This window comes from Triticum urartu, chromosome 2, assembly GCF_003073215.2.
Source record: "Triticum urartu cultivar G1812 chromosome 2, Tu2.1, whole genome shotgun sequence".
Lineage (NCBI taxonomy): Eukaryota > Viridiplantae > Streptophyta > Magnoliopsida > Poales > Poaceae > Triticum > Triticum urartu.
Genome location: NC_053023.1, coordinates 216102756 through 216246934, shown reverse-complemented (window position 1 = coordinate 216246934; position 144179 = coordinate 216102756). Strand labels below are relative to the sequence as shown.

The 144179-nt window shown below is 44.5% G+C and overlaps 1 long non-coding RNA gene across 1 annotated transcript; it reads right to left on the bottom strand.

The window, feature by feature from the left end:
- Window positions 1-70198: 70198 nt before the first annotated feature.
- LOC125541430 lies at window positions 70199-72820 on the bottom strand. The gene is made up of 5 exons (XR_007297526.1): window positions 72599-72820; window positions 72111-72475; window positions 71813-72022; window positions 71634-71724; window positions 70199-71545 (listed from the first exon to the last, which is right to left on the bottom strand). It is a non-coding gene; the product is annotated as an uncharacterized LOC125541430 (long non-coding RNA).
- Window positions 72821-144179: the final 71359 nt, after the last annotated feature.

Below are 144179 nucleotides of genomic sequence, written 5' to 3'. Positions count from 1 at the left end.
GTTGCATGGACCTTTTTAAAATCAGCTTCTTGATTTCAATAGGCAGGATGGTGCGGGAAAACTCTGGTTAAATAGCTCTTACCATCCCTGTACATGATAAAATAAAGTTTTTTCCCAGTGTAGAATTTGGTGTTTAGTGTAGTCCTTGTTGTCTCCGTACAGAACAGGACAGGTTGAGATTTATTTCTTAGTTTGGTTGCTGGTGTCATGTGTGATGAGGACATCAATACCATTGTTACACCCACAACCCCTGCTCCTATACATACTGGACCAATTACTAGAGCTCACGCACGCTAATTTGAATTATCAGGTACTTTCGTTTCTTGGTAATGATTCTAATGTTCATGAGAATATGATGCTGCCTAAATTGGATACATTTTTTTGCTTACAAATGAAGGGCCTAGCTTGGACAAGAAAGATGAACCTTAGAGCAAGTTCAAGCATGGAGATGATGGCATGCGCAAGGGGATCAAGAACGGAGTTACAAGTGATGATTTCAGGACTTTGAAGCCACCATAAGGAGTGCATGAAGTCTTGGACGAAATATACAAGATGCCACTTCATAAATTTCGTCCAGAGGCTATTTTAGGTGCTTCGTCACCTTATTATTGGGCCAGGCCCATGTATTTTCGAAATACTTAAGTATAGGCTGTTTATAGAGTCCGTATGTGTGGGGAAACAAGATTTAGGTTTGGTTTCGGACCCCTCCTCCAAGGGCCACGAAATCCCCCCCTCTTCCTCCATATATACATCCCTTAGGGCATCATTTAGACTTTGGGTTTTGTTTAGATTAAAAGTTCGCCATAGCTGCAATGTAGCGACCAGACCTTAAACAGTCTGATCTCTGTGCTCCGGTGTCATCCCTGGATAAGTAATGCTGACACCACACAGTACTCGGAGGATTTATAGCAGAGTAGCAATCACACACTTATTACATCGAGTGTCTCAAAAGAGAACTTATTACAATAAATATGGCTTAAGGCCATCTAATAACAATAACAGCGGAAGGCTTGGAAGATAAGTGAGTCCATCAACTCCAACGGCATCACTGAGTATAGAACCACGACCTAAAACTCCTTAATCATCGTCTGAAAAGTCTGCAACATTAACGTTGCAGCCCGAAACGGGTCATCACATGGAATATGCTGGCAATGTAACACATAGAGAGTAATGGAATGAAACAGCTATACTATATGCATATTTGGCTGGTGGAAAGCTCTATGGTTACAGTTTTGCGTAAAGCCAATTTTTCCCTACTTCAAAGGAATAAAATTTATTTAACTATCATGGTAGTTGTTAAACATTGAGAATGGTTGACAGCATTCTCAATCCCAATTAAGCATCATCTTTAAACATAACCCAACAAAATTAATTTAGAGTAACATGTTGAGATTCACATGATAATTCAGGTACTAGATACTCAAGATGTCCATAATCGGGGACACAGCTAACCATGATTAGTTTATTACACTCTGCAGAGGTTTGTGCACTTTTCCCCACAAGACTCGATCGCCTCCGTTGGGTTTCTCGCACTACAGGGTGTTTGAGAAGACGGATGACCGAGACATAGTCTTTCAGAAGTGCTAGCACCTTACGACCAGGTAGACCGTACCACCTACATCCCCTACATCTGCTAGTCTACCACTGTAAGAGTTCGCACGACTTAGTCAACTATGCTAGAGCCCATAATAGCTTGTGGCTGCACACAGAAGTTTCTAGTATGAATAGTCTCATGATCCCTTTGAGCCTGGGTGGCGGTCCAAAAGAAAACAGGCAAGTCCTGGAATACCCAGGTGCCTCAATCCACCCAGATGTGTGTTTAAGTTGCCACCTTAGATAACCATTAATTAACAAAACCCACATCTGTCATGGATATCACTCACCCAATCCACGTCTACTAGCATAGCATGGCATAATAAGCAAACGTAGAAGTAACTCCTAAAGGTTTGATAATAAACAGGTAATAGGTACTACCTCATCTACTTCCCATCCCACAATTTAATTAGATCCTAACCATGCAATGTGTGAGGGTTGATCTAATGCAATAAAACTGGGTAGTAGAAAAGGTATGATCAAAGTGTTACTTGCCTTGCTGATGATCCGGGAAACCCAGCGATTCGAAGTAACAAGCGGCGCACTCCGGGTATTCTATCGCAGAAAAACAAACAAGCATACAATAAGTACTCAACTAATGCACAGGTAAAACTCAAATAAGAGAACTAACCAGAAGGTTCAACTCAAGAACTCCGGTTGGCAAAAGAATCAAATCGAACGAAGCAACGAAAGTCAAACGGCGAAAGAAAACAACTTCGTTCTACTAATCTGGATCTAGGGCATATTTTACAGTAGCAAAATCCTGTTTAAGTTGGTTAAACGGATAGAGGGTTTCGAGACGAAACTCTAGGCGCTTGAATCACCTGATTCCGATAAACGAGCGAAAAGTTATACTAAAAAGAAAATCGGATCAGGAATCGCGATCAGAAAAATCGCGGATTTAATCCGAGAAAAGAAAAACGACGAACGCTCGCTAAATTAAATAAACAGGAAAAACCGATCTATTTTAAAAAAACGAATCTAAAAAAAACCGACGGAAAAACCGAACGGTTTTTTGAAAAAACCGGCGCGGATTTCGAGTTGGCGGCGGACCTCGGGCGGCGTGCGGCGGCGGCGGGAGCTGGGGCAGCTCGGGCTAGGGTTAGCTCTGGCTGGGCCTCCCCCCGGCTTAAATAGCCTAACGGGCCGGGAGTCCTAGTCGGACACAGCCCTAGGTCGGTTCGATTTTTTTTTAAAAATAATTACGCGCAGAAGAAAAATAAAAAGAAATACTAAACGGACTCCAAAAATTACAAAATAAATTTTCACGGGCTTCTAAAATCAAGCCGCACAAGGTGAACATTTAGTTGGGACCTAAATGCAATTTTGAAAAACACATATTTTTCCTAAATTTCAAATAAAACACCGAAAAACTCCGAAATAAAATCCTATTTGATTTTATTATTAAATCCTCAATATTTCTTTATTTTGGGAAAGTCATTTTATTCCCTCTCTCATATTTTTGTAATAAAAATAATTGATGATAAAATAAATAAAATCAAATGATCCTATTCTCAAAATTTGAGAAAACTCAAATATGAAAATAACGAAATCCCCAACTCTCTCCGTGGGTCATTGAGTTGCGTAGAATTTCTAGGATCAACCAAAATGCAAAATAAAATATGGTATGCAATGATGATCTAATGTATAACATTCCAAATTGAAAATTTGGGATGTTACATGCAACTTCACGTACTTCGTTTGTGTCCAGCGACCAGACCAAGACGTCACAGAACCCCACCTTTATTAATAAAGCTTTCCTCTTTTATTCGCAATATCCAGATTGCAATCTCAGTTTCTTGATTGTTCTTCGTTTGCTCGCAGGAAATAGACCCTCGTGTCAGGTTGATCGTGCTCCGGCGTGGTCAATAACCCTCGGAAGTTGGTTTAGCGATTGCTAAGGCGTGACGTCTCGCACGTTCGTAGTCGGATCGTCAAGGTCGACTCCCACAGAAACGATAGCCACCATCTCATCGAAACATCGGGACACCTTCGCCTCTATCAAGTGGTATCAGATTTCCAGGTTGCTCGATGAGATTTTACAGTTTTTCATAGTTTAGATCGAGTCTGTTCTTCATACCTACAGTCCACGAAAAAGCCAAGAAAAAAAATTAGGGTTAGGTCATCATATCCGAACCAATCTGAGCCTTTGCATAATCTTTTTAGGGTTTTGCATTGTTGAATTTGCGGTTGCATCATCGTGTCTAGTTGCTGGTCTTAGCGTCTAGTTTCCTTTAGAGTTTCGAGTTCTGTTCACAGGTTGTCACGCCGCCGCCGCACCATCGTCATCATCATTACCATATACCACAACCCCACCATATACATCGCCGCTGCCATATACAACCACCAATCCGAGTCCACATATACCATCGCCATATACCACCACCAATCCGAGTCCAGATATACCATCGCCATATACAACCACTAGTCCGAGTTCCACCAGATTCATCTCCGCCACCAGTCCTAGTCCGAGTCCAGTATTTGTTGCTTTGTTTTTGAGTTCCAGATCACGCGATACTTCGAGTCATGACCAAGTCGGACTCCCCAACTTCCGTGCTATCTGTAGTAGAAAAATAGTTCCAAACTCGAAAAAACTAAGTCTAGAAAATTCTGGCTACGCAGTTTTTAGACCATTTGTAGACTTTTTCGAAAAAAAATTGTTGCGGAGCAAAAAAAAGAGGGAAAAAAGTGCAAAAAAGAAGTGAAAAATGGAAAAAATTCAGAGAGTGCTCCTCCCTTGTTTACGTGCCGCGCCATGATTTTGTTCGTGTTCTAGGCTCGCGTCTCTAGTACGGTCTAGCCTAGGACCAGCACAGTACCGTCGTTGACCGTTTATTCAACTTTGCATCTCTGAATTGATTATTGCTCACATTTTTGCTACCATATCATAAGCCTTCCCAGCTCCACATACATCTACATCGTGCGTTTGACACCACCTGGCAATCGCTCTATCCAATCTTTGAGAGTTTTGACTACGACGGTTGTCGATCACCACCTGCTGCTGGGTAAGAATTGGTAAGAATTTGAGATTCGCTTGCCGAATTTGTGATACACCACCACCACCACCACTTCCTAGTAGTCTGTAGGATCATATTCTTGTGTGTTTCTATTGCTGCTAACCATGGCAGGATCACAAGCCGATGAGACAGATTGGGAGAACATGACGAACAAAGCGCTGCATGATAAATTTCAGCAAATGATGAGTGGATAGGTGCAAGATGTGCTAAACAGATTTGAAGAGGCCGTGGAGAAGATAGATGGCATGGAGAAGACGTTCGAAACAAAGCTCGATAACAAGTTTAATGAATTGCTCGCGCGTCTTCCACCACCACCACTGGCTGCACCTAACGCACCTCTACAACAACAACAACAACAACAACAACAACATCGCCTTCCAAATCAAGTGGGACAGGCACTACGCATTCCCCTTGAGCCTGGTCAAAATTCTGGTGCCGCTGTTGATGCTTTTGTAGCTCCTGCTGCTACTGCAGAGGTGGAGGACCATTACGAGGATGAGGTTGATCAAAATCAGAACTACGTGCAACCACTAGCACCACCGCCACCTGGTCGTCCTCAGGTACGTGATCATGACCATCTCCCTAAACTGAAATTGAACATTCCACCATTTGAGGGTAGATATGTTCCTGATATATATCTTACTTGGGAGTTAGAAACTGAACAACGATTTACATGTTTACAATATCCTGAGGAGAGACGTGTTCCTGCTGCTGTTTGTGCTTTCACTAGCTTTGCATTTGTTTGGTGGTCTGAACATTGTATATTATATCCTATTCCAGCTACTTGGGCTACTTTGAAAACTGCTATGCATACTCGTTGGGTTCCACCATATTATCAACATGAATTACTTCAAAAATTGCAGCGCTTAAGACAAGGAAAAAATTCTGTAGAAGAATATTATCAGGAATTACAAACTGGCATGATTAGATGTGGTATTGTTGAGGAGAATGAAGCTATGCTTGCATGTTTTATGGGTGGATTAAATAGAGAGATTCAGACCATTCTAGAGTATAAGGAGTATACTAATATCACTCGTTTATTCCATCTTGCTTGTAAAGCTGAACGTGAAGTGCATGATCGACATGCATTGGCGTGAACTAACTTTTTTGCAGGTCGACCTTCATCATGGACACCACGTGCATCCTCTATTTCCACTGCACCAGCACCTCCATCAGGTGCCACCTCCAGCCGTGATACAAGAAATCAAGCACAACCACCACTATCTGCCAAGAGCACACCTGCTGGGCCTACACAGAGTTCTTCTTCTTCCATGGCATCAACAGGGCACACAAGTGATATTATTTGTCATCGTTGTAAGGGAAGAGGACATTTTTCGAGAGAATGCAAATCTCAGCGTGTGATGATTGTTACTGAGGATGGTGGCTATGAGTCCGCTAGTGACTATGATGAGGAGACTTTGGCTCTTATTACACATGAAGAATACGGTGGAGAGGATTCCGATCATGAGACGCAATACATGGCCGCTGAAGATGCTGACAGGTATGAATGTTTAGTTGCTCAACGTGTTTTGAGTGTGCAGGTTACACAAGCTGAGCAAAATCAGAGGCATAATTTGTTCCATACAAAGGGATTTGTGAAGGAACGTTCTGTTCGCATCATCATAGATGGAGGGATCTGCAATAACTTGGCTAGCATGGAGATGGTGGAGAAGCTATCTCTCACCACAAGACCACATCCACATCCTTACTACATCCAATGGTTCAACAACAGCGGCAAGGTTAAGGTAACACGTACTGTTCGTGTGCATTTTAGTATCTCTACATATGTTAATTATGTTGATTGTGATGTGGTACCTATGCAAGCATGTTCCTTATTACTTGGTAGTCCATGGCAATTTGATAAAAATTCTATACACCATGGTAGAAACAATCAGTATACTCTTGTTCATAAGGATAAAAATATTACTTTGCTTCCTATGAGTCCTGATTCCATTTTGAAAGATGATATTAATAGAGCTAATAAAGCAAAACAGGAGAAAAATAAGAGTGAAAATCAGATTGTGGCAAAAGAATTTGAGCAACAAATGAAGCCTAATAATAAACCATCTAGTGTTGTTTTTGAAATTAAATTGAAAAGTGCATGCTTACTTGCCACCAAATTTGATATTGATGATCTAGATTTTAGCAAATCTGTTTGCTATGCTTTTGTGTGCAAAGAGGCATTATTTTCATTTGAGGACATGCCTTCCTCTTTGCCTCCTGCTGTCACTAACATTTTGCAGGAGTTCGCTGATGTCTTTCCACAAGACGTGCCACCGGGATTACCACCTATTAGAGGGATTGAGCATCAATTTGACTTAATTCCCAGTGCATCATTACCCATCCGTGCACCATACCGTACCAATCCAGAGGAGACGAAGGAGATTATGCGTCAAGTACAAGAACTTCTCGACAAAGGTTATGTACACGAATCCCTTAGTCCCTGTGCTGTTCCTATCATTTTAGTGCCGAAAAAGGATGGTACGTCGCGTATGTGCGTTGATTGTAGAGACATTAATAACATTACTATTCGTTATCGCCATCCTATTCCTAGTCTAGATGATATGCTTGATGAATTGAGTGGCTCTACAATATTCTCCAAAGTTTATTTGCGTAGTGGATACCATCAAATTCGTATGAAATTGGGAGATGAATGGAAAACAACATTTAAAACTAAGTTTGGATTATATGAGTGGTTAGTCATGCCTTTTGGGTTAACTAATGCACCTAGTACTTTCATGAGATTAATGAACGAAGTTTTACGTGCTTTCATTGGACGATTTGTGGTAGTTTACTTTGATGACATATTGATTTATAGCAAATCTTTGGAGAAACATTTGGAACATTTACGTGCTGTTTTTATTGCTCTACGTGATGCACGTTTGTTTGGTAACCTTGGAAAGTGCACCTTTTGCACCGACCGAGTATCTTTTCTTGGCTATGTTGTTACTCCACAGGGAATTGAAGTTGATAAAGCCAAGATTGAAGCTATTGAGAGTTGGCCGCAGCCCAAAACGGTCACACAAGTGAGGAGTTTCCTTGGCCTCGCTGGATTCTATAGGCGGTTTGTGAGAGATTTCAGCACCATTGCTGCACCTCTCAACGAGCTTACAAAGAAGGATGTGCCTTTTGTTTGGGGTATCGCACAGGAAGAAGCCTTCACAGTATTGAAAGATAAGTTGACACATGCTCCTTTACTCCAACTTCCTGATTTTCATAAGACTTTTGAGCTTGAATGTGATGCTAGTGAAATTGGATTAGGAGGTGTGTTATTACAAGATGGCCAACCTATTGCATAATTTTCTGAAAAATTGAGTGAGCCTAGTCTGAACTATTCTACTTATGATAAAGAATTATATGCTCTTGTTCGGACCTTAGAAACATGGCAACATTATTTATGGCCCAAGGAATTTGTTATACATTCTGATCATGAATCTTTGAAACACATTAAAAGTCAAGCAAAACTGAACCGTAGACATGCTAAATGGGTTGAATTCATTGAGACTTTCCCTTATGTCATTAAACACAAGAAGGGTAAAGAAAATGTTATTGTTGATGCATTGTCTCATCGTTATACTATGCTTTCACAACTTGACTTTAAAATATTTGGTTTGGAGACCATCAAAGATCAATATGTGCATGATGCTGAATTTAAAGATGCATTGCAGAATTGTAAGGAAGGGAGAACTTGGAACAAGTTCGTTCTTAACGATGGATTTGTGTTTCGTGCTAACAAGCTATGCATTCCAGCTAGCTCCGTTCGTCTTTTGTTGTTGCAGGAGGCGCATGGAGGAGGATTAATGGGACACTTTGGCGTCAAGAAGAGGGAGGATATACTTGCTACACATTTCTTTTGGCCAAAGATGAGACGGGATGTTGAGCGTTTTGTTGCTCGCTGCACTACATGTCAAAAAGCTAAGTCACGACTCAATCCTCATGGTTTATATATGCCTTTGCCAGTACCTAGTGTTCCTTGGGAGGATATATCTATGGACTTTGTTTTAGGTTTACCTCAAACAAAGAAGGGGAGGGATAGCATATTTGTTGTCGTGGATAGGTTCTCGAAAATGGCACACTTTATACCATGTCATAAAAGCGATGATGCTGTTAATGTTGCTGATTTGTTCTTTCATGAAATTATTCGCTTGCATGGTGTGCCAAATACTATTGTTTCAGATCGTGATACTAAATTTCTTAGCCACTTTTGGAGATGTTTATGGGCTAAGTTGGGGACTAAACTGGTTTTTAGTACTACTTGTCACCCCCAAACTGATGGACAAACTGAAGTAGTCAATAGAACATTGTCTACTATGCTTAGGGCTGTTTTGAAGAATAACAAGAAAATGTGGGAAGAATGCTTGCCTCATATTGAATTTGCTTATAATCATTCATTGCATTCTACTACTAAGATGTGCCCTTTTGAAATTGTGTATGGTTTCCTACCTCGTGCACCTATTGATTTGTTGCCTCTTCCATCTTCGGAGAAGGTTAATTTTGATGCTAAAGAACGTGCTGAATTGATTTTAAAAATGCATGAGTTAACTAAGGAAAACATTGAGCATATGAATGCTAAATATAAACTTGCTGGAGATAAGGGTAGAAAACATGTTGTGTTTGCACCTGGAGATCTTGTTTGGTTACATTTGCATAAGGATAGATTTCCTAATTTGCGCAAATCAAAGCTAATGCCACGTGCTGATGGTCCTTTTAAGGTGTTAGAGAAAATAAATGATAATGCATATGAACTTGAGCTGCCTGCAGATTTTGGGGTTAGTCCCACTTTTAACATTGCAGATTTGAAGCCTTATTTGGGTGAGGACAATGAACTTTCGTCGAGGACGACTTCATTTCAAGAAGGGCAGGATGATGAGGACATCAATACCATTGTTACACCCACATCCCCTGCTCCTATACATACTGGACCAATTACTAGAGCTCGCACACGCTAATTGAATTATTAGGTACTTTCGTTTCTTGGTGACAATTCTAATATTCATGAGAATATGATGCTGCCTAAATTGGATACATTTGTTTTGCTTACAAATGAAGGGCCTAGCTTGGACAAGAAAGATGAACCTTGGAGCAAGTTCAAGCATGGAGATGATGGCATGCGCAAGGGGATCAAGAACGGAGTTACAAGTGATGATTTCAGGACTTTGAAGCCACCATAAGGAGTGCATGAAGCCTTGGACGAAATATACAAGATGCCACTTCATAAATTTCGTCCAGAGGCTATTTTAGGTGCTGCGTCACCTTATTATTGGGCCAGGCCCATGTATTTAGGCTGTTTTTAGAGTCCGTATATGTGGGGAAACAAGAGTTAGGTTTGGTTTCGGACCCCTCCTCCAAGGGCCACAAATTACCCCCTCTTCCTCCATATATACAGCCCTTAGGGCGTCGTTTAGACTTTGAGTTTTGTTTAGATTAAAAGTTCACCATAGCTGCAACTTCGCGTACTTCGTTTGTGTCCAGCGACCAGACCAAGACGTCAGAGAACCCCACCTTCATTAATAAAGCTTTCCTCTTTTATTCGCAATATCCAGATTCCAATCTCAGTTTCTTGCTTGTTCTTTGTTTGCTCGCAGGAAATAGACCCTCGTGGTCAGGTTGATTGTGCTCCGGCGTGGTCGACAACCCTCAGAAGTTGGTTTAGCAATTGCTAAGGCGGCGTCGTCTTTGCACGTTCGTAGTCGGATCGTCAAAGTTAACTCCCAGAGAAAACGATATCTATCTCATCGAAACATCGGGACACCTTCGCCTCTATTAGTGTGCAAACTTGGGTATCCAATGTAGTCCTTGATATCCCATTTACGCACTGTGGTATATACTTGTTGACTCATGCAAAAGAATTAACTGAGTGTCATTGTATTCTGCAAGAAACATTAATTAGGTGAATGCACCGTCCACTATTTCAGTGCCGGTTAAATGTATACCACTAGATTTGATTGAGGGACTAATTAACAGGGTATAATCAAGGTTGGACAGATCTCTTCGAGGCACAATCTATATTTCACAGCATGTGTAACCTTACATGATATGTTCTTTTTATCTTTAGTACATCCAACCCTGCTTGCAATCAAATTCACTTTTGGTAGGACTAAACTTTATTGATGAAAAATATCAGAGCCGTCCGTCGTGTCTCCTTAAAAGAAGAATAAAATGTTAGAATCTTTCTTATGAGTGCACATCCTTTTGCTCGTGGTGCATGTGCTATAGGATTGTACCAAATTATTTGTTCGACATGAATCACTAAAAACATTGTAGCATAAAGATATTATTTCATGAATATAATACAATGACTGATGTAGATGCATTTATACATCTTCCGTTGGATTTAACTATCATCTTTGCCAAAGACATGGAAAGCCATCAATCAATTTTTGTACTTTGGTAGCTTTCACATGTCCATAGTACAATTTATGTGAGCCTTTTGCATTATTCTGATCATGTTGTCATGAGTTGAACCTATACTGGGGGAATAATTGACATTTTGCCTGAGATATCAATATACCAATTTTTGTGTGTGGGAATTTTGACAACATCATACTCATATCCTTATGTACTGCAAGATACCAATGGAGGAGCCAAACACTGTATGAGCTTTGACAAATGGAACCTGCCTACAATGCGGTCGCAAGGGGGTGGCGGGTCAATGGGCGGCCGTGTCGTGTGAGTTGGTCAAGTCTAAGGTCGCAAGCTGATAGATCCATGGCTGTCAAGTGCATCTTCAACCTCCACACAATTAGTGATATTTGATTGTGTTAAGAGGATTAGTGATAGAGAAAAATCATTAGGATAATAAAAAGTGTTAGGCTATTTTTCTTTGTATATGTGACTATAATTTTGAGGTATGAGGGTTCATAACTATCAGCTCTCACTCAATGCTAAAATAAGAAAAATAAGAGGACTATAACACTACATATTGTTTGGGGAAATTGCCGAATTTGTCAAAATTTTGAGGATGGAGTGGATGTCAAATGCATCTAAATTTGGGATGATAGGAATGCCTATGGCAATTTGGGGAACTTGGAGAAAAGATATGCAAATTTCGAGTTGCGTGGCAATGTAGATCTGAAGCCAAGTAGCTTGTGATATACTCCCTCCTTTTTCGATTTATAGGGCCCATCTTTTTTTCTAGTTTAAAGGGCCTATTTCTATCCTATGTTTAGATTCCGGAACATATTAAATTTTTTGCATGCAAGGATTAAAAATAACTCACCAATGCATGTAATGTTCCCACTCATTTAGTGGCCACAAATGCATATGTCATAGTTGATGCAAATTAATGCATCTATTCAATTGGGTTAGTGTTGCAAATTGCAAAATCATTCCACCATTCACCATTTTCCTTGTTTGAGGAGATTTTTTAGTTGGGCATTTTAAATCGAGATGGAGGGAGTATTCATTTCATAGTCCATGGATTAGAGATGATCGGACTGACCACACCAATTTGGTATATTAATAGAAAACACTAGACATATTTCAAGCTGGGTGACAACATAGCGAAGCAATAACACGATGACCAAAGTGTTGAAGTTGAAGGCGTCATGATAGATCCATGTGTTGGCGCGTGCCAATGTACATGAAATTTGTTTTTTATTTTATGCTCTGGTGGAACGGTAAAGAATTGGTTCGTCTGGTTTCCATGGAGAATATTCTCTGTTATACATTTTAAGACCATTGAAGTGAAGTATTTGTGCTAACTACATATATTGTTTGTGCGGGGTGGGTATGAGTTGAGGCAAAAAAATTATTATACTTACTCAAATATCGTGCGACGAAGCTAAAGACAACATTCCAGACATTATGCGGGAATTTCTTAAGTGCATCAAGTAGATCTTAATTTGTGATAGTCGCTCTATAAGTATACATCGTCAAATTGTCTTTTTTTATCGTTTTACATTACAAATTAAGTGAACTTCAGTTATTACTTGATTGTGCCAATGTTATCTATTCTCTACATGTGAAATTTAACATGCATTATGTTTATATAATTCCAAGAACATATTTGAAAAGCTCATGGCAACGCACGAGCATTCTACAAGTAAAACATTAAAGAGGAGTTGCAGAGATGTTTATATTGCAAAAATATTTGTATTTTAGTGAAATTTGGTTGTATGCAATAAGAATATTTGAATAATAACATGATAATTAAAATGAAAAGTACATATGATCTATTATCTGTATTTATACCTAGTAGTAAAAGAAATTGATATATTTTTGGTCGACTACGAACCAATATTTAGTTGGATGGTTTGGTGGATAGTGGTATCCCTAGCTCAACAGGGTTCAAGTCCTTGTGCTCGTATATATTTCTTGAATTATTTCAGGATTTCTAGCAATACACGTTTAGTGGGAGGAGATGTTCCCATCGACTATGAGGCGCCTTTGATGACTTTGTCAATCCCAGTCTCTCACAGGTGCTCCTTTCTACTATTAAAGTAGAATCAAATTTCATGATGGTTCGACCTCCCCAACCCCTCTCCTCTCGTGCTTCTTCCACACGCTAAAAAAATAAAATGATCGCGGCCATATCACCCACCCAGCTTCAAGGATTCTCTTTCCTGGCGCTCAGATAGGCCGAGGAACACAGGGCATCGAGATTGGCTCCTTCGACACCACGACTATGTGCACCCACTCGCACTCCTCCGACATCATGACGACGAACATCCACTCGCGCTCCTTCGATACCAGGAAGTGCACCCCATACTCATCTGCCTTCCGTGCGCCCTTGATCCACAAGTATAGGGGATCACAACAGTTTTTGAGGATAGAGTATTCAATCCAAATTTATTGATTCGACACAAGGGGAGCCAAAGAATGTTTCCAAGTATTAGCAGCTGAGTTGTCAATTCAACCACACCTGGAGATTAATTATCTGTAGCAAAGTAATATGATAGTTTTGATAGTAGTAGCAACAACAATAGTAAAGGTAACGGTGATAGCAATGATTTTGTAGCAAGTGTAACAGTAACAATAGCCGTAGTAACTTAGCAAGAACAATATAAGAGAAATTCGTAGGCATTGGATCGGTGGATTTGTTGGATGATATTCATCATATAATAGTCATAACCTAGGGCGATATAAAACTAGCTCCAGTTCATAAATATAATGTAGGCATGTATTCCATAAATAGTCATACATGCTTATGGAAAGAACTTGCATGGCATCTTTTGTCCTACCCTCCCATGGCAGCGGGGTCCATATGGAAACTAAGGGATATTAAGGCCTTCTTTTAATAGAGAACCAGAACAAAGCATTAACACATAGTGAATACATGAACTCCTAAAACTACGGTCATCACCGGAAAGTATCACAAATACTATCACTCCGGGGTTTACGAATCATAACACGTAATAGGTGAATATAACTTGCAAAATCGGATCTAGAACATAGATATAATTGTGATACATAAATGGTTCAGATATGAAATCATGGCACCTGGGCCTAAAGTGACAAGCATTAGGCATGACAAAGTCATATCAACATCAACCTCATAACATAGTGGATACCAGGGATCAAGCCCTAACAAAACTAACTTGATTACATGATGAATCTTGTCCAACTCCTCACCGACTAGCAAGCCTACAAAGGAATTACTCACTCCCGGTGGGGAGCATCATGGAATTGGCGATGAAGGAGGGTTGGTGATGATGAAGATCGAAGATCCCCCTCTCTAGAGCCCAAAATGAGTCCAGATCTGGCCTCCCGATGAAGAACAGGAGGTGGCAGTAGCTCCATATTGTAAAACGAGATAATTCTTCCTCCCTGATTTTTTCTTCTAAAAAATAGGTATTTATGGAGTTGGAATCAGGGTCTGCGGGGCCACCAGGTGGGCACAACCCACCTGGGAGCGCCTGAGAGGGGAGGGGGCACCCTGGTGGGCTGTGCTCACCCAGGGGCCCCCCTCCGGTGGTTTTTGGCTCCAATATTTTTCTTTTATTCTGAAATAATTTTCCAAAAAGTGTTGTTCCAATCGAAGAACTTTTATTTCTACACAAAACAACACCATGGTAGTGCTGCTGAAAACAGCATCAGTCCGGGTTAGTTTCATTCAAATCATGCAAATTAGAGTCCAAAACAAGAGGAAAAGCATTAGGAAAAGTACATACGATGGAGACGTATCAACCTCCCAAGCTTAAACCTTTGCTTTCCCTCAAATAATTTAGTTGATAAACATAAAATTGAAAAAGAAAGAGTTTTACGAACTCTTTTGCTCTTGTTTACACAAATAAGATTAAATAGCGCCCAGGGTTTTAGCAAAGATCATAACTAACCATGTCAACAATAACTCTTAAAAACTATATTAACTCATATCAATGACATAATCAACTAGTGAGCAATAATAAAATATCTCAAATGACAACACCTTGTAAAAACAATCATGATATAATATGAAAACAGTGGTATCTCACTAGCCCTTCATGAGACCGCAAAACATAAATACAGAGCACCTCCAAAGTTCAAGCAACGACTAAACATTGCAATTCATGGTAGAAAAGATCCAGTCATGATGCATCCAACATTAACTATACACAATGCATGAGGATGACAATATGATGTAGGGTGGAACCCTAATCGACCGATCTTTCACGAAAGGAGCGGATCCCGCGAAGAACACGAAGAACACAAGGAGGGAAATGAGGGAAAACACAAGAGGAACACTCAAACTAACAAGAACAAGTCACACATGTGCTAGATCCTCGAGTACATAAGAAAATATACACGATCCACGGATAACTAAGGACGATACAAGGGTAGCCGGTCTTCTCCGTGAGTAGGTCTTGAGTTCTTCCCTAAAAGGGGTCTTGAATCCGCTTGGAGGATCTTCTCCGGTGGAGGCTCGAATCTCCATGGAGAAGGTAACCAAGTGGATGAGCAAAGCTCTCACACAAACATGAGCTAAACCTTTGCTAACCCTAGAAAGTTGGACGAGGTGGAGTATATATAGTCTAGGGGGATAAGGGGTACACGGGCCTCGGCCCTTCACTGTGCGCAGACAGGGGAGGCCGGACGTCCGGGCGTCGGGCCGGATGTCCGGGCTTTCACGCGACGCCGGATGTCCGGGCTGGGGAGGCCGGATGTCCGGGCTGGAGCGGTGGGCTTTGTTGCTCTCGGGTTCGGAGGGGTCCAGATTTCTGGGCTGGTGGCCGGATATCCGGGGGCTCGGGAAAGGCCGGATGTCCGGGCTGGCGAGGCTGGATGTCCGGGGCCTGTAGCTTCTGGCGGCTGCGCGGCTGTGGTGGGAGGAGCTCCAGGGGCCGGTCGTCCGGGGTCACGGCTGGATGTCCCGGGCCTGGGAGGTGTACTTGACTCCTTCCGATGGTTCTCTTCATCCGTGAACTTGTGGACTTGTACATCTTCATGTTCATCCTCAGGAGGGTCCTCTTTGTACCTAATCATGCACAACAACTCGGACTTAGGTAGTAGCCATGTCTCATGCATATAAAGTGGAAGTTCGGAGAGGAGTGAGTTCACCTTATCTTCGATAGCCTTGGCTCGAGCTCTTGTCATTGGTCCAAGTGGTGTCATTGGAGGTGTAGGTGCGTCCATGGGGATGATCATGGGATGCTCTGCATCATTTCCCCTCCCTTGGGGAAGATCCGTCCTCGGATCGAAATCCTCATCACCATGGTAGGGCAAGAGATCTTTGATGTTGAAGATGTCGCTCACGGAGTACTTGTCACGTGGGATGTCGATCTTGTAAGCATTGTCGTTGTAGTGTGCAAGCACCTTGAATGGTCCATCCGCTCGTGGTCGAAGCTTGGACTTGCTTTCTTGTGGAAAGTGGTCCTTGCGAAGGTGTAGCCACACGAGATCACCAATGTTGAACATCATGGGGTGCTTGTTGATGTTGTGCTTGGTCGCAAGTCATTGTACTTGGCGCTCGATAGTATGTCTTGTATCTTCATGCACCTTATTGAAAAGAGTCACACGTGCAATTGCGTCCAAATTGATGCGCTCTTGGAGTGGTAAAGGGAGAATATCCAATGGCGACAAAGGGTTGAACCCGTAGACGACCTCGAAGGGGGACTTGTCGGTTGTTGAGTGTCTTGCTCGATTGTAGGCGAACTCGGCGATAGGTAGGCACTCCTCCCACTCCTTGATGTTCTTCTTGATTAGTACTCAAAGTAGAGCGGAGAGTGTGCGGTTGGTAACTTCCGTCTGGCCGTCGGTTTGTGGATGATATGCCGTAGAGAAGAGTACCTTGATTCCGAGCTTGGCGCATAGGGTCTTCCAAAAGTAGCTAAGGAACTTGACGTCGCGGTCCGAGATGATAGTCTTTGGCACTCCATGTAGGCGCAATATTTCCCTACAAAAGAGATTAGCAACATGTGAAGCATCGTCTATCTTGTTGCAAGGAATAAAATGTGCCATTTTTGAGAAACGGTCCACAACGAAAAATACAGAATCCTTCCCATTTCGAGTCCTTGGCAAACCAAGTACAAAGTCCATGCTAATGTCTTCCCATGGTTGATATGGAATTGGTAGGGGCATATAAAGGCCGTGGGATTGAGCTTTGGACTTAGCTTTGCGACATGTAGAGCATCGGTTGGTGAAGCGGTTGACGTCGCGAAACATCTTGGGCCAAAAGTAGTTCTTCGAGAGCGTGGCGAACATCTTGTCTCGTCCAAAATGTCCCATTAAGCCTCCTCCATGAGATTCCTGCAAAAGCAACAAACGAAGAGAAGACTCAGGGATGCAAAGTTTGTTAGCTCTCATAAGATACCCATCTTTGATGTAATAGCATTCCCAAAAGTTGTGCGACAAACACTTGGCATATGGAGTAGCAAAAGTAGGATCATGCTCCTACAGGTCTTTGATATGCTCAAAACCAATGATATCCAATTCAAGTTGAGTGACAAGCATGGATATGGGAGAAAGGGCATCCGCTCTAATGTTTTCCTTACCCTTAATGTACTTGATGACATAAGGAAAAGACTCAATAAATTCACTCCACTTAGCATGACGCTTGTTCAACTTGGTTTGGCCCTTAAGATACTTGAGAGTCTCATGATCGGTATGAATGATAAACTCATGGGGACGAAGGTAATGTTCCCATTCATGCAAGACGCTCACTAAAGCATAGAGCTCTTTGCCATAGATGGAGTAATTGAGTTCGCGCCGGAGAGTTTCTCACTAAAGTAAGCTATGGGGCGCTTCTCTTGCGTTAACACACCTCCTATGCCATTACCACTAGCATCGCAATGAATCTCAAAGGGTTTGTCAAAGTTGGGTAAAGCAAGCACGGGAGCATGAGTAAGCAAGTTCTTGAGCTCATTGAAAGCGGTATCTTGGGATGATCCCCAAACAAAAGGCGCATCTTCTTGCTCAAAGCATGTAAAGGCGAAGGAATGGTGCTAAAATCCTTCACGAAGCGATGATAGAAGCCCGCAAGGCCAAGAAAGCTACGCACTTGTTGCAAATTGGTTGGTTGTGGCCAAGTCTTAATAGCATTGATCTTGGACTCATCAACATGAACACACTTAGAGGAAACAACAAAACCTAAGAAAACGAGCTTGTCAACGCCAAAAAGGCATTTCTCCATATTAGCATAGAGATGCTCCTTTCGAAGAGTTTGCAAAATAGTTCTAACATGGGTGACATGCTCTTTGAGAGACTTGCTAAAAACAAGGATATCATCAAAGTAGACCACAACAAATATACCAATGTAAGGGCGAAAAACATGATTCATAAGACGCATAAAGGTACCCGGTGCTTCCGAGAGACCCATAGGCATGACTGACCATTCATACAAGCCAAACTTGGTTTTGAAAGAGGTTTTCCATTCATCACCCTCTTGTATGCGGATTTGATAGTAACCACTCTTAAGATCAATTTTTGAAAAGATAGTGGCACCACTAAGTTCATCGAGCATGTCATTAAGGCGTGGAATGGTATACCTATAGCGAACGGTGATAGCATTGATAGGTCTACAATCGGAGCACATGCGAAAGCTACCATCTCGTTTTGGCACAAGAATTACCAGGACGGCACAAGGGCTCAAACTTTCACGTACATGTCCATGATCTATAAGATGCTTTACTTGCCTTTGTATTTCTTTGGTCTCTTCGGGGTTGACGCGGTAGGGAGCTTTGTTCGGAAGCGGTGCTCCGGGGATGAGGTCGATGCGGTGCTCAATGCCTCGTAGTGGAGGTAGTCCCGGAGGTAGCTCGTCGGGGAAAACATCATGAAATTCCTGCAAAAGAGAAGACAACACTAGAGGAAGAGTGTGAGAAGTGTTAGTTTGCGGTGCATTGTCCTTGCACACGAGGACGTAGTGTAGGACACTAGATGGGTTCTCACACACTCCTCTTATCTCACTTTTGGTGGCAAATAGGACTAGGTTTTTCTTTGCGCTCATCGTGGAGGTGTTCGATTTGGGCTTGTGGCGCTCACTCTCTTTTTGGTGGCTCGCTCTCTCACTATTATCTCCACGATGGGTGGCTTGCTTATCGGCAACAACTTGGCTTGGAGACATGGGACGAAGTATATACTCCTTGCCCTTCATCTTGAAGATGTAGTGGTTCGTTCGGCCGTTGTGGATGACTCCTCTATCAAATTGCCGTGGGCGTCCAAGGAGAAGATGGCAAGCGGTCATTGGAACGATGTCGCACTCCAAGGTTTCTTCGTAGGCGCCAATTTTGAAGGAGATTTGTACTCGGTGCGCGACTTGGATGGTACCGGAGTCGCTAAGCCATTGAAATTTGTATGGATGTGGATGCTTCGTCTTGGGCAATTGGAGCTTGGATCAAAGTTCTTCACTTGCTAGATTATGACAACTTCCTCCATCGATGATGACCTTGACGGATCGTCCATTGATGCTGGCCTTGGTGTGGAATATGTGGCATCTTTGATCTTTTTCTTGGTGATGTTGGAGAGTCAGGACCTTGGAGACAACAAGGGCGGGACTTGAATCTTCATCGCAAAAGACTTTTTCCTCTTCATCGTTCACTTGTCGGTGCATGGCGACTTGCTCAAGAGCATCCATTTCTCCTTCACTCATGGAGTCATAGGTGCCGTCGTCGTTGAGGATCATGGTCCGCTTGTTGGTTCACTCGTAGGACTTGTGGCCTCGGCCTCCGCAAGTGAAACACTTGAAGGAACTCGTCTTGACGGTCTCATCGGTTGGGGTTGATGATGATGAAGCTCTCGGCTTGAAGTTGCTCGTAGTAGGATGACTTGGAGTTGACAAAGCTTTCTTGGAACTCGACTTGTCGATGTTGCTTGTAGAAGGCTTGGTAGACGTTGTTGGAGTCGTTGAAGCTTGGGTGTTGGAGAAGCCGAATGACTTGGATGAGAACTTGGCATACTTGAAATCATCTTGCACTTGGCATTCCGCTTTGGTAGCTTGATGCACTAGCTCGATGAGGTTCAAGTATGGTTGGAAGTCGGCGATCTTTTTGATGGGATGGTTGAGTCCATTCAAGAAACGTGCCATAGTTTGCTCATCATCTTCCGTGACATTGGCTCGTATCATTGCAATCTCCATCTCCTTGTAGTACTCTTCAACACTCTTGGTTCCTTGCTTGAGTAGTTGGAGCTTCTTGAAGAGGTCGCGGTTGTAGTAGGTAGGCACAAAGCGTGCTCTCATGACATCCTTCATTTGCGCCCAAGTAGTGATGGGTGGTTCACCTCTTGCCTCTCGGCGCTTGATAACTTGTTCCTACCAAATGAGGACATAGTCTTGGAACTCAAGGGATGCCATTGCGATCTTCTTCTCTTCTTCATAGTTGTGCAAATGGAAGATTTTGTTGACCTTCAATGCCCATGAAAGGCACTCTTTGGGATCGTTGCTTCCATTGAACTTAGGCATGGTGAACTTGAGCTTTTCGTAGCGTTGTTCTTCATTGTGTTGGGGTCGGGGATGATGACGCCCATGTTGTTGATGATTGTTCAACTTGTGGTGCTCTTTGGCGCGGAGGGTTGTCAACCTCATGTTGCTCTTGTCGTGGATGATCTCCATTATCTTCATGCTCTTGATGAACTTGTTGTTCTTGACGTGCTTGTAGAGGAGCTTGTCGAGCTCGAGGAGGAACTTGACGATGCACGCGAGCTTGATAAATCCTCTCGCAAACTTCTTCATGAAGTGCGTCTATGTGTTCATGAGCTTGTCGGCCTCTGTCGGCTACGGCTCGACTTGAATCATGTAGATCTTGTTGCGCCTCAAGTGCTTGAGCTTCACGGAGTTCTTCTTCTTGGCGTTGTGCCTAGGCATCTTGTGCAACTTGGTGTAGACACGCTCGCTCTTCCTCTTCATGTTGGCGTTGTCGTTGTCGTTCTCGTGCTAGCGCAAAGGCCTCTTGGTTTTGATGTCGTCGGTGCTCTTGAGAGTCAGTGTCGCGTAGAGGATTGAGGCTTGTTTGATGCTCGTTGCGCGCGGTGCGGCGGAGAGTGTTCGATGTCGGTGTACTTGAGCCGGAGAGGGTGAAGTCGGATTGGTGACTTGAATGGCTCCTTCTTGAAGTGGAAAAGAGCGGTTGAGCAACAAAGCATGAATCTCGTCCATTCTTGCGTCATTTTCTTGCTTGTGATCGTCGAGCTTGTGGTCGAAGTAGTCCCTTGTACGTTGCTCAGAGAGTCGCAAGTTGGTGGCGAGGTTGTCGATGCGTTCACTCATAGCTTGTTGCTCTTGATGCAAAGCATGTTGTGCACCAAAGAGGTGACTCTTGGTGACGAAGGAGTTCATGTCGTCGTCTTGCTCCATGAAGAGTGGGTTGGTAGAAGTACTTGGCCTATCCATCATTCCAAGACAAATGTGAGTGGTAGAAAGAGAAGAACGAATACCAAATGTACCTTGACCAAAGTTGAAAGTGGATCGATGATCACTCCATTGTAGGACAAGGAAATAGCACAATTGGTACTAGCTCTTGTCGGTTTCTCACACCTACACAAGTAAAAGCTTATGGTGGAGCTTGGTTAGGATGGTGGCACAAAATTTGATGCAATTATAAGTGAGCTTCAATAATATTGGAAAAGATTCGCAAGATGCAATGTAACAAGTAGACCAAGCATATAAGGTACACGGAAACACACACGCAAAAGATAAGTGGGGTTGGGCAACCAAGGATGAGCCAAAATGTGGAATCGACAAAAATGCTCTTGGTGCACAACACTAGAGAGATGCTAGCATGATTGCACAATAGGCGGATACAAAGAACTTGTGCACGACCTACTTAGCAAAAATGAAACGACTTCTATCCCAAGTATGCTCTATGCAAGGTGTTTCGATGATATGATCCAAGATGATCTAGTATGACAATCTTAATGTTGTATGATGCTATGGTTCTTGCTTAAAAGCTCTTTGCTTATCTTTCCTTTTGCTTAAAAGCTTGTTTGGCTCTTTGATGTTTGAGCTCTTTTCTCATGCAATGCTTGACGAACCAAGATAGAAATTCTGTATGCGGTGACAACTTTGTGACACAAGAGATGATACCAATATAGGCAACAATGATGTATGTATGCTATGGGAAGTATGATCACTAATGTGCACAAGTCTCGTTGCCGGCAATACTCAATGGCTAGTCTCTATGGGTAAGCAACACAAAGGAGTAAGTCTATGATGGCTATCAATGTAATGGCAAGAGTGATATGTCCAATACCAAGACGAGGTTACCTTTTCTTGCGGACGGTATGGTGTCAAAATGGTGGACCGAATACCAAAATGGAGTCGAGGTGGTCGTTGTTGATGACACATCCGTGGCGAAGAAGAGCGGCGATGGTGTTGATGTCAAACCGTACCTAATTAGCCGAAACACAAGTAGGACACGGTACAGCAACTCAAATTCTCAAAGCAAAATTGGACCAAAATTATCGGAGTTGGAGTTGGTAAGTGGTGGTTGTGTATGTGGTATATGGTGGGGCTATGCGGAAGTGGTGGAGGTATGCGGAAGTATTTGTGGGCACCGGAACAAAATTTGGGGGAAAATGGATGGAAAACGGGTGGTGGAGAGGAAGTTGTGCTGCCAGGGGCCGGACGTCCGGGGTCGTGGCCGGATGTCCGGGGAGTCGGATGTCCGGGCTATCTGGCCGGATGTCCGGGCTCCGGATCCGTGGATGGATTCAAAGATCGTCACGAGGAGAGGTCAAATCCGGGCAAAATTCGGAGAAATTTGTGATTGGAAATTGGGGAAAAGTGGATGGAAAGCTAGATCTACCTGCAACACACGAAATCCGCGGATCAAATCCAACAAAACTTCATCACACCAACAAATCACAAAAAAAATTGGGGCTATTTTTGGTGGGGATTTTCGAAATTGGGGAAGAACACAACAAAAATAGGCTAGAAAACAAAGAGGGGGGCTCCGAAATCGTGATCAACGTGGCTCTTGATACCAAGATGATGTAGGGTGGAACCCTAATCGGCCGACCTTTCACGAAAGGAGTGGATCCCGCGAAAAACACGAAGAACACCATGAGGGAAACGAGGTAAAACACAAGAGGAACACTCAAACTAACAAGAACAAGTCACATATGTGCTAGATCCTCGAGTACATAAGAAAAGATACACGATCCACGGACAACTAAGGATGATACAAGGGTAGCCGGTCTTCTCCATGAGGAGGTCTTGAGTTCTTCCCTAAAAGGGGTCTTGAAACCGCTTGGGGGATCTTCTCCGGTGGAGGCTCGAATCTCCGTGGAGAAGGTAGCCAAGTGGATGAGCAAAGCTCTCACACAAACATGAGCTAAACCTTTGCTAACCCTAGAAAGTTGGACGAGGTGGAGTATATATAGTCCAGGGGGGAGAAGGGGTACACGGGCCTCGGCCCTTCACTGTGCACAAACAAGGGAGGCCAGACGTCCGGGCGTCGGGCCGGATGTCCGGGCTTTCACGCGACGCCGGATGTCCGGGCTGGGGAGGCCGGATGTCTGGGCTGGATCGATGGGCTTTGTTGTTCTCGGGTTCGGAGGGGTCCGGATTTCCAGGTTGGTGGCCAGATATCCGGGGGCTTGGGAAAGGCGGATGTCCGGGCTGGCGAGGCCGGATGTCTGGGGCCTGTAGCTTCTGGAGGCCGCGCAGCTATGGTGGGAGGAGCTCCAGGGGCCGGTCGTCTGGGGTCGCGGCGGGATGTCCGGGGCCTGGGAGGTGTACTTGACTCCTTCCGATGGTTCTCTTCATCCGTGAACTTGGGGACTTGTACATCTTCATGTGCATCCTCGGGAGAGTCCTCTTTGTACCTAATCATGCACAACAACTCGGACTTAGGTAGTAGCCATGTCTCATGCATAGAAAGTGGAAGTTCGGAGAGGAGTGAGTTCACCTTATCTTTGATAGCCTTGGTTCGGGCTCTTGTCATTGGTCCAAGTGGTGTCTTTGGATGTGTAGGTGTGTCCATTCGGATGATCGTGGGATGCTCCGCATCCAAAAAAAACTGGGGGGCTATTTTTGGTGGGGATTTTCAAAATTGGGGAAGAACACAACAAAAATAGGCTAGAAAACAAAGAGGGGGGCTCCAAAATCGTGAGCAACGTGGCTCTTGATACCAAGATGATGTAGGGTGGAACCCTAATCGACCGATCATTCATGAAAGGAGCGGATCCCGCGAAGAACACGAAGAACACGAGGAGGGAAACAAGGGAAAACACAAGAGGAACACTCAAACTAACAAGAACAAGTCACACATGTGATATATCCTCGAGTACATAATAAAAGATACACGATCCACGGATAACTAAGGACGATACAAGGGTAGCCGGTCTTCTCCGTGAGGAGGTCTTGAGTTCTTACCTAAAAGGGGTCTTGAATCCGCTTGGGGGATCTTCTCCGGTGGAGGCTCGAATCTCGTGGAGAAGGTAACCAAGTGGATGAGCAAAGCTCTCACAGAACATGAGCTAAACCTTTGCTAACCCTAGAAAGTTGGATGAGGTGGAGTATATATAGTCTAGGGGGAGAAGGGGTACACGGGCCTCGGCCCTTCACTGTGCACAGACAAGGGAGGCCGGACGTCCGGGTGTCGGGCCGGATGTCAGGGCTTTCACACGACGCCGGATGTCCGGGATGGGGAGGCCAGATGTCCGGGCTGGAGCGGTGGGCTTTGTTGCTCTCGGGTTCAGAGGGGTGTGGATTTTCGGGCTGGTGGCCGGATATCCGGGGGCTCAGGAAAGGCCGGATGTCCGGGCTGGCGAGGCCGGATGTCCGGGGCCTGTAGCTTCTGGCGGCTGCGCGGCTGTGGTGGGAGGAGCTCCAGGGGCCGGTCGTCCGGGGTCGCGGCCGGATGTCCGGGTCCTGGGAGGTGTACTTGACTCCTTCCGATGGTTCTCTTCATCTGTGAACTTGGGGACTTGTACATCTTCATGTGCATCCTCGGGAGGGTCCTCTTTGTACCTAATCATGCACAACAACTCGGACTTAGGTAGTAGCCATGTCTCATGCATAGAAAGTGGATGTTCGGAGAGGAGTGAGTTCACCTTATCTTCGATAGCCTTGGCTCGGGCTCTTGTCATTGGTCCAAGTGGTGTCGTTGGAGGTGTAGGTGCGTCCATGGGGATGATCATGGGATTCTCCGCATCACAATAGTGCTCTCAGAATCTGGTGCTTATTTGAGAAGGTGATGACTCAACATAAAATTAAATAGATAGTCCCTTCACAGAGGGAAGCAGGGATTTGCAGCGGTGCGAGAGCTTAGTTTTTAAAATAGAGGTAAATGAAATTTTGAAAAATGCACCCTTCCTATTTACTTTGCAACCATTAGTTATCGATATCTTCCATGCTAGACACATTAGTGGCAGTTCCCAAGCGATAAAAGTAAATGTTTACTCCCCCTCCAATTACAATCACACTCTACGGCTAGCCGAATCCACGGGTACCGTCCATACCAACATCAATCCTGGGGAAGTTTTGTTTAATTATTTGCAATTTGATTTCGGGACTGGGAATCCCTATTACCACCCCTCTCATGCAAGGACGAGTGAATAAACACTCCTCATGAGAATAACCCGCTTAGCATGGAAGATACCGACCAGGCACACAAAAACAGACATTTCTGAAGTTTTCAGAGGTGGCACATGCAAATTTACTTAGATCGGCAGGGTAATACCGCTTATAGGTATATATGGTGGGCTCATCTGGAATAACTTGGCTTTTAGGATTTTGATGCACAAGCAGTATTTCTGCTTAGTATAGGTGAAGGCTAGCAAATAGGTTGGGAAGCGGCCAACTAGAGAGCGAAAACGGCATGAACATGCATTATGCATAATGAACATTGTATACTAGCATGAGTAGGGTACGAACACCATGAACATAAATATCATAGAGGCTATGTTGGTTTTGATTCAACTACATGTATGAACATGTGCCAAGTCAAGCCAGTCGAAACATTGCAGAGGAGGATACTATATGTAACGCCCAATATGCGACTACACTCCACACGTGTCAAGGCACGACTTGGGGCATAAGCGCATATTGGGCGCTACAAATTGGTAATTAGAGCCATCCCGACTTAGGAGCCCCTTCTTGATCGAACCACTGACGTTGTTGAGTCTAGAAGGGATAAGGAGTAGGAATTCTTTTTACTCCTTATCCCTTCGTCATAATAATATCAGAGAGTAGGAATTCTTTTTACTCCTTATCCCTTCGTCGCTCTGGTGAGGACTCCTGATGTACATGTTTTGACTTCACTCTCCTCTTTTTCACTCAAATTTTTATTAGGATCACGAGGGTATCTTGTGATCGTTCCGATGTTATTATGACGAGAACATTGTTCTTGGTGCTTCCTGACATTTATGGAATGTGGCAGTGTCCCGGGGAGTTGAGCTCCGAGGTGTTGTTGTCACAGTTGTATCATTGCATTTCCGGTATACCAGAGCTCGACGACATCGAAAACTCTTCTATGCATATTAGTGGTGAGATAACCTCGACGACACCTAGTACTGGGGAGGGAGTTCGTGAGTATTGCCACAGCTAGTATATCGAATGTTTTCAAAGGTCTGAGGTACACAATTTCCGAAGGTTTCTTGGTTATGTGTTGAAGGATGGATACAGTTGGAGCGTAGGGCTTGTTAGTTGTGTGATATATTGTGCCTCCATGTATCCCCAACACTGGATGCATAACCAAAAAGTTTCTGGAGTTAGTAGTGTTGGGTTTCGTATTAATTTCAAAAATTTCCTACGCTCACGCAAGATCATGGTGATGCATAGCAACGAGAGGGGGGAGTATGATCTACGTACCTTGTAGATCGACAACGGAAGCGTTTGGTTGATGTAGTCGTACGTCTCCACGGCCCGACCGATCAAGCACCGAAACTACGGCACCTCCGAGTTCTAGCACACGTTCAGCTCGATGACGATCCCCGGACTCCGATCCAGCAAAGTGTCGGGGAAGAGTTACGTCAGCACGACGGCGTGGTGATGATCTTGATGCACTACTGCAGCAGGGCTTCGCCTAAACTCCGCTACAATATTATCGAGGACTATGGTGGAAGGGGGCACCGCACACGGCTAAGAATATGATCACGTGGATCAACTTGTGTTGTTCTGGGGTGCCCCTGCCTCCGTATATAAAGGACCAAAGGGGGGAGGCCGGCCGGCAATCATAGGCGCGCTAGGAGAGTCCTACTCCCTCTGGGAGTAGGATTCCCCCACAATCCTAGTTGGAATAGGACTCGTGGAGGGGGGAAAAGAGAAAGGGGGGCTGGCCCCCTCTCCTTGTCCTATTCAGACCAAGGGAGGGGAGGGGCGCACGGCCCACTTTGGGCTGCCCCTTCTCTTTTCCACTAAGGCCCATTAAGGCCCATCTAGCTTCCGGGGGGTTCCGGTAACCTCCCGGTACTCCGGTAAAATCCCAATTTCACCCGGAACACTTCCGATATCCAAACATAGGCTTCCAATATATCAATCTTTATGTCTCGACCATTTCGAGACTCCTCGTCATGTCCGTGATCACATCCGGGACTCCGAACAACCTTCGGTACATCAAAACTCATAATAACTGTCATCGTAACCTTAAGCGTGCGGACCCTACGGGTTCGAGAACAATGTAGACATGACCGAGACACGTCTCCGGTCAATAACCAATAGCGGGACCTGGATGCCCATATTGGCTCCTACATATTCTATGAAGATCTTTATCGGTCAGACCGCATAACAACATACGTTGTTCCCTTTGTCATCGGTATGTTACTTGCCCGAGATTCGATCGTCGGTATCCCATACCTAGTTCAATCTCGTTACTGGCAAGTCTCTTTACTCGTTCTGTAATACATCATCCCTCAACTAACTCATTAGTTGCAATGCTTGCAAGACTTAAGTGATGTGCATTACCGAGAGGGCCCAGAGATACCTCTCCGACAATCGGAGTGACAAATCCTAATCTCGAAAGACGCCAACCCAACATGTACCTTTGGAGACACCTGTAGAGCACCTTTATAATCACCCAGTTACGTTGTGACGTTTGGTAGCACACAAAGTGTTCCTCCGGCAAACGGGAGTTGCGTAATCTCATAGCCATAGGAACATGTATAAGTCATGAAGAAAGCAATAGCAACATACTAAATGATCGGGTGCTAAGCTAATGGAATGGGTCATGTCAATCAGATCATTCAACTAATGATGTGATCCCGTTAATCAAATAACAACTCTTTGTCCATGGTTAGGAAACATAACCATCTTTGATTAACGAGCTAGTCAAGTAGAGGCATACTAGTGACACTCTGTTTGTCTATGTATTCACACATGTATTATGTTTCTGGTTAATACAATTCTAGCATGAATAATAAACATTTATCATGATATAAGGAAATAAATAATAACTTTATTATTGCCTCTAGGGCATATTTCCTTCAAGTAGGTGGGAATTCAGGTAGCTCCAGGCTATCTTTCCAACAGATATTTGGTATGAGATTGGCGTATCTTTACCATGTATTTGTTCCAATTGTTACCTTGTTGTTTTATTCATCAACCTCATTCCAAGTGGCCTCTCATTCAAAATGGTCGTATCATATTAACTTTGGAATGCATTCATTCAATCCCTATTCGGATGTTAATTGTGAAGACTGTATTGCAAATATCCAGCCTTTGATGCAGCTTATCTATCATTTCTATGGTGGTTCTAATGGATGTCATCTTCTTCAGGATGGCTCCCCCAACGCGTCTGAATCCGGACCGTAACGATGGAGAGCAGTTGAACCCTCCACCTCCGCCACTTCCTCTGCCTCCGGAGGCATGGCAAGCTATGATGGCGGCCACAAACGCCAATACCCAGATGCTTCTGCAGCTCTTACAAGAGCGCAACCAAGGAAATCAAGGTCAAGGGCAATTCAACTATCAACCTCAATTTGCTACACTCAATCAGTTCCTCGCAAATTAGCCAAAGTCGTTCAGTGCTTGTGTTGAGGCCATGGACGCTGATGATTGGCTCGTGGACATGAACACGCATTTTGAGTGCAGCAATGTCAGACCTAAGGACTACGTCAAGTTCGCTTCCTTCCAGCTCAAGGACCAAGCAGCAGATTGGTATCAGCAGTACAAAGATTCCAGAGGGGGTCGAGTGATTAGCTGGACTGAGTTCTGCCGGGATTTTCGAGCCCATCATATTCCAACAAGTGTTGTCGAGAGCATGCGTGAGCAATTCCACAATCTCAAACAAGGCAGCATGTCTGTGTATCAATATAACATCAAGTTTCAGAATCTTGCTCGCTACGCAAGGCAAGACGGTCCAGATGAAAAGAGCATGATCTACCACTTCAGGGGTGGCCTTAGAGAGGACCTTCAGTTAGCTCTTGTTCTTGTTGAGCCTACTTAGTTTGATCAATTCTATAACATGGCTCTAAAACAAGAAACAACTCAGCTCAAGTGCGAAGCTTCCAAAAAGAGACTCAGGGATGCAGTACAGTATTTGTCTTCCTCTCAAGTGGCAGCAAAGCAATAGAAGTTCTGGCTTCCTCCACCTCCTCCGTCCCGTCCGCCCTATCAGCAGAAGCACTAAGGTGGTCGTGGATCTTCCCACCCACCCAACCCAAGCTATCAGAACAAGTCTCAGCCTCAGGCTCCAAGTACAGACGGTCCTCCTCCTCCACCTCATCGCCCGCTCTCAGAGGTTACTTGCAACAAGTGTGGTCAGAAAGGTCACTATGCAAACAAGTTCTTCAACCAGAGGCGCCTTCCGCCTCCTCCTCCTGTCAGGTCAGCAAGCAATGCGGTTGTCAAGCACAATCCAAAGCACACAAAGGTGAACATGATGTATGCAGTTCAAGCAGAGGATTCTTCACAAGTGATCATGGGTACTCTTCCAGTTAACTCTTTCCCAACAAAAGTTTTATTCGATACTGGTGCATCGCATTGTTTCATGTCAAGACCGTTTTTTGCCAAGCATGAATTCACTTCTTCACATTTGGGTAAACCCATGGATATTGTTTCTCCGGGTAAACGGTTGAGCTCTAGTTTGGTGGTTCCGGATGCCACCATCAAGATGGGAAATTATGCATTTATGGCTTCCCTAATGGTTCTTGGTGATTCTGATATTGATCTCATCCTTGGTATGGATTGTCTTTCTAAGCACAAGGCTTTTCTTGATTGTGCTTAAAAGGAGATCAAATTGACTCATCCATCTGAAGATGTGATTATCTTTGCGGCTCGTGATGACACCATTCGGTTGTTCGCTCTCAAGGAGAAAGGCGAGATCAACGCTTTTTCTTAGATTCCAGTTGTCTATGAGTATGAAGACGTCTTTCTAGAAGAGCTCCCAGTATGCCTCCTCACCGACCAGTTGAGTTCGTTATTGAGATTGAGCCCGGTACAGAACCCATTTGCAAGCGCCCATACAAGCTTGGGCCAGCAGAGCTGAAAGAATTGAAGAAACAACTCCATGAATAAGAACGTCTGGGTCTGATCAAACCAAGTTCACCTCCTTGGGGATGTGGTGTTCTCTTTGTCCAGAAGAAGGAAGGCACGGAACGACTTTGCATCGATTACCGCCCATTGAACAAGAAGACAATCAAGAATAAGTATCCAATTACGAATATCAATGAGCTATTCGAGCAACTCAAAGGTGCAAAGGTGTTTTCCAAGCTTGACCTCCGTATGGGGTATCACCAGATTCGCATTCGTGAAGAGATATCCCAAAGACAACTTTCAGAATGAGCTTTGGTTCTTACAAATATAGTGTCATGTCTTTCGGGCTTGCCAATGCCCCTCCTACCTTCTCAAGGATGATGAAATTCATCTTCAACCCCTACACCAATGAATTTGTCCTGGTGTATCTCGATGATATCCTGGTGTTCTCCAAGAATAAAAAGGATCATGCCAAGCATTTGCGATTGGTGCTCGACAAGCTCAGAGAGTATCAATTATACACAAAGTTCTCTAAGTGTGAATTTTGGCTTGATGAAGTTCTTTATCTTGGTCACATCATCTCTGCCAAGGGCATCGCTGTCAATCCAGAAAAGGTTTATGCAATTGTAAAATGGGAGCCTCCTTAGAACGTCAATCAATTTCGCAGTTTCCTCGGGCTTGCAAGTTATTGTAGAGGAGTTGTTGAGAACTTCTCAAAAATCGCTAAACCTCTTTCCAACCTCCTCCAGAAGAATGTCAAGTACTCACGGACTCCTGAGTGTGACGTTGCCTTCAATACTCTCAAAGAGAAACTCGTCACAGCTCCAGTCCTAACTCCTCCCGACGAGTCCAAGCCCTACCAAGTATTGTGTGATGCTTTGTTGCAAGGTCTCGGTGTCGTTCTAATGCAAGAAATAAAAGTTGTGGCCTATACTTCTCGTCAGTTGAAGCAAAATGAAAGGAACTACCCCACTCACGATCTTGAGTTGGCGGTAGTTGTCTATGCATTAATGACATGGAGACATATTTTGTTGGGTAGGCAAGTGGACGTTTTCACCGATCACAAGAGCCTCAAATATATCTTCCCTCAGCCCAACCTCAACCTCCGGCAAATTCATTGGGTTGAAATGATTCAAGAGTACAATATGAGCATTGAATATACTCCAGGCAAGGCGAATGTGATTGCAGATGTGTTGAGCAGAAAGGCATATAGCAACAACTTAATTCTCAAGCCATTTCAGCCTGATCTTTGTGAAGCATTCCGCAAGCTCAACCTCCAATTTGTTCCTCAAGGTTTTCTTGCCAACCTTCAAGTCACTCCAACTTTGGAAGATCAAATTCGTGAGGCACACCTCCTTGATTCCATGGTGAAGAAGGTGAAACATGGTATTGCCAAGGGCTTACCCAAATACAAGTGCTATCACATTGATGTTAGAGACACTTTGTTCTTTGAGGACCGGATTGTGGTTCCAAAAGGTAATCTCAGGAAGGTCATAATGAATGAAGCTCATAATTCTCTTTTTTCCATCCATCCAGGAAGTTCGAAGATGTGCCATGACCTCAAGCAGTCGTATTGGTTGACTCACATGAAGCGAGAGATTACTCAATTCGTGAATGAATGTGATGTTTGTCGAAGGGTGAAAGCAGAACATCAACGACTAGCTAGTCTCCTCCAACCTCTTGCTATTCCAGAATGGAAGTTTGATCATATCGAGATGGACTTTGTCAGTGGCTTTCCCAAGTCCAAGCGAGGGAATGATGTTATCTTCGTTGCCATTGACAAGCTTACAAAAGTGGCTCATTTTCTTCCAGTCAAAAAATCTATCACGATAGCTCAGTTGGCAGAGCTATACACCTCCAGAATTGTCTCGTTGCACGAGATTCCTCAATTGATCTCCTCAGACCGCGGAAGCATTCTCACTTCCAAGTTCTGGGACTCCTTCCAGAAGGCCATGGGCACCAACATTCGTTTCAGCACGACATTTCATCCTCAAACAAGTGGCCAAGTTGAAAGGGTCAACCAAATCCTCGAAGACATGCTGAGAGCATGTGTCATCTCCTTCGGCATGAAGTGGGAAGTTTGCCTCCCGTTTGCCGAGTTCTCCTACAACAACAACTTCCAAGCAAGTTCAGGCAAGGCCCCTTTTGAAATTCTATATGGCAGAAAGTGTCGTACTCCTCTCAGCTGGTCCGAAACCGGCGAGCGCCAACTCCTTGGAAATGACTTGATCACAGAAGCTGAAGATACTAGATAGTACCCCACGCGTTGCTGCTGAACATGTAAAATCTATTCAAGGTCAAATGTAAGAGAAGAACGATATCAAATTTATTGTGTTTCATAGGAAAAAGGCTTTTCCAAGTATAGATTTATATTTAAAAAGGAAGTATCCTTGTCATCTTGCTAAAAACAGATTTTGATTCTATACAGCTAATCTCGTTGTCCCGTTTAGATGCATATATACCTGACTATTACTATTGAAGAGTGAAGACCTCATGCAGAAAGAGGGCATCAACATTGCCGTTATCACTTATCAATCCATTTTTCTTGAATCTTAAAACATGTAGAAAGAACATATTGCAGGACCATAGATGGAACAAAAATACTTAAAGCCCCGTATAGGATCTGCTTCCTCCATGTTGCCATAAATCTGCATGCACACAAAAACATATATCAAGTCTACATACAGCTAAATAGGGGCTGCCGGGTCAGGATATTTTTATAATCTGTCGGGTCAGGATCAAAGCTCTTGCAGGCCAAGACCTGCGTGTGGGCTTCGGTCGACGTAGCCCTTGTATGCGGGGTGGAAGCCGCCCTCGTCTTCATTATGGTGCACCGCTGCTGCGCCGTTCCCAACATCTGTAGCGCCTGCTGCTCCATCATGCCTCCTCGTCCCCGCCGCCTGGCCCGAAGCACGCGAGAATGATTCCTGTCCAGCGTCGCGTCCGATCCATGGCTAAGGTCGGTGTCGCTAAAAGAGCGTCCCCCCAGGACGAAAGAATGGTAGCTCGGGACCCTAGTGGCTGGTCTGATTCCGGTGAAATGACAGGAACCAACCTCCCAACAACACGCGCGAAGCTACCTTTGCTGGAACGAAGATTGAGAAGGGAAAGGAGGAGTAGGCACCGTAGATGCCGCCTCGACCATGCAGGCACCACACCAGCGATTGGAAATTCAGAACACCAAGCAGAAGGTGGGATTTTTACTGACCTTCCTTTGATGCGGTTGTGAATGAGGAAGAAGAAGACGTGTGGTGTGAGGCAACAAGCGTTGGGTCCAGTATGGAGATCCCACAAGGGGCGATTTGTAGTATGAAAAGTGTAGAAGACTCTCGGTTATCCCATCAGTTTCTTTCTCATAATCAAGTTCACATTTAAGTTTCTGCATCTGCTGCGGTTTGGTCTCTGGTGGAGGAGGCGAACTAAGGCGACAAGGCGGTAGTTCCTTTAACCGATGAAGATGAATAGGTACATGGGAAAATTGATTACCCAGGTCAGTTGCGGAGGCGTAAGAAGGTTATGAGATGGCACCTGCAAAAATGAACCAGGAGACGAAACAGAAAGTTGGAGACGTATAATATAATAGCATATTATATAAAAGAGCATATTAAAGCCCACTAAACACCCAAAACATATAATATAATAGCATGGAACAATCAAAAATTATAGATACGCTGGAGACGTATCACCATGCCCCGGTCGAGCTCGAGCTCAAGCTCGGGGTAGCCTCTTCGACCGTGTCCAATCTCGCATGCCACCGTGGGAGGATCCGCCAAGTCCCCCTACGCCTCCTTCCACGACGCACACGACGCCACGGCCTCGAGTTCGAGCTCCACGACGCTGTCTTCTTCCTCTTCTTCCCAGATAGAAACCCGCCAAGTTCAAAGCTGCCTCACGCCGTCTCCGTCGAGTCCCCGGCCTCATCTTCTTGTCCTAGGTATACTAGGTATACCCAGCTCCCTCTCTGCTCTTTCTTGGCATCGAACGATCCCTGTAGTAGTCACTAGGTTCGTGCGTTCTCCGAGCTCTCGGTGCTTTGGCAAGAAGTTTTGTTTTTGTTGTTGTTGACCGGCTCTGGATCCGCTTGCTGCACCTCTGCCTGTCCTTGTGTGGTTCCACGCGCGCCCATAGTGCATCACTGGTACTCGTGCACGCTCCAGAGCCTCCTGCGCCTCCACTTCAACTCGCATCCGCATGCATCGCCATGGCCCCGAGCCGAGCAACTGCCCAAGCTCGAGCGCCCCATGCATCCCCTTGTAGCTGCACAACATCACCTCCACATCCCGCATGCCCGCTGCTGCAATCCAGGCCGTGCTGTCACCGTTGCTGCCGCCGACATCGTCGTCGTTTTCTTCTTTATCTTGGAGAAGAAGAAGTCAGGGCCATGGGGCTTGTTCAAGTAGAGCCGCACCCCTTCCTAGCCACAACTGCAGCAACAACGCAGTGGCTGCACCCATGTTACCTTAGGGCTTGTTCGGTTAATCCCTCCCACAAGGGGATTGGAGAGGATTGGAGGGGATTGAGGTGGATTTTGACTTGTAGGGGATTTAATCCCTGTCAATCCCCTCCAAACCCTTCAAATGTAAAGCAACCGAACAAGGCCTTAACGAGGAGACCAGGGATCAAATCCCTGCGGGCGCATGCACAAGCCCCTGTGTATTTTTTGCATCTTCGTCTCAATGACATGAGGACTCCACCTTTCATCCCCCCAATAGCCCCTCTTTTTTTTCCTTTTATTTAGATCAGCGAATTTCCATTTTGTAAAGCTCCCGTTTTCCATTTCGGGCCATGTCCGAATCTGGACATTCCAATTCTGGAACATTTCCATTTTTGTCCATTTCCAATTTAGGCAGTATTTGACCTAATGCACTTGTGAGCATTTTTCTACAGAAACCCCTACATATTATATATGTTTTGGGGGTAGAAAAATCCAATGAATCCATTGGTGGCATCCATTTCTGCATTTGAGAAAGTTTGCACACATGCCATTTTACCTTACATTGCTATTTTGTCTTTTTTGTGCATTTAATGCCATGTATGCTATGCGGTAGTTTTGCACATGAACATGTTCTTCATCATGTCTACTTTCTGCTAATTTTATTCACATGCGATGATATGCTTTGTGTTGAATTAAACAAGCTTGCAAACATGCCTACTTGAATCTAGTTTTCCATGCTATAAATTCTACTAAGTCTGGAATCTGTTTATATCATTTGCTCATGTTTGCATGAAGCTAGCATCTTTTCCATGATGTTTTATACTAAGCTCAGTAAGGGAGTTTTATTAAGTGCATTTAGTACTAGCATGCCATTCTCAAGTTTGCCATGATAGGCTCCTGTGACATGTAGTTTACTAGCTCTAAACTTTGCAACCTGCTGGTGTTTCTGCCATGTCCAATATTTTCACCAAGTCTGTAAAACTGTGATCATTTGCAATTTTGCCATGCTGTTTTAGTCATGCTCTAGTGGTTTCTAGCAATAGCTCGGTAATCATGTTTTGTAGTGCTTGATATGTACGTCACTTCCATGCCTGTTGTTTTCATGTTTGGGTGTTGTAACATGTTTAAACTATGCATCTAAGTGGTCATGTTGCTGTTTTCAATAGATTGCATTGCATCTTGTTTGGCTTGTCATTTTCAAACCGTGCATCCGTTTCCGGTGATCTTTATATCAATTTCAACTGAAATCGATCAATCTATCTAGTGGCATGCTTGGGTTACCAAGATTGTGCCATGTTCATCGTTTCTCCTTCCGTCTCGTTTGCACCCCTTCCGAAGCACCTCATATGCATTGCACCTCATATCTTAGATTCCATGTCATGTCTTGCATCATGTTGCTTGCGCATTACAATGTGATTAATTGTTGTTCTGTTGTTGTGTTCTTCCTTTGGGTAGAGCCGGGAGATGAGTTCATGAACGAGGACCCTGTCGAGTATGTGCACGAGGAGCAAGGATTCGATACCACTGAAAACATTGCAAGCAAGATGATCATTATCCCCGATATCACTTCTATCTTTGCTTGCTAGTTGTTCGTTCTATCGCTATGTCGCGCTACCTACCACTTGTTCATATGTCCTCCCATGTTGCCATGAAAAGCCGCTAACCCCCCTCCTAGCAAACCGTTGTTTGGCTATGTTACCGCTTTTGCTCAACCCCTCTTATAGCGTTGCTAGTTGCAGGTGCGGTGCAGGTTGTTCCATGTTGGGACATGTATATCTTGGGATATCACAATATCTCTTATTAACGCAGGTTATTAATGCAGCAGAGTTGAGAGCGAGAGCGAGCCCCACCACCCCGCCGTGCGTCACTCCGACGCTGGCGTCCACCTCACCGCCGCCTGCCGCTCTGGCTCTGGCGGCCTCTCGCCCTGTTCTTCCCCACGTGGTGCGCTCCTCCTCTCCTTGCGTCCCCCTTCCCCCTTGTGCACCATGGGATCTAGTACTCGTTCCGTCACCTCGGCCTTCCAGGGTGAGCGGCCGGTCGTCTCTGGCCTTGGCCTCTCGCCAACGTCGGTGTCGGAGAGCTCGGCCCGGGGCAGGGCCCCCGTGGCTCGGCCGGAGGAGGGGCTCGCGGGCAGCCTATCACGGCGGATCTTGCCATGGCAGGAAGCGCGTGCCTCAAAGAGGACGCTTTGGAAGCGCCGCCTCGAGGAGCTGCCGTCGGTGGAGTTTTCCCGGCACCCATCACCCGGTCGGAAGGAGGTCTCGCCGGAGATGCGGGACAGATGCTTCAAGTGCTTGGAGAAGGGGGCACTTCCTCAAGGATTGCACGAACAAGGTGGTGTGCCTCCGCTGTGGATTGCCCGGTCATGTCGCCAGCCAGTGCAAGAGGCCGCGCAGCCCGTCGCTAGTGGAGGAGCTCAGGCGTGATGCCGCTGCTAAGGTGGCCAGAGGCGCCTCAGTCTCGCGTGTGGGGGTGCGCTTGGGTCCGTCCAGGCCAAGCCAGCCGGCGCTGCGTGCGCTGCCGCCTCCTTCGTCATCGCCTGTGGGAGTCGCGACGCCGGCAGACTGGCCCCGCCCGGCGGATCCTCGTCTGGTGGTCGCCCCTGATCTGGAGATGACGCCAGCCAAGCTTTGTGTTGTCAGACGGTCGAGGGATATGGTGGAGCTGGAGGGGCGTCTCCAGAACACCATGGTGGTGTACATCGGCGGAGACAGGTCGGAGCTCTCGCTGGAGCTGGTTCTGCAGGCGCTGTAAGAAAAGCGGGGAATCTCGCCGGACAGAGCGTCCGTTCACATGTACATGGCTGAGGACTTCTTGGTGGTGTTTGGGAGGCAGGAGGATCGGGTCAGTGTGGGTTTGCAGCCAGTGCTGGAGTTCAGAGGGCTCAGGCTTGCGTTCAGGAGGTGGATTCGGCAGAACCAGGCGGTGCTCGCGGCACTCCGGACGAGGGTCAGCTTGGAGTTGGAAGGCACCCCCCACACCTCTGAGCTCGAGGTGGTGGAATGCCTTCTGGGTGGTTCGTGCTTCATCGTGTCGATCGTGCCAGAGACATCGTCACGGTCTGACCTCGCCTCTTTCAAGCTGCTTGCTTGGACTGCGGATTCAGAGGCGATTCCTACTTGCAATTGGCTGGCAGTGCCGGAGCCGGAGGAACATCGGGAGGTTTTCCAGCCAAAGACACTGCAGTACAGGGTGCTGATCTATCTAGCCGTGGTCACCACCTTCCCCGACGGGGAGGAGCCTTGGTTCCTCACCGGCGCCTCCTCGGGTAGTGGGCAGAGCGGGCTTCCTGGTTCAGACCTGGACATGGGTGGAGGATCCACCACGCGCCGGTGCGACTGGCAGTTTGGGGTGAGAGACATCCGCAGGGATAACTCGCACGACCGTGTGGGAGCGGCGGTTGGCCGGACGTTCACCGCCATGGTGGCGGGTGGCCGGGAGCCAGCGACCTGGCAACTTCCTCCTTTGGATCCGGTGCAACACGTGGGTGCGTCAGGTGGGCCAGTGGCCTTGGTTTAGGATAGGTTGACAGCTCGACTGTCCGCTTTTGACCGTCCGGGCATGGCGACTGGCCAGGTCGTGGTGACCGCTCGTGATAGAGACAACATTCTGAATCGGGAGGGCGCCACCACCGCTGCCTCCCCACCGCGTGTCTCGGGCACCTCGCCGCGGGACCCGCCCCGGCAGGCTGCGGTGCTGTCGCCAGATCAGCATGCTAACGGTCAGTCTCATATTCCAAGGGCGTCAGAGGAGGGCCCGGTGCTTCAGGGGCCAGTCGCGTTTCTGGAATCGGCGCCCATTGGCTAGGCTACGTCAGTGGGGCCTAGGGTAGTGGATCCGTTGCAAGGTGGATTGGTGGATCAGTCTGGAAGGTTGGAGCGCGACCCTCCACGGACGCAACAAGCGGGCCCCGAGGTGGATCGGGATCAGTTGGACCCCACCCTGGCGTAGACTGAGAGGCGCACGGGGCCACCAGAGGTGCCCATCCCCTCTTGTTCGGTTTCCATGCCAGTCGTGGCCCTAAGCGAGATCATGGTGGACCCGCCTGCGGTAGCTGATTTGCCGCATGGCTCGCCAGTGGTTGCGGTGGGCTCTGGTGCAGAGGCTTTGGTGGTCGTGTCGTCGATCCCGTTGCTGGTTGGACCAGGCGTGGAGACAAATTCGGTGGTGATCCCGGAGCAGCAGGAGGTTTCGCCAATGATTGGTATGACATCTCCTACATGTGCGGACGTACGATTACAGGTGGCGCCCTCTCAGGACCGCGCGCTGGTACATGTGATTCCGAATGTGAATCAGGCCATGCAAAATCAGATTCTGGAGGGAGAGGGGGGTATGACACCCCAGGAGGTGACTACCTACGGGAAGCTTAGTGGTTTTGCAACGCTTTGGTTAGGAAGTTGGCCCCTCCGCTTCTTCTAGATGTGTAGTCATCTCTCAGGCCGGATGCTGAGCCTTTCACTCCCAGAAGAGCAAGACGCAACACAAGGAGGGCTCTGGCTAGAAAGTCCAAGGCCACGCAGGCGGGAGAGCGCTTGGGCTGGTCCTGGAGGATTTGGATGGCAACGACGACACAATTGCAGAGTTGGCCGAGCTCTTAGACTCTCCTTTGAGGGAACAACATGTGAGGGTGATTGCGGCACTGTTTGGTAAGAAGGTACCACCGGCACCCGAGATGAGCTCCGGCACCACGGTGTTGATGGGCACGGCTTGAGGTGGCTTGTCCTCATTGGTGTTAGTGTGCCCGTGTCTCTCATGGATTGGAATCCTCAAGTCCTTTGTTGGAATGTGAGAGGGCTCAACACCCCTGCCAAAAGAAACACAATTAGAGAGTTTGTGGTCGTGGCTAAGGTCAATATTTCATGTCTTCAAGAAACCAAGCTTGAAGTTGTTGATCCTTATGTGGTAATGCAATGCATCGGGCCATCGTTTGATGGTTTCGCCTACTTGCCTACATCGGAGACTAGGGGGGTATTCTCTTGGGATGGGTTAGCTCGTTCTTGGTGATCAACAACATCACTCGAGATACCAACTTCCTCTTGGGATTGGTGTGTAACAAAGACGGCTTCGAGTGGTGGTTGTCGGTAGTGTATGGACCCCAAGGGGATGAGCTAAAGACTCAGTTCCTCGTGGATCTCCAGCTTAGAAGGGACGTGTCTCCAGGCCCATGGATGGTGCTTGGTGACTTCAATATGATCATTAGAGCGGAGGAGAAGAGCAACTCGAACATCAATAGGGGCATGATGAGGAAGTTCAAGTCATCGTGGATAACAACGAGCTCAAAGATATATATATATATATATATATATGCACGGTAGGCGATTCACGTGGTCCAATGAAAGAGAACAGGTGGTGATGACAAAGATCGATCGGGTGCTTGTCTCTGTCGATTGGGAACTCAGTTTCCCGGATGTGCTGCTCCAAGCCCTATCCACTAACATCTCGGATCACGCACTGCTCCACCTTTCCACTTCAGCCCCTTTTTGCCCTAAGCGAAGGTTCCGTTTTGAGCTGTTTTGGACTCGGCTAGATGGATTTGAGCAGGCTGTTAAAGACGCGTGGGTGTGTGAGGATGATATCGTTGATCCCTTCAAGAGGCTTGATATGTTACTTAGGAACACCGCATCCGCCCTACAAGCCTGGGGTCAAAGGAAGACTGGTAACATTAAAATTCAGATGGCTGTGGCTAACTACGTCATCCTCAGGCTAGATAAAGCCATGGAGGTCCGGGTGCTAAATTTGAGGGAGAGATGGTTGAGGAGAACCCTCAAGCACTCGGTTTTGGGGCTTGCCTCCCTTCAACGTACCATAGAAAGACAACGTTCCCGTTTGAGGTGGATCCGTGAGGGCGATGCAAATACCAAACTCTTTCAAGCCGTAGCTAATGGGAGGAGGTGATATGCCTCTGCCGTATCTACTTTTCCAAACACTTTTGCCCTTGTTTTGGACTCTAACTTGCATGATTTGAATGGAACTAACCCGGACTGACGCTGTTTTCAGCAGAATTACCATGGTGTTATTTATGTGCAGAAACAAACGTTCTCGGAATGACCTGAAACTTCACGGAGCAAATTTTTGGAAAATATAAAAAATACCTGCAAAAGACGAAGGCCAGGGGGCCCACCACCTGTCCACGAGGGTGGGGGGCGCGCCCCCTACCTCGTGGTCCCCTGGTGCCTCTCCGACTCCAACTCCAACTCCAACTCCAACTCTATATATTGTGTTTCGGGGAGAAAAAAATCAGAGAGAAGAATTCATTGCATTTTACGATATGGAGCCGCCGCCAAGCCCTAAAACCTCTCGGGAGCGCTGATCTGGAGTCCGTTTGGGGCTCCGAAGAGGGGAATCCGTCGCCATCGTCATCGTCAACCATCCTCCATCACCAATTTCATGATGCTCACCGCCGTGCGTGAGTAATTCCATCGTAGGCTTGCTGGACGGTGATGGGTTGGATGGGATCTATCATGTAATCAAGTTAGTTTTGTTAGGGTTTGATCCCTAGTATCCACTATGTTCTGAGATTGATGTTGCTATGACTTTGCTATGCTTAATGCTTGTCACTAGGGCCCGAGTGCCATGATTTCAGATCTGAACCTATTATGTTTTCATCAATATATGAGTGTTCTTGATCCTATCTTGCAAGTCTATAGTCACCTATTATGTTTTATGATCCGTTAACCCCGAAGTGACAATAATCGGGATACTTACCGGTGATGACCGTAGTTTGAGGAGTTCATGTATCACTATGTGTTAATGCTTTCTTCTGGTTCTATATTAAAAGGAGGCCTTAATATCCCTTAGTTTCCTTAAGGACCCCGCTGCCAGGGGAGGGTAGGACAAAAGATGTCATGCAAGTTCTTTTCCATAAGCACGTATGACTATGTTCGAAATACATGCCTACATTATATCAATGAACCGGAGCTAGTTCTGTGTCACCCTAGGTTATAACTGTTACATGATGAACCGCATCCGACATAATTCTCCATCACTGATCCATTGCCTATGAGCTTTCCATATATTGTTCTTCGCTTATTAATTTTCCGTTGCTATTGCTATCATCACTACAAAATACCAAAAACATTACTTTTACTACTATTACCTTTTGCTACCGTTACCACTACTATCATATTACTTTGCTACTAAACACTTTGCTGCAGATATTAAGTTTCCAGGTGTGGTTGAATTGACAACTCAACTGCTAATACTTGAGAATATTCTTTGGCTCCCCTTGTGTCGAATCAATAAATTTGGGTTGAATATTCTACCCTCGAAAACTGTTGCGATCCCCTATACTTGTGGTTATCAAGACTATTTTCTGGCGCCGTTGCCAGGGAGCATAGCTATATTCTTTGAGTCACTTGGGATATATATCTGCTTATAATTATGAAGAACTTGAAAGATACAAGAACCAAGATTTATCCCTCAACTACGAGGGGAGGTAAGGAGCTGCCATCTAGCTCTGCACTTGATTCACCTTCTGTTTTGAGTAAGCTTGTGACACCTACACCTGCTTCTGCTATTCGTTCTGATATGTCGCATGTTATTGATGATGCCACTTCTACTATGCATGATACTTATGATGAAACTACTTCTATGCTTGATACTACTGTGCCACTTGGTGATTTTCTTGATGAACAACTTGCTAGGGCTAGACAAATTGAAAATATTGAATCTGATGATACTGATGAAAGTGATGATGAAGAATCACTTGTTATTCCTAAGGGTTATGTTTTTGATCAAGAAGCTTCTTTAGCTATTTTAGCTTGCAAAGATAGATATGAACTCAAAAGGTTATTAGCTAAATGGAATAAGCAATCTCTAAATGCTAGAATGAAACCTGACCCTGCTTTTGCTACTTCACCTATCCGTGTTACTGATAAGCATTATGAATTCTCTGTTGATCCTGATATAATTACTTTAGTTGAATCTGATCCTTTTCATGGTTATGAATCTGAAACTGTTGTGGCACATCTTACTAAACTGAATGATATAGCCACCCTGTTCACTAAAGATGAGAGAGCTTGTTACTTTTATATCCTTAAAATATTTCCGTTCTCATTAAAAGGTGATGCTAAGATATGGTTTAATTCTCTTGATCCTGGTTGTGTGCGTAGTCCCTAGGATATGATTTATTACTTCTCTGCTAAATATTTCCCTGCTCATAAGAAACAAGCTGCTTTAAGGGATATATATAATTTTTTGCAAATTGAAGAAGAGAGTCTCCCACAAGCTTGGGGGAGGCTTCTCCAATTACTTAATGCTTTGCCTGATCATCCTCTTAAGAAAAATGAAATACTTGATATCTTTTATAACGGACTAACCGATGCTTCCAGAGATTATCTGGATAGTTGTGCTGGTTCTGTTTTCAGGGAAAGAACACCAGATGAAGCTGAAATTCTATTGAATAATATGTTGACAAATGAAAATAATTGGACACCTCCGGAGCCAATTCCTGAGCCTATTCCTAAACCAACTCCGAAGAAGAGGGGTATTCTATTTCTCAGTCCTGAAGAAGAGGCAAATAAATCTATGAAATAAAAAGGTATTAAAGCTGAAGATGTTAAGAATTTACCTCCTATTGAAGAAATACACGGTCTTAATTTACCGCCTGTTGAAGAAACATATGATCTTAATCCTTTACCTATTGAAGAAACTCATGGTCTTGATAACCCGACACAGGTAGTAAAGGTAAATTCTCTCTATATATATGCTAAAGCTGAAATCCCATTTACTAAGTTTGCTAGCCCATGCTTACATGAGTTTGATAAATTTATGGCTAAGCAAGAAGATTTTAATGCTTATTTTGGTAGACAATTGAAATGCAATTCAAATATGCTTGAACACTTGGGTGATTATATGGCTAATGTTAAAGGTGAACTTAAACTTATTAGTAAACATGCTTCTATGGTTAGCACTCAAGTAGAACAAGTACTTAAAGCTCAAAATGATTTGCTCAATGAATTGAATAGTAAGGATAATGATAATGTGTTAGAGTTATGACTAGAGGTGGTAGAATGACTCAGGAACCTTTGTATCCTGAAGGCCATCCTAAGAGAATTGAGCAAGATTCTCAGAGAAATAATATAGATGCATCTAGTTCGTCTAAAAGGAAGAAAAAGAAAAATGACAGGACTTTGCATGCTTCTAGTGAACCTGCTACTGAAACACCTGAGAATCCAAATGATATTTCTATTTCTGATGCTGAAACACAATCTGGTAATGAACCTGAAACTAGTGATAATGTTAATAGTAATGTTCATGATGATGCTCAACCTAGTAATGATAATGATGTAGAAACTGAACCTGCTGTTGATCTTGATAACCCACAATCAAAGAATCAACGTTATGATAAGAAAGACTTTGTTGCTAGGAAACATGGCAAGGAAAGAGAACCATGGGTTCAGAAACCCATGCCTTTTCCTCCCAAACCATCCAAGAAAAAGGATGATGAGGATTTTGAGCGCTTTGCTGAAATGATTAGACATATCTTTTTGCGTATGCGATTAACTAATATGCTCAAAACCAATCCTTATGTTAAGTACATGAAATATATTATTACAAATAAAAGAAAGATACCGAAAGCTGAAATTTCCACCATGCTTGCTAATTATACTTTTAAGGGTGGAATACCAAAGAAACTTGGAGATCCCGGTGTACCAACTATAACATGCTCCATTAAAAGAAACTATGTTAAAACTGCTTTATGTGATCTTGTAGCCGGTGTTAGTGTTATGCCTCTCTCTTTATATCATAGACTTGATTTGAATAAGTTGACACCTACTGAAATATCTTTGCAAATGGCTGATAAATCAACTGCTATACCTGTCGGTATTTGTGAGGATGTGCCTGTTGTAGTTGCAAACGTTACTATTTTAACGGACTTTGTTATTCTTGATAATCCCGAGGACAATAGTATGTCTATTATTCTTGGAAGACCCTTTTTGAATACTGCAGGGGCTGTTATTGATTGCACTAAAGGCAATGTCACTTTTCATGTTAATGGTAATGAGCACACAGTACACTTTCCGAGGAAACAACCTCAAGTTAATAGTATCAACTCTATTGGAAAAATTCCATCGATTATATTTGGAGGTTTTGAATTTCCCCTTCCTACTGTCAAGAAGAAATATGATATTCTTATTATTGGGGATGTGCATATCCCCGTTAAGGTAACATAGTGTTATTTGAAATTTCTCCGGTTCCATGTTATTCGGAATGAGTTCGTTAACAAGACTTGATCAACCTTGTTAGTGGATTCCTTTCGATGATCATGAGATGGATGAAACTAGAAGGCACAACCTTCTATACCCCACTTTTACTTTCTGTTGTTTATATTAAATAAAATAAAAATAAATATTTTTCTGTCTGTTATGTGATTATCCATGCAATATAAAAATACCCCGAAAATAAAAGTTCTCCAAATGCCCTGAAATTTAAATATGATTTTTTCTAGAATATTTGAGAATATTTGGCACTAAGAACACAGCAGGGGGGGGGTCAACCACCTGCCCACGAGGGTGGAGGGCGCGCTCTACCCCCTGGGCGCGCCCCCTTCCTCGTGGGCCCACAGTGGCCCCCTCCACTTATCCTTTCACCCACACACTCCTTCCTCCCCCAAACACGAATATCTAGCTCAAACCCGAGTCCAAGCTCGTTTTGCTTCCATTTTTGATCTCCTTGCTGAAAGCACCTCTCACAAAACTTCTTGGGGAGATTGTTCCTTGGTATGTGACTCCTCCATTGGTCCAATTAGTTTTTGTTCTAGTGCTTTATTCATTGCAAATTTTTGCTGCTTAGGTGACCCTGTTCTTGAGCTTGCATGTCAAATTTATATGGTCAAAAGTAGTTTTGATGCATCATATAGGCTCTAGGCAATTGTAGGAGTAGTTGCTATCAATATTATTGAGTTTGGTTTACTTTTATTTTGAAGTTACTAAAAATTTCAGAATTTTTCAGAAAGTGATAAAGAGATTTTTGAGGGGCTCATCGAGCCGAAGCTCAAGGGAAAAGCAAAATGAAGAGGCACAGAAGCCTAAATATAATTTGCCTCGCATCGCGGAGGTTAGGCCGTGTGAATGGCACTCCGATGAATTCTTGAGAGCAACCGGGATTTATGAGGATTTTTATGAATTGGCAAAGAATGCAGGCCTCACCGACTTCCTCCACGACCAACGCGAACAGTATCTCTTACTCACCGATACTTTTGTGCAAAACTTCTACTATTATCCTAGGGAATCACCTCCTTCAGTAGAGTTTCATTTATATGATGTGGTTAAGAAGATGTCACTTTATGATTTTTGTCGGGTTTGTTTGATCCCTTTTGAGGGAAGTTTAGAGGAACTACATCACAAGGATGTGGAAGGTTTTATTGATACTATCACTGCAGGGGAAACTAGGAAGGTTTCCGATGCACGAATCACTAGCATACATTTTCCTGTTTTACGCTACTTTGCAATATTTGCTAGTCGTTCCTTAATTGGTCGCGGAAACTGTGGAAACCTTAATGTTCCTGATTTATTCTGTTCCACGGTTTATACGCTGATAACTCTGTTAGTATGGGTGGTATTATTGCTAAACGGTTAAGTCTTAACCGTACAAAAGGACCCATCTTTGGTGGTATTTATGCTTCACGCCTTGCTGCACATTATGATATACCTATTAGGCACTATGAAAAAGAAGAAAAATTGCTGCCTCGTGTTTATTTAGATTATAAGAGTATGGTAGCACATGGTTTTATTATAAAGAATAGGCAAGGGGAGCTGAAATACAAACTGTTCTTTGATAAACATCATCTTGAGACTATCACCTTGCCTGCACCTTCCTTGTTTGATTTATCTTTAGGCAAGTACCTCGTCTCGCCAAAGGACATTCACGCCTACGGGAACCCTACATCAGCCACAGAGCCAGAGGCGGAACCACAAGTTGATCCTCCGCGACAGTCTAATTACCTGTGGGATCCGGAGATGATTGCCAACCAGTGGCAATCGGAGTCTTCTTCTTCTTCTCAGCACGACCCCAACTATTATTGTGGATATCCGCCAGGCCAGCCGTGGCCATAAACCAACTTAGGCCAAAAGCCTAAGCTTGGGGGAGTACGTATTTCCCACCGACATTACATTTATGTTCACAAACTCATTGCCAGATGTCGGTGCTCATACTTTTTCATTGTATCATCCATGCTAGTTTATTTTCCTTTTTATGCTTTCTTCTTGTGTGTTTAATAAACCTTAAGAAAAACCAAAAAAATTAGTTGTAGCTTTTAGTTAGTTTAATTTCCATGCTTGTAGTAGTAATTAAAAAGAAAACCCAAAAAGATTTCATGTTCTTCTTTTACTTGTTGGGAGCTCTCCCGTGTAAATAGTTTTATTTCTTTTCTTTTCTTTGGGGTTTGATAGGAGAAGACCATAATTAAATTGTTGAAGTGGCTCTTTGTATGCATACTTGTTGATCTGACAAAAGAGCCCATATTGCCTTGTCTTTTCCTACTTATTGAATGCTTGCAGATTCCAGCTTAGTCCAATGCACGCACACTATTATTATTATTCACATCGTTCGGTCGTGCAAGTGAAAGGCAATTATGACAATATATGATGGACTGACTGAGATAAGAAAAGCTGGTATGAACTCGACCTCTTTTGTTTTTGTAAATATGATTAGTTCATCGTTCCTGATTCAGCCTATTATGAATAAACATGTTTGCAATGACAACTAGAGATCATAGTTCCTTGTGCCATGCTTGATTAGCTATGAGTTATAATGGTTTACCTTGCGTGCCAACATGCTATTGAGATGGTTATGATGTGGTATGATAGGGTGGTATCCTCCTCTGAATGATTTAAGTGACTTGACTTGGCGCATGTTCACGCATGTAGTTGAAACAAAATCAACATAGCCTTCACGATATTTATGTTCATGGTGGATTATATCCTACTCATGCTTGCATTCGGTGTTGATTAATTTTAATGCATGTTCATGACTGTTGTCGCTCTCTAGCTGGTCGCTTCCCAGTCTTTTGCTAGCCTTCACCTATACTAAGCGGGAATACTGCTTGTGCATCCAATCCCTTAAACCCCAAAGTTATTCCACATGAGTCCACTATACCTACCTATATACGGTATCTACCTGCCGTTCCAAGTAAATTTGTATGTGCCAAACTCTAAACCTTCAAATAAATATCCTGTTTTGTATGCTCGAATAGCTCATGTATCAACAGGGCTGTCTGTATCTTCCATGTTAGGCGGGTTATTCTCAAGAGGAGTGGACTCCGCTCCTCACTCACGAGATAAATGGCTGGTCACCGGGATGCCCAGTCCCATGCTTTATGCAAACTAAATCAAAATAATTGCAAAAAAAACTCCCCCTGGGACTCTTGTTAGTTGGAGGTGTAAGTGCATCTAGTGCCACCCCTAGTTGGTTTTGGAGTATTGACGACAAACCTAGTTGAGGGACTAATGTGTTTGTGAGAATTGCAGGAAAACACAGGTAGAAGTCCCTCATTGATTCGGTTTTACTACCAGAGATGACCCCTAAAAATGTACGAAGACATTGAAGACAATGGTGGTTTATGAAGATATTCATATTGAAGACAATGACATGAGAAGACTCCCTATGAAGCTTTTGAAACTCGAAGACCTAGATCCTTCGTAGTTTTATTTCATTCATGTTGCGTCATAGGAACCACCGTACTGTTAAGAGGGGTCGAAGAGAACCAGTCAGAATGACTGAAGTGATGCCTAATTCAAATCCTATGTCTTCGAGCGAAGCCTATGAGAGAAAATCTTGTCCAGAGTCAGACAAGTCAGCTTTACTTGTAGCCCAAGTAAAGTTGCCGTGTGAGTTCGAAATCCGACCGTTGGTACACGTGTCAATTCCTTAGTGACCCAGGGTCATTTCGGACAGATCAGGTCGGGTTGCCAAGTGGCTATAAATAGTCCACCCCCCCACAACCTTAAGTGTGGGCTGCTCAAATTTCAGTGCACGGCTTTTGTCGTTTGAGAGCAACCCACCTCGAAGCCTTTGAAAGAAAAATTCCCAGTGAGGAGAAAAGCCCTAACCACCCAGAGCCAGAGTAAATTGGGCATCACTTAAGTCTTCGTGTCTGTGTGATTTGAAGACTTATTACACTTGAGGACTGTGCATCCTCCAGACGGTTAGGCGTCGCGTTCTGAGCATCCAAGAGAAATTGTGGATTGCCAGTGAACGAAGTCTGTGAAGGTTTGGGAGTCTACCTTGAAGACTTACCAGAGTGATTGGGCGAGGTCTGTGTGACCTTAGCTCAAGGAGAAAACGGTGAGGACTGGGTGTCTTGGACTAAGTGTCCTTGACTGGGTGTCCGGGACTATGTGTCCTTCGGTTTAAATACCTAGCCGCTCCAACCAGACGTACAGTTGTCACAGCAACTGGAACTGGTCCAACAAATCATTGTCTTCAACGTGTCACTGGTTTCATCTTCACTTCCCTTCATTTACAGTTAATCATTGTGAAGCCATTGCATGCTTGCTTTATCTTTTGTCTTCACAACATGAATGTATGATCTGTTCGGCTTCATAACTTCTTCCTACCTGATCCTTATTACACTAAAGCTGTTTGTCATTGCGCTTTCACTCTATTGAATACATGACCATGGCTGCCCTAGTGTAATCTAACTTCCGCTGCATAGTAATAGGCATAATCTTCACTGTTTGTCTTCATAACTCTCACGTTTTGAAGACTTTCATAAAAATCGCCTATTCACCCCCCCTCTAGTCGATATAACGCACTTTCAATTGGTATCAGAGCATGGTGCTCCCTTGTTCTGTGTGATTCGGTTTAACCACCTGGAGTTTTAGCTATGTCGACTGCAGGGATAATCAAAGTCTCCGCTGCTTGTCCCGTCTTCGATGGAACTGAATATCCCTACTGGAAGAATAAGATGTGCATGCATCTTGAAGCCATTGACGTCGAGCTATGGTATGTCGTCGAAAACGGCGTTCCCAAGGCTGGAGAAGGTGTCACTGCTGCCGATGTCAAGAAGTTCGTTCAACTGGACTCTACTGCCAAGAATATCATCTGTGGTCATCTGACCAAAGGACAGTATGGCCGTGTGAGTGCCTTGAAGACATCCAAACTGGTCTGGGATTGGCTCTCCAAAGTTAATGATGGCATATCAACCCAGAGAGATCAAAGAATCAGTGTCCTTCGCAATCTCTTCAACCGCTTCAAACGAAATGACAACGAGAATGTCCAGCACACCTTTGATCGGCTCACTGACATCACAAATGAGCTTCAAGCCCTCGGCGCTACTGAGATCACCAAACATGAAATCATCAAGACGCTGCTGAGATCACTTGATAGTTCGTTTGACATTCTGGCCCTGATGATTCAAGAACGTCCTGATTTCAAGACACTCGATCCGTCTGACATACTTGAGAGGCTCAACACACATGAGTTTCAGCTTTCTGAGAAAAGAGATATCTACGGCCCAAACTATGGGCGAACTCGTGCCTTGAAGGCAAAAGCTGTCTCCTCATCTGAAGAAGAATCTGACTGCAGTTCTGATGATCCTGAAGACATTGGAAGAGAACTTGCAATGCTAGTGAAGAAGTTTCAAAAATTCACCAAGAAGAAAGGCTTCAGAAAATCTTCACGATCAAGCTCAAGGAATGATGAAGCTTCTGCTCATGACTACAAGAAGAAAACATGTCACAAGTGCAAGAAAACTGGGCACTTCATCTCTGAGTGTCCACAGTGGGACAATGAGAACAGAAGGAAGAAGAAGAGCAAGGAATATGACTCTGACGACAAGAAGAAGAAGAAATACTCAAAGTCTTCTTCCAAAACTTCATCAAGGTCTTCATCACACAAGAAGAGCTCATCTGGAAAGGCACGTGCGTTTGTTGGAAAGGAGATGGATTCAGAGGAGGAGTCCGCATCTGAGGAGGCAGAGGTGGAGTCTGAGGAGGAGTCTGATTCTGGCATTGCGAGTCTGGCTACAGCATACGTCGCCAAGTCCATCTTCAATACTGAAGACAATGACTGCATCACCGACACCGACGCAAATGACAAGAACGACTCCACTCCTACCTACTGCTTCATGGCACGCGGTGCCAAGGTAAACACACGCACAACTCGCTATGAGACATCCAGTGACGATGACTCTGAATGTGATTCAAAACCTAGCTACAAAACACTTGCTAAAATTGCAACTGAACAACATAAAGCAATGGAACATATTCAAAAATTGTTAGACAGAAGCGATGATCTGTTGGGTGCTGAAATGACTCGATCTGAATCCTTAATTGAAGACATAAAAAAACTTCACGTTAAGTATCAGGAACTTGAAGATCGTCATGATACTCTCTCAACAACTCATGAAAAGCTTTCCTATGATTATCTTCAAAGGAAGCAAGAACTTGAGAAATTGAGGGTGGCTCATGAAGATCTTCAAAAGGAAAACGAGTCACTTCGCGCTGAACAGATCAGTCCCGCTCAGGAAGGATTTGAACCACCATGTCTTAAATGCATTGAGCGTGATAATGCTGCTTCTATTGCTGAATGTTCCACTGCTACTACTGTTTCAATATCTTCAACTGTTGATGTGGTAACTAACCCCTCTGCTGAGGATACCACTGCTATTGCTAATGAGAATGCTAGGTTGAAGACATTGCTTGAAACAGGGATGTACAAAAGTCTGAAAGGGCATCAGACATTATGTGATGTCCTTAAGAAGCAGATTCTGAACCGAAACCCTAGGAAAGAGGGTGTTGGGTTCGTGAGGAAAATTAATGCAGATGGGTCTTACTGGAAACCTGAGCAGTACCCCAAAACCACATGGGTTGCTGCAAAGGAATTCTCAGCAGATCCATCCAATCTGTCTGGCTTCACTTGTGCTAACCCAATTATCATTGATGAAACCTTTGATGCAAACTATAAACTGTTTAAGAATCAGAATGATGAAGTGTTTGCCAGGTACATTGGTACTAACTGCAGGAATGGACCGCCTATGAAGAAGATCTGGGTTCCGAAAACATGTCTGGAAAATCTTCCTGTGAATGTCTTCGTGACACCTCACTTGAAGAAGACAAACCTCAGACCAAAGGCTTCATATGGTTCAAATGCTTCATACAAAGAGAGGACTCACCTGAGTCGCACTAACGCAAATGTTTTGCAGGGGAACCATACTCAGGCATATGAATATGAGAGTGGTTCATCGAACCGTCATGTTCATATGACCAAAAATTATTCTGCTTATTCCTATGAGTATTATTGTCCACCTGCTAAACTGTTTGCTAAGGTTTCAAAGCCAAAATTCTCAGATGCTGCACTTAGACTTATAGCTTCTAAGCCACCCTTGAAGATGTGGGTGGTTAAGAAAGCTTAACTCTCCTTTGCAGGGAAAGGTCTCCAGCACAAAAACAAAATCTTCTGATGCTATTGCTGGGGACCATAAAAATCTTGTGGGGCGCAAGATAAAATGCCCAAATGGCATCATTATGTACTTCGTTCCTGAATCGCATGCTACTCTCCCCATTAGTCCTAATCTAGATCTAAGTTTTCATAACCCACTGGTTCGTCAAATGTTTATGCTTCACAACACTCTTCGTGAAGCCTATCCCCCTAACTGCACTGTAGGGTACGATACCAGTGACAAAGTCTTCAGAATGGATTATTGACAGTGGGTGTACAAATCACATGACTGGCAGAAGAAGCCTTCTTATGGACTCAACTTTACGTCCATCCGACAAGAGCCACATTACATTCGCTGACACTGGTAAAAGTAAGGTATTGGGTCTAGGTAGAGTTGCAATCTCAAAGGATCAACACATGGATAAAGTCATGCTTGTTGAATCCCTTGGCTTCAACTTAATGTCTGTCTCAATGCTTTGCGATTTGAATATGATTGTAATGGTTGGCAAATATCGCTGCCTGGTGCTAATGGAATCTGACAAATCTCTAGTGTTTGAAGGGTATAGGAAAGGTGATTTGTATGTGGTAGATTTCTCAGCAGGACCACAACTTGCAGTATGTCTTCTGGCAAAAGCTTCAGAATGCTGGCTTTGGCATCGAAGGCTTGGGCATGCTGGCATGAGGAACCTTCACACCCTTGCGAAGAAAAAGCACGTCATAGGCATCGAAGGCGTCAAGTTCAAGAAAGATCACTTATGCGGTGCCTGTGAAGCAGGGAAGATGACAAGGGCAAAACATCCTTCGAAGACAATCATGACCACTACTCAACCCTTCGAATTGCTACACATGGATCTTTTCGGTCCCACTCACTACTCAACTTTTACTACTTCTGCATGCCTCTATGGCTTCGTAATTGTTGATGATTATTCTAGATATACTTGGTGCACATAATCCTTTACAAGACTGAAGTGCAGGATGTCTTTAGACGCTTCGCAAATCGAGCTATGAACAATTTTGGCGCCAAGATAAAGCACATCAGAAGTGACAATGGCACTGAATTCAAGAACACTGGCCTTGATACATATCTGGATACCTTGGGCATCACACATGAATTCTCAGCTCCATACACGCCACAGCAGAATGGCGTCGTCGAACGCAAGAACAGAACACTCGTTGAGATGGCCAGAACAATGCTAGATGAATACAAGACTCCAAGAAAATTCTGGACTGAAGCCATTGATACTGCATGCCATACAATCAATCATGTTTATCTTCACAAGCTCCTGAACAAGACTCCTATGAACTCCTAACTGGCAAGAAGCCAAATGTCAGTTATTTCAGAGTATTTGGCGCAAAATGCTGGATCAAGGACCCACACCACACCTCAAAGTTTGCTCCAAAGGCACATGAAGGCTTCATGCTTGGATATGGAAAGGATTCGCACTCCTACAGAGTCTTCAATCTCTTCCACTACAAAGTGGTTGAAACAGTGGATGTGCGATTTGATGAAACCAATGGATCACAAAGAGAGCAATTGCCAAATGTGCTAGATGAAGTTCCAGCAAATGAATCAATCAAGCTTATGGGAACTGGAGAAATTGTACCCTCTGAAGCTCAACCTGAAGAAGAACTTATCATCTCAGCCCCTGATCCACATGAAGACAATGCTCAGACTGAAGATATACCTTCAAATGACCACATAGATCAGCAAGAGCAAAGTCTTCGCACCACACACCCTCGTGTTGCAAATGAAGTACAAATTGACAAAATACTGGACAGCATCAATGCACCTGGTCCACTCACTCGTTCAAGGGCAACTCAGCTAACAAACTTCTGTGGGCATTTCGCATTCGTCTCAATATCAGATCCCAAGAAAGTTGAAGAAGCCTTCATGGAACCTGAATGGATTCAAGCTATGCAAGAAGAGCTTCAACAGTTTGAGCTGAATAATGTATGGGAACTGGTTAAGCGCCCTGATCCACGGAAGCACAACATAATAGGCACCAAATGGATATACCGCAACAAGCAAGATGAGCATGGTCAAGTTGTCAGAAACAAAGCTCGTCTAGTTGCTCAAGGATATACTCAAGTGGAGGGCATTGACTTCGATGAAACGTTTGCTCCTGTGGCTAGGCTTGAAGCCATACGCATACTACTGGCCTATGCAAATCATCATAACATACTTCTCTATCAGATGGATGTGAAAAGTGCCTTTCTCAATGGCAAGATTGAAGAAGAAGTGTATGTTGCACAACCACCTGGCTTTGAAAATCCAAAACATCATGATACGGTATACAAGCTCAACAAGGCACTGTATGGCCTCAAACAAGCCCCTAGGGCCTGGTATGATACACTCAAGTACTTTCTGAAAAGCAAAGGCTTCATACCTGGTTCCCTGGATCCCACTCTTTTCACGAAGACATATGATGGTGAACTGTTTGTGTGCCAAATATATGTGGATGACATTATCTTCGGCTGCACCAATCAGAAGTATAGTGAAGAGTTTGGATACATGATGCAAGAGCAATATCAGATGTCCATGATGGGGGAGCTGAAGTTCTTTCTCGGTCTTCAAATACGGCAACAACGCAACGGCATCTTCATATCTCAAGAGAAATATCTTAAAGAGTGCCTGAAGAAGTTCGGTATGCAAGACTGCAAAGGCTTCACAACACCAATGCCAGCCAAGCATAATCTGGGTCCCGACGACAATGGTAAAGAGTTCGATCAAAAGGTATACCGCTCCATGATTGGGTCTTTGCTTTATTTATGTGCATCTAGGCCAGATATCATGCTTAGTGTTTGCATGTGTGCTCGATTTCAAGCGACACCAAAGGAGTCACATCACTTAGCTGTGAAGCGAATTCTTCGATATTTGGCTCACACCCCAACTCTAGGATTATGGTATCCAAAGGGCTCAGAGTTTGATCTGGTTGGATTTTCAGATGCTGATTATGCTGGTGACAAAGTTGATCGCAAATCTACATCAGGCACATGTCATTTTCTGGGACGATCACTTGTATGTTGGTCTTCAAAGAAGCAGAACTGTGTATCTCTCTCCACTGCTGAATCTGAATACATTGCTGCTGGATCTTGCTGCGCTCAGCTTCTGTGGATGAAGCAAACACTCAAGGATTATGGCATTCATCTGAAGCAAGTGCCACTTTACTGTGACAACGAAAGCGCCATCAAGATTGCCAACAACCCAGTTCAGCACTCGAAGACAAAGCACATTGAAATTCGTCATCACTTTCTCAGAGATCATGTTGTGAAGGAAGACATTGATATCATACACGTCAACACTGAAGAGCAATTGGCAGATATCTTCACAAAGCCCTTGGATGAGAAGAGATTTTGCAAGTTACGGTGTGAGCTAAATATCTTGGAATCCTCAAATGTCTTGTGATCAGGCACACATCCTAACACTTATGCATATTGATGACTTAGATGTGCAACACACGAAGTAGCGTATATCTTCAATCAATGAAGACATACATTCTAAGTGTGAATACATTAATGTGGAATTTGACTTCGGAGCGCCATGATAATTGTGCACCGTGTCTGGGTCTAATACTTCCCATACGGTGGGTAACGCCACCACCAAACGTTCCATTTTGAAGTGTTTCTCTCATGGCGTCACCTCTCAATGTCTTCACAATTGGTTTGGCTTCATTCTCTGTATGTCTTCATGATTATCTTCACTGCGTTGATTATATGGATATATATGTACTGATGTTCTGTCCTCTACAGCATTCACTTATAGCTATGTCTTCTTGGTTGAATCTTTTGAACTAAGTGAATGTGATCGGACCCTAACCTCTCTATGCTTTCTATCTCAAACTCTATCTCTCCAAGTCATATGCATTCTGTTGAAACTGTCGAATGTCTTCACTGTGTCCTTGTCAGCCGAAGACATTGAGACAACCATAAAAGTCAGTTTTAATGCTCATTCCTCCACATAAGATCCGGAGAAGCAGAAACGACCGCCCGATAATTTAGGCGTGCGTGGGACGTGGAACAAATCCCGATAATCTAACTGGCCACGCGTGCCTCAAATGCAAACCGCCAGGGGTACCTGCGTAATAGCGCAGTGCCGCCTCTATCCCTATAAATATACGATTCACTGCGGTCATTATCTCCTTCTTCCACCCTCGCACGAACCCTAGCGCCACCGCTAGCACTCGACGACGCCGGCGACGAAGCGCTTCACTGCCGCAACCTCTCCGACGCCGTTTTCACGCCAACAGCGGACATCACTTTCTCCGCCGTCGCCGTAGGTGTCTTCCGTCGCCAAGTTAGGGCACGGAGGATCGAACTGCTCGGCCTCAAATCTCACTTCATCTAGCAGTTCCAAGTGTGGTAAATAAAACCTCTTTTTACAGCTTCTTTTGATCCTACAGTTCAATCACTTTCTGCCATAAGAAGTTTCTCTTCACACCAGTTAAATCTCTCGCTGCATCTCATAACATGCCTAGTATATTCACTTGTACTTCATAAAGTAGTTAGATTCCTCACTTGTACTGATCTATGGGTTCGTACAAATCTGGAACCAACTTCTTATCTATAAGTGAATGTCTTCGCATAATGAGGTCAATGTCTTCTAAACCGATTTATCTTCAAAATCTTCTGAGAATGCATATGACCTCTTCCCCTTCCCTCGCACCTTAATGCTGTCACAGGTACATGTCCGTGGGAGAATCCTTCGGTTCTCATAGTCTGCATTCATTTGCAGAGTACTTGCAGCATCACATCAACTCGCCTGAAGCCAGTTCTTGCAGAAGGAAGCCCTTGAAGCCTTTGAACATCTTGAAGCCTTCCAAGTTATCCATGGCTTCAGAAACAGCAGCAAGGAAGGGAGGCAGACAGCGACGTGGTGAAACGTCCAAAGATCTGCCTGATGAATTGGCAGAGATGTACAAAACTGATCCTGAAGAAAGCTATGGTCAGCGCAAGACACGAATCCAATGGATTCGAAGATATTGGGCAGAGCAATGGTTCCACTACCGCTTTGTCACTCAGGAATATGCGGAGAAGTGTGCCATCAAGAGACCGTGGGGAGATGTATTATACAAAAATCTCGTACCCAAATCCAAAGACGAAGCCATTGCTCAAGGATTCTATCCATGCATGGTGAGAGGACCACAGCCAGCTGAGGCACATCCGTCATCACTTCTCTGGTGCCGCGATGATAATCTCTTCAAGCGCAACTTTCAGTTTGCATAACAGTCAGCGAAGATAAACAAGAAGAAATTTGGGCTTGACTTCAACCCTGGTCCCTCCTCACCAAGAGCAGATGGCACACGCAATGCCAATCCCAATATCATCGGGCCGTATGCCAATCTTGCAGGCCTCATCACTCGCATCCTAGTCCAAGGGACTGCTGTGAATGACCCTCCAGCAGATACTGAGTCAGATGACGCCCCTACTGCTCTGAAGCCAAAGCAGAAGAAGCCAAAAGCTCCAAAAGCTTCAAAGCCAGCCGCTTCTCCCAAGATCGCAAGAGTGAAGCCTTTAGCAACTGCACCTCCTGAAGCCAGTGTGCAGTCAGAAGGCTTATCACGAGTGTCCAAGCCCCAAAAAGCCAAGAAGCCTCAGCCACACACAGGCAAAGAGCTCACAGCTGTTGACATTCTGCGCTGCGAAGCCATTGATCTCTCAAGCGATGAAGATCTTGGAGATGATGTTCTCGAGCAGCTCATCAAGAGCAAGGAGGAGGCTGAAATCTTCAACAATCTGCCTCTGTTTGATGTCGCCATCATCCACAACTTCATCGATGAATGGTTTGACACACCAGACATAAGCTTCAATGATCTGCAGCTAACCATAGGCCTCAGCGTTGCCTTTCAAGGTGCAATCGCTTCAGAACTTGCAATAGCCCAGTGAATTGTAGAACTGAAGCAGAAAATTGATCATGAAAAGGCTCAGTTCAAGAAGCACGTGGCCAAGCTCAGTGTGCAAGAAGTAAAAAACTTCAAGATCATGTTGCACGAGCTGAAAGAAAACTTCCTGAAGACGCGTGCCGAAGCTCAAGGCTCACGAGAACGCATGAAGACTTTGGCTGAATGTTGCGTGCAAGCCTACAATGAGGCAGAAAAGCACAAGGCACTTGGGCGTCCCGGCATTGACCCCAGGATGGCCGCGAAGAAGAAAAAGAAGGCGGCTGTGCCCGAACCTGAAGCGCCAAGGTCAGAACCTGATGCTCCGATTGTCTTCCCCGCTGCAACGACTGGCTCGAAGCCAAAGAGTCAATCAACCGCCTCACAGCACAAGAAGACACGGACTGCAGAGGCTAAGGCTAAGAAGAGAAAACATTCTGAAGCCTCTCCTTCTGAACCCATTATCAAGAAGCGCAAGACCAAGAAATCTCGGGCTGCTTCCACAGAGCCCCTGATAGTTGAACCACTCTGCGTCCGCTATCCTGACGCAGATCGTCAGATGACAGTGCATGAGCCTGGTTACATAGAGGCTCCGCACGCTAAAGACATTCCAGCAGCCAACCCTAATGCTGCTGAAGACATTGGTCCCCAAGACAATGTGCAAGGTGATGCAGCCCTTCCTCAGCTTGAGACAAGCGAACAGATCAGTATTGGTCGTCCATTGACGCCAATCACACAAGATGCATCGTGGGCAGATCGCCCACAGGAGGAAGATGAGCCCCAACCCACTGCAACTCCACCGGCGCCTACCCTCCATAGGCTTCGCAGAGGGCCAAGGGCTCAGGCTGTTGAAGACATTCCGGCTGCATCAGCCGAAGAGCAAGCAGAAATACCACAAGCTCCAACTTCCCCGCACCAACAAGAAGCAGTTCTCAAGGAGAACGTGCCTGAAGCTGAAAATGTTGAGGCTGCCACAAACAACGCCGAAGCAAATGTGGAGCCCTCCCCAACAACAGCTTCAGAAGACACCGAAGCTACTGCTCCTGAACATTCTGTGCCTGAGTCTGCTGCCGGACCACAATTCCACTATCACATTGCGCACAGGCCCCAGGTCCAGAAGCCGATCCCACGACTACCAAGGTTCCCAGGTCCTGCATCAGCTCCTGGTTCCTTCAACATCAACGGCTTCAGGGCAGATAACACGTTTTTCGACCGCTCCAAGAACCCTTATTCAAGGGAACGGATTGTATCAGATAGGTTCTGGAGCCATCAACAGCGCAGCTATTATTCATGCATCCTCTACAACCAAGGCCGCATCTTTCCTCACAAGCGCCTTGAGGTTGAAGCTGTTGAAGGTCTGCCTGGTCTAGAAGAAGCATTGGATTGCTTCAAGCAAGTGGGTTTGCTGTCATTTATCACTGACGAAGAGCACTGGAACGAAGAGCTTCTGCTCCAGTTCTATGCCACTTTGCATATCAAAGGCTATAACATAGATCCGAAGACATGGATCCTGGAGTGGATGACAGGCAATATCCATCATGAAGCCAATGCTTTCGACCTAATTGAGCTTACCGGCCTTCCCACTCCTGGCGAATTCTTTGAAGAAGGGTGCCAACTCCATGCTGAAGCCATTGAGAGCATATTTCAGCGTCCTGAGCCAGATATGAGTCAAATGCTCTCAATGATGAAGCCATTTCCTCCAAATGCACCCTATCCAACTAGGTTCTTCGTTGAAGACTTAGAGTACCTGCCCAGAACAATATATCACATCATAAGGCAGACTCTCTGGCCAGTCAAGGGACACTCTCGATATGCAACGATTGATGGTGCAATGAAGACTCTCATCTTCTGCATTCTTCATGGCAAATGCTTCAATGCACAGGATCTCTTCATCCGTCAATTTGCTGCGTCTGCTTCAGAACTGTTTGGCTTAAAGTTTTATGCTCCTTGGGTTATGAGGCTAATCAAGCTTCACTCTGCAATCTCCTATCAACCCTCAGCTCGCAATCATAGGATATTTTTGCCCGATATGGACACATCTGCTGAAGCAATATATCCAGAGCCGGCCAAGAAACCACTAAGTCTTCAGAATGCAGAACACCAGAGCTTCACTCAAAATATTGAAGGTGTTGAAGCTCTCTCTCGCGTGTATCCAATGGCTGGCACCACACGTGCCCCTGCCTCAACTGAAGCCACCAACAGCACAGCTGCAAAGAGACCCAAGAAGCGCACTCGTGCACTCAATGACAGAGAGCTTCTTGTGGCTCTTCACCAAAAGCAAGATAGGCATCACGACTGGCTCAAGAGGCAGATGAGAAGCATCATGCAAGACGTCAATCGCCTCAGAAATATGGCAACCAAGAATGCATTTGTCACACACGAGACCTGTCGCCGCACTTGGAAGGGCCTCACCATGATGTGCCCTGAAGCTGAACTGCATGAGGATGGCTTCACAGAGCACTTCAAATTTGACTCCACGCCTCCAAGAAGAGCGGTGATGCGCAGCACACCATCACTTGAAGAGTCAGAGTTCTCTTCTTCTGCTGCCACCGTGTCTGCCCGTATTATTGAAGAAGAAGACGACGCGACATCATCTCCACCTGCTTCAACACGCGTCGAATCTGCACCAAGCTCGTCTGCACCACCGCCAAACAACTCCACCGACCCTGCTGTGCCTGGGAACGCGTAGAAACCTCTATGTCTTCAAACCTTTTTGGTCATCACTGACAAAAGGGGGAGAAGCATATGATGGTTATAGTCTTCAAGCGGGTCACTTTGGGCGGGTGCCACTATATTTTGCTACAATTTTGCTTCGTGCTTACAACTCCCGTTCTTGCTACATTTGCTTCTTGAGTTGTAACACTTAGCCTTGATGGCCGTCTGCTATCTGCTTGTCACTCCGTTATGCGAAGATAAATTCCGCATGTGCGATGATAAATTCCGCACTTATCTCTTACTGCAGACGTCCAGATTCCATTATGCATGACATTATCTTCATATACTTTCACATGCATAGTGGATTGTCATCATAAGTTGAAGTGGATCTCCACAAGTACAACCTGCCATGTGCATTTGCATTCAAAAGGCAAATTACTTATATGCACATCTTCAGGGGGAGCCCTTGCAGCTTATGAAGACAAATTCCTTTACTATTTCACAAATTATGTTCCCCGTTGAAAACTTCAACTAGTTTGTCATCAATCACCAAAAAGGGGGAGATTTGTAAGTGCATCTAGTGCCACCCCTAGTTGGTTTTGGAGTATTGACGACAAACCTAGTTGAGGGACTAACGTGTTTGTGAGAATTGCAGGAAAACACAGGTAGAAGTCCCTCATTGATTCGGTTTTACTTACCAGAGATGACCCCTAAAAATGTACGAAGACATTGAAGACAATGGTGGTTTATGAAGATATTCATATTGAAGACAATGACATGAGAAGACTCCCTATGAAGCTTTTGAACTCGAAGACCTAGATCCTTCGTAGTTTTATTTCATTCATGTTGCGTCATAGGAACCACCGTACTGTTAAGAGGGGTCGAAGAGAACCAGTCAGAATGACTGAAGTGATGCCTAATTCAAATCCTATGTCTTCGAGCGAAGCCTATGAGAGAAAATCTTGTCCAGAGTCAGACAAGTCAGCTTTACTTGTAGCCCAAGTAAAGTTGCCGTGTGAGTTCGAAATCCGACCGTTGGTACACGTGTCAATTCCTTAGTGACCCAGGGTCATTTCGGACAGATCAGGTCGGGTTGCCAAGTGGCTATAAATAGTCCACCCCCCCACAACCTTAAACGGTTGGCTGCTCAAATTTCAGTGCACGGCTTTTGTCGTTTGAGAGCAACCCACCTCGAAGCCTTTGAAAGAAAAATTCCCAGTGAGGAGAAAAGCCCTAACCACCCAGAGCCAGAGTAAATTGGGCATCACTTAAGTCTTCGTGTCTGTGTGATTTGAAGACTTATTACACTTGAGGACTGTGCATCCTCCAGACGGTTAGGCGTCGCGTTCTGAGCATCCAAGAGAAATTGTGGATTGCCAGTGAACGAAGTCTGTGAAGGTTTGGGAGTCTACCTTGAAGACTTACCAGAGTGATTGGGCGAGGTCTGTGTGACCTTAGCTCAAGGAGAAAACGGTGAGGACTGGGTGTCTTGGACTAAGTGTCCTTGACTGGGTGTCCGGGACTGTGTGTCCTTCGGTTTAAATACCTAGCCGCTCCAACCAGACGTACAGTTGTCACAGCAACTGGAACTGGTCCAACAAATCATTGTCTTCAACGTGTCACTGGTTTCATCTTCACTTCCCTTCATTTACAGTTATTCATTGTGAAGCCATTGCATGCTTGCTTTATCTTTTGTCTTCACAACATGAATGTATGATCTGTTCGGCTTCATAACTTCTTCCTACCTGATCCTTATTACACTAAAGCTGTTTGTCATTGCGCTTTCACTCTATTGAATACATGACCATGGCTGCCCTAGTGTAATCTAACTTCTGCTGCATAGTAATAGGCATAATCTTCACTGTTTGTCTTCATAACTCTCACGTTTTGAAGACTTTCATAAAAATCGCCTATTCACCCCCCCTCTAGTCGATATAACACACTTTCAGGAGGCACTCGTTGTTTCGAGCAATCCATGGATTGATGCTTGTTGGTGGAAGGGGGAGTATAAACTTTACCATTCTGTTTGGGAACCGCCTATAATGTGTGTAGCATGGAAGATATTGCCATCTCTTGGTTGTTATGTTGACAATGAAAGTATACCGCTCAAAATATTATTTACCTCTGTTTCAAAACCGAGCTCTGGCACCTCTACAAATCCCTGCTTCCCTCTACGAACGGCCTATCTATTTACTTTTATGCTGAGTCATCATCTTCTTATTAAAAAGCACCAGTTGGAGAGCACCGCTGTTGTTTGCATTCATTATTGTTAGTTTACATTGAGTATGACTTGACTAGATCTCTTTTACCATGAATTACAATGTCTAGTCAGTCCTTGGTCTTTAAAGGTGCTCTGCATTTATGTTTTGCGGTCTCAGAAAGGGCTAGTGAGATACCATCTTGTTATATCATATTATGATTGTTTTGAGAAAGTGTCGTCATCCGAGATTTATTATTATTGCTCGCTAGTTGATTATGCTATTGATATGAGTAAACTTGAGACCTAAGCATTATTGTGAATGTGGTTAGTTATAATCTTTGCTGAAAACTTGAATGCTGGCTTTACATATTTACAACAACAAGAGCAAATAGAGTTTGTAAAAGTTTTTCTTTATCACTTTCAGTTTGTCAACTGAATTGCTTGAGGACAAGCAAAGGTTTAAGCTTGGGGGAGTTGGTACTCTCCGTCGTATCTACTTTTCCAAACACTTTTGCCCTTGTTTTGGACTCTAACTTGCATGATTTGAATGTAACTAACCCGGACTGACACTGTTTTCAGCAGAATTACCATGGTGTTATTTATGTGCAGAAACAAATGTTCTATGAATGACCTGAAACTTCACGGAGCAACTTTTTGGAAAATATAAAAAATACCTGCAAAAGATGAAGGCCAGGGGGCCCACCACCTATCCACGGGGGTGGGGGTGCGCCTGCTCCCTAGGGCGCGCCCCTACCTCGTGGGCCCCCTGGTGCCTCTCCGACTCCAACTCCAACTCTATATATTGTGTTTCGGGGAGAAAATAATCAGAGGGACGAATTCATCATGTTTTACAATACGGAGCGCCGCCAAGCCCTAAAACCTCTCGGGAGGGCTGATCTGGAGTCCGTTCGGGGCTCCGGAGAGGGGAATCCGTCGCCATCGTCATCATCAACCATCCTCCATCACCAATTTCATGATGCTCACCGCCGTGCGTGAGTAATTCCATCATAGGCTTGCTGGACGGTGATGGGTTGGATGGGATCTATCATGTAATCGAGTTAGTTTTGTTAGGGTTTGATCCCTAGTATCCACTATGCTCTGAAGTTGATGTTGCTATGACTTTGCTATGCTTAATGCTTGTCACTAGGGCCCGAGTGCCATGATTTCAGATCTGAAACTATTATGTTTTCATCAATATATGAGTGTTCTTGATCCTATCTTGCAAGTCTATAGTCACCTATTATGTGTTATGATCCGTTAACCCAGAAGTGACAATAATCAGGATACTTACCGGTGATGACCGTAGTTTGAGGAGTTCATGTATTCACTATGTGTTAATGCTTTCTTCCGGTTCTCTATTAAAAGGAGGCCTTAATATCCCTTAGTTTCCATAAGGACCCCGCTGCCACGGGAGGGTAGGGTGTGGCCGAGGCAGGCCATATAGGCTAGTGGGGTTTGCGGGGTGGGCCGGCTGCCTGGAGCCGAGGCCTAGTTGGCCGGGGGGTATGCCTCTTGTTTTACTTGTTTCATTTTTACCTTTCTCTTTTTATTTATTTTGTTTCTTCACCTTTTGTTTATCTTTCATTTACTGTTTTATATTTTATAGTTTTACAAAAAGTGAAACCCTACCTAAAATAGAGTTATAATTTTAACTACTACCACAAAAGGTTTTATCCCTGAACAAAATAGTATAGTATTTTATAAAATCCAAAACACATTTGTTTAATTGTTTTACCTACTATTTTAGTTACTTAAGTGCATTTAAACCTTTTATAAAAATGTGGTTTCTCCAACATAATTACCTATGCATTATTTGACACAACCCAAACAATTTAGTTTTAATATTTGAAAACTTTTGTTGTTTGCCTATTTTAGAATTTGAATTTCGAATCAGTTTTGAACTAACATGAGATTAACAACAATAACCGAGGTCATGTGGCATCGTTAACGTGGGATTACTGTAGCCTACTTATCCGGGCGTCACATGCATCAGTGTCAATTCTTTGAGAGTCTTGTTCAATTATTTTAGGGTGTCCCTCAGGATAAAGTGGTTCCCGAGTCATTCTACCCTCTCTAGTCATTACTCTGACGACATGATCATTCATATTATTATTCATTTCATCAACAATTCTCTTTGAGATTTAGCAACTTGTTCTAGTTGAGTTTGGACCATAGAAGCATGTTTTCCTACACCTCTAGCATCATTGGTAATTCTGAATAACAAGTCACTCAAGCGAGCAACCATATCAGAGTTGTATTTCAATTGTTTCATAACATTTGCATTGAAGTGATCTTTTTTTCTAATATAGTTATCCAACTCATAAAGGCACTGAATAGGATGCATATTATAAGGGTTGCCCTTTTCATCAAATTTCATTAAAGAATTTACCTCTACCACCTTTGGTGGTGGTGTATCAAGCCCATGTATTTCTTCAATAGGAGGTAAATTTTTGACGTCCTCAGATATATTACCTTTTTACTTCATACATTTCTTTGCTTCTTGCATATATTCATGACTAAGATATAAGATACCCCTCTTCTTCGGAGTGGGTTTAGGAGGTGGTTCAGGAAGAGTCCAATGATCATAATTTTTCAATATGTTATTCAACAATTCCTCAGATTGTTCAACAGTTCGTTCCCTGAAAACACAACCAACACAACTATCTAGGGAGTCCCTAGAAGCATCGGTTAGTCCATTATAGAAGATATGAAGTATTTCATTTTTCTTAAGAGTATGATCAGGCAAAGCATTCGACAATTGGAGAAGCCTCCCCCAAACTTGTGGGAGACTCTCTTCTTCAATTTGCACAAAGTTAAATATTTCCTGTAAGGCAGCTTGTTTCTTATGAGTAGGAAAATATTTTTCAGAGAAGTACTAAATCATATCTCGGGGACTACACACATAACTAGGAGCAAGAGTATTATACCAAGTCTTAGCATCACCCTTTAATGAGAACGGAAATAACTTGAGAATATAATAGCGAATTTTCTCATCATGAGCAAATAGGGTGTCTATATCATTTAATTTAGTAACGTGTGCCACAAGAGTTTCATTTTCATAACCATGGAAAGGTTTGGTTTCAACCAAAGTGATTAACTCTGGGTCGACAGAGAATTCATAATCCTTATCATCAACAAAGATATGTGAAGTAGCAAACTTAGGATCACATTTCATTCTAGCATTCAAAGATTTCTCCTTCAGTTTGCATAATAATTTCTTAAGATCATCTCTATCATTGCGAGCAAGAAAGTCTCTAGTTGTCTCCTCATCCATAACATAAGCCTCAGGTATCTTAGGAAATTCATATCTAGGAGAGCTAGATGTAATAGGTGTTTCAAGATTTTCAGTTTCAAGCACTTCATCAGTTTCAGCATGCTCCATATCTTTAGCTCTAGCAAGTTGCTCATGAAGAAATTCACCTAGTGGCACATTATCATCAAGCAAGGTACTAGCATCATCATAAGCATTATCCATAGCAGAAGTAGCATCATCAATACCTTGCGACATATCAGAATTAATAGCATTTGGTGGTGTTGCAAGTTTACTCAAAATAGAAGGTAAATCAAGTGCATAGCTAGATGGCAGTTCCTTACCTCCCCTCGTCTTAGAGGGAAATATCTTAGTCTTGGTATCCTTCAGATTCTTCATAGTGATTGATGATCCACAAGTACAGGGGATCAATTGTAGCTCTTTTCGATAAGTAAGAGTGTCGAACCCAACGAGGAGCAAAAGGAAATGACAAGTGGTTTTCAGCAAGGTAATGTCTGCAAGTGCTGAAACTATGAGTAACAAAGTAGTTTGATAGCAAGATAATTGGTAACAAGCAAGTAATGGTAATAGTAACAAAAGTGCAGCAAGAGAGCCCAATCCTTTTGAGGCAAAGGACAGGCCAAAACAATCTCTTATAGTAAGCAAAGCGTTCTTGAGGGTACACGGGAGTTTCATCTAGTCACTTTCATCATGTTGATTCGATTCGTGTTCGCTACTTTGATAATTTGATATGTGGGTGGATCGGTGCTTAGGTACTATTCTTACTTGAACAAACCTCCTACTTATGATTAACCCCCTCGCAAGCATCCCCAACTACGAGAAAAGTATTAAGAATAAATTCTAACCATAGCATTAAACTTTTGGATCCAATCGGGCCCTTACAGAATAGCACATAAACTAGGGTTTAAGCTTCTGTCACTCTCGCAACCCATCATCTAATAAATACTCCACAATGCATTCCCTTAAGCCCAAATATGGTGAAGTGTCATGTAGTCGACGTTCACATGACACCACTCAGGGAATCACAACATACATACTATCAAAATATCGAACACATATCAAGTTCACATGATTACTTGCAACATGACTTCTCCCATGACCTCAAGAACAGAAGTACTACTCACAAATCATAATCATGCTCAAGACCAAAGGGGTATTAAATAGCATATTGGATCTGAACATATAATCTTCCACCAAATAAACCATATAGTAATCAACTATAAGATGTAATCAACACTACTAGTCACCCACAAGCACCAATTTATATATAGTTTCGATACAACGATTGAACACAAGAGATGAACTAGGGTTTGAGATAAGATGGTGTTGTTGAAGATGTTGATGGAGATTTCCCTCCCTAAGATGGGAGAGTTCTTGGTGATGATGATGATTGAGGGAGTCCTGGATTAGGGGGTCTCCGGACAGCCGGACTATCTCCATTGGCCGGATTGTTAGACTATGAAGATACAAGATTGAAGACTTCGTCTCGTGTCCGGATGGGACTCTACTTGGCGTGGAAGGCAAGATAGGCACTACGTATATGGATATCACCTCCTTTGTAACCGACCTTGTGTAACCCTAACCCTCTCCGGTGTCTATATAAACCGAAGGTCCTTAGTCCGTAGGAAAACAGCCATAACATACAATCATACCATAGGCTAGCTTCTAGGGTTTAGCCTCTCTGATCTCGTGGTAGATCTACTCTTGTACTACCCCTATCATCAATATTAATCAAGCAGGACGTAGGGTTTTACCTCCATCAAGAGGGCCCGAACCTGGGTAAAACATCGTGTCCCCTGCCTCCTGTTACCATCCGGCCTAGACGCACAGTTCGGGACCCCCTACCCGAGATTTGCCGGTTTTGACGCCGACATTGGTGCTTTCATTGAGAGTTCCTCTGTGTCGTCGCCGTTAGGCTTGATGGCTCCTACTATCATCAATAGCGATGCGGTCCAGGGTGAGACTTTTCTCCCCGGACAGATCTTCGTATTCGGCGGCTTTGCACTGCGGGCTAATTCGCTTGGCCATCTGGAGCAGATTGAAAGCCACGCCCCTGGCCGTCAGGTCAGATTTGGAAGTTTGAACTACACGGCCGACATCCGCGGAGACTTGATCTTCGACGGATTCGAGCCACAGCCGGGCGCGCCGCACTGTCGCGATGGGTACGACCTAGCTCTGCCGCCGAAGAGTACCCTAGAGGCTGCGCCCGCATCAGCTTCAACCCTTAGCTCGGAGCCAACTGCGCCAGTCGAGGACGGGTGGTTAGACACCGCCTCAGGGGCTGCAGTGTCAACGGCGATCGAGCCGAACACCAGCCTAACCCTCTGCGCAGCCCGTGACTCCAAGGTGCCGGACTCTTTTCCGGACTCCGAACCATCCGCGCCCCTACCAATCGAATCCGATTGGGCGCCGATCATGGAATTCACTGCCGCGGATATCTTTCAGCACTCGCCCTTCGGCGACATTCTGAATTCACTAAGGTCTCTCTCTTTGTCAGCAGAGCCCTGGCCGGATTATGGCCAACAGGATTGGGATGCGGACGACGAAGAAATTCGACGCCCACCCACCACCCACTTCATAGCCACTATCGATGATTTAACCGACATGCTCGACTTCGACTCCGAAGACATTGACGGTATGGACGATGATGTAGGAGACGAACATGAACCAGCACCTATAGGGCACTGGAAAGCTACCTCGTCATATGACATATACATGGTGGATACACCCAAAGAAGGCAATGGAGACGGGATAGCGGAGGATGACCCCTCCAAGAAGCAACCCAAACGCCGACGTCATCAGCGCCGCTCTAAGTCCCGCCAAAGCAAGAGTGGTGATACCGGCACAGGAGATAATCACACTCCGGATAGTGCCGAAGAAAACAACAAACCCCTCCAACAAGATTTAGAGCAGGAGGATGGAAGAGCCAGCTCTCCTGAGAGAACGGCAGATGGAGAGGAGGAGGATGACAATCACATGCCCCCTCCGAAGACGAGGCAAGCCTCGGCGACGACGAATTCGCCGTACCAGAGGATACCGTCGAACAAGAGCGCTTCAAGCGCCGGCTTATGGCCACGACCAATAGCCTAAAGAAAAAGCAGTAGCAGCTTCAAGCTGATCAAGATCTGCTAGCTGACAAATGGACTGAAGTCCTCGCGGCCGAGGAATATAAACTCGAGCGCCCCTCCAAGAGTTTCCCAAGGCGCAGGTTACTACCCCGATTGGAGGAAGAAGCGCATGATACGGCTGATCGGCCACCTCGTGGCTGCGATAGAGAGGCATTCCAGCCAAAAGCTCAGCCTCCACCCCAACGCCATTCAAATAAAAAGGCATGGGGAGATACGCCAGACCTGCGAGACATATTGGAGGACAAGGCAAAGCATTCAAGATCGATCTACGGATCACGAGGGTGCACCACTTTGCGAGACGACAAACGTCACGCCGAATACAGTAAAAGCAAATCCGGCTGGGCCGAACACAGCGGCAGGACCCATTCGAGCTGCGTCGCGATATAGCCCAATACAGAGGCGCCGCACACCCCTTATGCTTCACAGACGAAGTAATGGAACATCAATTCCCAGAAGGTTTCAAACCTGTAAATATTGAATCATACGACGGCACAATAGATCCCGCAATATGGATTGAGGACTTCCTCCTCCACATCCACATGGCCCACGGCGATGACTTACACGCCATCAAATACCTCCCACTAAAGCTCAAAGGACCAGCGTGGCATTGTCTTAACAGCTTGCCAGCGGACTCCATTAGCTATTGGGAAGATCTGGAAGCCGCATTACTCGACAACTTTCAGGGCACACTACAAGGATCCGGGTCTATTGCAACAAAAATGTTCGTCGCAATACAAGCCGATTTGTGGCGATAAGTACCTATTGCCATGAAACAACATTCATTGGCAGCCGTTGCGACTGGACACATGGTAATAGGTTATTGCCACAAGAAAACAATTGTGGCAATAAAGTGTTCTATTGCAACAGCCATGTGAGAAGTCCCCACATGTTTTCCCATGGCAACACTTATCTAATGCCACAATTTGCTTTGTGGAGATAGCTTTAATGCAACATGTAACAAATCATGGCGACTGATAACTTGTGGCGATAGACATTTGTGGCAACAACTTATGCCCATGATGCTCGTTTCGTGGTAGATACTGTTCCGTGGTAATAGTCAATTGTGGCAATAAACTATGGCAACGATCCTTGTTTTTGTGGCATTAGGCATTTTTCCACGAACCGTTGCACTCGTGGCATTAAGTTATGGCAACAAATTTCCAGTCGTCGCAACAGGAAATTGTAACATACTAGTTTTGGTGGTGATAAATAGGTATCACAACGGGTGAAATGTTTGTAGCGAGAAACTGTTGCGACAATTTAAATTTTCGTGGTGCTAAGATGTGGCAACCAAAAGTGGGTTGTGGCAATAGCCTATTGCAACCTAAAAATAATAATACAGGCATTCAATTACAATATTCAAAACCATACGTATAATATGTAGATTCATAAAATTCATAATTCTCATAGCAAATATCCATCAAATGAAACTCAAATGTAATTTAGCCATCCTAATTAAGTGCCAAGACTAAACTATCCGTGATCTGGAGTTCAGTCTAGCTAGTTCTTTGGATCCTGCAGTCAAAAAATAAAAAAATAGTTCTACCTAATGAGTCCAACATAACGTACAACATACAATTATTCCAGCCCCATTGTTAAAAAGAACTGTCACCGGACTAACTGGAGTAATACTATGTCAGCAAGCATGTAACTAAGGGATCAGAACAGTTTTAGAAGGATAAATGTCTAAAGCATAAGCACAAGTACATGTACTAAAATCTTCCACTATTGACTTAAGTTGTGGCTCGATCTCTAGTTTCAGTTAAGTTCATGTCCCTAGCTCGCACATATTCATTTCTTTTAAGTTGTGATTTGATGCAGCAACAATGCATGGTGAAAGAGAAGAAGCAGCTAGCTAATTATGAAGGCCAATGAAATGCATACTTCAAACTTAAAAGTCGACCATGAGTTTCAATTTCTTTGTTTTCAACATCTTAGACTTGCTTTGTCTTAAAAATAGAAATGACAACTATAGGTGCGGCAGCAATATTGACACTATAAAAGGTGAAACAAGAATAACACGATCTAACGCATGAATAATCTCAGCTGATGTAGAAGCATGCTGAATGCACATAGTTGAATAACTATAGAATAACCAAAAGTCAGTGTACTCACATAAACATCCCAGGACTCTGTGTTAGACCATGTTCCATGCTTCGTGTGGGTGAGTTCCCACATAGCAATACAATCTGGCTCTTCTCCAGTTTCCAAGTTTCTCTGCAAGTAATATAGCAATGAGGTGCTTGAAACATGAAACCATAGTTAGTAGCGACTAGCGAGGCATCATATTTAGTTAGACTCATACCTTCTCAAACTTAGTTGCGAGTAAGATTTGATCCAATTATGTGTTCTGTCTTCTGTTACTTGCGACAATCGGTGTTCTTTTGGTTGCTTTCCTATCAATTCATTGTAACCAAATATAACCAGACAGAAAAGCAATTTCATCTTAACACATACTAGACAAAGAGTGATCTTAGAGATAACCTGAAACTTTGAATGAGTGCCAAAGTACTCAATCATCCATTCCCACTCTTCTGGTTGTAAAGCTTCCAACAGATTAGCCAATCTAGTTGCATTTGTTTTGTATGCCTTGTAAGTGGAGCTTAGACTTGATCGCCAGCCTCTATATCGCTCTTCCGCAATTTTGAGAAATTTTTCTTCTATTTCTGGTGTATCTTCCAGGTCCCATTTTTCCTATAAAGCATACAACAAATGAATATACATAAGCAGTGCATTATCCATGGTAAAATAAGATAACACATGTGAAAAAGGTTGTATGCACTATGATATCAGCAACAATGAGTCGATGGATGATAGGGTGAATGTCCAACCATGTCCTCACTCCAATGAGCAGCCTTGAAGGTTTAGCAATTTAGCTCATACTAGGATTTTATGCATTATAACAAATGTTAGAGACAACATAAATGACATAAAAAATTTACCAGATCTTGGTTTTCCACGTTGGTTTGTTTATGTTTTATACTTTCCATCCTTGTTAAGACAACAGAGCCTTTCCTTCCGCACAAAAAATAAATCAAGGGACTCAGCATTAACAAAGCATTGATGTTGTGCACCATTCAGATAGGTGATTATGAAGTAAGGATGTTGTGTACCATGATCATCCTCCGTAGAATTCATCATTGTTACCTGGTGTAGGTAATATCAGAATTTGAGTCAATTTAAGAAGAAATGCAATACGTAAAGCAGGCATAAAAATCAAATCAGTTTAGCAAAAAATTAAGAAAAAGGAAAAAAAACTACGTTGGGAACCTGCAACGAAATAATTACAAGGCCCCGTCTCACGCACGTCTCCTCGTCTCTTCTCTCAGTTCTCTTTTTCTTCTGCAGCAGATCCATTTATCTCTCCATGATCCAATCGCAGTACCAAACGTCCTGATTGTACCACACTGGGTCAATTCCTTCTCATTTTTCTCTCAAGTTTCTCATAACTCCTCTGCTTCTTTGAGTCAATTGTTTTAGGTGAACAATTCTTCAGTTAACCTCCACACTCTTTGCGCTCTCAAGGGCCGCGGCAAGCTCAGACTCTCGTGTCTTCGAGTCAAGCTCCAACGCCTCGTGCTTCGTCACGAGAGCCTGGAGCTCTTGCTGCACCTCGCCCACCCGAGCCTCGTGCCTCTCTCGCTCGGTGCGCTCCTTGGCCGCTTTATCTTCGTCCTTGGTTAGCGCTTGCTTCAGGGTCGCCACCTCGGTCGTGGCCCCTGGCAAACATACAATGATCCTATCATTTGGCAATCGTGTCCTTTTTTTATATAAATATCTATAGACGGGGTATTACTTACCCCTGTTCTCCTCGAGCTGCCTCTTGGCAAGGCCGAGCTCTTTCCTGGACCCCTCGAGGTCCTGCTTCAGTACGGCGACCTCCGCAGTCAGTGCGGCGGACGCCAGCAGCGAAGCCTGCATACGCATATTGACATACTTATATTAGACTCCTGCGATATTATTTGATCCTTTGTTCGGCTTTTCTTTGTGAACACCGAACAAAGCATCAGGGGCTACTGTCTATGCGGTATATTTCTACTACATTTTAAAACACTTACCTCAAAGCCTGTTAGAAGGCTGTCACAGGCTTCAGTCAATCCGCTCTTGGCGGACTGAACCTTCTGGATCACCGCACTCATGATAGTGCGGTGCTCCTCGTCGATGGAAGCGCTATGAAGCGCTTCCAGCAGATTGTCCGGTGCGTCTGGATGGACAGAGGTCACCGGCACAGGCGTCTTGCCCCTCTTAGAAGGAGGCCGCCTGCCCGAGCCCGGAACCGCTGGAGGGTCCGGTGTGGTGTTCGGCTGAGGGCCGAACTCGGAGCTCTCGGGGGCCCCGTCCCCACGGCTCCTGAAGTCCGGAAGGTCGCCTTGAGGCGCCTCCAGGACTGTCTCCCCTCGACCCGGTGCCTCTTGAGACAGCACCTCGGCGTCGTCAGCAGGATGAGGGGAGGTGGCGGTCGGGACTGGATCGCTATCCATGTCCGACAAGCCCAGGGAGCCGTCTGATGATACATCGATGCTGGTTCGCGGCGGCCTGCATAATCATGTTCGGCGTTAGGGAAAGCAGTGCGACAAAGGAATTCTATGAGTTACTCTGGTATCCGAATACTTACAATCTCCCCGGGGGCTTGGCCCGGGGTAACCACTCGTCTTCGCCCTCGTCGGCGGCGGTGGAACTGTCCGGAAGGAGAGTCCTCCCCTTCTTGGACCCTTTGGCCTCCCCAGTTGGGGCGGCCTTCCTTTTCATGTCTCCCCCGCATGGAGGGGGAGCATCTTCTTCTTCCTCCTCGTCTTCGGGGGAAGAGTGTGCCGCAGAGTTATCGGACGATGAGTCCGATAACACCTAGCATCGGGAACTCTTTCGGGTTCCCTTGGCCTTCTTGGTCTTCTCCGGCACCTTGTAAGGAGCCGGAGTCAGCATCTCCATCAGGAGAGTGCTCGCAATGTCTTCAGGCAAAGGGGCCGGACAGTCGATCTGCCCCGACATCTCCACCCAGTCCTGTCAAAGGCCTGGAGATTAGACCCCGCGCATAGTTAAGCTAGGGAAGATAAATGTCTTACGGGACGTATTGAACTCACCGAACGTGCTAAGCGCTTTGTGCTTAGTCCATGATCCTCGGCGCCCTTGAACAACACCTTCGAGACGTCCTTTTGCGTCGTATCAAAGAGCTCGCTCAGAGTCTGGTGCTGCGCCGGGTCGAACTCCCATAAGGTAAAATCCGTTGTTGACACGGGAGGATCCGGCGGATGAGCATAACTTGGACTATCTTGACAAGCTTGAGCTTCGTGCTTGCCATACTCCGGATACACTTCTAGAGTCCGTCCAGCTCCACCGATGAACCCCACGACAGGCCCTTCTCCTTCCAGGAAGTGAGCCGTGTAGGGAATCCGGATCGAAACTCGGGGGCTGCCGCCCATTTGGCGTCGCGTGGCTCGGTGATGTAGAACCACTCTGACTGCCACCCCTTTATTGTCTCCGTGAAGGAGCCTTCGAGCCATATGATGTTGGGCATCTTGCCACCATGGCCCCGCCGCATTCTGCTTGTTGGCCTCGTACCACCTTCGGCTTGATATTGAAGGTCTTTAACCATAGGCCGAAGTGGGGCCGGATGCGGAGGAAGGCCTTACACATGACGATGAACGCCGAAATGTTGAGGATGAAGTTCGGGGCCAGATCATGAAAGTCCAGCCCGTAGTAGAACATGAGACCACGAACGAATGGATGGAGGGGAAACCCTAGTCCGCGGAGGAAGTAGTGAAGGAAAACTACCCTCTCGTGAGGTTCCGGGGTAGGGACGATCTGCCCCGCGGCGGGCAGCCGATGCGCGATGTTCGCGGCTAGGTATCCGGCTCCGCGCAGCTTCTTCATGTCTCCCTCCATGACGGAGGAGACCATCCACCTGCCTCCCGCTCCGGACATAATTGGAGAAGGTTGAGGTGGGAAGTGCGGATTTGGGCGCTAGAGCTCGAGTGTGTGAAAACAGATGGGTAAGGGAGGAAGAAGGCGTGGATAGAAAGGTGAATCCTTATCCCTTTATATGGGCGGACGAAACTAAGCGTCCCCACTTGCCTGGTAAAACTCGCTTATCCCCCAAGCGCCGCAATTGATGGCGCGGTTGGGTTACCCACGCCCGTATTGATGAGAATCCCATAATAAGGGGACACGATCTCTGCTTTGACAAGACGTGTCGAAAAAATGCCTCGCGTTATGTGCGGGGCTGGTTAAAAGAAACGGTTCGAATAATCACCGGGCCATGACGTAATGTCATGCTGCCAAAACAAGCCAGCAAATTAGATCTGCGAAAATATTATTCTCTCTACGGTGGAATGTGGAACTTATTTTGCAGGGTCGGACACTATCCTCGTATTCAAATTCTTCTGCGGTGTATTCGGAGAAGGAACCCGCCTTGCAATGCCGAAGACAATACTGCGCGCCGGACTCATCGTCATTGAAGCCTGGTTCAGGGACTACTGAGGGAGTCCTGGATTAGGGGGTCTCCGGACAGCCGGACTATCTCCATTGGCCGGACTGTTAGACTATGAAGATACAAGATTGAAGACTTCATCTCGTGTCCGGATGGGACTCTACTTGGCGTGGAAGGCAAGCTAGGCAATACGTATATGGATATCTCCTCCTTTTTAACTGACCTTGTGTAACCCTAACCGTCTCCGGTGTCTATATAAACCGAAGGGTTTTAGTCCGTAGGACAACAGCCATAACATACAATCATACCATAGGCTAGCTTCTAGGGTTTAGCCTCTCTGATCTCGTGGTAGATCTACGCCTCTCTGATCTCGTGGTAGATCTACTCTTGTACTACCCATATCATCAATATTAATCAAGCAGGACGTAGGGTTTTACCTCCATCAAGAGGGCCCGAACCTGGGTAAAACATCGTGTCCCCTGCCTCTTGTTACCATCCGGCCTAGACGCACAGTTCGGGACCCCCTACCCGAGAAACGCCGATTTTGACACCGACAATGATGATGACGATTGAGGGAGTCCTGGATTAGGGGGTCTCCAGATAGCCGGACTATCTCCATTGGCCGGACTGTTAGACTATGAAGATATAAGATTGAAGACTTCGTCTCGTGTCTGGATGGGACTCTACTTGGCGTGGAAGGCAAGCTAGGCAATACGTATATGGATATCTCGTCCTTTGTAACCGACCTTGTGTAACCCTAACCCTCTCCGGTGTCTATATAAACCGAAGGGTTTTAGTCCGTAGGACAACAACCATAACATACAATCATACCATAGGCTAGCTTCTAGGGTTTAGCCTCTCTGATCTCGTGGTAGATCTACTCTTGTACTACCCATATCATCAATATTAATCAAGCAGGACATAGGGTTTTACCTCCATCAAGAGGGCCCGAACCTGGGTAAAACATCGTGTCCCCTGCCTCCTGTTACCACCCGGCCTAGACGCACAGTTCGGGACCCCCTACCCGAGATCCGCCGGTTTTGACACTGACATTGGTGCTTTCATTGAGAGTTCCTCTATGTCGTCGCCGTTAGGCTTGATGGCTCCTACTATCATCGGTAGCGATGCGGTCCAGGGTGAGACTTTTCTCCCAGGACAGATCTTCGTATTCGGCGGCTTTGCACTGTGGGCTAATTCGCTTGGCCATCTGGAGCAGATCGAAAGCTACGCCCCTGGCCGTCAGGTCAGATTTGGAAGTTTGAACTACACGGCCGACATCCGCGGAGACTTGATCTTCGACGGATTCGAGCCACAGTCGGGCGCGCCGCACTGTCGCGATGGGTATGACCTAGCTCTGCCGCCGAACAGTACCCCAGAGGTTGCGCCCGCATCAGCTCTGACCCTTAGCTCGGAGCCAACTGCGCCGGTCGAGGACGGGTGGTTAGACACCGCCTCAGGGGCTGCAGTCTCAACGGCGATCGAGCCGAACACCAGCCTAACCCTCTGCGCAGCCTGTGACTCCAAGGTGCCGGACTCTTTTCCGGACTCCGAACCATCCGCGCCCCTACCAATCGAATTCGATTGGGTGCCGATCATGGAATTCACTGCCACAGATATCTTTCAGCACTCGCCCTTTGGCGACATTCTGAATTCACTAAGGTCTCTCTCTTTGTCAGGAGAGCCCTGGCCGGATTATGGCCAACAGGATTGGGATGCGGACGACAAAGAAATTCGACGCCCACCCACCACCCACTTCGTAGCCACTGTCGATGATTTAACCGACATGCTCGACTTCGACTCCGAAGACATCGACGGTATGGACAACGATGTAGGAGACAAACATGAACCAGCACCTATAGGGCATTGGAAAGCCACCTCATCATATGACATATACATGGTGGATACACCGAAAGAAGGCAATGGTGACGGGATAGCGGAGGATGACCCCTCCAAGAAGCAACCCAAACGCCAACGTCAGCGGCGCCGCTCTAAGTCCCGCCAAAGCAAGAGTGGTGATATCGACACAGGAGATAATCACACTCCGGATAGTGCCGAAGAAAACAACAAACCCCTCCAGCAAGATTTAGAGCAGGAGGATGGAAGAGCCAGCTCTCCTGAGAGAACGGCAGACGGAGAGGAGGAGGATGACAATCACATGCCCCCCCGAAGACGAGGCAAGCCTCGGCGACGACGAATTCGCCGTACCAGAGGATCCCGTCGAACAAGAGCGCTTCAAGCGCCGGCTTATGGCCATGGCAAATAGCCTAAAGAAAAAGCAGCAACAGCTTCAAGCTGATCAAGATCTGCTAGCTGACAAATGGACTGAAGTCCTCGCAGCCGAGGAATATAAACTCGAGCGCCCCTCCAAGAGTTACCCAAGGTGCAGGTTACTACCCCGACTGGAGGAAGAAGCGTATGATACGGCTGATCGGCCACCTCGTGGCCGTGTTAGAGAGGCATTCTAGCCAAAAGCTCAGCCTCCACCCCAACGCCATTCAAAGGCATGGGGAGCCACGCCAGACCTGCGAGACATATCTGAGGACAAGGCAAAGCATTCAAGAGTGATCTACGGATCACGAGGGCGCACCACTCTGCGAGACGACAAACGTCACGCCGGATACAGTAAAAGCAAATCCGGCCAGGCCGAACACAGCGGGCAAGACCCATTCGAGCTGCGTCGCTATATAGCCCAATACAGAGGCGCCGCACACCCCTTATGCTTCACAGACGAAGTAATGGAACATCAATTCCCAGAAGGTTTCAAACCTGTAAATATTGAATCATACGACGGCACAACAGATCCCGCAGTATGGATTGAGGACTTCCTCCTCCACATCCACATGGCCCGCGGCGATGACTTACACGCCATCAAATACCTCCCACTAAAGCTCAAAGGACCAGCGCGACATTGGCTTAATAGCTTGCCAGCGGACTCCATTAGCTGTTGGGAAGATCTGGAAGCCGCATTCCTCGACAACTTTCAGGGCACTTATGTGCGACCACCAGACGCCGATGATTTGAGCCACATAATTCAGCAGCCAGAAGAGTCGGCCAGGCAATTCTGGACTTGGTTCCTTACAAAGAAAAATCAAATCGTCGACTGTCCAGATGCGGAGGCCTTAGCGGCTTTCAAGCACAACATCCGAGACGAGTGGCTAGCCCGGCACCTTGGTGAGGAAAAGCCGAAATCTATGGCAGCTCTCACAATGCTCATGACCCGCTTTTGTGCGGGAGAAGACAGCTGGCGGGCTCGCAGTAATAACATATCAAAGAACCATGGTACCTCAGATACCAAGGACGGCAATAGCAGGTCACGTCGCAACAAGCATAAGCGCCGCATTAACAGAGAAAATACTGAGGATACGGCCGTCAATGCCGGATTCAAAGGCTCTAAACCCGGTCAGCAGAAAAGGCTATTCAAACAAAGTACACCGGGTCCGTCCATCTTGGACGGTATACTCGATCGCTCGTGTCAAATACACGGCACCCCAGGCAAGCCAGCCAATCACACCAACAGGGATTGTTGGGTGTTCAAGCAGGCCGGCAAGTTAATTGCCAAAAACAAGGACAAGGGGCCGCATAGCGATGACGAGGAGGAGCCCCGGCAGCCGCACACTGGAGGACAGAAGAGGTTTCCCCCACAAGTGCGGACGGTGAACATGATATACGCAACCCACATCCCCAAGAGGGAGCGGAAACATGCGCTCAGGGACGTATATGCGTTGGAGCCAGTCGCCCCGAAGTTCAACCCTTGGTCCTCCTGTCCGATCACCTTCGATCGCAGGGACCACCCCAGTATCCGTCATGGCGGATTCGCCGCACTGGTCCTAGACCCAATCATCGACGGATTTCACCTCACTCGAGTCCTTATGGACGGCGGCAGCAGCCTGAACCTCCTTTATCAGGACACAGTGCGCAAAATGGGTATACCCTCAAGGATCAAACCCACAAAAACGACCTTTAAGGGCGTCATTCCAGGTGTAGAGGCCCATTGCACAGGCTCAATTACACTGGAAGTGGTCTTCGGATCCCCGGATAATTTCCGAAGCGAAGAGTTAATCTTCGATATAGTCCCGTTCCGCAGTGGTTATCACGCACTACTCGAGCGAACCACATTCGCTAGATTCAATGCGGTACCGCATTATGCCTACCTCAAGCTCAAGATGCCAGGACCTCGCGGAGTTTTTACAGTCAATGGAAACACAGAGCGCTCTCTCCGAACAGAGGAGCACACCGCGGCCCTCGCAGCAGAAGCGCAAAGCAGCCTCTCAAGGCAATCAACCAGTTCGGCGGCCACCCCAATCCTAACCCAACGGCGATATTCATGCCGCGCGTACATAATTACGCATTAAAAATACCATGGGCACAGGTGGGGAGGGGGGCACAACTGCGGCACGCCCCAAGACGCGGTCTAAACCGCACTAGGGGCTTCCCGTTCGGTTATTTTTCTTTTTTCTTTCAGGACCTTAATCCCTGGAAACACTGTCCGGCAGCACTATTGCCGAACACATGATGCATCAACCAAGGAGGCCGACAGCTACGTCATACCACGGAATTCCCAGGTTGATTATAGTAATGAGCGAAATATTCGATTTCATATCATTCCTCAGCTTGCCCTTGGAAGGGACATGGTCCTACTCTTTGCTTATCGCGCTATCTGTATCACTCTGCTTTAACGTAATTTTTTATAAACAATGCATGACATTACGACTATTATTGCATTCTTGTTATATATATATGTGTTCATTAATGATGCCTTGCAACCGTACACTCTGGTACGACCAATACACCAGGGGCTTACGTACCCCACAATGCGGTGTGAAATGTCCGAACACTTTCACAAGTGCGGCACCCCGAACTTATAGCATTATATGCATCAGCTCCGAATCATGTCTTTGGTCAAATGTTGGGTTTGCCCAGCTCCTATATTTTGGTACCTTACGTTACGCTCTATCGGCTAAGGTAGCGCTAGGAGAACTACTCTGATTGTGCCCCGGTTTTGCCGGGCTTAGCACCTCAGTAGAGAAAGCTAAAATTGACTGTCATGATAAGGCAAGAGACTGGTCGCTGTTCGGCGAGGTTTTTCGAGTCCCTAAAGACTTATGCCGCTTAGGGCGAGGGGCCGGCCTTGTCCGGCTTACAGGCGTGTATCGCGCCCCGAATTCGGCCTTCCGAATATCAGGGGCTTTGCCGAAATTTAAAATTATAGAATTCTATGGCTAAGTGAGAGTGATAAAGCATTATTAGTCCGGTTACCTTGTTCGTTGTGCTGAGCACCTCCCTCGAAGGACGCAAATATGGGAACAAGAGTGCTCAGGTTTATCCCAAACACCCCAGCACTCGCGGCATGGGGGCAGAAGCCGAGGACTAGCCATCTCTCAGATTAGATAAACGGCCAAACAAAAGGTAATATTTTAAATTCACACAAGTGTTGCATAGCGCATATGAAACAAGTTTTCATCATACAGGATCACACGGGCAAGTTTACTCAAATATTACATCCTTTGAACATTCGTCTGCTACAAGATGGGCACCCTTCAGGACACCCTCATAATAAATTTCGGGGGTGCGATGCTCCTTGCCCTGCGGCGACCCTTCCTTGATCAGCTTCACAGCGTCTAGCTTGGCCCACTGCACCTTCACACGGGGGAAAGCCCGGCGTGCACCTTCGATGTAGACGGACCGCTTGATGACCTCCAGCCGTGGGCAGGCATCCTCAAGCGGCCTCACCAGGCCGAAGTAGCTATTCGGAAGGACGTCGCTAGGCCACAGCCGGACTTTTAGGCCCTTCATGGCCTGTTCGGCTGCCTTGTGCAGCTCGACCAGCTACTTTAGCTGGTCGCCCAGAGGTATTGGGTGTTCGATCCCAGTATACTGAGACCAGAATAGCTTCTCCGTTGAGCTCCCCTCCTTGGCCTGGTAAAACTGCGCGGCATCGGACACGCTACGGGGCAAATCTGCGAATGCTCCTGGAGAGCTCCGAATTCGGGTAGTAATCGGTAAGTTACTTTTACATGCTTGCTCTGCATATAGAATGCCTTACCCGCCGCTATCTTCTTCATTGCATCGACCTCATGGAGGGCCTTCTGGGCCTCGTCCTTGGCACTCTTCGCGCTCTCGAGGGCCGCGGCAAGCTCAGACTCTCGCGTCTTCAAGTCAAGCTCCAACGCCCCGTGCTTCGTCACGAGAGCCTGGAGCTCTTGCTACACCTCGCCCACCCGAGCCTCGTGCTTCTGTCGCTTGGTGCGCTCCTTGGCCGCTTTCTCTTCGGCCTCGGTTAGCGCTTGCTTCAGGGTCGCCACCTCGGTCGTGGCCCCTGGCAAACATACAATGATCCTGTCATTTTGCAATCGCGTCCTTTTTATATATACATATCCATAGATGGGGTATTACTTACCCTTGTTCTCCTCGAGCCGCCTCTTGGCAAGGACGAGCTCTTTCCTGGACCCCTCGAGGTCCTGCTTCAGGACGGCGACCTCCACAGTCAGTGCGGTGGACGCCAGCAGCGAGGCCTGCATACGCATATTGACATACTTATATTAGACTCCTGCGATATTATTTGATCCTCTGTTAAGCTTTTCTTTGTGAACACCGAACAAAGCATCAGGGGCTATTGTCTATGCAGTAATATTTCTACTACATTTTAAAATACTTACCTCGAAACCTGTTAGAAGGCTGGCACAGGCTTCAGTCAATCCGCTCTTGGCGGACTGAACCTTCTGGATCGCCGCACTCATGATAGTACGGTGCTCCTCGTCGATGGAAGCGCTGCGAAGCGCTTCCAGCAGATTGTCCGGCGCCTCTAGATGGACAGAGGTCACCAGAACAGGCGTCTTGCCCCTCTTAGAAGGAGACCGCCTGCCCGAGTCTGGAACCGCTGGAGGTTTTGGCACGGTGTTCGGCTGAGGGCCGAACTCGAAGCTCTTAGGGGCCCCGTCCCCTCGGCTCACGGAGTCCGGAAGGTCGCCTTGAGGCGCCTCCGGGACTGTCTCCCCTCGATCCGGTGCCTCTTGAGACAACACCTCGGCCTCGTCGGTAGGATGAGGGGAGGTGGCGGTCGGGACTGGATCGCTATCCATGTCCGACAAGCCCAAGGAGCCATCCGATGATACATCGATACTGGCTCGTGGCGGCCTGCATAATTGCGTTCGGCGTTAGGGAAAGCAGTGCGACAAAGGAATCCTATGAGTTACTCTGGTATCCGAATACTTACGATCTCCCCGGGGGCTTGACCCTGGGCAGCTACTCGTCTTCGCCTTCATCGGCGGCGGTGGAACTGTCCGGAAGGAGAGTCCTTCCCTTCTTGGACCCTCCGGCCTCCCCGGTTGGGGCGGCCTTCCTTTTCTTGTCTCCCCCAGTCGGTGGGGGAGCATCTTCTTCTTCTTCCTCGTCTTCGGGGGAAGAGTGCGCCGCAGAGTCATCGGACGGTGAATCCGACGACGCCTGGCGTCGGGAACTCTTTCGGGTTCCCTTGGCCTTCTTGGTCTTCTCCGGCACCGTGTAAGGGGCCGGAGTCAACATCTTCGCCAGAAGAGCGTCTGCGGGGCCTTCGGGCAAAGGAGCCGGACAGTCGATCTGCTCGGCCATCTTCTGCCAATCCTATCAAAGGTACGGGAGTTTAGATCCCGCATAGAGTCAATCTATATAAAAAAATAAGTATCCTATGAAAGGTAAAGCAGCTTACCACACTGGCTTGGCGCTTCGCGCTGAATCCGCGATCCTCAGTAATAGGGGGGGGACCTCGGCACTTTTGAACATCACCGTCCAGGCGTCTTCATGCGTTGTGTCGAAGAGCCTGTTCAGAGTTCGATGCTGCGCCGGATTGAACTCCCACAAGTTGAACTCCCGTTGTTGGCACGGCAGTATCCGGCGGATGAGCATAACTTGGACTATGTTGACGAGCTTGAGCTTCTTGTCCACCATGTTTTGAATACATGTTTGGAGTCCGGTTAGCTCTTTCGAACTACCCCAGGGCAAGCCCTTCTCTTTCCAGGAGGTGAGCCGCGTGGGGATGCCAGATTGGAACTCAGGGGCCGCTGCCCATGCAGGGTCGCGCGGCTCGGTGATATAGAACCACCCCGATTGCCACCCCTTTATGGTTTCCACAAAGGAGCCCTCGAGCCATGTTATGTTGGGCATCTTGCCCACCATGGCGCCTCCGCACTCCGCCTGGCGGCCGCGCACCACCTTCGGCTTGACATTGAAGGTCTTCAGCCATAAGCCAAAGTAGGGCTTGATGCGGAGGAAGGCCTCGCACACGACGATAAACGCCGAGATGTTGAGGATGAAGTTCCGGACCAGATCGTGGAAATCCAGGCTGTAATAAAACATGAGCCCCCAGATGAAGGGATGGAGAGGGAATACCAGTCCGCGGAGGAAATGGGTGAGGAATACTACCCTCTCATGGGGCCTGGGGGTGGGGATGAGCTGCCCCTCATCTGGGAGCCGGTGCGCGATGTCATCGGGCAGGTATCCGGCTCTCCTCAGTTTCTTGATGTCTCCCTCCGTGATGGAGGAGACCATCCACTTGCCTCTTGCTCCGGACATGATTGGAGAATGTCGACATGGGAAGTGCGGACTTGGGCGCTAGAGCTCGAGTGTGCGAAAACGGATGGGTAAGGGAGGAAGAAGGCGTGGATAGAAAGGTGAATCCTTATCCCTTTATATGGGCGGACGAAACTAAGCGTCCCCACTTGCCTGGTAAAACTCGCTTATCCCCCAAGCACCGCAATTGATGGCGCGGTTGGGTTACCCACGCCCGTATTGATGAGAATCCTGTAATAAGGGGACACGATCTCTGCTTTGACAAGACGTGTCGAAAAACTGCCCCGCGTTATGTGCGGGGCTGGTTAAAAGAAACGGTTCGAATAATCACCGGGCCATGACGTAACGTCATGCTGCCAAAACAAGCCAGCAAATTAGATCTGTGAAAATATTATTCTCTCTACGGTGGAATGTGGAACTTATTTTGCAGGGTCAGACACTATCCTCGTATTCAAATTCTTCTGTGATGTATTCGGAGAAGGAACCCGCCTTGTAATGCCGAAGACAATACTGCGCACCGGACTCATCGTCATTGAAGCCTGGTTCAGGGGCTACTTAGGGAGTCCTGGATTAGGGGGTCTCCGGATAGCCGGACTATCTCCATTGGCCGGACTGTTAGACTATGAAGATACAAGATTGAAGACTTCGTCTCGTGTCCGGATGGGACTCTACTTGGCGTGGAAGGCAAGCTAGGCAATACGTATATGGATATCTCCTCCTTTGTAACCGACCTTGTGTAACCCTAACCCTCTCCGGTGTCTATATAAACCGAAGGGTTTTAGTCCGTAGGACAACAACCATAACATACAATCATACCATAGGCTAGCTTCTAGGGTTTAGCCTCTCTGATCTCGTGGTAGATCTACTCTTGTACTACCCATATCATCAATATTAATCAAGCAGGACGTAGGGTTTTACCTCCATCAAGAGGGCCCGAACCTGGGTAAAACATCGTGTCCCCTGCCTCCTGTTACCATCCGGCCTAGACGCACAGTTCGGGACCCCCTACCCGAGATCCGTTGGTTTTGACACCGACAGCGATGATTTCCCCCTCCGGTAGGGAAGTTCCCCCGGCAGAATCGCTCCGCCGGAGGGCAAAAGTGCTCTTGCCCAAGTTCCGGCTCGAGACGGCGGCGCTCCGTACTGAATGTCCTTGTCACATCCCTAGTTCTGGTATGACCTAGGCTAGCCTTCATGTTTGCATCATGTTTAAATTTCATTGAAATTTGAAATGGGGATTTGTGGAACCCTCAGAATCATTCTGGAAATGACCCTAATAAAAAAATTGCTCCAAAAAGGTTCAAGAAAATGCTCATGTTGCTCTCTGAAAATATTGGACAGAGATAAAAATCAAACCAACATTTTCAGGAGCTCATAAGTATTTATTTTGGGCATTTGGAATTAATGCAGTAGTTATTTGCTTTGGATATATATTGTTATATATATAAAATATTGTCCAAAAATTATGCTAGTAGTTGAGGAGCTCTGGAATAATATGTTGGGGAACGTAGTAATTTCAAAAAAAAATTCCTACGCACACGCAAGATCATGGTGATGCATAGCAACGAGAGGGGAGAGTCTGATCTACGTACCCTTGTAGACCGACAGCGGAAGCGTTAGCACAACGCGGTTGATGTTGTCGTACATCTTCACGGCCCGACCGATCAAGCACCGAAACTACGGCACCTCCGAGTTTTAGAACACGTTCAGCTCGATGACGATCCCCGGACTCCGATCCAGCAAAGTGTCGGGGAAGAGTTCCGTCAGCACGACGGCGTGGTGACGATCTTGATGTACTACCGTCGCAGGGCTTCGCCTAAGCACCGCTACAATATTATCGAGGATTATGGTGGAAGGGGGCACCGCACACGGCTAAGAATATGATCACGTGGATCAACTTGTGTGTCTAGAGGTGCCCCCTTGCCCCCGTATATAAAGGATCAAGGGGGGTGCGGCCGACCAGGAGGAGGGCGCGCCAGGAGGAGTCCTACTCCCACCGGGAGTAGGATTCCCCCCTTTCCTAGTTGGAATAGGATTCGGGAGGGGGAAAGAGGAGAGAGAGAAGGAAGGGGGGGCGCCGCCCCCTCTCCTTGTCCTATTCGGACTAGGGGGGAGGGGCGCGCGGCCCAGCCCTGGCCACCTCTCCTCTCTTCCACTAAAGCCCACTAAGGCCCATATACCTCCCGGGGGGTTCCGGTAACCTCCCGGTACTCCGGTAAAATCCCGATTTCACCCGGAACACTTCCGATATCCAAATATAGGCTTCCAATATATCAATCTTTATGTCTCGACTATTTCGAGACTCCTCGTCATGTCCGTGATCACATCCGGGACTCCGAACAAACTTCGGTACATCAAAATGCATAAACTCATAATATAACTGTCATCAAAACCTTAAGCGTGCGGACCCTACGGGTTCGAGAACAATGTAGACATGACTGAGACACGTCTCCGGTCAATAACCAATAGCGGAACCTGGATGCTCATATTGGCTCCCACATATTCTACGAAGATCTTTATCAGTCAGACCGCATAACAACATACGTTGTTCCCTTTGTCATCGGTATGTTACTTTGCCCGAGATTCGATTGTCGGTATCTCAATACGTAGTTCAATCTCGTTACTGGCAAGTCTCTTTACTCGTTCCATAATACATCATCTCGCAACTAACTCATTAGTTGCAATGCTTGCAAGGCTTATGTGATGTGCATTACCGAGAGGGCCCAGAGATACCTCTCCGACAATCAGAGTGACAAATCCTAATCTCGAAATACGCCAACCCAACATGTACCTTTGGAGACACCTGTAGAGCTCCTTTATAATCACCCAGTTACGTTGTGACGTTTGGTAGCACACAAAGTGTTCCTCCGGTAAACGGGAGCTGCATAATCTCATAGTCATAGGAACATGTATAAGTCATGAAGAAAGCAATAGCAACATACTAAACGATCAGGTGCTAAGCTAATGGAATTGGTCATGTCAATCACATCATTCTTCTAATGATGTGATCCCGTTAATCAAATAACAACTCTTTTGTTCATGGTTAGGAAACATAACCATCTTCGATTAACGAGCTAGTCAAGTAGAGGCATACTAGTGACACTTTGTTTGTCTATGTGTTCACACATGTATTATGTTTCCAGTTAATACAATTCTAGCATGAATAATAAACATTTATCATGATATAAGGAAATAAATAATAACTTTATTATTGCCTCTAGGGCATATTTCCTTTAGTCTCCCACTTGCACTAGAGTCAATAATCTAGTTCACATCGCCATGTGATCTAACGTTAATAGTTCACATCTTTATGTGGTTAACACCCATAGTTCACATCGATATGTGACCAACACCCAAAGGGTTTACTAGAGTCAGTAATCTAGTTCACATCGCTATGTGATTAATAGCCAAAGAGTACTAAGGTGTGATCATGTTTTGCTTGTGATAGAAGTTTAGTCAACGGGTCTGTCACATACAGATCCGTAAGTATTTTGTGAATTCTATGTCTACAATGCTCTGCATGGAGCTACTCTAGCTAATTGCTCCCACTTTCAATTTGTATCTAGATCGAGACTTAGAGTCATCCAGATCTGTGTCAAAACTTGCATCGACGTAACTTTTTACGACGAACCTTTTGTCACCTCCATAATTGAGAAATATTTCCTTATTCCACTAAGGATAATTTTGACCGCTGTCCAGTGATCTACTCTTAGATCACTATTGTACTCCCTTGCTTAACACAGTGTAGGGTATACAATAGATCTGGTACACAGCATGACATACTTTATAGAACCTATTGCTGAGGCATAGGGAATGACTTTCATTCTCTTTCTATCTTCTGCCGTGGTCGGGCTTTGAGTCTTACTCAATTTCACACCTTGTAACACAGCCAAGAACTCTTTCTTTGACTGTTCCATGTTGAACTACAAAATCTTGTCAAGGTATGTACTCATTGAAAAAACTTATCAAGCGTCTTGATCTATCTCTATAGATCTTGATGCTCAATATGTAAGCAGCTTCACCGAGGTCTTTCTTTGAAAAACTTCTTTCAAAACACTCCTTTATGCTTTGCAGAATAATTCTACATTATTTCCGATCAACAATATGTCATTCACATATACTTATCAGAAATGCTGTAGTGCTCCCACTCACTTTCTTGTAAATACAGGCTTCACCGCAAGTCTGTATAAAACTATATGCTTTGATCATCTCATCAAAGCGCATATATTCAACTCCGAGAGCTTGCACCAGTCCATAGATGGATCGCTGGAGCTTGCACATTTTGTTAACACCTTTAGGATTGACAAAACCTTCTGGTTGCATCATATACAACTCTTCTTTAAGAAATCCATTAAGGAATGCAGTTTTGTTTATCCATTTGCCAGATTTCATAAAATGTGGCAATTGCTAACATGATTCGGACAGACTTAAGCATAGATACGAGTGAGAAACTCTCATCGTAGTCAACACCTTGAACTTGTCGAAAACCTTTTTGCGACAATTCTAGCTTTGTAGATAGTAACACTACACTATCAGCGTCCGTCTTCCTCTTGAAGATCCATTTATTTTTTATGGCTTGCCGATCAATGGGCAAATCCATCAAAGTCCATACTTTGTTCTTATATATGGATCATATCTCAGATTTCATGGCCTCAAACCATTTCGCGGAATCTGGGCTCATCATCGCTTCCTCATAGTTCGCAAGTTCGTCATGGTCTAGTAACATGACTTCCAGAACAGGATTACTGTACCACTCTGGTGCAGATCTCACTCTGGTTTACCTACGAGATTCGGTAGTAACTTGATCTGAAGATTACATGATCATCATCATTAGCTTCCTCACTAATTGGTGTAGTAGTCACAAGAACAGATTTCTGTGATGAACTACTTTCCAATAAGGGAGAAGGTACAATTACCTTATCAACTTTTCTTCTTTCCTCCCACTCACTTCTTTTGAGAGAAACTCCTTCTCTAGAAAGTTTCCGAATTTAGCAACAAAAGTCTTGCCTTCGGATCTGTGATAGAAGGTGTATCCAATAGTTTCCTTTGGATATCCTATGAAGACGCACTTCTCCGATTTAGGTTTGAGCTTATCAAGTTGAAACTTTTTCACATAAGCATTGCAACCTCAAACTTTAAGAAACGACAGCTTAGGTTTCTTGCTAAACCATAGTTCATATGGTGTCATCTCAAACGGATTTAGATGGTGCCCTATTTAACGTGAATGTAGCTGTCTCTAATGCATAACCCCAAAACGATAGCAGTAAATCTGTAAGAGACATCATAGTTCGCACCATATCTAATAAAGTACGGTTATGACGTTCGGACACACCATTATGCTGTGGTGTTCCAGGTGGCGTGAGTAGTGAAACTATTTCACATTGTTTTTAACTAAAGGACAAACTCGTAACTCAAATATTTTACTTCTGCGATCATATCGTAGAAACTTTTTATTTTTGTTACGATGATTCTCCACTTCACTCTGAAATTCTTTGAACTTTTCAAATGTTTCAGACTTGTGTTTCATCAAGTAGATATACCCATATCTGCTCAAATCATCTGTGAAGGTCAGAAAATAATGATACTTGTCGCGAGCTTTAATATTCATCGGACCACATACATCAGTATGTATGATTTCCAACAAATATGTTGCTCGCTCCATTATTCCGGAGAACGGAGTCTTTAGTCATCTTGCCCATAAGGCATGGTTCGCAAGCACCAAGTGATTCATAATCAAGTGATTCCAAAATCCCATCAGCATGGAGTTTCTTCATGCGCTTTACACCAATATGACCTAAACGGCAGTGCCACAAATAAGTTGCACTATCATTATTAACTTTGCATTTTTTTGGTTTCAATATTATGAATATGTGTATCACTACGATCGAGATCCAATGAACCATTTTCATTGGGTGTGTAACCATATAAGGTTTTATTCATGTAAACAAAACAACAATTATTCTCTAACTTAAATGAATAACCGTATTGCAATAAACATGATCAAATCATATTCATGCTCAACGCAAACACCAAATAACACTTATTTAGGTTCAACACTAATCCCGAAAGTATAGGGAGTGTGCGATGACGATCATATCAATCTTGGAACTACTTCCAACACACATCGTCACTTCACCCTTAACTAGTTTTTGTTCATTCTGCAACTCCCGTTTCGAGTTACTACTCTTAGCAACTGAACCAGTATCAAATACCGAGGGGTTGCTACGAACACTAGTAAAATACACATTAATAATATGTATATCAAATATACCTTTGTTCACTTTGCCATCCTTCTTATCCGCCAAATACTTGGGGCAGTTCCGCTTCCAGTGACCAGTCCCTTTGCAGTAGAAGCACTTAGTCTCAGGCTTAGGACTAGACTTGGGCTTCTTCACTTGAGGAGCAACTTGCTTGCCGTTCTTCTTGAAGTTCCCCTTCTTCCCTTTGCCCTTTTATTGAAACTAGTGGTCTTGTCTACCATCACTTGATGCTCTTTCTTGATTTCTACCTTCATCGATTTCATCATCATGAAAAGCTCAGGAGTCGTTTTCGTCATCCCTTGCATACTATAGTTCATCACGAAGTTCTACTAACTTGGTGATGGTGACTAGAGAATTCTGTCAATCACTATCTTATCTGGAAGATTAACTCCCACTTGATTCAAGCGATTGTAGTACCCAGACAATCTGAGCACATGCTCACTAGTTGAGCGATTCTCCTCCATCTTTTGGCTATAGAACTTGTTGGAGACTTCATTTCTCTCAACTCGGGTATTTGCTTGAAATATTAACTTCAACTCCTGGAACATCTCATATGGTCCATGACATTCAAAACGTCTTTGAAGTCCCGATTCTAAGCCGTTAAGCATGGTGCACTAAACTATTAAGTAGTCATCATATTGAGCTAGCCAAACGTTCATAACGTCTGCATCTGCTCCTGCAATAGGTCTGTCACCTAGCGGTGCATCAAGGACATAATTCTTCTGTGCAGCAATGAGGATAAACCTCAGATCACAGATCCAATCCGCATCATTGCTACTAACATCTATCAACACAATTTTCTCTAGGAACATATCAAAATAAACACAGGGAAGCAACAACGCGAGCTATTGATCTACAACATGATTTGCAAAATACTACCAGGACTAAGTTCATGATAAATTTAAGTTCAATTAATCATATTACTTAAGAACTCCCACTTAGATAGACATCCCTCTAATCCTCTAAGTGATCACGTGATCCAAATCAACTAAACCATGTCTGATCATCACGTGAGATGGAGTAGTTTCATTGGTGAACATCACTATGTTGATCATATCTACTATATGATTCACGCTCGACCTTTCGGTCTCCGTGTTCCGAGGCCATATCTGTATATGCTTGGCTCATCAAGTATAACCTGAGTATTCCGCGTGTGCAACTGTTTTGCACCCATTGTATTTGAACGTAGAGCCTATCACACCCGATCATCACGTGGTGTCTCAGCACGAAGAACTTTCACAACGGTGCATACTCAGGGAGAACACTTCTTGATAATTAGTGAGAGATCATCTTAAAATGCTACCGTCAGTCAAAGCAAGATAAGATGCATAAAAGATAAACATCACATGCAATCAATATAAGTGATATGATATGGCCATCATCATGTTGTGCTTGTGATCTCCATCTTCGAAGCACCGTCGTGATCACCATCGTCACCGGTGCGACACCTTGATCATCATCGTAGCATCGTTGTCGTCTCGCCAATCTTATGCTTCCACGACTATCGCTACCGCTTAGTGATAAAGTAAAGCATTACAGCGCAATTGCATTACATACAATAAAGCGACAACCATATGGCTCCTGCCAGTTGCCGATAACTTGGTTACAAAACATGATCATCTCATACAATAAAATTTAGCATCATGTCTTGACCATATCACATCACAACATGCCCTACAAAAACAAGTTAGACGTCCTCTACTTTGTTGTTGCAAGTTTTACGTGGCTGCTACGGGCTTAAGCAAGAACCAATCTTACCAACGCATCAAAACCACAACGATAGTTTGTCAAGTTGGTGATGTTTTAACCTTCGCAAGAACCGGGCGTAGCCACACTCGGTTCAACTAAAGTTGGAGAAAATGTCACCCGCTAGCCACCTTTGTGCAAAGCACGTCGGGAGAACCGGTCTCGCGTAAGCGTACGCGTAATGTCGGTCCGGGCCGCTTTGTCCAACAATACCGCCGAACCAAAGTATGACATGCTGGTAAGCAGTATGACTTATATCGCCCACAACTCACTTGTGTTCTACTCGTGCATATAACATCAACACATAAAACCTAGGCTCGGATGCCACTGTTGGGGAACGTAGTAATTTCAAAAAAAATTCCTACGCACACGCAAGATCATGGTGATGCATAGCAACGAGAGGGGAGAGTGTGATCTACGTACCCTTGTAGACCGACAACGGAAGCGTTAGCACAACGCGGTTGATGTAGTCGTACGTCTTCACGGCCCGACCGATCAAGCACCGAAACTACGGCACCTCCAAGTTTTAGCACATGTTCAGCTCGATGACGATCCCCGGACTCCGATCCAGCAAAGTGTTGGGGAAGAGTTCCGTCAGCACGACGACGTGGTGACGATCTTGATGTACTACCGTCGCAGGGCTTCGCCTAAGCACCGCTACAATATTATCGAGGATTATGGTGGAAGGGGGCACCGCACACGGCTAAGAATATGATCACGTGGATCAACTTGTGTGTCTAGAGGTGCCCCCTTGCCCCCGTATATAAAGGAGCAAGGCGGGGTGCGGCCGGCCAGGAGGAGGGCGCGCCAGGAGGAGTCCTACTCCCACCGGGAGTAGGATTCCCCCCGCTTTCCTAGTTGGAATAGGATTCGGGAGGGGGAAAGAGGAGAGAGAGAAGGAAGGGGGGGCGCCGCCCCCCTCTCCTTGTGCTATTCGGACTAGGGGGGAGGGGCGCGCGGCCCAGCCGTGGCCACCTCTCCTCTCTTCCACTAAATCCCACTAAGGCCCATATACCTCCCGGGGGGTTCCGGTAACCTCCCGGTACTCCGGTAAAATCCTGATTTCACCCGGAACACTTCCGATATCCAAATATAGGCTTCCAATATATCAACCTTTATGTCTCGACTATTTCGAGACTCCTCATCATGTCCGTGATCAGATCCGGGACTCCGAGCAAACTTCGGTACATCAAAATGCATAAAATCATAATATAACTGTCATCGAAACCTTAAGCGTGCGGACCCTACGGGTTCGAGAACAATGTAGACAAGACCGAGACACGTCTCCGGTCAATAACCAACAGCAGAACCTGGATGCTCATATTGGCTCCCACATATTCTACGAAGATCTTTATCGGTCAGACCGCATAACAACATACGTTGTTCCCTTTATCATCGGTATGTTACTTTGCCCGAGATTCGATCGTCGGTATATCAATACCTAGTTCAATCTCGTTACCGTCAAGTCTCTTTACTCGTTCCATAATACATCATCTCGCAACTAACTCATTAGTTGCAATGCTTGCAAGGCTTATGTGATGTGCATTACCGAGAGGGCCCAGAGATACCTCTCCGACAATCAGAGTGACAAATCCTAATCTCGAAATACGCCAACCCAACATGTACCTTTGGAGACACCTGTAGAGATCCTTTATAATCACCCAGTTACGTTGTGACGTTTGGTAGCACACAAGGTGTTCCTCCGGTAAACGGGAGTTGCATAATCTCATAGTCATAGGAACATGTATAAGTCATGAAGAAAGCAATAGCAACATACTAAACGATCGGGTGCTAAGCTAATGGAATGGGTCATGTCAATCACATCATTCTTCTAATGATGTGATCCCGTTAATCAAATAACAACTCTTTTGTTCATGGTTAGGAAACATAACCATCTTCGATTAACGAGCTAGTCAAGTAGAGGCATACTAGTGACACTTTGTTTGTCTATGTATTCACACATGTATTATGTTTCCAGTTAATACAATTCTAGCATGAATAATAAACATTTATCATGATATAAGGAAATAAATAATAACTTTATTATTGCCTCTAGGGCATATTTCCTTCATAATACCACTAGCTCCTCCAAAAATTGGCATAAGAAAATAAAATGGTTTAGTATTTTTATTAAACCAAACAAATGTCAGAAAAATAGAAAAGAAAACAAAAATAGAGAAACGCTTACCTGGACCTTACCTACGGCCTGGCACTGTGCAGCCCAGAAGGCCGGCCCAGCCCCCCAGGCCTCTGCCAGTCATCCCCCTCCTCTCGCCAAGAGGACGAGAGGCGCGTGCCCAGCGCCTGCGGCCACACGCCGTGGCCACCTCCTGCTTCTGCCGACGCGGGAGAGGCTCCTGGAGCCGCCGTGTACTCCCCCGACCCTCTCTCACTCTCTCCCCGAGTCGATCCCCTTTCCTCTATCTCCCCCCTCGCTTTTTCTCCCGCGCTCGAGCGCTACCATCGCTGCAGCTCGTCGCCGTCGTAGCTACCGCCTCTCCCTCACCCTCTCTCCGTGTCTGCAAGCTCCGCTATGACCTCCTCTTCGTCCCCGATGAGCCACGCACCGCCGGATGCCCTACTGCCTCGCCATCGACCCGTCTTCTCCGCGCATGCCCGCCGGATCGCCATCGTTGTTATGCCGCCGTCTGGTCCTCCCCGAGCTTGCTGACCCTCCCTACCGACTCCATGTGAGCCCCTGCTTCGTTTACCCCTCACTCCATGCCCGATTTCGAGCTCTAGCTGCCTCCTCCACCAGAGCTGAGACGCACCGCCGCACGAGCTCGATGCCAGCGACACTCCGGTGACCATTTGGTCCCGGGCATGCGTCCAATGTATTCACCGCACCGCGTAGAAGCCATAGGTGCTAACCTCGCATCGCCACGGCCGTTGTAGCCTCGACGCCGAGCTCACTCGAGCTCCGGCCGCCGCCAAGCTTGCTGCCGCCGCCACCACAGGCCACCGTAGCCCCCATGCCTGCTCCATTAGGTGCGCGCGAGCTCCAGCTAGCCGTAGAGGCCAACCGCGTCGCAAACCGCTGCCTATAGCGCGAGCCCGAGCAACTCCGGTGAGCCTCCGCCGCGAGATTTGGTCGCCGGTGCTTAATCCGGCGACGCTGACGTGGTAGGATTTGATTAGGTGCTAATCACCCAGTTAATCAACCCCGAGTGGATGACATGTGGGACCCGCACTGTTAGGGACACAATTTAATTTAAATAACCCCTGTTAACCCCCTGAGTCAATGACAGGTGGAGCCCACCAGTCAGATTTGACTTTGGTCAATGCCGACGTCACCGTGACTTAGTGCTGATGCAATAAATGATTCTAGATTATTTCTATTTTGGCAATTCCAGAAATTTAGCTAAACTTCAAAAATTCATAGAAATTCAAATGTAGCTCAGATTGAAATAATTTATATATGAAAAATTATCAGAAAAATTCAATCTATCCATCTGTACCATTTTCATGCATGACAAACTAACTTATACATGCTGTATATGAGGAAACACATGAATGGCATTTATAAAGGCTTATTTTGGAGTTGCATTTGAAACTTTGGTTCAAATGGACTTCATGCAAATAAATGCTAGATGCATTAACTCAAACAACATCACATACTCATGCCATGTTGATGCATCATATTGTTTTATATGCTCGTGTTTGATTATCGACACCGTTCCATCTCGATAGGTCCTACTCGGGAGACCGATCCAGAGTACCTGTCAGTGGAGCAGTGCCCCCCTGTTGATCTACCAGGCAAGCAAACCCCCTTGTTCATTCTGATACAATCCTACTCTCTCGCTCCCGCTCTCATTTATTGCATTAGGACAACAACGATTCAACTGCTACTTTATGCTGCGGTAGTTGAACCCATTCCTCTGCATGACCTGTCATTGCCACAGTAAATAGTTAAAACCCACTAGCATGTGTAGGAGTTGATTGAGCCATGTTGTGTTCCTACCATGCATTGCCTGCTATTGCTTAGAGTATGTCAGGCCTGATTCATCGGGAATGAATTGGAGTGTTACGATATGTTTTGGTGCTGAGAGTTAAGCGTGTGAACACGATTTGGTAAAGGTAGCGGTGAGAGGCCATGTAGGAGTACACGGTGGGTTGTCTCATTGGGACCATCCTTAAGAACTGAGTTCTGTGTAAGTTGTCCAATGACTAGCTACGACCACACATTGGGTTCCGGTAACTCGACCCCTCTCGACTTATTAGCCAACTTGATCTCTGTCCAGGAGTTGCAACTAGTTTCTGGTGTTTGTAGGTAGTGCTATTTTTCTACCGAGTGGCACCCGGCAGGGTGGACTTGGGACAGACTAGGCACCGTGGCCGGGTGTACCGAGTGGCACCCGGATGGTGGGCTAGGGAACCATGTACACATCGTTTGGGGCCGTGAGCGAAACCCCGGCCGGATCTCCTCGCGGATGGAACCCGAATAGGCGATAAACCTGGACTAGAGTCTTGGCCGACACCCTCGCCAGGCTTCCGCTTGAAGGTTGCCGAGATACATGACGTGTACATGGTGATAAGTGGTGAGAGCGTGTGTGAATAAGTACACCCCTGCATGGTTATCATGATCTATTCGAATAGCCGTGTCCTCGGTTATGGACTTCTTGGATGCTTATGTGGTACATAGACAACTTAAAGTGGATACTCTAAAATGCTCAAGACAAGTGTGAGTGCTATGGATAGCCTTCTTGTGGAGAGACGGGGATGAATCCATAGTAGTGTATTGATGTGGAGATTAGTGGACTCGTGTGCGCTGCCTCACCTCAAAGAAGTTTCTCGTTGTCGTAGAACAGGTTAGCCACTGAGTCAAAGCTGGCTTGTTGCAACTAAACCCCACATTACCTTCTGGATACAAATGCATGTATGATAGGATCTGATGTAAGTCTTGCTGAGTACCTTTGTACTCACGTTTGCTTTATTTATGTTTTGCAGGTGATACATCTGTCTCACTAGTAGTACTGCTTGGACTTCAACGAGTAGCTTGTTACCTCAGCTACGATCTTGTACCCTTGGGAGGGACTTGTAGATAGTCAGGCTTCTCAGCCTTTTCCTTTTGTAGTTGTCTGTACTCACACATGTAATGCTTCCGTTGCTTGTATGCTCTGAATGATGGGTCATGTGACCCCTGTTTGTATTTAATGCTATGTGGCTCTTCTGGGCCTTTATCTATATGAGTTTGCGTTATGTTGTGATGCCATGTTGTACATCACATACTTGCATGTTATGCGTACGTGTGACATGTATTGCTATGTGTGGGATCCGACAACCTAGTTGTTTATCCTTGGTAGCCTCTCTTATGGGGGAATGTAGTTGGTGATTCCACCGAGCCATGGTAGTCCGCTACAGCCCGGTTTACCCGGAGTCCTGCTAGCCCAGCACTACTGCTCCGGAACACTTAGACTGGCCGACATGTGATTCACTTCGTCCCTGTGTTTGTCCCTTCAAGGAAATGTCACGCGGTGACATCCAGAGTCCTGTTAGCCTAGTTGCTACAGCCCGGATTCACATGCTGCTGACTGACATGCTTGATGTTGTTTCATGTATGCCTGTCCCTGTAAGTTAGTGCCACTTTGGGTTCACGACTAGTCATGTCGGCCCAGGTTCTCTGTCATATGGATGCTAGCGACACTATCATATACGTGAGCCAAAAGGCGCAAACGGTCCCGGGCCATGGTAAGGCGACACCCGTGGGAATCCCGTGCGTGAGGCCGCAAAGTGATATGAGGTGTTACATGCTAGATCGGTGTGACTTAGAATCGGGGTCCCGGCAGCTTTGGTATCAGAGCCTGACTGCCTGTAGGATTACCAAGCCAACCTGGTCGAAGTTGAGTCTAGAAATTCTTTAGCTATATAGGGGAATTGATTGTGGAAGGGAACGTAAGGCTCTTTTTACTCCTTATACCTCATGCCTTCTGATCTGAGTCATCCTATCTTTCCTACGGGGTTAAGGAACTATGCTTTCTCTTCCGTCTATTAGGATCACGTGTTACTACTTCATAGTCTCTAAGGATTGGTTGATCTGAGTCATATCCCAGTTCGAGTACCTCCAGTGTAGCCTGTATAGTAATATCTCAAAACCTTGAGTGATGATGTTGAGTTTGGTGCTAGCCCGTCTTTTGCAGAATGTCTCATTTTGAGCATTTTACTGCCGTTATGCTGCCGGAATTGTCCTAGGAGTTCAAGAGATAGTATTTTCCTTGTACTATATTCTACATCCTTATGATGATGCTGAATCCATCCTTGTTTCCTTGGTTGGTTCTTCAGGATGTCGTTGGTTAACCGAAGTTCTGTTGCTCGTAGTCGGAACCACGGAGATGGTAGGGATGAGGATCCTCCCGACCAGTCTTCATTGGAAGAGTTCATGTTAGAGATGGAGAGGAACAAGCGTGGGTCTAATCGCTTGTTAGCACGTGTCGAGAAGAACACCGCACCCCAGTGCAAAGAGTCAGCGACCATCTATGATTTCATTGGTCTGAAACCACCTACCTTCCATCATTCCATTGAACCACTCGATGCAGATGACTGGCTTCGTAGTATCACTCACAAGCTGCGTTCTGCGAACGTGTAGCGACCCGACCCGAATGGATCAAGTCTCTGTGCTTAAGTGTCATCCCTGGATCGGTATGCTGACACACACAGTACTCGAGGATTTATAACAAAGGTAAATCACATGTAAAAGTAACGTAATTACTATTACCTCAATCCAAATAGCAGAAGTAACAAGGTTGTGGATTCCCATCAACACCAACGACAAAGTTGAGTGTAGAAATCGTAACCCTAACGTATCACTTACTCGTCGTAAGAAATCCTGCAACATGAGACGTTGCAGCCACAGAGGGTCAGTACATTGAATGTACTGGCAAATTCACACCATAGAGAATGATGAATAAAGGCTATGACTACATGCATATTTGGCTGGTGGAAAGCTCTATGGTTATAAGGTTTTTGTGAAAAGCCAATTTTTCCCTACTATAAAGGAATAAATTTTATTTAACTATCATGGTGGCTGTTAAACATTGAGAATGGTTGACAGCATTCTCAATCCCAATTAAATAACATCATTAAACCCAACAAACTTAATTAAGTAACATGATGAGATTCACATGATAATCCAGGTACTAGATACTCAAGATGTCCATAACCGGGGACACGGCTAATCATGATTAGTGTATACACTCTGCAGAGGTTTGCGCACTTTTTCCCCACAAGACTCGATCGCCTCCGTTTGGTTTCTCGCACTACATGGTGTTTGAGAAGACGGATGACCGAGACATAGTCTTTCAGAAGCGCTAGCACCTTACGATGGATAGACCGTTACACCTACTCACCCCTACATCTGCTAGTCTACCCTGTAAGAGTTCGCATGACTTAATAAACTATGCTAGAGCCCATAATAGCTTGTGGCTGCACACGGAAGTTTCTAGTATGAAAAATCTCATGATCCCTTTGAGCCTGGGTGGCGGTCCATTAAAAAACAGGCAATCCTGGTCTACCCAGGTGCCTAGACAGGCAATCCTAGAATACCCAAGTGCCTCAATCCACCCAGATGTGTGTTTAAGTTGCCACCTTAAGTAAACCATTAATTAACAATCTCACATCTGTCATGAATACTCTCAAAACCCAATCCACGTCTACGAGCATAGCATGGCAATGTAAGCATAACGTAATAGTAACTCCCAAGGTTTGAATGCAGGGCAATAGGTTCCTACCTCATCAACTACTTCCCAATACCCACATGTTGTCAATTTCTAACCATGCAATGTTTGAGGGTTGAAACTAATGCATAAAACTGGGTATTAAAGGGATATGATCAAAGTGTGAACTTGCCTGCAATGTTGTTGAAGATGATTCGCACTCAAAACTCTTGATAGATCTACTCGTGACACTCCGTCAATCTATCGTAAGCAAGCAATAGTAACCACACATACGCAATTACTCAAAAGACCAGAAAGATCGAAGAAGTCGATTCGGAAAACATCAAAACCAAGCAAATAGCTCTTGCAACATAAAACAATTTCTAATAGTAATAAAATTATGTGAATTTGGCCTTATCAGAAAGTTTAGGTCAAGAGCTCCGATTTGCAAAAAGAATCAACTCAAACGGAGCTACGAAACTCAAGTTATGAACAAACGAAGTTTGAATTCAAATCTGATCTAATTAAAATTTTAAACTTTTCAAAAACATGTTTAAGTTGTTTTACTGGATAGAGGAGATCGTAACGAAGACGTGAGCGTTGGTTTCGTTGGATTTGGACTAACGAGTAAAAAGTAATGATTGTTTGAAGTTCAGGGACTAAACTGTAAAGAAATTAATCACAGATAAGTCCCTGGCCGGAATTAAAACAGAAAAAGAAAAAGACTAAATAGCGAACGTTCGCTGCAGAAGCCTATAAGACGAAAACCGTTCGCTACAAATCCTAAACTAGCGAACGTCCACTAATTAACCTAACTATTAAATAAAACCGGCTTTAGAAGAAAATCAGAGAAAACCAAAAATAAAATAAACCGGACCGGGCGGTTAATTACCGGTTCGGGTGGTTTTCGTCAAAAAGACCACCGGCGGCGGTTAGCAGATCAGCAGCGACGCCGGATCGAGCTGCAGCGGCGGGCTCCGGCGGTAGCGAGCGGTGGCGCGGCAGCTGGCAGCAGCGGCGGCGGCGGTGCGGGCTAGCGGCGATGCGGGCAGCAGTGGGCGGCGGCTCCACGCGGCGAGGAGCGGCGCTGCAGGCGGCGGGTCGAGGCGGCAGCGACAAGCTCCGGCGATGGGCGTGATGTGAAAAGGAGGGGAACGGGGCCGGGGCGGTGCCCTTTATAGGAGGGGAGGGGAGGCGTGGGCGAGGGGGCAGGCAGAGGCGGCGGCGGGAGCCCGTGCTGAGCATGGCGGCGCTGGCGTGCGGCAGCCGGTCTCCGACCGGAGGTCGGGGACAGCGCGGTTGGGCTGGGCCGTGGCCTGGCCCGGTTGGCTGGGCCGGCCCAGTCGGGGAAGGAGTTTTAAAAAAAACATTTCCAGACAATAGAAAAAAAATTAAATAAAAAATTTTATATAGGCATATAATATATCAAAATTTTCAGAAAAAGATTTCCTACGTCATGAACATTTTTCTAGCATTAAATAAAATACACACAAAATCAGATAATTCAAAGAGTGCTACTGGTCTAATAAAATCCAATAAAAATCATTTTAAAAATATCAAAATGATTTCAAATTTATTTCTATCCAATTTTTTGTTGTAGGGAATCATGTTACCCTAATTTCCATATATTTTATTTTTGGGAAAAATAATTTGAATAAAACTCAAATAACTCCAAATTGAAAATAAATTCAAAAGAACTTTTGAATTTAGTTCTTTGAAACTCCCAACTCATATTTCATATAATTTGAAGAAGTCATTTTATCTTCTTTCATGAAAATCATTGAGCTGCATGAAGTTTTCCTGAATTGGAAATATTTTCCAATGAAATTCAAATATTTTCAACACCCCTCGTCATTTAAATAATGGAAGAAGTCATGTCATCTTCTCTCCAGGGTGTCGTGGTGAAAAGAATTTTAATTCACGGAGATCACGAATTGCAAAATGAAAGTTTGGGAAACTACTTTTGTTCCCACTCATTTAACTTTCAAAAAAATATTCGAATTCACTCACTTTCAGAAAATCAATCAAACAATCAATCGAATCTATCTATTTATTATAACATTCCAAAATTTAGAATTTTGGGATGTTACAAACCTACCACCCTTAAAATGAATCTCGTCCTCGAGATTCGGAGAGGCTAGCAAGAAATAGGTTAGGTTTGGGGTCTCCTCAAAATCCATCAATCATCACCAGGGTCTGGGGTACCACCACCCTTAGAAACATCGTTACGGTCCCATCAATACTCATATATTCCATCCTTATTCTTGACAGGGCCGGTCTTCTCAGATATTTAGTATAATTCCTTTCTCTGGGCTCTTCCGGTAACGACATAACCTTTTCCTCAATTCTTTTGTCCTTTCATCTTGGTAAGGTTATTCTGAGACTGGGTCTTCTTACCTGACGGGTCTGGCGCCAGTACTAAACAACTAATCGATACCTCATGGTGGTCAACAAATTTATGGTTTCTCCTGCAGGAAATGGGTCTGGGTTGATCCTCACCGTATAACCTACAGTTGGCAAAAGCTGCCTTGTACAAGGGAAAATTGCTATACCATTCTAAGGTTTAAACAGGGTTGTGATCGTCGTCTCTCTACTATAGGTAAGTCACTCAGATTTACCATCCCATATAGCAAGGCGAATAATAAGAGTAAGTCGGTATGGTGATCAATCCATCCCACACCCAAATCATTACCCTATATATGCTTTAGTGAATCTCGCATTCTAACACTCGGTCATCCTCACAAGTATTGCAGAATTTCTCTTGTCGACGAACCATGGTTCGGATAAATCCATTGATTCTCCAAACCAAAAAAACATCTATCGTTCCTTCACAACTCTCAGGTTTTGCGTTACTCCTATAAAATTGTCTGTCGATAAGCGTCGTATCTTCCTCCAGGGTTCTTCCTTCAGCAAGGATGTGCTTTCTTCTTGGCAGGTCCTGGGCCTGTGGGTTATGGCCCATCTCATCACTTGTAGTCCTTGAACTTATCATCGGGCAACTGATCATTATTCCAACTTCCAACTTCCTAGTATTCTTAAATCCATCCAATTGTACTGTCTTCCTTCCTTCTATTGGCACCAACCTAGGACATGATTACTCAGACTCATCATGGAGTTTCCATTGATCCATATTTCCAACATCATACCTCCTTTATATCCAATGGTAACTCATCTCTTCATCCTTCATGGGATATCCCACATACCGAGATAAAAACTTATACTTATGGAGTCCATATTCCACTTCGTGGAACATAATTATCCTTTCCAGGGTCAAGCATCCTTACAAGGAAATATTGGCCATCTCTGCATGGAACTATTCAACTGAGAAACGTGAAACACATCATGAACTCCTGACAGTCCTTTGGGTAACTCCAACTTGTAGGCCACTTCTCTCATACGCTCCAAAACTCAGTATGTCCTACAAATCTCGGGGCTAATTTTCCCTTAACTCCAAATCGTTTAATTCCTCGCAGAGGGGACTCACGAAGACATGCTCTATCTCAAATTTCATAGACTACCTCCTTGCATTTTTGAGTCTGCATAACTCTTCTGCCTGGACTGAGCTACCTTCAGTCTATCTCGAATCAACTTAACATTCTCTTCTGACTCCTTGATCACATTTGGTCCAAACAACAGACGGTCTCCAACTTCATCCCACATATTCTTGGGGTATCACACATATCGAGACAAAACTCGTATTCTTTTTGTCCGAAATCCACTCAGTGGAGTATCCTTATCTTTTCCAGGGGTCAAGGGTTCTTACAGAGTATTACCACCCTTAAAATGCACAGATCCTCCATAGACCATATTTCTCATATCCTCAGAATGGCCAAAATTCTTCTTTATAGAGTAACAACTCATAAAATCCATATCAATACCAACGATGCTAACTTTATTCATTCTCAAGTGATTACAATCTCTCGCTTTACCATTACATGTCTCAACTCAACACCTTGATACAAAAGAGTTGTTCTCACTTCTATTACTATACTTCTCACAGACTCAACTATTTATCACATGTCTCATTCTCTTTGGGATAATCTCTGGCAAAGTGCCCTGCTTCATTACAACGAAAACATATTACTTCTGACAAGTCTCGAGGTTTCCTTTTTGGGCAACTGTTGAGGTAGTGCCCTGACTCCTTGCACCTATAACAGGTGATATGACTCAGGTCCCTCCTGGGCTCCAATCGGTTTCTCTTCCTGGACTTTTCCATTCCAATCTGGGCTTCTATTTCTTGTGGTTCATACTCTACTTCCTATGTCGGGAATTCTACTAGATCCCCATTCAAACAATTTTGGGAGATGTGTCCTTCTTCTCCACATGAATAGCAAGACTTAGTGTAGGGTTTACTCGGGTCTTCTTTAGGTGTGCCCTCCATCTCTTCCTTCATCACAGCTTCTTCTAAAATTTCCATGAGCGCTCCTTTCATTACTTATTTCTTCTGTTGGATGGTTCGTTGTACCATGGGGTAAATGTGACACTGAGCAGGATAGTGGGTAGTCCCTTCACACAAGAAACAAGTAATCTTCCTAATTGGGCATTCTTCAACTTGGGTGACTTCCTTCACAATTAGGGCATTCATCCTTGTGTTCTTTATGGGTGTGTCCTATTTCTCCACAAATCTTGCATGCACAAGGTTTCTTCATATCCTTTCCATAAGGCTTCAACTTCTGGGACACAAGCCGAGACTTTGGCAGAGTCAACTTAAATTCTTTCCAAGTGGTTACTCCTTGCCATCCATTGATGGTTTGGTACATCCTCCACCAAGTAGCAGCACCTCTTTCAAAGCACTGAAGAGCATGCTGGGTCATATCCTTTCCGACTATAGGGTTATTCTCCATGTGATCCTCCATGTTCTGAATCCATCGGTCTGTCTCCAACTGACTCATCGTCCAGAAAATACAAGCTCATCTCCATTCATCCTCTATTGGTCCATGTGGGTTTGGGGTAAGATAAGAGAGATAGAGAGGGATGCACACAATACAAACAAAAGTTTTGAAAAGACAGATTTTATTTTTGGCCGTCGGGAAAAACATCAAACAATGACAGCTCACAATCGTCGCATCTAACGTAGGTATATAATAGGGGTTTGGTCTTCTAAAAGTCATAAATCTTCAACGTCTCCAAACTCTTCAAGCCTTGTTCATGCCTCCAATGGCTTCTTCTCATGCTTGTCTTTCTCAAGTTCTTTTGCCAGATCAACTCTGTTGACGCGAAGTCTCTCGTGACGTCCTTTAATATTCTGGAGTTGCGTTCCAAACTTCTGGTTTCAACATCCTTGGCATGAACCATGGTCTACTGTCCTTCAGTTCCTGACGAATCTCCGGTATCTCGAGGTTGTGCCTCCTCCAGCTTGGCTACTTCAACTTCTGGGTCCTAAGTTCTTCACGAAATGCTCCTTGTAAAAATACGGCTTCTTGTAGCTCCATCTTAACTTCTTGATGTAACACTCCAGATCCTGGGTGATACACTAGGCTAAGGGTAAAACTTCACCTCTTGCTGATAGATGCTCCATCAGCCTTCTACCATCCAATCCTTCCATGCATATGCATGCTTAACTCAACACGGTGAATAGCATAAGGGCGGATAACATCATGGATAGCTGTGTTTCTGCCTCTTGTCATTTCCATGAGCTATCTCTCCATAGTGATATTCTCCTGCCTTAGGGTTTTTCTTGACAAAACTTCGAGTTCTCATGCTCCTTGTTTCAGTCTTTCTCCGATACACCTTGATCTCGGGTATTGACAACTTCCATAGTCTTCCATGTTCCATAAGGGTAGCCTTCCTAGGTCATACAAATCTAGGAATTCTTCAGAGCCTTCAAATTCTACTTGTCTTCGGTCTTCAATCGTTGTAGTTTCCATTATTCAAATGAACGGAAAATACTCTTCATTCTGAAGTGGTCTTAGTTGTCCGATATCTTGTACTTCTTGGAGTGGTCTCATCAGTCGAATCTTCGTGGGGTCAAAAGGGGAAAGGGGTATGGTCTCACTAAAAGGGAATATTTGAATAAGCTCAGAAGAGAAGAGAGGTAAAAGATCTTTTTGAAAGGGAAATTTGTAGAAAAAAAATCTTTGCTATGGGCTTGCCAGTTTCTAGGGTCACGTCCAACAGTCAACATGTGCTCTGATACCATCTTGTAGCGACCCGACCCGAATGGATCAAGTCTCTGTGCTTAAGTGTCATCCCTGGATCGGTATGCTGACACACACAGTACTCGAGGATTTATAACAGAGGTAAATCACATGTAAAAGTAACGTAAATACTATTACCTCAATCCAAATAGCGGAAGTAACAAGGTTGTGGATTCCCATCAACACCAACGGCAAAGTTGAGTGTAGAAATCGTAACCCTAACGTATCACTTACTCGTCGTAAGAAATCCTGCAACATGAGACGTTGCAGCCACAGAGGGTCAGTACATTGAATGTACTGGCAAATTCACACCATAGAGAATGATGAATAAAGGCTATCACTACATGCATATTTGGCTGGTGGAAAAGCTCTATGGTTATAAGGTTTTTGCGAAAAGCCAATTTTTCCCTACTGCAAAGGAATAAATTTTATTTAACTATCATGGTGGTTTAAACATTGAGAATGGTTGACAGCATTCTCAATCCCAATTAAATAACATCATTAAACCCAACAAACTTAATTAAGTAACATGATGAGATTCACATGATAATCCAGGTACTAGATACTCAAGATGTCCATAACCGGGGACACGGCTAATCATGATTAGTGTATACACTCTGCAGAGGTTTGCGCACTTTTTCCCCACAAGACTCGATCGCCTCCGTTTGGTTTCTCGCACTACATGGTGTTTGAGAAGACGGATGACCGAGACATAGTCTTTCAGAAGCGCTAGCACCTTACGATGGATAGACCGTTACACCTACTCACCCCTACATCTGCTAGTCTACCCTGTAAGAGTTCGCACGACTTAATCAACTATGCTAGAGCCCATAATAGCTTGTGGCTGCACACGGAAGTTTCTAGTATGAAAAATCTCATGATCCCTTTGAGCCTGGGTGGCGGTCCATTAAAAAACAGGCAATCCTGGTCTACCCAGGTGCCTAGACAGGCAATCCTAGAATACCCAAGTGCCTCAATCCACCCAGATGTGTGTTTAAGTTGCCACCTTAAGTAAACCATTAATTAACAATCTCACATCTGTCATGAATACTCTCAAAACCCAATCCACGTCTACGAGCATAGCATGACAATGTAAGCATAACGTAATAGTAACTCCCAAGGTTTGAATGCAGGGCAATAGGTTCCTACCTCATCAACTACTTCCCAATACCCACATGTTATCAATTTCTAACCATGCAATGTTTGAGGGTTGAAACTAATGCATAAAACTGGGTATTAAAGGGATATGATCAAAGTGTGAACTTGCCTGCAATGTTGTTGAAGATGATTCACACTCAAAACTCTTGATGGATCTACTCGTGACACTCTGTCAATCTATTGTAAGCAAGCAATAGTAACCACACATAAGCAATTACTCAAAAGACCAGAAAGATCGAAGAAGTCGATTCGGAAAACATCAAAACCAAGCAAATAGCTCTTGCAACATAAAACAATTTCTAACAGTACCAAAATTATGTGAATTTGGCCTTATCATAAAGTTTAGGTCAAGAGCTCCGATTTGCAAAAAGAATCAACTCAAACGGAGCTACAAAACTCAAGTTATGAACAAACAAAGTTTGAATTCAAATCTGATCTAATTCAAATTTTAAACTTTTCAAAAAACATGTTTAAGTTGTTTTACTGGATAGAGGAGATCATAACGAAGACGTGAGCGTTGGTTTCGTTGGATTTGGACTAACGAGTAAAAAGTAATGATTGTTTGAAGTTCAGGGACTAAACTGTAAAGAAAATCATCACAGAAAAGTCCCTGGCCGGAATTAAAACAGAAAAAGAAAAGACTAAATAGCGAACGTTCGCTGCAGAAGCCTATAAGACGAAAACCGTTCGCTACAAATCCTAAACTAGCGAACGTCGACTAATTAACCCAACTATTAAATAAAACCTGCTTTAGAAGAAAACCAGAGAAAACCAAAAGTAAAATAAACCGGACCAGGCGGTTTTCGTCGAAAAGAGCACCGGCGGCGGTTAGCAGATCGGCGGTGACGCCGGATCGAGCGGCAGTGGCGGGCTCCGGCGGCAGCGAGCGGTGGCGCGGCAGCTGGCAGCAGCGGCGGTGGCGGTGCGGGCTAGCGGCGATGCGGGCAGCGGTGGGCGGCGGCTCCACGCGGCGAGGAGCGGCGCTGCAGGCGGTGGGTCGAGGCGGCAGCGACGAGCTCTGGCGATGGGCGTGATGTGAAAAGAAGGGGAACGGGGCCGGGGCGGCGCCCTTTATAGGAGGGGAGGGGAGGCGTGGACGAGGGGGCAGGCAGAGGCGGCGGCGGGAGCCCGTGCTGAGCACGGCGGCGCTGGCGTGCGGCAGCCGGTCTCCGACCGGAGGTCGGGGACAGCGCGGTTGGGCTAGGCCGTGGCCTGGCCCGGTTGGCTGGGCCGGCCCAGTCGGGGAAGGAGTTTTAAAAAAAACATTTCCAAACAATAGAAAAAAAATTAAATAATTTTTTTTATATAGGCATATAATATATCAAAATTTTCAGAAAAAGATTTCCTATGACATGAACATTTTTCTAGCATTAAATAAAATACACACAAAATAGGATAATTCAAAGAGTGCTACTGGTCTAATAAAATCCAATAAAAATCATTTTAAAAATATCAAAATGATTTCAAATTTATTTCTCTCCAATTTTCTATTGTAGGGAATCATGTTACCCTAATTTCCATATATTTTATTTTTGGAGAAAAATAATTTGGATAAAACTCAAATAACTCCAAATTGAAAATAAATTCAAAAAAACTTTTGAATTTAATTCTTTGAAACTCCCAACTCATATTTCATATAATTTGAAGAAGTCATTTTATCTTCTCTCATCAAAATTATTGAGCTGCATGAAGTTTCTGAATTGGAAATATTTTCCAATGAAATTCAAATATTTTCAACACCCCTCGTCATTTAAATAATGGAAGAAGTCATGTCATCTTCTCTCCAGGGTGTCGTGGTGAAAAGAATTTGAATTCACGGAGATCACGAATTGCAAAATGAAAGTTTGGGAAACTTCTTTTATTCCCTCTCATTTAACTTTCAAAAAAATTCGAATTCACTCACTTTCAGACAATCAATCAAACAATCAATCAAATCTATCTATTTATTATAACATTCCAAAATTTAGAATTTTGGGATGTTACAAACGTAGCTGAAGGTGACAAGGTCACCTACGCTGCTTATCATCTGGAAGGTCCTGCGAGTATTTGGTGGCAGAATTATGAGGCTATGCTTCTAGCTGACCAGATACCTACCTGGAGAGATTTCACTGAGGCTTTTCACGAACATCACATCCCTCTGGCCCTCATTGACCGCAAGAGAGAAGAGTTATGTAGTTTCACCCAGAGTAAGATGGTTGTTGATGCTTATAGTAGAGAGTTTGAGAACCTCGCCCGCTATCTACAGAAGAGGTGTCCATAGACGCCAAGAAGCAGGCTAGGTTCCAGAAGGGTCTCAACCCCAAGTTGCGCCGTGACCTCCACTTGCATCATTGCAATACATTCCAGGCTCTTGTGAACAAGGCCATTAACACAGAGACAGCTCAACTCACTTACGAGGAGTCTCGTAAGCACACCCGTGATTTGGGTTCTTCCTCCGGTTCTACTTCGCGGAAGCGCTGGATTTGGGTTCCGAACTCCGCTCTTCCACCCGGTTATACACCGAGGCCTTCTTGTGTGGCACCTTACCCAATTCAGTTACATGCTCCACCCAGGCCTATTGGTAGACCGCTTGTCAAAGCAGGTCCACGTCCTACTTTAGGGACTTGTTTCACATGCAGAGAGCTAGGACACTATGCCTGTGACTGCTCTCAAACCAACTATGCTCCACCCGGTCTAAGAAGTCTGTTGGCCGTGGTAAGCCATCACGCAAGATGATTAGTATCAAGTCAGCTCCCACTAAACGTGGATGTGTGCATCACGTCTCAGCTAAAGACGCTCATGATGATCCGGGTGTCGTTCTTGTTACACTCCTTGTCAACTGCCATCCATCTTTGGTTCTGTTCAATACTGGAGCATCTCACTCCTTCATCTCTGAAGGCTATGCTCGTTTGCACGACATGTCATTTTGTGATATGCCAACTCCACTTGAAATCCAAACTCCAGGGTCTAGATCGCAAACTACCAGAATAAGCCATGGTAATGAAATCTTTGTTAACAGACTTGTATTCCTTGCATCACTTGTAGCCCTCAAGTCTTCAGATATTAGCATCATCTTGGGTATGGACTGGATGACAGCTCATCATGCCAAGATACCCATCTGGCAAGATAGTCACTGTCTCCACTAGAGTTGCAAAGCGCCAACTCTATTCTCTTAATGCCAACCCTCTTCCTGACCTTGAAGATATCCCGGTAGTCCGTGACTTCCCGGATGTCTTTCCAGAGGAACTGCTAGGTATTCCACCTGACAAAGATGTAGAGTTTGTCATAGATCTTATCCCAGGAACCGCTCCAATCTCTAGGAGACCTTACAAGATGGCACCCTTAGAACTAGCTGAGCTTAAGAAACAACTCGATGAATCCTTGCAAAAGGGTTTCATCCGTCCTAGTTCTTCTCCCTGGGCTTGCCCCGTCCTCTTCGTCAAGAAGAAGGATGGAACGGACCGAATGGTTTTAGATTATCGTCCTGTTAATTTGGTCACGATAAAGAACAAGTATCCGCTCCCAGGATCAACGATCTGTATGATCAGCTCGCTGGATCCTCAGTCTTTTCCAAGATGGATTTGAGGTTAGGCTACCATCAAATCAAGATCAGAAACGGGGACATTCCTAAGACGGCTTTTGTCACTCGTTATGGCCAGTACGAGTACACCGTCATGTCCTTTGGTCTAACCAATGCTCAAGCTACATTCTCTCGCTTCATGAACTCGATCTTCATGGAGTACTTAGATAAGTTCATCGTGGTTTACCTCGATGATATTCTTATTTACTCGAAGAACGAGGAAGAGCATGCCGAACATCTTAGACTTGTGTTAGAGAAACTCAGAGAGCACCGCCTTTATGCCAAGTTCTCCAAGTGCGAATTTTGGTTGCCAGAAGTGACCTACCTGGGCCACGTGATATCTGGTAAGGGCATTGTTGTCAATCCCGAGAGAGTTTAGGCCGTTCTTGATTGGACTCCGCCTAAAACGGTTAAGAAAGTTAGGAGTTTCCTTGGCCTAGCCAGTTATTGTCGCCGCTTCGTTGAGAACTTCTCGAAAGTGGCCAAACCTCTCACGGAACTTCTCAAGAAAGATAAAAAGTTGAGTGGTCCCCACAGCGTGAGCACAATTTTCAGGAACTGAAAAGACGCCCGACTTCTGCTCCCATACTGGTGCCACCGGATTTCACTAAAGACTTTGTTATCTACTGTGACGCCTCACGACAGGGACTAGGTTGCATTCTTATGCAAGATCACTATGTGATTGCCTATGCATCTCGACAGTTGCATCCACATGAGGAGAATTGTCCTACACATGATCTAGAGCTTGCAGCCGTAGTCTATGCACTTAAGACCTGGCGACATTACCTTCTTGGTAAGCGTTGCGAGATTTACACCGATCACCAGAGTCTCAAGTATATCTTCACCCAACCAGATTTGAACCTTAGGCAAAGACGTTGGTTGGAGTTGATCTCAGATTACGACTTAGGTATTACTTACACCCCAGGCAAGGGCAATGTCATGGTTGATGCGCTAAGTGGTAAGTCCTATTGCAACAATCTCATGTTGCAGCAGGGCCAACCACTTCTCCATGAGGAATTCTGTAACCTTAACCTTCACATTGCTCCTCGTGGATTCCTTTCTACCTTGGTGGCGAAACCTACTCTTGTGGATCATATCGTAGAAGCCCAGAAGCATGATACAGGGATTAACCGGATCAAGAGAAACATTGCCAAGGGCATTGTCGGTAGTTTCTCTATAGATGATCGAGGTGTTGTTTTCTTCGGGAATCGTCTGGTGGTTCCCAAGAAGCAACATCTTCGGCAGTTAATCCTTAAGGAGGTGCATGAATCTCCTCTAATGATTCATCCCAGTAGTACTAAAATGTATCAGGACCTACGCCAGAGGTTCTGGTGGACTAGGATGAAAAGAGAAATCGCTGAGTTCATTGCTAACTGTGACGTTTGTCGTCGCGTTAAGGCAGAACATTAAAGGCCTGCTGGCACCCTTCAGCCTTTTAGCTATTCCTGAGTGGAAATTGGATAAAGTTGGTATGGACTTCATCACCGGCTTGGCCAGGACCAAGAGAGGGAATAATGCTATCTTCGTAGTCGTTGATCGTATTTTCAAAGTGGCTCACTTCCTACCTGTTCGAGAGAGTATCACTGCTAGTCAGCTCGCTGACTTATATATTTCTCGAATAGTGTCACTTCATGGTGTTCCACTAGAGATCAATTCAGACCGTGGTAGTCTTTTCACTTCTCATATCTAGGAGAGTTTCCAAACTGCCATGGGCACCCATCTTTCCTTCAGTACCGCTTTCCACCCTCAATCAAGTGGTCAGGTGGAAAGGGTCAACCAAATTCTCGAAGACATGCTTAGAGCTTGTGTTATCTCATTCGATATGGATTGGGAGAAGTGTATTCCCTTCATCGAGTTTGCTTATAACAATAGCTACCAATCCAGCCTCAAGAAAGCTCCTTTTGAGGTTCTGTATGGACGAAGATGTCGAACACCTTTGAACTGGTCAGAAACCGGTGAAAGACAATTATTTGGACCGGATATGATCCAGGAGGCAGAAGAGCAAGTTCACATCATTCGTGAGAATTTGAAAACAACCCAATCTCGTCAAAAGAGCTAGTATGACCGTAGTCATAAGGAAGTGGCTTATGAAGTTGGCGACAAAGCTTACCTTCGGGTTACCCCTTTGAAGGGTACCCATCGATTCGGTATCAAGGGCAAGTTGGCTCCTCGTTACATTGGTCCTTTTAGCATTCTCGCTAAACGAGGAGAGGCTGCCTACCAGTTGGAACTACCCCCACATCTTTTCCGAGTACATGATGTCTTCCACGTCTATCAACTCAGGCGTTGCTTCTCGGATCCCATCCGCGGAGTGGACCATGAAACGCTTGATCTCCAAGATAACCTCACTTATCGAGAGTACCCTGTTTGCATTCTTGATCAAGCAGAGCATGTCACTCAACGTCATAACATCAAGTTTCTCAAGGTTCAGTGGTCTCATCATTCCGAGAGAGAAGCTACCTGGGAGCGTGAAGATCGTCTTCGACTTGAGTACCCCACTTTATTTCCGCCGACCCCTGAATCTCGGGACGAGATTCTTTCGAGTGGGGGCGAGTTGTCACATCCCTAGTTCTGGTATGACCTTGGCTAGTCTTCATGTTTGCATCATGTTTAAATTTCATTGAAATTTGAAATGGGGATTAGTGAAACCCTCAGAATCATTCTGGAAATGACCCTAATAAAAAAATTGCTCCAAAAAGGTCCAAGAAAATGCTCATGTTGCTCTCTGAAAATATTGGACAGAGATAAAAATCAAACCAACATTTTTAGGAGATCATAAGTATTTATTTTGGGCATTTGGAATTAATGCAGTAGTTATTTGCTTTGGATATATATTGTTATATATATATATATATAAAATATTGTCCAAAAATTATGCCAATAGTTGAGGAGCTCTAGAATAATACCACTAGCCCCTGCAAAAATTGGGATAAGAAAATAAAATGGTTTAGTATTATTATTAAACCAAACAAATGTCAGAAAAATAGAAAAGAAAACAAAAATAGAGAAACGCTTACCTGGACCTTACCTACGGCCTGGCACTGTGCAGCCCAGCAGGCCGGCCCAGCCCACCAGGCCTCTGCCAGTCATCCCCCTCCTCTCGCCAGGAGGACGAGAGGCACGTGCCCGGCGCCTGCGGCCACACGCCGTGGCCACCTCCTGCTTCCGCCGACGCGAGAGAGGCTCCTGGAGCCGCCGCGTACTCCCCCGACCCTCTCTCACTCTCTCCCCGAGTCGATCCCCTTTCCTCTGTCTCTCTCCCTCGCTTTTTCTCCCGTGCCCGAGCGCTGCCGTCGCTGCAGCTCGTCGCCGTCGTAGCTACCGCCTCCCCCTCGCCCTATCTCCGTGTCTGCAAGCTCCGCTACGACCTCCTCTTCGTTCCTAATGAGCCACGCACCGCCGGACGCCCTGCTGCCTCGCCATCGACCTGTCTTCTACACGCACGGCCGCCGGATCGCCATCGCTGTTAGGCCGCTGTCTGGTCCTCCCCAAGCTTGCTGAGCCTCCCTACCGACTCCATGTGAGCCCCTGCTTCGTTTACCCCTAACTCCATGCCCGATTTCGAGCTCTAGCTGCCTCCTCCACCGGAGCCGAGACGCACCGCCACACGAGCTCGACGCTGGCGACACTCCGGTGACCATTTGGTCCCTGGCATGCGTCCAATGTATTCGCCGCACCGCGTAGAAGCCATATGTGCTAACCCCGCATTGCCACGACCGTTGTAGCCTCGACCCCGAGCTCACCCGAGCTCCGGCCGCCGCCAAGCTTGCTGCTGCCGCCACCACAGGCCACCGTAGCCCCCCATGCCTGCTCCATTAGGTGCGCGCGAGCTCCAGCTAGCCGTAGAGGCTAACCGCGTCGCAAACCGCCGCCTGTAGCGTGAGCCCGAGCAACTCCGGCGAGCCTCCGCCGCGAGATGTGGTCGTCGGTGCTTAATCCAGTGATGCTGACGTGGCAGGATTAGATTAGGTGCTAATCACCCAGTTAATCAACCCCGAGTGGATGACATGTGGGACCCGCACTATTAGTGACACAATTTAATTTAAATAACCCCTGTTAACCCCCTGAGTCAATGACAGGTGGAGCCCACCAGTCAGATTTGACTTTGGTCAATGCTGACATCACCGTGACTTAGTGCTGACGCAATAAATGATTCTGGATTATTTCTATTTTGGAAATTCCAGAAAATTAGCTAAACTTCAAAAATTCATAGAAATTCAACCGTAGCTCAGATTGAAATAATTTATATATGAAAAATTATCAAAAAAATTCAATCTATCCATCTGTACCATTTTCATGCATGAAAAACTAACTTATACATGTTGTATATGAGGAAACACATGAATGGCATTTATAAAGGCTTATTTTGGAGTTGCATTTGAAACTTTGGTTCAAATGGACTTCATGCAAATAAATGCTAGATGCATTAACTCAAACAACATCACATACTCATGCCATGTTGATGCATCATATTGTTGCATATGCTCGTGTTTGATTATCGACACCGTTCCTTCTCGATAGGTCCTGCTCGGGAGACCGATCCAGAGTACCTGTCAGTGGAGCAGTGCCCCCCTGTTGATCTACCAGGCAAGCAAACCCCCTTGTTCATTCCGATACAATCCTACTCTCTCGCTCCTGCTCTCATTTATTGCATTAGGACAACAACGATTCAACTGCTACTTTATGCTGCGGTAGTTGAACCCATTCCTCTGCATGACCTGTCATTGCCACAGTAAATAGTTAAAACCCACTAGCATGTGTAGGAGTTGATTGAGCCATGTTGTGTTCCTACCATTCATTGCCTGCTATTGCTTAGAGTATGTCAGGTTTGATTCATCGGGAATGAATTGGAGTGTTACGATATGTTCTGGTGCTGAGAGTTAAGCATGTGAACACGATTTGGTAAAGGTAGCGGTGAGAGGCCATGTAGGAGTACATGGTGGGTTGTCTCATTGGGACCATCCTTAAGAACTGAGTTTTGTGTAAGTTGTCCAATGACTAGCTACTACCACACATTGGGTTTCGGTAACTCGACCCCTCTCGACTTATTAGCCAACTTGATCTCTGTCCAGGAGTTGCAACTAGTTTCTGGTGTTTGTAGGTAGTGCTATTTTTCTACCGAGTGGCACCCGACAGGGTGGACTTGGGACAGACTAGGCACCGTGGCCGGGTGTACTGAGTGGCTCCCGGATGGTGGCCTCGGGAACCCTATACACATCGTTTGGGGCCATGAGCGAAACCCCGGCCGGATCTCCTTGCGGATGGAACCCGAATAGGCGATAAACCTGGACTAGAGTCTTGGCCGACACCCTCGCCAGGCTTTCGCTTGAAGGTTGCCGAGATACATGACGTGTACATGGTGATAAGTGGTGAGAGCGTGTGTGAAGAAGTACACCCATGTAGGGTTATCATGATCTATTCGAATAGCCGTGTCCTCGGTTATGGACTTCTTGGATGCTTTCGTGGTACATAGACAACTTGAAGTGGATACTCTAAAATGCTCAAGACAAGTGTGAGTGCTATGGATGGCCTTCTCGTGGAGAGACGGGGATGAATCCATAGTAGTGTTGTGATGTGGTGATTAGTGGACTCGTGTGCGCTGCCTCACCTCAAAGAAGTTTCTCGTTGTCGTAGAACAGGTTAGCCACTGAGTCAAAGCTGGCTTGCTGCAACTAAGCCCCACATTACCTTCTTGGTACAAATGCATGTATGATAGGATCTGATGTAAGTCTTGCTGAGTACCTTTGTACTCACGTTTGCTTTATTTATGTTTTGCAGGTGAGACATCTGTCTAACCAGTAGTACCGCTTGGACTTCGACGAGTAGCTTATTACCTCAGCTACGATCTTGTACCCTTGGGAGGGACTTGTAGATAGTCAGGCTTCTCAGCCTTTTCCTTTTGTAGTTGTCTGTACTTAGACATGTAATGCTTCCATTGCTTGTATGCTCTGAATGATGGGTCATGTGACCCCTATTTGTATTTAGTGCTATGTGGCTCTTCTGGGCCTTTATCTATATGAGTTTGCGTTATGTTGTGATGCCATGTTGTACATCACATACTTGCATGTTATGAGTACGTGTGACGTGTATTGCTATGTGTGGGATCCGGCAACCTAGTTGTTTATCCTTGGTAGCCTCTCTTATGGGGAAATGTAGTCTGGTGATTCCACCGAGCCATGGTAGTCCGCTACAGCCCGGTTTACCCGGAGTCCTGCTAGCCCAGCACTACTGCTCTGGAACACTTAGACTGGCCGGCATGTGATTCACTTTGTTCCTATGTATGTCCCTTCGGGGAAATATCACGCGGTGACATCCGGAGTCCTGTCTAGCCTGCTACAGCCCGGGTTCCCGGAGTCCTGTTAGCCTAGTTGCTACAACCCGGATTCACACGCGGCTGACCGACATGCTCGATGTTGTTTCATGTATGCCTGTCCCTATAAGTTAGTGCCACTTTGGGTTCACGACTAGTCATGTCATCCCGGGTTCTCTGTCATATGGATGCTACCGACACTATCATATACGTGAGCCAAAAGGCGCAAACGGTCCCGGGCCATGGTAAGGCGACACCCATGGGAATACCGTGCATGAGGCCGCAAAGTGATATGAGGTGTTACATGCTAGATGGGTGTGACTTAGAATCGGGGTCCCGACAGTCCTCTCCTTATTTTTTCTAGGTCAAAATGACTTATATACCAGAAGATGGGCGCTAGAGGTGGGCCGAGGAGAGCACAATCCACCAGGGCGTGCCTAGGCTGCCTGGCGCACCCAGGTGGGTTGTGCCCACCTGGTGGGCTCCCTCTGGTACTTATTGGATCCAATATTCCTCATATATTACATAAAAATTCTCTGTAAAGTTTCAGCTTGTTTGGAGTTGTGCAGATTAGGTAGCCTGACGTAGCTTTTCCAGGTCCAAATTTCCAGCTGCCAAAATTCTCCCTCTTTGTGTGTACCTTGCAAATTATGAGAGAAAATGCATTAGAAATACTCCAAAAAGCATTATTATGCATAAAAACATCATAAATAACAGTAGGAAACATGATGCAAAATGGACGTATCAACTCCCCCAAACTTAGACCTCGCTTGTCCTTAAGCGAAAACCGAAATCGAAAAACATTGCCACATGCTTAGAGAGAGAGAGAGAGGTGTCGATAAAAACAAAAATACGGACATAGAAGCATCATGTAGATTATTGTAATAGCAACAAATTTAAACATAAAACTTTTATCATGGAACTTTTATCATAAACTTCTCATGAATAAGTAACAGTTCATCACACTATCGAAGTATAAAGCATAAGCTCTATTAGAAACCAACAAACTATGTTCTCAGTCAACTTTGCAACTACAATTCATCATCTTTTCAGGAAGGGTCACGTATCGGAGCTTTTAGGCAAGTCCACAAACGCAACCATCATATAGTCTTATATGATTGCTAACACTCACCGCATACACATGAGCGAAATGTTTCAACCGGACACATAGAAAGATAGGGGCTTATAGTTTCGCCTCCCAATGTGTCCACCTCAAGGGTGATGTCAACAATAATAACTCATGCCACCCATACTCAACTGGACAGGTGTGCCTAGATCTTTCCTCACCACATGATGCTTGCCGAAGGAGAAAAATAAAAAGGAATAGAGAGAAGAAACTTTGACTCTTGCATAAAAATAAATTCATAAAAGTAAAAGATAGGCCCTTCGTAGAGGGAAGCACATGTTTCCATGCGCTTATTTGTTTGTATGCTCAACCCCTTAGTGCAAAAGAACGTCATGTTGTATTGCCCCTTGTGATGGCTACCTTTATTATGCAGTCTGTCGCTTTTATGCTTCACCATCACAAGATCGTACAACGCTCAATTTTCTCTTACACTAAATGATCTCACACTTTTAGAAGCAATTTTTATTGCCTTATTGCACCGAAGACAACTTACATGAGGGATCTGGCTCAATCCCTAGGTAGGTATGGTGGACTCTTGAAAATAAGATTTGGGTTTAAGGGTTTTTGGATGCACAAGTAGTATCTCTACTTAGTGCGGAATTTTTGGCTAGCAAAGATAGGGGCAAACACCACATGTTGAAGGATCTATGACAATATAACTTCTATGTGAATATGAACAAACATAAATCATTACGTCGTCTTCCTTGTCCAATGTCAACAATTTTGGCATATAATATTTTGACGGGGGCTCACAATCACAAAAGATTTCTAGGATAGTGTATTTATATGTGAATCTTCTCTTTCCTTATTAATTCTTTCATGAGTTGCATCATTGACCAATGGTATGTTTATCAATCTCCAATAAAATTTTCTACTTATACTTTTCCTTATGTGGTGCCATCACCTACCATAAATTAGCATATGATCATTTTCATTTATTTCCTTTCTTTTTATTGCAACATGAATGTAAAGAAAGCAAAAACTCAAACTAAACTTTATATTATAAATCTCATGGACAATTACAAGGATAGATCACTAAGCAAGCTTTCGAAAAGAAAGGATCAAACTAAACTTTTATTCATCTAAAGCAAAATATCAAACTAAAATAAGTAAAGGCAAAAGATAGTGGGGATGATACGATACCGGGGCACCTCCCCCAAGCTTGGCGGAAGCCAAGGGGAGTGCCCATACCCGATACTCAATTTTATTTTGGTGATGATGAAGGTGGTGGTGATGAAGTAGAGGCGATCCTGTCCTTTAGGATCAAGAGATTCTCCAATCGACCGATGACGCTCCGGAGAAAGATAATGTGCTCTTGATGCAGAATATTTTCACGGGTGAGATACTTATATTGCACACAAACTGTTTCGATGATGCGAAAGGCTTCAATCTCAGTAGGGGTAAGATGAGCATAATAAGGTTTAAGGATATCTTCTTCTTCCTCCTCGGCTGGTAGTGCTTGCTCGACCACCAGGGGTTGATCTACGGGTAGCCTCCTTGCTGTCGTCTCCCTTGACGGCTTCTACGGGCTCTTCTCTCTTCAGCTCGATCTTCATCAACCAAGCATCCTCTTCTACGTTGTTGGAGGAGGAAGAAGACATGATGCCTGGCTTAACAAATCTGACCAAAAACAGCAAGAAAAGAGAACAACAGATTTCTCAGCGATACGGTTGTCAATAGGTTCGGGGGGTATATAAAGATTATTTATCTTGGGAAACAAGCAAACGAGAGAAAAATAGAGTCCGAAAGGTGCCCCAGGTGGCACAACCCACCTGGGCGCGCCTAGCAGCCAGGCACGCCCTAGTGTCTTGTGCCCACCAGGGTCACTTTCCCGATAGTTTCTTATTTTCCTAATTTTCTAAATATTCCAAAACTGACAAAAAATATTTTTCTGGATTTTTCAGAGTATGTTTACTTACTATATCACATACCTCCTCTTTTCACAATTCTGGAGTGCTCCGAAAGGATTCTTTTATGTGTTCTTCCAGTGTCATAGTTTGGATAATATTACTTTCAACATTAATGGGCGTAACTGAGATATAATGTTTTATTCGTTGCCCATTAACAACCTTCGGGTTAGTACCTTTGGCATTATTTATTTTGATAGCTCCAGACCGATAAACCTCCTCGATAACATAGGGTCCTTCCCATTTGGAGAGGAGTTTTCCTGCAAAGAATCTGAAACAGGAGTTGTACAAAAGAACATATTCTCCAACTTTAAACTCACGCTTTTGGATTATTTTATCATGCCATATTTTAACTTTTTCTTTAAAATAACTTGGCATTTTCATAAGCTTGGGTTCTACGTTCATCTAGTGAGCTAATATCAAATAACGTCTTTTCACCGGCAAGTTTGAAATCATAGTTGAGTTCTTTTATTGTCCAATATGCTTTATCTTCTAACTCAAGAGGCAAATGACAAGCTTTTCCATAAACCATTTTGTAAGGAGGCACACCCATAGGATTTTTATATGTTGTTCTATAAGCCCAAAGTGCATCATCTAATTTCTTAGACCAATTCTTCTGGGACCTATTGACAGTCTTTTACAAAATTAATTTTATTTCTCTATTGCTAAGTTCAACTTGACCACTAGACTGAGGATGATAAAGTGATGCAATTCTATGGTTAACATCATACTTGGCAAACGTTTTACGGAAAGCACAATGAATAAAGTGTGAACTGATAACCCACATGTATAGGGGATCGTTTGTGGCCTTTTCGATAAATAAGAGTGTCGAACCCAACGAGGAGCTAAAAGTAGAACAAATATTCCCTCAAGTTCTATCGACCACCGATACAACTCTACGCACGCTTGGCGTTCGCTTTACCTAGAACAAGTATGAAACTAGAAGTACTTTGTAGGTGTGATAGGATAGGTTTGCAAGATAATAAAGAGCACATAAATAAAATCTAGGGGTTGTTTAGATAAAGACATAACTAATTTAGTTTTAGTAGAGGGCTTTTGTCAATCAAGAAAGTTATTTGTCCCTAGGCAATCGATAACAAGTACCGGTAATCATTCTTGTAATTTTATATGAGAGAGAGGCATGAGCTAACATACTTTCTATAATTGGATCATATGCACTTATGATTGGAACTTTAGCAAGCATCCGCAACTACTAAAGATCATTAAGGTCATGAAACCCAACCATAGCATTAAGTATCAAGTCCTCTTTACTCCCATACGCCATAACCCACCTACTCAGGTTTAAGTTTCTGTCACTCTCGCAACCCACCATAAGAAAATCATGAACATATTGCAACACCCTATAGCAGGGGCCCCTCACGTTTGCGCGAGAATGAAGGGCACCGTAGGACAGCACCATAAATAAAATATACAATCATACCAACTAAGATCATGATTAACCCACAGGACAAAATGGATCTACTCAAACATCATAGGATAACCATAGATCATTGGGAAATAATATATGGAGTTGAGCACCATGCTTAAGTAGAGATTACAGCGGGGGATGAGGTGTTACACCACTACATAGAGGGTGGAGAGAGTTGGTGTTGACGGTAGCAAGATTGTTGATGTAGATCGCCGTCCCGATCGTTGCCCCGGTGGCACTCCAGCACCACCGGAAGCGAGGGGGACAGAGCCCCCCTACTTCTTCTTCCTTGGCCTCCCCCCTAGATGGGGAGGATAATTCCCCCTCTGGTCCATGGTCTCCTATGGCGGCGGAGGGGCGGGAGACCCTCCGAGATTGGATCTCCCTCTCTGTTCTCTTCTGTTTCGCGTTCCCCAGATCTGGACGAAAACCGTTTCTTATATTCCCGGAGATCCATAACTCCGATTGCGTTGAGATTTTAACACGATTTTTTTTCTGGATATAAGCTTCCTTGCACCCGAAGTAGAGGTCCAACCGACGTACGAGGTGGGCACAACCCACTACCGCGCGCCTGGATCATGGGTGGTGCGCTGGTGTCTTGTGCCCTGTGTGGGCCTCCGTTTGCGGTGATTCCAACTCCCAAAAATCACATATATTTCAAAATAATTCTCCGTAAAATTTTATTGCATTTGGACTTCGTTTGATATGGATATTTTGCGATACAAAAAACATGCAAAAAAATAGGAACTGGCACTAGGCACTGGATCAATAGGTTAGTCCAATAAATCATATAAAAATTTGCAAAAAGTATGTAAAAGTTGTATAATATTGGCATGAAGCAATCAAAAATTATAGATACGATGGAGACGTATCAGCGCCCAAAGCTTAATTCCTGCTCGTCCTCGAGCAGGTAAATGATAAAAAAATAATTTTTGATGTGGAATGTTACCTAGCATAAACTTGATCGTATATCTAATCATGGCATGAATATTAAGACATAAGTGATTCAAAGCAATAGTCTATTTTGACATAAAGACATCAATACTCAGGCATCCCAACAAACAATCATGTCTTTCAAAATATCAATGCTAAGAAATTTATCCCTACAAAATCATTAGTCTTGTCATGCTCTGTCTTCTTAACACAAAGTATTTATCATGCACAACCCCGATGACAAGCCGAGCAATTGGTTCATACTTTTTAACGCGCTTCAGCTTTTTCAACTCTCACGCAATACATGAGCGCAAGCCATGGATATAGCACTATGGGTGGAATAGAGTATAATGATAGGGGTAAATATAGAGAAGACAAAAAAGTAGAAAGTCTCACATCGATGCGGCTAACCAACATGCTATGGAGATGCCCATCAATTGATATCAACGTGAGGAGTAGGGATTGCCATGCAACGAGTGCACTAAGAGCTATAAGTGTATGAAAGCTCAATATGAAAACTAAGTGGGTGTGCATCTAATCCTATAATGAAAAATTCCCACTAGTATATGAAAGTGACAACATAGGAGACTCTCCATATGAAAAACATGGTGCTACTTTGAAGCACAAGTGTGGTAAAAGATACTAACAATGCCCCTTCTCTGTTTGTTTATTTTTTTTTCTTTTTCTTTTTTTCTTTCTTTCTTTCCTTTCCTTTTTCCTTTTTTTTCTTTTTATATTTTTTCTCTCATTGTCCGGAGTCTCATACCGACTTGTGGGGAATCCTAGTCTCCATCATCCTTTCCTCACTGGGGCACTGCTCTAAGAATGAATAATGATGACCATCACACTTCTATTTACTTATAACTCAAAAGAAATAAAAAATTACAACTCGATACCTATGACAAAGTATGACTTTATATGAATGCCTCTGGCATGTACCAGGATGTGCAATGATCTAGCGTAACATGTATGAAAAATGATGAACGGTGGCTGAGCCATAACTACTATGTTAGTTATACGATCATGCAAAGTAATATGACAATGAATGCTCAAGTCATCAAACGGAAGCAATGGAAGTTGCATGGCAATATATCTCGGAATGGCCATGGAAAAGCCATAATAGGTAGGTATGGTGGTTGTTTTGAGGAAGATATAATAAGGCTTATGTGTGATAGAGCATATCATATCACGGGGTTTGGATGCACCTGCGAAGTTTGCACCGACTCTTGAGGTGAGAAAGGGCAATGCACGGTACCATAGAGGCTAGAAAATTGCGGAAAGGTAAGAGTGCGTATAATCCATGGACTCACATTAGTCATAAAGAACTCATATACTTATTGCAAAAGTTTATTAGCCCTCGAAGCAAAGTACTACTACACATGCCCCTAGGGGGATAGATTGGTAGGAAAAGACCATCACTCATCCCCGACCGCCACTCATAAAGAAGACAATCAATAAAAAATCATGCTCCAACTTCATAGCATAACGAGAGACTATACGTGCATGCTTCGGGAATCACAAACCTTAACACCAATATTCCTACTAACCACAACCGTTTACTAGTACCTCCCACATATTATCATCTCTATATCGCAAAACTATTGCATGGAATCAAACATATCATATTCAGTGATCTATAAGTTTTATGTAGGATTTTATGACTAACCATATAATCGACCAATTCCTGTTGGCTCTCTAAATAGACATAAGTGAAGCATGAGAGTTTAATTCTTTCTACAAAAGACCATGCTCTAACAAACATAAGTGAAGCAAAAGAGCATTCTTCAAATAATGGTTTTCTATGTGAAGAGAAACAGGCAATCCAAACTTCAAATGATATAAGTGAAGCACATGAAGCATTCTATAAAGCCATACTCAAAAGATATAAGTGAAGTGCAATGAGCATTCTATAAATCAACCATGGACTATCTCATACCATCATGGTGCATAAAAGAAAAGTGAAAACTAAATGCAGAATACGCTCCAAGATTTGCACATATCACGTGAACGAAATGAATATGAAAACATACCGATACTTGTTGAAGAAAGATGGGATGCCTTCCGGGGCATCCCCAAGCTTAGACGCTTGAGTCTCCTTGAATATTTATTTGGGGTGCCTTGGGCATCCCCAAGCTTGATCTCTTGCCTCTCCTCCTTCTCCTCATAACGAGACCTCCTCGATCTTCGAACACTTCATCCACACAAAACTTAACCAAACTTTTAGTGGCAGGGTTAGTGAATATGGCAATGAAATCCCATCATGTACTGCTGTAACATTATTGTATAATTATAAACAAACATTACCCAGTATATGCTATCAAAATTCTATCGCCCCAAGTCAAGGAGGCTTCAACAAGAATTCAAACATATGCAAATAATGAAGCTATAACAGCAATCTGTGAAAACAAGACAGTATGTAAAGATTTGAACATCCACCATACTTCTGTAACTCAAAAAATTCTGAAAATTAGGACAAAATAAACATTTTGTATAGAAAGACAGTGCAAAAAGTTTTAGAACCGTTTGACATTCGAGTAAAATATGTAAAATCGAGCACTATAGACAAAGTTTCTGTTTTGCATTGCACAAACCAACAAGCAATCTAATCATCCTAAAGGAAAATCTTGGCACATTATTTTTATAATACAATGGAATTGTACAAGGGGATAATTATTTTTGTGAGAATCTTCATGAAAAATTCTACATTGTTTCCATGAGCATGAACACAAGTGTTCAAGGTCGACCCTCACTTCTCCAATGCATAACTTCCAATCGCTTCTCTTTTGTGAAAAGGTTTTTAAGTTCCCCTCTATATTTTTTTGTTTTCAAACTTTATAAAATCACTCAACAGAAATAATGACTCTCTAAAACTTCCAGATTGTCTCCCTGGCAGCGCTTTCTTTAAAGCCATTAAGCTAGGCATAAAGTGCTCAAGTAATGAATTCACGTGGATCCCAAGGTATATCAAAGCCAATTTTAATTAACAATGATTAGTAATGAGCACAAAGCAACATATATCAAGCAATGACGAAGTCTAACTCCCTTCCTATGCATTGGCATGTCATACAAGAACAATTCATGCACATCAAGTAAAGGCCAATACATAGCATAAGAAGTTTCTTGCAATTCTTTCGTGTTGGAAACATAGAGAGGCGAAGATGTAGTTCCTTTCTCATAATAATTGCAAGTAGGAGTAGCAAGCACATGCATATTATATTCATCAATATTATCATGTGAAATAGTAAAAGGCAACCCATCAATATAATCCTTAATAAGTGCAAACTTCTCTGATATAGTGTAGTTTCGAGAATTTAAAAAGATAATAGGACTATCATGCGTGGGTGGAATAGCAACAATTTCATTCTTAACATAAGGAATAATAGCAAGTTCATCTCCATAAGCATAATTTGTATTGGCATCTTGGCCACAAGCATAATAAGCATCAAGTTCATCAAAAAGGGATATTTCAAATGAATCAACGAGATCATAGTAATTATCATAGCATTCATCCTTCGGTAAGCATGAAGGGACATTAAATAATGTATGAGTTGGAGGGTTACTCTCATTATAAGGTGGGCACAGGTAGCTAATCCGTTGTTCCTCCGTTTGTTCTTCGCTCTCCTCCTCATCTTTTTCGTCCAATGAGCTCACAGTTTCATCAATTTCTTCTTCCATGGACTCCTGCAAAATATTAATCTCTTCTTGGACAGCAGAGGAGTCCTCAATATATGGTTTAACATAGGTATATGGTTTAACATAGGAATTAGAAGCATAATTATCATAACAATATTTAAGTATGGCAAACAAAATTAGATTTGTAAAGAGTAGCATCATACTTTTCAATCAAAGAAGCAATTTCATAAGCACCCTTAAAAGCAATAAATTCTTCAATTTGTTTGATATCAAAGTAATTATAAACACCTTTGGCATGAGAAGATACGATTCCATTATCAATAAACTCACATTGGTAGGGAAGGTTTTTCTTAGGGTCTTCAGAACAACAAGTAACATCATATAATTCACATAAATTCCAAGCATAGCATTGCATAGTATTAAGTTGATGCTGTAAAAGTTTCCCTTTTTCAGATAAACATTGTCACACAAAACAAGCATGCTCATCTAATGATTTTCCCTCAACTAAACTAGTTGGGTTTTCAGCACGAGCACAAATGGATCGAAGATGATCCAAGTAGAAAGCTTCAGTAGTATGATATATTTTGGGTGGTTCTTCAACCATTGGTTTAGTAGGTACAACTAATTTTTTTGGTATTTTGTGTTTCCTACCCATAACTAAAGATAGAAAACAAGAGCACAAAATAAAATTTATTTGTGATAAAGCAAACAAGCACACACGAGAATAGTCACCCCACACTATTGCTCCCCGACAACGGCGCTAGGAAAAGGTCTTGATAACCCACAAGTATAGGGGATCGTTTGTATCCTTTTTTGATAAATAAGAGTGTCGAACCCAAGGAGGAGCTAAAGGTAGAACAAATATTCCCTCAAGTTCTATCGACCACCGATACAACTCTACGCACGCTTGGCGTTCGCTTTACCTAGAACAAGTATGAAACTAGAAGTACTTTGTAGGTGTGATAGGATAGGTTTGCAAGATAATAAAGAGCATGTAAATAAAATCTAGGGGCTGTTTAGATAAATACACAACTAATTTAGTTTTAGTAGAGAGATTTTGTCAATCAAGAAAGTTATTTGTCCCTGGGCAATCGATAACAAGTACCGGTAATCAATCTTGTAATTTTATATGAGGGAGAGGCATGAGCTAACATACTTTATCTACTTGGATCATATGCACTTATGATTGGAACTCTAGCAAGCATCCGCAACTACTAAAGGTCATTAAGGTCGTGAAACCCAATCATAGCATTCAGTATCAAGTCCTTTTTACTCCCATACGCCATAACCCACTTACTCGGGTTTAAGTTTCTGTCACTCTCGTAACCCACCGTAAGCAAATCATGAACATATTGCAACACCCTACAGGGGGGCCCCTCACGTTTGCGTGAGACGGAGGGCACCGTAGGACATCACCATAAATAAAATACACAATCATACCAACGAAGATCATGATTAACCCACAGGACAAAACGGATCTACTCAAACATCATAGGATAACCATAGATCATTGGGAAATAATATATGGAGTTGAGAACCATGTTTAAGTAGAGATTTCAGCGGGGGAAGAGGTGTTACACCGCTGCATAGAGGGGGAGAGAGTTGGTGTTGATGGTAGCACGATTGTGGATGTAGATCACCGTCCCGATCGTTGCCCCGGTGGCACTTCGGTGCCACCAAGAGCGAGGGGGAGAGAGCCCCCCTACTTCTTCTTCTTCCTTGGCCTCCCCCCTAGATGGGGAGGAGAATTCCCCCTCTGGTCCACGGTCTCCTATGGCGGCGGAGGGGCGAGAGCCCCTCCGAGATTGGATCTCCCTCTTTGTTCTCTTCTGTTTCGCGTTCCCCAGATCAGGCCGAAAACTGTTTCTTATATTCCTGGAGATCCGTAACTCCGATTGTGCTGAGATTTTAACACATTTTTTCCGGATATAAGCTTCCTTGCGCCCGAAGTAAAGGTCGAACCGACGTACGAGGTGGGCACAACCCACCACGGCGCACCTGGCTCAGGGGTGGTGCGCTGGTGTCTTGTGCCCTGTGGGCCTCCGTTTGCGGTGATTGCAACTCCCAAAAATCACTTATATTCCAAAATAATTCTCCGTAAAATTTTATTGCATTTGGACTTTGCTTGATATGGATATTCTGTGATACAAAAACATGCAAAAAAAATATGAACTGGCACTGGGCACTAAATCAATAGGCTAGTCCAATAAATCATATAAAAAGTTGCCAAAAGTATGTAAAACTTGTATAATATTGGCATAAAATAATCAAAAATTATAGATATGATGGAGATGTATCATCAACCACCATCAATCATTAAATATCTAGGGACTCCAAACCTTGGGAAATAACTTCCTTAAGCATTTTAATAGAGGTTTTGTGATCAAGCAGTACTGGTTGGAATAGCTTCTACCCATTTAGTAACATAATCAACAACAACCAAAATAAGTGTATACCTATTAGAGGAAGGAAAAGGTCCCATATAATCAAATCCCCAAACATCAAATGGTTCAATAGAAAGTGAATAATTCAGAGGCATTTCTTGACGCTTACCGATATAACCTATTCTTTTGCATTCATCACAAGATAAGACAAACTTACGGGCATCCTTGAAGAGAGTAGGCCAATAAAATCCCGATTGCAATACCTTGTAAGCAGTTCTATCTCCAGCATGATGCCCCCATAAGCTTCATAGTGATATTTCTGTAGGATTTGTCCTTGACCATGCTCAAGTACACAAGTCTAATAATACCATCTACTCCTTCTTTATAAATATGTGCGTCATCCCAAAAGTAGTGTCTTAAATCATAAAATATTTTTTGTTGGTATGTAAAGCTAGGAGGTAAATATTTAGCAACAATGTAATTAGCATAGTCAGCATACCAAGGAGTGTTATGAGAAACATTTATTGCAGCTAACCACTCATTAGGAAAATTATCATCAATAGGTAGTGGGTCATCAAGCACATTTTTAAGCCTAGACAAGTTATCAGCTACGGGGTTCTCAGCTCCTTTTCTATCAGTGATATGTAAATCAAATTCTTTGTAGCGACCAGACCTCAAATAGGCCGATCTCTGTGCATCCGTGTCATCCCTGGATCGGTAATGCTGACATGCACAGTACTTGAGGATTTATAACAGAGTAGCAATCATAGACTTATTACATCGAATGTCTCAAAAGGGAATATAAAACAATAAATATGGATTAAGGCCATCTAAAATGATAACAGCAGAAGGCTTGGAATATAACGTGAGTCCATCAACTCCAACGGCATCACTGAGTGAAAGACAACGACCTATGGCTCCTTACTCGTCGTCTGAAAAGTCTGCAACATGATACGTTGCAGCCCGAAATGGGTCAGCACATGGAATATGCTGGCAAAGTAACACAAGAGAATAATGAACAGAGTAATTGCTATCACTACATGCATATTTGGCTGGTGGAGACTGTATGGTAATATGTTTTTGCGAAAAGCCAATTTTACACTACAGCAAAGGAATAAATTTATTTAACTATCATGGTAGTTGTTAAACATTGAGAAGGTTCCTCCAACTCAATCCCAATTAAACATCATCATTAAACCCAATCAATTTAAATTAAGAGTGATGAGATCAATCATGATAATCCAAGAACCAGATACTCAAGATGTCCATAACTGGGGACATGGCTAACCATGATTAGTTTATACACTCTACAGAGGTCTGCGCACTTTTCCCCACAAGACTCAAATACATCCATGGTCGGAGATTTGAGACACAGTCTTTCTGAAGCATTAACTCTCTACTCTGTGTAGACTATACCACCTACAACCCACTACATCTGCTAGTCTACCTCTTCAAGAGCTTCACGCAACTTACTCAAGCATGCTGGAGCCCATAATAGCTTGTCGCTGCACATAGAAGTTTCTAGCATGAATAATCTTATGATCCCTTTGAGCCTGGGTGGCGGGCCGTAGGATGATCACATGGGTCCTCCGGGATATCCTAGAACAACACTAGGTACTCCAGGTGTCCACCAGCAATCCACCCAGATGTGTATTTAAGTTGGCACCTTAAGTTGAACCATTAATTAACAAACTCACATCTGTCATGAATACTCTCAAACCCAATCCACGTCTACAAGCATAGCATATCAAATATAAGCAACGTAGAAGTAACTCCCAAGGTTTGAAAATAAACAGGTGCATAGGTACAACCTCAGCTACTTCCCAAAACCCACAATTTAATTAGATCCTAATCATGCAAGTGTTTGAGGATTGAATCTAATGCAATAAAACTAGGTAGTAAAGAGGTATGATCAACGTGTTACTTGCCTGGCTGATGATCCGCAAAACCTAGAGACTCGTAGTAGCACGTTTCGCACTTCGGGTACTCTATCGCAAACGGACAAGCATACAATAAGCACTCAACTATAAGCATGGGTAAAACTCAAATAAGAAGATCTAACAAGAAAGTTCAACTTAAGAACTCTGGTTTGCAAAAAGAATCAAATCAAACGAAGCAACGAAACTCAAACTGCGAAAGAAACAAGATCCGTTTACTAATCTGGACTAAAGTCAACTTTTACAGTAGCAAAATCTTGATTAAGTTGGTTAAACAGAAAGAGGGCTTCGACACGAAGATCTAGGCGCTTGAATTGCCTGATTCCGACTAACGAGCGAAAAGATAAACTAAAACGAAAATCGGATCAGAAATCACGATCGAAAATAATCGCGAAAAACCCAAGAAAAGAAAAACTGACGAACAGGGTAACGAAAGAGCGTTCGTTGTCTGTGACTAATGGGTGAACGGCGTTCGTTTAAATGAACGAATGGATGAACATCCGCAAAATAAATAAACCGACGGAAAAACCGATCTAACGAAATAAATCGGAAAAATAAAAAAAACTGGGATTTTAACCGAAGAAACCGACCGGTCAACGGCGACGAGATTCGGCGGGAGGCGGCGGCGGCTGGCGGCGCGCTAGGGTTTGGGTGCGGGGTGGGCTAGCGGCGGTGGTGGGCTGCGGGGGCAGGGGGAGGCCGGCTTATAAGGAAGGTCATGGGGAGGAGTCCGGGCCGGATACGACCCGTAGGTCGGTTCCCTTTTTAACAAAAAATAATTCCGCTCAGAAAAATGAATAAAAGAAATACTAAACGGACTCCAAAAATCCTGAAATAAATTTTCCCCATCCTCTAAAAATCTACCGGACAAGGTGAACATTTATTCGGGCCTCTAATGCAATTTTGAAAAAGGCATATATTTCCTAATTCAAATAAAATAGCGATAAAAACTCCGAATAAAATCTTATTTGATTTTAATATTAAATCTCCAATATTTCTTTATTTTGGGGAAGTAATTTTATCCCCTCTCTTTCTATTTTCATAAAATAAATATTCGAAGATAAAATAATTAAAATCAAATGATCGTCTTTTCAAAATTTGAGAAAACTCAAATATGAAAATAACGAAATCCCCAACTCTCTCTATGGGTCCTTGAGTTGCGTAGAAATTTCTAAGATCAAACCAAAATGCAATGAAATATGATATGCAATGATGATCTAATGCATAAGATTCCAAATTGGAAATTTGGGATGTTACAAACCTACCCCCCTTAAGATGAATCTCGCCCTCGAGATTCGGGTTGGCTAGAAAATAGGTGAGGGTGATCCTTCCGTAGGTCTTCCTCTCGTTCCCAGGTTGCTTCGTCCTCAGTATGGTGGCTCCACTGAACCTTACAGAACTTGATAACCTTGCTGCGTGTGACTCGGCTGGCAAAATAAAGAATCTTAACTGGTTTCTCCTCGTAGGTCAAGTCGCTATCCAACTGAATCGCTTCCAGTGGCACTGTATCTCTCAGAGGAATATCAACCGTCTCTGCGTGGCACTTCTTCAACTGAGAAACATGGAACACATCGTGAACTCCTAACAATCCTTCGGGCAATTCCAACTTATAAGCAGCTTCTCCCATACGTTCCAAAACACGGTATGGTCCCACAAAACGTGGTGCTAACTTTCCCTTAACTCCAAAGCGCTTCACTCCTCGGAGTGGTGATACACGAAGATACACTCTGTCTCCAACTTCGTAAACTGTCTCCTTGCGTTTAGAATCCGCATAACTCTTCTGCCTGGACTGGGCTACCTTGAGACTATCGCGAATCAGCTTATCCTTCTCTTTAGACTCATTAATCAAATCTGGTCCAAATAACTGACGGTCTCCAACTTCATCCCACAACAATGGTGTCCTGCACATCTTTCCGTACAATGCTTCGAAAGGGGCCATCTTCAAGCTGGCTTGATAGCTGTTGTTGTAAGAGAACTCTGCGCAAGGCAAATTGTTGTCCCAACTAGATCCATAGTCTAGCGCACAAGCTCTCAACATGTCCTCCAAAATTTGATTGACTCTCTCAGTCTATCCATCTGTCTGTGGGTGAAAGGCTGTACTGAACTCTAGCCTGGTTCCTAGAGTTTCATGCAACTAATTCCAAAACTTTGAGGTAAACTGGGTTCCTCTATATGATATAATGGTCCTTGGAACTCCATGCAGACATACGATCCTGATCATGTATATCTTTGCCAACTTAGCACTGGTGTACGTGGTCTTGACTAGGATGAAATGAGCTACCTTCGTCAAACGATCGACTACAACCCATATCGAGTCATAGCCTGAACGAGTCCTGGGTAATCCCGTGATAAAGTCCATGCCTAGTTTATCCCACTTCCATTCGAGTATTGGCAACGGCTGTAGCAATCCAGCTGGCTTCTAATGTTCTACCTTCACTCTCTGACATACATCACAAACTGCTACATACTCCACAATATCCTTCTTCATTCTGGTCCACCAGAATCTATCCTTCAAATCTAGATACATCTTGGTATTTCCTAGGTGAATCGAATACGGCGAATCATGGGCCTCTTGCAGAATCAACTTCCTGATCTCCGGATCATTAGGCACATAAACGTGATCCTCAAACCATAGGGTATTGTGCTCATCCTCACGAAATCCCTTAGCTTTTCCTTTACTCATCCTCTCTTTTATCTCAGCAATCTCCTTGTCCGTCTTCTGAGTTTCTCTGATCTTATCCATCAAAGTAGACTGAATTTCCAATGTTGTTACATAACCTCTCGGAACTATTTCCAAACATAGCTCACGAAGATCATGTTCTAACTCCTTGGGTAACTCTCCGGTCATGAGTGTATTGACATGGCTCTTGCGGCTCAACGCATCGGCTACTACGTTAGCCTTTCCAGGATGATAATGCAACTTCATATCATAATCCTTAATGAGCTCCAACCATATCCTCTGTCTGAGATTCAACTCCTTCTACGTGAAGATATACTTCAAACTCTTGTGATCCGTGTACACCTCACAATGGTTTCCGATGAGAAAATGTCTCCATGTCTTCAACGCATGCACTACGGCTGCTAACTCCAAATAATGGGTAGCATAATTCAAATCATGGGGTTTGAGCTGTCGTGAGGCATATGAAACAACTCTTCCTTCCTGCATAAGCACTGCTCCAAGTCCTCAACGAGAAGCGTCGCAATACACCTGGTAATCCTTGCATTGATCTGGAAGAATCAACACTAGAGCCGTAACCAAGCGTTTCTTCAACTCCTGGAAACTGGCCTCACATTCCATAGTCCATTTGAACTTGGTCTCCTTCTTCAACAACTCCGTCATGGGCTTTGCAATCTTCAAGAAATTCTCTATGAACCTCCGGTAGTATCCCGCGAGTCCAAGAAAACTTCGAATCTCTCCAACTGACGTGGGTGCTTCCCAATTTGTCATAGTGACAACCTTGGTAGGGTCTACGGCTATTCCTTCTCCGGATATAACATGTCCGAGGAATCCAACTTCCTTCAACCAAAACTCACACTTGCTGAACTTGGCATATAGCTAGTCTTCTCTGAGCTTTCCAAGTACCAAACGCAAATGCTCCTTATGCTCCTCTTCATTCTTTGAGTAGACCAGAATATCATCAATGAACACCACGACGAACTTATCCAAAAACTCCATAAACACCTTGTTCATCATGTTCATGAAATAGGCAGGTGCATTAGTCAGACCAAATGACATAACGGTATACTCATATAGCCCATACCTTGTGGTAAAAGTTGTCTTGGGTATATCCTGTTCTCGAATCTTCAGCTGGTGGTACCCTGATCGCAGATTGATCTTGGAAAACACCTTAGCTCCTTGCAGCTGGTCAAACAAATCATTGATCATCAGTAGTGGGTACTCGTTCTTGATCATCACCTCATTCAATCCACGATAGTCAACAACCATCCTCAGCGATCCATCCTTCTTCTCCACTAGAAGCACTGGTGATCCCCAAGGTGACGAGCTTGGGCGAATACATCCTTTATCCAGCAACTCCTTAATCTGCTTCTTAATTTCCTCTAAATACTTTGCGGGCATCCTGGACGGTCTCTTAGATATTGGCCCTGTGCTCGGCAAAAGTTCGGTCAAAAACTCAATGTCCCTATCCGATGGCATGCCTGGCAACTCTTCTAGAAATACATCCGAGAAATCCTTCACCACTGGTACTTCCTCCTGTACAACTCCTGATAAGGAATTCACTTGAGTCCTATTCGGCACATGCCGGGATACATACTTGATCCTTCTTCCTTCTGGGGTGGTAAGCAAAATCGACTTACTAGCGCAGTCAATGTTCCCTTCATACTTCGATAACCAATCCATGCCTAATATCACATCCAGTCCTTGTGACTCCAATACTATTAGGTCTAAGGGAAACAGGTAGTTACCGATCCTTAATGGTAACCGATCACACCAAAGGCTAGCCATATACTCTGCTCCTGGCGAGGTTACTAACATGGGTGTCCTAAGGGTTTGGGTTGGCAGTTTAAACTTATCCACAAATCCCCTTGATATGTATGAATGCAATGCACCAGTATCAAAAAGAACGATTGCAGTAAATGACTTAATCATAAACTTACCTATTACTGCCTCGGGTTGCGCTCCAATCTCCTCCACGCTAACGTGGTTCACTTGTCCCTTGTTGAAAGGGTTGGGCTTCTTCCCAGAGCTTCCATTGCCATTTCCATTGTTTTCTTCAGAACATTCTGTGGCATAATGGTCGTTCTTCCCACACTTGAAACAAGTTATGTGACTTAGATCCTTCTTGGCGGGCGTTGCAAGGTTGGTACGGTTTTGGCTGTTGGTTCCTCCATTACCATTTCCATTTCTAAGGCCACTATGGTTGTGCGAAATCCCTCCATTGTGGTTGCGACCTCCATGGTTATGTTGAAGGGGTCCTCCTAAGTTTGGGGTAAACGGGGTCTCTACTGAGCTCCAGAATTATACTTCCCGTGTCCATACTTCCTCTTACGGTTGTCAATCTGTTGTTGCTTCCCTTCAATCATGAGAGCTCTATCTACCAATTATTGGTAGTTATTAAAGGTTGCTACCATCAAATGCATGCTCAGCTCATCATCCAGTCCTTCTAGAAACTTCTCCCGTTTAGCTGCATTCATAGCAACGTCATCTGGGGCATAACATGCTAGCTTGCTAAAGTCATCCACATACTGGCCAACGGTGTGTCCTCCTTGGCGTAAGTTGCGAAACTCGCGCTTCTTCATGGCCATAGCTCCTGCTGATACATGGGCTATGCGAAAGGCCTGCTGAAACTGGTCCCACGTAACAGTGTCGATGGGATAGGTGACAGTGTAATTCTCCCACCATGCTGCTGCGGGTCCATCAAGCTGATGTGAGAAAAAACGCACTCTTTCAGCATCTGTGCATCTTGCAGTGGTCAACTCCCTTCCAATCTTGCGGAGCCAATCATCTGCAACTATCGGCTCGGTGCTACTAGAGAACACCGACGGATTCAGCCTTAGAAAACGGGCTAAGTGATCAATAGGTGGCGGTGGTGGGTTGTTGTTCACTACAACAGGAACCCCCCTTTAGCAACGCATTGATGCGTTGTCATATCTCCATATATGCGTTGCTACAGTCTACTCCAACGGATTAGGATGTGTTGCCGTTGGTGGCGTTGCAAGGGTCTACAACAACATATATACATCCATTAGTAAACAACATGCAGAAGCGTTGCAAGTTAGCAACGTATAGATCTGAAGCCTAGCAACAATTCACATGCGTTGGTGCCAGCCCCGCACAAAATGAGTTTCAGAAGGACATACCATATCATTGCAGCGACTAGAAGTTTTGCCATATATGAACAATTTAATGATAATTTATATATTGTGAATTTGTGATCCAAAATTATTAGGCCAATGCCGATAGATAGGAGCCACAATAAGTAGGAATCATCATATTATATGAAGAAGAATGTATTGCATTACAAAGAACACGATCCAAATACAAGATGTGAAACCTTAGTACTAGCCCAATTCTTGACCATTCAATCGGCTATAGTGTTTGAAACATTACAACCGAAAATGACATTCTATTTATCTAGTAATATCCCCATTCTCTACCTTGCAATCAACATCCATGCATCTTCAATATCTTGCAATCTAGAACAACAAGAAAATGAGATTAGTAACTTATGATAGAGAAAATCAACAAAGCAAAAACTTCTAGAGGAGCTACATAGAAAGGTTGACAGCCATGGCATTAGTAGCTCTGTATGTAGAAAAGGAGAGTACTAGCCTACATCCGACAATCACTTTTGATCCTTGTATTCTTATGGACAAACATGCTATATGTCAATTGAGTAACATAAACCTAAAAGAACATACTCATCTGTCCCGTATTAGTCGTCGCTGAAACAGTTGTATCTAGATATATTTTAGTGTTAAATACAACCCTGTGAGCAAAAACTAATATGGTGTGGAGGGAGTACTAAGTAAGACACGAGGTACCACCCTTGAAAAAATCATGTAATGACATATACACATCCTTCGTTTGCTAAGAAAGATCCACAGTTCTCCGATCAAAGTAATAGAGGGACCTGCGGCTGTTCATGGTCTAGAAATTCTGGGATCAATCGTCCCTGATCTGGAAACTGAAGCAAGGCCCTGGTTAGTACAATATGATGAGTCAGAGAGAGTAAAAAATAATTCGGTGAAGGAATCGTCTGAAAACAAGCAACAAAAAATGATCAATAGAGCACATATGCTTGCGCACCTAGTCTTGCAACCATAGCCCTCCTGTCAGGCCTACTCCTGCAAAGTCTACTTCTACATGCTACTCCCTCCCCACTTCATCCCTTCCGTCATTGTTTGTCTCGATAAACAATCCTAACAAATCACGCTGAGTCGGCAAAACGTCTGGAGCTATACAGTGCCTCGCACGAATCCTTATATAGCTGGACGACCAAGATTATAGGGTGCCGGGACACCCGGGTGCTATCGCACCTTTCTGTAACAATGATATAGGAATTCATAAACCAACTAAATGATAATATATATGTAACCAATAATCTTGACTACACAAAATTGAATAATTCCATTTTCCAGAGGCTTCAGATTCATTTTACGGCCTCTTTTATAGAAGTGTTGATTTATATCCCCTAATTGCAATATGCACAAGTCCTGAATATATGCGTGTTAAGACAAAGAACAAACAAACATATGTTGGCTGAAGAAAAGTAACCTTCGGAACGTGTGACAGAAGATGAAATTAAGGATTATACAATAAAGAAAATATTAGGACAGATATATGCATGTGGGGCTTATTTATGTAGTATTACACACACGTGTGACAGAAATCAGTAAGTATTGATAACACTAATAAGGAGATTCTTTTGTCTCCTGAAAATAATCTTGATATTATGGATAATAGTGCTTGCTTATTAACTGATACTTGCAGAAATGTTCTTTGATGACATGGTCATGGGCTATTAACTAGGATATCTGAAGATACTATCAAAACTTATTTAACTAATCTACCATGGTCAACCTCACAAAAATATTGATTAATTATGCATTCACATAGAAGCAAGAAATTTTAAGACTAATGAATCACAAGCCCGAATCAACAGGTACAGAAAAATGATGAATTGCTCAACCACAGAAGAAAGAAGTCCGTCCTGAATATCTAAAACTGGGGTGAAAATATGCTTCTAGATGTTAAACTGATGATTTATTGCAAATTATTGTAATTGTACGCTATTAGAGAAGATCTCTAGTGCAACATAAGGGATCTTACAAGTGTTACTTTTGAGCCTGTGACCAATGACGCATTGTTGTCTCTGCGGCCTGCAGATAAATCCATTAGAAATTTAACTTCCTATATGAATCTTTAGGAAATAGGGTAAATTTGTCAACAAATGCTGAATGAAAGAATCCAGCAGAAAATGTAAGAATCCATCAGTAAGTCAAAATGATGTATGCTGCTTCAAAATCATTTTTTTATCTGGGATGGTTCCATTATCTTGTCATTGTGCAAACATTATTCGAAGGACGAGGGGCTTACTGAACCGTGGAGGTAGTCAAGGACTCTGAGGTGGAACAACACGGTCGAGCCCAAGGGGCAGAAAAACGAGAGGAGGCGTGGAGCCTCGCTAGCAAACCGTGGAGACTAGGGATCCTGTGGGGGCGCGTCAGGGGCATGAAGGTCATCGCCGTGGCAATGGATCAAAGTAGAGCAGTGAGGGGTTCTCGAGCCCATCAGCGGGTGAGCAGGGGAGCGGAGGACGTCGCGGCAGCCGGGGATCGGGTCATAGCACTGAGGCGGAGCTGGGACGGTAACCGGCGGCGCGGAGGAACTCGCCGTGGCAAAGGAACAGAGGAAAGCAGGGGAGTGGCCTGGTAAGCGGCAGCGCAGAAGAGCACTGGATCTAGACGGAGTTGGAGGTTGTGGCTGCAGCTTTGCGGGCACGAAGCTCGTGAGAAAGGAGTTACCAAAGAGAGAGATGCGGTGGATATAAAAGATTTGACTCTTTTTTGTTGCGTGATACATGGACGGGGAGGTATAGATAAAGTGGATATTAGTACAGGGAGGTTACCTTCCGTGGGAGGTGGACCATCAACAACACATGTTATGTTTCGTTTCTACATATGCGTTGTTATAGGTGGGTTTTGTTGTAGTGGTTATTGTTGTTGTTTCCCTGATTCTGATTCTGGACTAGTATCTGCATCAAAGCATTTTGCTGCTGGATCAACTGGGTGAGCTCCGGTGGGAAAGCAAATCCATTGTCGCGTCTCGGAGGCATCTGATGGGTTTAGAAAAGATGAGAAAACATAGTAGAATGGGGTCTAGGGGGGAAAACACTACCCATATGCACACGAGACAAACACAATCATATCACTTTAATGAATTCAAACAAGGGCATACAATTGGTCTAACTATCGTTACAAAAGTGCTCAGACTATACTATATACATGGGGGAATACTACTACTGTTATGGTGGTCGAATAGAAAAATTGATCGGTAGAATACTCCATAATATCTGCTCCAGCTTCATCAACAAAGTCATAATCGCTATCGTCGGGGTCCAAGTCGGTGTCGTCGTTGATGATGTAGTTATCCGGGCAAGTGGAATCGCCATCTTCTCCTCCTGGCGCAGGGTCTCCCATGAATACTCCCAGTTTTCTTGTCAGGTCGTCATTCTTCTCCACTAGTACGACGATTTCCTCCTCATAATCTTCGCGAGTAGCCTTGAGTTCTCCCTCCAGCTCCGTGATCCTTGTCATTGCCTTCTTCAGATCTATCATGCCTCGCACATCTAGTTCTCCTGGCGACGAATGTGCTGGTTTAACTCCTGGATGAAAGCTGCAATAGATCTATCCTTCCTGGTGCTGATCATCTCCCATTGATCATCTCGGCACCCACAAATCTGGTAAATAGTATCCTTGAGATCCTTGTGGTAAACTTCTCCAATGCGTCCCATGGTAATGTGGGCTGCCATGCTCTTGCCTAGACTCCAGGTGGGTGCGTCAAAGGAAAACTCTATGGGCTTAGTGACTGGCATAAACGTCCTTCCTGAAACTTGAACTTGGATCATCCAGCGCTCCTCTTCTGGTAAAGTGGTGTTGTAGGTCCCGGTGAAGCTTGGTATTTCGATGTTCAGGTACCTAGTGACTTTCTTCAAGTGTCGTCCAGACGGGGAGTCTTCATCCGGTTGTGCAAACTTGTTCCTTGCATCCGTCATCCTAAAGAGTAGAAAATGGAGAGGTGTCAGAAATGAGAAGAGAGTAGTGATCTAGGGTTTTAGCTTAGTGGTCGTGTCCTACAGTCAGCGTGTGCTCTGATACCATCTTGTAGCGACCAGACCTCAAACAGTCCGATCTCTGTGCATCAGTGTCATCCCTGGATCGGTAATGCTGACACGCACAGTACTTGAGGATTTATAATAGAGTAGCAATCACACACTTATTACATCGAATGTCTCAAAAGAGAACATAAAACAATAAATATGGTTTAAGGCCATCTAAAACGATAACAGGGGAAGGCTTGGAAGATAACGTGAGTCCATCAACTCCAACGGCATCACTGAGTGAAAGACAACGACCTATGGCTCCTTACTCGTCGTCTGAAAAGTCTGCAACATGATACGTTGCAGCCCGAAACGGGTCAGAACATGGAATATGCTGGCAAAGTAACATAAGAGAATAATGAACAGAGTAATTGCTATCACTACATGCATATTTGGCTAGTGGAGGCTGTATGGTAATATGTTTTTGCGAAAAGCCAATTTTACACTACAACAAAGGAATAAATTTATTTAACTATCATGGTAGTTGTTAAACATTGAGAAGGTTCCTCCAACTCAATCCCAATTAAACATCATCATCAGACCCAATCAATTTAAATTAAGAGTGATGAGATCAATCATGATAATCCAAGAACCAGATACTCAAGATGTCCATAACCGGGGACACGACTAACCATGATTAGTTTATACACTCTGCAGAGGTCTGCGCACGGTTCCCCACAAGACTCGAATACATCCATGGTCGGAGATTCGAGACACAGTCTTTCTGAAGCATTAACTCTCTACTCTGGGTAGACTATACCACCCACAATCCACTACATCTGCCAGTCTACCTCTTTAAGAGCTTCACACAACTTACTCAACTATGCTAGAGCCCATAATAGCTTGTGGCTGCACATAGAAGTTTCTTGCATGAATAATCTTATGATCCCTTTTTGCCTGGGTGGCGGGCCGTAGGATGATCACACGGGTCCCCCGGGATATCCTAGAACAACACTGGGCACTCCAGGTGTCCACAAGCAATCCACCCAGATGTGTATTTAAGTTGCCACCTTAAGTTGAACCATTAATTAACAAACTCACATCTGTCATGAATACTCTCAAACCCAATCCACGTCTACAAGAATAGCATAGCAAATATAAGCAACGTAGAAGTAACTCCCAAGGTTTGAAAATAAACAGGTGCATAGGTACTACCTCAGCTACTTCCCAAAACCCATAATTTAATCAGATCCTAATCATACAAGTGTTTGAGGATTGAATCTAATGCAATAAAATTGAGTAGTAAAGAGGTATGATCAAAGTGTTACTTGCCTTGCTGATGATCCGCAAAACCTAGAGACTCGTAGTAGCACGTTTCGCACTCCGGGTACTCTATCGCAAACAGACAAGCATACAATAAGCACTCAACTAGAAGCACGGGTAAAACTCAAATAATAAGATCTAACCAGAAAGTTCAACTTGAGAACTCCGCTTTGCAAAAAGAATCAAATCAAACGAAGCAACGAAACTCAAACTGCGAAAGAAACAAGATCCTTTTACTAATCTGGACTAAAGTCAAATTTTACAGTAGCAAAATCTTGCTTAAGTTGGTTAAACAGAAAGAGGGCTTTGAGACGAAGATCTAGGCGCTTGAATCACCCGATTCCGACTAATGAGCGAAAAGATAAACTAAAACGAAAATTGGATCAGAAATCGTGATCGAAAATAATCGCGAAAAATCGGAGAAAAGAAAAACTGACGAACAGGCTAACAAACGAATGTTCGCTGTGTGTGACTAACGGGTGAACAACATTCATTTAAACGAACAAGGACGAATGCCCGCAAAATAAATAAACCGATGGAAAAACCGATCTAACGAAATAAACTGGAAAAATAAAAAACCGGGATTTTAACCGAAGAAACCGACCGGTCAACGGCGGCAGCGGCGGCGGCGGTGGCTGGCGGCGCACTAGGGTTTGGGCGCGGGGTGGGCTGGCGGTGGCGGTGGGCTGCGGGGGCAGGGGGCGGCTTATAAGGAGGGGCCTGGGGAGGATTCCGGGTCAGATACGGCCCGTAGGTCGGTTCCCCCTTTTTTTTAAATAATTCCGCTAAACAAATAAAAGAAATACTAAACAGACTCCAAAAACCCTGAAATAAAATTTTTCCCGTCCTCTAAAAACCTACCAGACAAGGTGAACATTTATTTGGGCCTGTAATGCAATTTTGAAAAACGCATATTTTTCCTAATTCAAATAAAATAGCGAATAAAAACTCCGAATAAAATCTTATTTGATTTTAATATTAAATCTCCAATATTTCTTTATTTTGGGGAAGTCATTTTATCCCCTCTCTTTTTATTTTCATAAAAGAAATATTCGAAGAGAAAATAATTAAAATCAAACGATCGTCTTTTCAAAATTTGAGAAAACTCAAATATGAAAATAACGAAATCCCCAACTCTCCCCGTGGGTCCTTGAATTGCGTAGAAATTTCTAGGATCAAACCAAAATGCAATGAAATATGATATGCAATGATGATCTAATGCGTAGCATTCCAAATTGGAAATTTGGGATGTTACATTCTTGTAGCAAGAGAACCCATCGAATAAGTCTAGGTTTAGCATCTTTCTTTTCCATAAGATATTTTTAGCAGCATGTTCGGTGTGAACAATTACTTTTGAATCAACAATGTAAGATCTAAATTTATCACAATCAAACACCATTGCTAGGAATTCTTTTTCAGTAGTAGCATAATTTCGTTGAGCATCGTATGGAGTTTTACTAGCATAATGAATAACATTCAGTTTCTTATCAAGTCTTTGTCCTAGAATAGCACCAACATCATAATCACTAGCATCACGCATAATTTCAAAAGGCAAGTTCCAGTCAGGTGGTTGAACAATAGGTGTAGAAATTAAGGCTTTCTTGAGTGTTTCAAAGGCTTCTAAACAATCATCATCAAAAACAAAAGGAACATCCTTCTACGAATGATTCGTGAGGGGCCTAGAAATTTTAGAAAAGTCTTTGATAAATCTCCTATAGAAACCAACATGACTGAAGAAACTATGAATACCTTTGATATCTTTAGGACACGACATTTTCATAATTGCATCAACCTTAGCTTTGTCCACTACAATACCTCTTTCAAAAAATTTATGGCCTAAAACAATACCTTCATTAACCATAAAGTGGCACTTCTCCCAATTCAAGAGTAGATTTGTTTGCTCACATCTTTGCAAAACTTGATCAAGATTGCTTAAAAAATCATCAAAAGACTTCCCATAAATAGAGAAATCGTCCATGAAAACCTCAACAATCTTTTTGCAAAAGTCTGAGAATATAGCAGTCATACATCTTTGAAAGGTAGTAGGTGCATTGCATAAACCAAAAGGCATACGTCTATAAGCATAAGTTGCAAAGGGACAAGTGAAAGTGGTCTTTTCTTGAAGCAAAAATGTGTGTGCTTAGACAATCTTTCTAGCATTTGATCAATAAAAGGCAGAGGGTAATGATCTTTTCTGGTTGCTTTGTTTAATTTTCTAAAATCAATTACCATTCTATAGCCTATAACAATTCTTTGTGGAATAAGTTCATTATTATCATTAGGAACAACAATAATGCCTCCTTTCTTAGGGACACAATGAACAGGACTTACCCATCTACTATCAGCTATAGGATAGATTATACCTATTTCCAGAAGTTTTAATATTTCCGTTCTTACCACTTCCTTCATCTTCGTATTTAGCCGACGTTGGTGATCAACAACAGGTTTAGCATCAGGTTCCATATTAATCTTGTGCTGTCATAGAGTGGGACTAATGCCCTTTAAATCATCAAGAGTATACCCAATAGCAGCTCGATGCTTCCTTAGAACTTTCAACAATCTTTCTACTTCATGTTTTGAAAGGTCAGCACTAATAATAACATGATA